Below are 142,849 nucleotides of genomic sequence, written 5' to 3' on the forward strand. Positions count from 1 at the left end.
CAAAATCCCTACACGAGGCAAGGTGATTCAAGCCGAAGGCTTTCGTGATCAAGAGATGCGTAGACACACTTTGAAGGAGCTTGAGGAGAAAACTTATCCATTCCCCGACTCTGATGTGGTTGCCATGTTAGAAGACTTGCTGGAAAAGAAGGTGATCGGCTTGCCTGAGTGCAGACGGCCAGAAGAGATGAATCGCACTGACAGTTCAAGGTACTGTAAATTCCACCGCTTCATCAGTCATCTGACAGAAAAATGTTTCGTGCTGAAAGATCTCATCATGAAGCTGGCTCAGAAAGGAATCATCGAGCTAGATCTTGACGATATGGTGAACACAAACTATACCACCACCACTTTTGGCTCTTCCAACTCAAAGTTTTCACCTCAACCGCTGGGGGCATCCTCAAAGACAAGCAAAGTTGAAGGATGGACTCAAGTCACTCCTAAGAAATTGCACAAGAAGCATACGTCTCCTCCACAAGTCCGCCAATCGGAAAGGGGGCAAAGTAGCTCTTGTCAACCTTCAAAGCAACGTGAACGTGTTGAAGATGATGAAATTGAGACACAAAGATCGTCCGTGGCCATCACGATGCGCGACTTCTTGCCCGAAGACTTTTTCAATCACGCGGTCAAAGCTCCTTGCTATGAAAATTGTGAGGAACGCCTCTCCAAAATTGCTTGACAAAATTCACAACTTCTCCTCGCCCGCACGAGTCTAAACTGCATGGCACAAAGCTCCTGGTCTGCACGAGCATAAAAGGCAACACCAACGCTCCTTGCCTGCATGAGCTGAAACTGCAAACAGCACAAAAAGAAAATACCAAAAAAAAAAAATCTGTATTTTGAACTACGTTTTGACTTGATCTCTTTCTTTGGAAGGGTACGTAGGCAGCTTGAATATTCAATTTCAAGTTCAGTCACATCAAAATAAAAAAAAAATGTTTTATTAAATAGAGTCAATCTTATTACAAAAAAAAAAATGAATGAATACATATGTTATTATGTATTTATGTATTTTCCCAAAAAAAAAATATATATATACAATTTCTTCAAAAGATCAAAAAAAAAAAAAAAAAAGTTTGTACAATATATATATATATATATATGTATATATGTATACATATATATATATAATCTGCAATTGCTTCGGCCCAGCACGGTTCACACCATCAACAAATCCACAAAACGTTGGGCCCGTCTCCTGTGGCCCAGTTCTTCACCTCCAGCTTGTCTTCCTCGACAAAACCCACTCCGCCATGAACAAGTCCAACCCGGCCCGCGATCTCGACGAAGACGATGGCGTCAAGGCTGCCGAGGCCACCGTTAAAGCTGCCCAGGCCACCGTTAAAGCTACCGAGGCCGCCGCGATCATGAAGCAGCTGCTCGAGGCCGTCTTGCATTGCCACCGCCTCGGGATGGTTCATAGGGATTTAAAGACGGAGAATGTCTTGTTCAACTCAAGAAACAATTTGAAGCTCGCGGATTTCAGGTCGGCGGAGTGGACCCGCGACGGCAGCGCCATGGTGGGCATTGTCGGGACGCCGTACTACGTCGCGCCGGAGGTGCTGATGGGCAGGGAGTATAATGAAAAGATCGACGTCTGGAGCGCCGGCGTGATGATGTACATAATGCTCGGCGGGATTCCTCCATTTTTACGGAGAGTCGGCGACGGAGATCTTCGAGGCAGTTTTGAGAGGGAAGTTGAGATTTCCGCCGAAGGCTTCCCGATCTGTGTCGCCTGGGGCGAAGGATTTGTTGAGGAAGATGATCTGCAGAGACGCTTCCAGAAGACTCTCTGCTGACCAGGCACTTAGGCACCCATGGATCTTAAGTGGTGGAGAAGCAAATCCAATTGACCAAATCTGACTTTTGGGTCAGCTGATTCAGATCAATCAACCAAATCAAAGTACATAAATCCCCAAACCCCGGTCATCCAATCTATATGAATATGAAGCAGTCCCACTGTTCTCCTCCTCCTCCCACGAAGTCGAGTTCATGTGCAACTTCGGCAAAGACCCCAATCGCCAACTTCGACTGCACAAACTCCCCAAAGTCTCTGCCTTTCTCTCTCACCGGTGCTCTTACTCCTCCAAATCCCCGTAAGTAGCCACGATGTCCACACTTCCAAGATTCAATCGCTGCCCACCTCAGAAGCTTCCCAGTCGACTCGACTTCTCTGCCATGGCGATCCAGTTCAAAATCAGAAGCTCCGTACTCCGTCGCCATCGACGGCCAAGCCTCCATCTCCGATCGTCGATCTCAGCAGCGCCCTGCTTCAACCTTGCTTCTTCATCTTCAGTTCCTGGATCACTCCAGCACCATGGCCCAGACTCCGTCGTCTTCCTTCGACGGTCGACTGCGAAGACGAAGCGGGTGTTTCCACCCACAACACTCACCATGTGCCCCTCGTGTAAGCGTGTCGGGGTCCCACCCAACTCATCTTCATCCACCAGGCTCATTTCTGCCGTCTCTCCTCGCCACTACCTGCAGAAGCTGGAGGGCTACAACGAGGTGCTGACGGTGACATTCGAAGAATCTGTGGCGATGCTGGTATTCACGAGGTCCTTCTCCTGCAGCTCTCTTGTCTCTGCCCATCACGCCCAGCGAGAGCAGCCACGAAGAGCTTGGATTAGGAGGAACCATTGTCTACCAGAGGTTCCTGAAGACTGAGCGGTGCAATTCTTCTCGACCGATCCACCACATCCACGCAAAAAAAAAAAAAAAAAAAAAAAGAAAAAAAAAGCTGCAAACCAGCTGTAGCACCGAGACTCCTCCTCTGGTCAACGAACATCAGCTCCAGTTCTGCCACGCCATCGCCAGAACTCTTCTCTTCGACGACGCTGAAGAACACCATCCAAGCATGCCTGTTGCTGCTCCACCGTAGCTTCTATCCAGTTTTTGCGCTTTCGCTTCTCCGTCGTGAAGCTCGACACCTTGCACTACTTCAAGCTCGCCACTCTGCCACCATGATCAAAGTCGATGAAGAACTTCAGAGACCGCTGTCAAACGACTAGCCGGCTGAGAAGCTCTTCATCACTTCCTAGCGAGATCCGTGCTTTCGTTCTCGCCTAGAAGCCAAATTTATAGAAAAAAAGAAAAAAAAAAGTTTCGGAGTGGTGGGCGACACCATGATAAAAGGAAAAAAAAAGTGATGGTGCATCTGGCACCATGTGAAAAAAAAAAGAAAAAGAAATATATATATATATATATATATATATATATATTATAAAAGGGCAATTGCAATGGTGCAGCATGGGTTTTGCATGGGCACCCTTCTGAAAAGAAAAAAAAATGTGATATAAAAAAAAGGGGGAAGTAATGATGAGTACCAGCACCACCAAAAGCAAGGAATAGAAAAATAAAAAAATAAAAAAATACATATAAAAGAATCATGATGCGGCATGTGTGTGTATGCATATAATATATAGTACTGAAAAAAAAATGATTGAGTGAGATAAAGTCCATTTTATTTATTTCTCTGAAAAAATTACATAAATTTGCATTCCACGTGCAAAAAAAAAAAAAAAAAAAAAAAAAAGTGCAAACAAACAGGAATAAGCCTTCATTGCTCGCGGGCCGCCTCACCACTCGGCAGAGCTCCAGAAATGAGAGGCGCCGGAGGTTGACTGTTTGAAGCCACACCACTCGGCGGAACTCCAGGAAGAGGAGGCGCCAAAGGTTGATCATTTGGAGCTTCATTACGCGGTACAGCCCCAGAAGACGAAGGCAAATGTTGTTGGAACAAACCCATAAACCTCCGATGATCAAGAAAAATCTGACCATCAGATTCCTGCATCTGGTCAATTTTCCTCTTCATGTTTGTCGCATAGCTATGTGCGAGCTTATGCAACTGTTTATTCTCCTGCTTGAGCCCTCTAATCTCCTGTTTGAGACTCATCACTTCAGCCGCCGATGATTCAACTTGACGGGTTCGAGCAAATAGGCGTTGGGCCATATTAGACACAGAACCTGCACACTGCACACTGAGAGCCAGAGAATCCTTAACAGCCAACTCATCAGACCGTTTGGAAAGTAGTCTGTTATCTCTGGGAGTGACAAGGTTTCGGGCCACCACCGCAGCGGTCATATCATTCTTCACCACCGAATCCCCAACGGTAAGAGGACCAGTAGGGGATATGAAGGATGGGCGCCATATGTTGTCTGGAGAATGCGGGACTGCCTCTTCACCAAGATTCAAGTCAAAACGACGGTCGGAAGGTCCAGACATTTTCAAAGGTGTTGAAGAAAGAAGAGGTCAGACAGATCAAGACCTTAGAAGTGCAAGAAGGGAGTTTCTGCAAGCGAAAATTCAAGTGTGCTTGAAACGAACTGCGTGCCTCTATAAAAATCAGCACTCAACGGGATTTCAGAGATCGAAGAGGCAAGCTCAGAGTTCGAAAATGCCGATTCAAAAATCGAAGAGGCAAGCTCAGAAATCGGAGAAGCATCTTGCTTTTCCAGATGCGTTAGCCCCCGTCACACGCAAACTCAGCTTTGCGGAAATCACGGGCAATTTGTTAAAGCGCCAATCCCAGATATCGAAGAGGCGCCAGTCTTTTCAGCCTTGTCAGCACCCGTCACACGCAAACTCAGCTTTGCGGAAATCATGGGCAATTTGTTAAAGCGCCAATCCCAGATATCGAAGAGGCGCCAGTCTTTTCAGCCTCGTCAGCACCCGTCACGCGCAAACTCAGCTTTGCAGAAATCACGGGCAATTTGTCGAAGCGCCGATCCCAGATATCGAAGAAGCGCCAGTCTTTTTCAGCCTCGTCAACACCTATCACACGCACACTCAGCTTGATGAAAATTACGGACAATTTGTCGAAAAATTCTGATAAAGAAGAAAGCACGTGAAGCCATACTGATCAATCACGCATTGGTTACCGACACGAGTAAAAGAATAGTACCTCTACAGGTACTAACGAATTTCCTATAACTGTCCACATTCACCCTCCATAGCGAGGCAGACATACATAACCTTTCTTCATCTCCGAGAATGCCTTCCCAACGAAGCCTCTCGAGTCATTCAGTGTTCCTTATTCCTTGGAGTACCTCTGCAAGCCAATGACTCCAAAGCAAAAGTATCTCATATCACCAGGGTAGAAAGCAAGAGTATCTCATATCATGCACTCTCCCTGTCCTTTCCTTTGTCCTTGTTCCTACCTACAAAGACAAGGATAAAGAAAACAATATGTCGGAACTTCCACTCAAACTTGGGTAAGGAACCGACTGCTTGGAACCCTTCCCTAATTGCCTACCTAGCACTGCTCTCGAGTACTCGCCTTCCACTGCTGCTGTACTTTCAAAGAAGCTGCCACATCTGTTTGGAGGACAGATAAGGCAAGTGAAAATGATACCTTGCAGCATGTGGAGACAAGGTGCAGAAGGAACAAGCAGAGAAGAATGCGGTCTGCACGATCAACTCAGCAGAAGGAGTCCGAACTGAGGAACTCGAGAAGCTGCCACATCTGCCTAAAGAAACAAGCAGAGAAGAATGCAGCATGCACAGTCAACTCAGCAGAAAGAGTCTGAGATGAAGAACTCGAGAAGATGCCGCATCTGCCTGAGGACGGTGAACTCGTTTTGACCCTCAAATTCTTGGGTCGACTTACTAGGCGTTGTGGGCTGCATGTGCCGATTCACCACCCTTGAATCAAATCCTTAAAGATCAAGTCACCAACTGGAAGAAGAGCCCATCAATCTTGAAGATCATACCGTTGACCAAACTGCTCGGGTGTGAATTAGAAAGATTGAACAAAGCAACAAGTCGTCACCTTCACCTCATGCCTGCTTGTCATGTGTTCGACTTAACCTTCAAGAATCAAGCCTCAATGGCCTTTGAAGAAATCTCCAGCCCAATTCAAGATCAAGCCTCGACAGCCCTTGGATCGACATCTACAGTAAGGGACTTCAAAACACATCTCCTACACGTGACAAGCACATGTATACGACGTGCCTTGAAGTGGGGGCATTTGTAGACATCGAAATTTCGGTAAATAAATGTTGACCAATAAATCAAAGTGTCAACGCTCATGTATTACATAAATTTTACACGTAGCGTGTGACTCAACGAAAATTGAAATGAGTTGGAAAAGTCATCAAATGGGACACGTGTCAACACCTGGCAGAAACGACTTATTTCATCTGGAATATTATATTCAAAGTTAGGCCTTGGAAAATTCTATAAATACAAGCCCATTTCATTCATTTAAGGGGGGAATTGATATTACACCTTGAAGCTCTGAAGCTCTGAAACTCCGAAGCTCTCAAGCATCCAAGTTCCCGAAGAATCAAGAAAGCCTTTTTCGTTCTTCATTCATCGTTCTTCCAAGATCAAGCCCCGACGGCCCTTGAAGAAAGTGTTCTTCGTTCATCGTTCTTCCAAGATCAAGCCCCAACGGCCCTTTGGATCAACAATCATCCACCAATTCAAGATCAAGCCCCGACGGCCCTTGAAGAAAGCACCATCGTTCATCATCCGTTCATCCAAGATCAAGCCCCAACGGCCCTTTGGATCAACAACGTCGACAAATCCACACATCCAACCGTTCTTCAAGATCAAGCCCAAAAGCCCTTGGAGATCCGTTCATCACTGTTCTTCAAAGATCAAGCCCAAAAGCCCCTTTGAAGATCCGCTCAAATCCACCTTCAAGATCAAGTCCACGGCCCTTGAAGAACGTTCATCCTTAGATCAAGCCCAAACGGCCCTTTGGATCAATCGCACATCCACAAATACACACCTTACGGAGATCGAATCAGAGGATCAAAATAGAGAGAGATTGTAACCCAAAATCATCAAATACAAATATTTGTTTGTGCACGTCGTTCTTGTCTCTTTCGTTTCAGGAATTTTCCGTGTTCACACATACATTTTTGTTTCTTCTAGCTTTTGGATGTTTATCTATTGGTATTCGAGGAATACTTTAGGTTTTCTAAATTTCCAATCTGTTAATTTGGTAGTCCTACAATCTTGTCATTCCTGGATCAGAAGCAGACCAGAATATTTTGTTTACTTTGTGAAGCTGCTACTAGCATTTCTGTTAATAATACCTATATTTCCCAAATATCATTTATCATACTCTTTTATTGTAAATTTCCTAGATGGTTTAGACTCTAGAGTAACTCATGCATTTTTATCGTTTCTCTCTTGCAGCTATCTAGAAAAGAGTAATATTGTTATTTTGAATGTTCGACAATGTAATATTGTTATTTTGGATGTTGAATGTCTAGAGTAACTCATACATTTTTAGATGTTGGACGATGTAATATTGTTATTTTGGATGTATTGTTAATCTATGAACTTTAATGTTGAACTTTGTATTTAGATTGGATGTGAATAATGGTGAATTTGTGCAAAATCTGCATAAATGCTATTTGTGACTCTGTGCAGTTTGCAATTTGTGCAAATCTGTGCAGTTTGCAATTTGTACAATTTTTTTTATTATTTTTTTTTTCAAACAAAAAAAAAAGAAGGGACCCATGGACCCGGCCCGAACCAGCCCGTTTCAATCGGGCCGGGTAATGTTCGGCTCCTATATTAGAAAATGTAATCCCCGGCCCGGCCCAGCCCGTTTCCTTTGAACCCAGGTCCGATCCAGTCCCTTCAAAATTGGGCCCGGCCCGTGCCCAGCCCTAGTATTGGCAGTGTCCCCTTGTAAAATTTTATGGATTTTTATGAATTTTAATAGATTTATAAATCTATGGATTTTTATGGAGTTTAATTGATTTGTAGAGATTCTATGTAAAATTTTGATTCAATTCCCTCGAAATCTCATCGGAAGAGGTGAGATTTGTAGATGCGTCAAATACACTGCGAAATCTCTCCAATTCCCTCTAATTCCTCAACTTTATCAAATTCTTTAAAATCAAATTCTAATTGAATACACCTGGAATGTTATAAACTTCTTTAAAATCCTAATTGAATACACCCAGATTTTTAAGGATTTTAATAAACTATCTTAGAATCTCAATTCAATACACATTGAATTTCAGAAAATTGCTTAAAATTTTGATTGAATACCTCTAAATTCATTAAAAGAATTAAAATCTCTCAAAATCTCATTTGAATACACCCCCCTAAGCCTAACCGCCCACTAATTTCCCAACACTCTTTCTCTCGCACCACTCTCCCCCCCCAACTATCTCATTCTCTCTCGACACTATCCCTCACTCGATTAAAACCCTGATCGATATGGTCGATGAAGACCATAACCATCTCCGACGAATTTCAAACCACCAACATCGCCATTAAAATCTCTTTTTCCCCCTGAACTCATTTCTAACGTCAGTTTGGAGAAAAACGAACCCTAAATGTTGATTCGATGAGCTATGACATGAAGCTACTTTGCCGGTGAGTTTTGCCCTTTTCCCAAAAAGGTAAGGCCAAAGCCACCATCAATCTCTTCCTCGTATTGAGTAGATGAAGTTTCATTTATTGCATGTGTGAAATGGTTGAGATTTGATGCAGATCAAAGAAGATTGTCCTTAGAGTTTTTCCAATGAGTTGCAGAGTAATTCGACAAAGATTTCGGCCAAATCTTGTCGATTTGGACGATATTGACACCACCAATCGACTCCCCTATCTTAGACCCAACTTCGAGCTTTGCATGCTCGAATCTGCCTCGATATGTCAAAACCCAAAACTTTGATTTCGGGCTGAGACTTTAGGCCATTTTCAAGGCACTTTCAGCCACTTTTCAAACTGCTAATAGGTAAAATCTCATTCATCGTTGTCTAAGCTTCATTTTGGCATATTGTACGTGACAAACTGTTGAGAAATGATCTTGTTTTGACTCTATGATGAATCCGGTGAAAAACGCAGAATCCGGCAAATTTCTAATCAACGGACTCCGGCGCATATTGGCTCTAGAGATCGACGAGAGTAAAAAGAAGACGGAATATTCTGTAACAATGTCAGCATATTCCGTCAATAGTGATGGAATATTCCTAACGGCATCAAGATATTTTGCTGTCTAGAAGTATATTTTGTCTATATTTTGCCCCCCCTGAATATTCCTTTATGCTAACAGAATATTCTGTTTGGTGATCTCAAGCTAAAAGATTTCAATCACCGTCGGTAGAAATATTCCACCTCCACCTTAGCTGCATGTTAGAGTGTGCATGTGCATAATTCCTTTTTTAAACACTTTTTAACTCCTGAATCGAGCAAACAAATGGAACTTTTGAGTTTTAACTTTTTCCTTGGTTGTTGTTTAAATTAATAATTTGAATTGTGATTTCTCATATAGGTTAGGGGCGTAGCCACCTTGTCATTGATCCTTGTGACATTTTAATGATTCTCATACCCATTTGGTGAAGTAGTCAGTTGCCACGATCATCATGCCTTTGCCCTTAGTAGTGGGCGGCATTGGCCTTACCAAGTCGATTGCCCACTGCATGAACGGCCAATGACTCGTCTGTGAGTGTAGTTCGCTGGCAGATAGTGCTGGTACCGACTTGTAAAGTTGGTAGCGGACGCACTTTTGTACTAACTCCTTAGCATCTTGATGCATAATAGGCCAGTAATATCCTGTGTTAAAAGCATTTTGTGCTAAGGTTAAGCCTCTGGAGTGATTTCCACAAACGGCTTCATGAATTGAACTTAGAATCTTTCAGTCGTCGGGATGCGCTAGGCAGTGTAGTTGTGGTCCAGTGTAGGATCTTCGAACAAGAATATTGTTCCACATGTAGTGGAGTGCTACCTTTGTTTAGAGCTTTCTAAACTCCAATCTTTCCATGAGGAGTGTGTCATTAACCAGGTTATCTATAATGGGATATTACCAGTTTGGAGTTTTACGAACCTATGACAAGATGTTGGTTCCGCCTCTATGCTTGCCTTGTTTAGATATTCCACAGAAATAGAACGTTCATGTAGGCGTTGTCTACCCGCGGAACTCGAGTGAGGGTGTAAGTCTGAAATGTCTTAAGTTTCTTTCGTACCTTCTCTAGGTATTGCGCCATCTTCAGATGTTTTGCCGTGTTCCCCAGTAGTCTGGCGGGTGATTAGTTGGGAATAAAAATAAATTGCTAGCTTTTCACTGCCAAGTCTTTCCCATTCGAAGGCATATTAGTATGGTTTCGTACTCTGCTTTATTGTTGGATGCTTTGAAGCGTATAATGGTTGCCTGCTCGAGCATTGAACCGTTTGGGATAACAAGGACCACACCTGCTTCCGAGCCCTTGAAGTTGGATGCGTCATCGACGTGCAAATGCCAGAAGTTTCCATCGGGTGAAGCAGTCGTGGTTAAGGAGTGGTCGGTTGCTTCTAGGGCGTCGTTGGTTAGCTCTGTTGTGTCACCTAGGCTAGGCGTGAATTCTGCTGTAAAGTCTGTTATGGCTTAAGCCTTTATCATTATGTGGGGTCAGAAAATTAAGCTGTATTGGCCAAGTTCCAACGTTGATTTCATTACTCGTTGGGAAGCATTTGGACCATGTAGGATTGATCATGGAGGATACCGAGTCATGACAATGACTATATGAGCTTGAAAATATAGTTTGAGCTTCCGAGCCACAACAACTAACGTCAAAATTAATTTCTCGATCTTCAGATATCTGGTTTTCGCATTGAGAAAAGCTTTAGAAGTGTAGAATACCGGCAGTTGGACCCCGAGCTCTTCTTGTATAAGGGTAGAGCTCACCGCTACTTCCGAGACTACCAAGTAAATGTATAAGTCCTCCACTGCTTCTGGCTTAATGCGAGATACTTATTCAGATCTTGGAAAGTTATTTTGTACTCATCATCTCATTTGTCTCGTTGTGTCATCTGGATTGATTTGAAAAAAAAAGCTTGCATCGATTTGCTCGGATTTACTTAGGATGTGCTTCGATTCCTGGTTGGGCTACTAGGTACCCTAAGAATCTGCCTTAAAATACTCTGAATGTGCATTTGGTAGGATTGAGCTTTATCTTGTACTTTCTAAGGATGTTGAAAGTTTCTGCCAAGTTACTGATGTGGTATGATCGCTGCTTGCCCTTGACCATGATGTCTTTGATGTAGACCTCCATGATTACTCTAATTTTCTTCTTAAACATCATGTTTATCGGTCGTTGGTAAGTGGCTCATGCGTTCTTGAGGCCAAAAGGTATGATCTTATAGCAATAGGTGCCTTGCTTGATTAAGAAAGTGATTTTCTCCTTGTCGGGCCTGTGCATGGTTATTTGATTGTAGCTGGAGTACGCATCCAAGAAACTGAGCAGCTAGTTCCAGGAACTTGAATCTACTAGTAGATCGATCTGGGGAACTGGATAAGGATCCTTCAAGCATTCTTTATTGATGTTAGTGTAGTCTACGCAAACGCTCAATTTGCCATTCTTTTTCTTCATTGCTAGCACGATGTTGGCAAGCCATGCTAAGTGTGCTACCTCTTATATGAATTTGGCCTTCAATAGCTTATCGATTTCTGTTTCGCTGATCGTCACTCGTTCGGGTACGAAATGTCTTCTCTTTTGGATGACTAGTTTGGCAGTGGGGTCAATGTGCAGCTTGTGACAAGCTATATTGGGGTCGATGCCAAGCATGTCAGAAGGTGACTATACGAAGATGTCACGATTTTCCTTAAGGAAAATCGTGAGTTCTTCCTTTTCTTTCGAGCTCAAATGTGAGCCGATTCTAGCAGTCTTTTCTAGTTGCTGGGGATCAAGAATGATGTGCTCAGCATCCTTTTTAGGCTTTAATCCCCATCTCATCTGTTGGCACTTTGATTTGGACATTATCTTTTTTATCTGTGTGCTGTAATTGCTATTTGGTAACTTCGTCGTCTTTTTAGACCTCGGTAGCCTCTACATGGCTAAAGGTCTTCTTTTTTACTCATTCAGTACTTGGACATGGCATCGTCGAGATGTGGCTTAGTCAGACTTGATTTATCTGATTCTTCCTCCCAGGATGCGAAATCGGATTTTTTGATACTTGACGAAGGTTACAACATTCAACTTTATCAGCCAAGGTCACCCTAAAATCCCATTGTTGCGAGACGGGTCACTTACTATCTTGAACATCTGCTTTGAGACAACTGGCGGTGTTCTCATGTCAAGTGTAATGTTGCCAATACCAGTCGAGATATGTCTGTTGAATCTGGTGAGTATCTCCGCTTGGTGTATGATTGTGCTTTTCAAGCCCATCTTCTGAATTACTGAAAGCTGAAGTAGGTTGACCGAACTTCCGTTGTCAACATTATTCTGTTGACTATAGCATGGGCTAGTTGGATAGATATCACTAGTATGTCGTCGTGTAGGATGTCGATGTCTTCGGCATCCTACTTGATGAAACCAACGATGGGTCCAGGCTGGGTGTTGACTACTTGGACCTATGAGACTAGTATAACCGACCGAATCTTCTTTTCTTGGAGTTCGTAGTGGCCCTTAAGTGCTCAGATTCGGTGAATATATCATTGATTTGAATTATCTTGGTTGGCGACTCTTCGTCGGCGTCTATGTTCATTCTAAGCTGCGCAACTGGCTTATCTAAGTATCTGTCGACCTTGCCTTCTTTCACAATCTTCTTTAGGTAGTTCCTCTAAGTGTAGTAATTGTCGGTTGTGTGACCGGGACCTCGATGGAATGCACATTACTTGGTGTGGTCCAACTTGGAGGTATCTTCATATGACTGATTCGGCAACTTAAACCATGGTTCGTTCTTGATGTCATAGAGGATTTAGTGGATTGAGATCGAGAACTTAGAGTAGTTCTTGGGTGTCGGGCCTTATTTAGTCGGGGATCGGTTCTTGTACTTAGTCTCATACCTGTTTTTGTTGTTGTACTACTTCATGTCCTCCTTCTTTTAAGCTATTGTCGATTCTTTTTAAGTCTGCTTGGGTGCCTTGTCTACCCGTGAAGCCTCATCCTAAAGTGCATGCTTATCTGCCAGAGCAAATAAGTCTACCAGAGTTAGGTTGACGTTGAACAAGTGGTCGGACTTCTTCTTGATCGAGCGATATGATGAATACTTTTTAGTGAAAACCAAAGAAAGTTCATCAAAACTTCGGATGGATTATGGCAGCAGGGTGTGGAACCAATCTTGAGCCTCGCCTTGTAGAGTGATGGCGAATATCTTGCACATGAGAGCATCATTGTTTCGATAAACGATCATTGCGCTTTGGTAGTGTTTTAGGTGTCTCTATGAGTCTTCATCCCTTTTGAAGGACGTGTAATGTGGCATGCTGAACTTACGTGGAGGCTCTGCTTGTTTGATCTCGTCCATGAAGGTTGACCTGGTTATGTTGGTCATGTCTCATTGTAGTGCTTCGTCATTGGAAATCCTGCAATCGCTCGGTTATGAGCCTCTTTATTTCTTCCTAAATTTGCCTTTGTTGAGGTATCGGAGCTCTCGGCTACCCCCGGTCGTGACTTGATGGTTTAGGCTGTTCTTCTATGTGTTTGGCTCATCTATGATGCGGTAGGAGTGCATGTGGTACATTCCTAGCAGGCGAGCGAATTTCTCGCAGGCTACCGGTTGAAATTAAGCTAGATTGAGCAATTGCTTCTCTCCATCCGTCATGTTGCCCACTCTGACGTGAGGTGAAGGATGGTCCTTGCGAGTCTAGCTGCGAATGAACATTTTGCCTGGAAGGTTGTTCATGTTAATTATCGGAGTGTGGCCCCAACCGAGAGTGTATACTCATCCATGGGCCTAACCAAGAGTGCATGCACATTCGTGCGTTAAGACGAGAGTATACACTATCTCAGAGGTCAAATCAAGAGTGTACAGTGCCCGAATGCTTGGTTCATGACTGGTCAAGTGGCTGCTTTCCAACACGCTGTTGGAGAGGTTCGTCGTTTACTCTTGTCATAGTTCACGAAGGTACGTGCACTCTTGGTTAGGCCCATGGACGAGCATACACTCTCGGTTGGGGCCACACTCCGATAATCAACGTGAACAATTTTCTAGGCAAAGTGTTCATTCGCATCTAAGCCCGCAAGGAGCATCATTCACCTCACATTGGAGTAGGCAGCACGACGGATGAACTTAGGAACACCTCATTTGGGGCACGTTGCATCTTAATACGCTACAATAGCTGATTCACCAAGATCGTCTGCTGCACGAGGGTGCTTGTCAACTCTGTGACTTGTCAAGACAATTGTTGTTCGCCATTTGGGTTAGAAGAGCTTGGACGGTATGCGTCCCCTTGAGTGGTGGAAGTGTAATGGACTCTGGGAGCGAGATTTGAGTTAATAAGCCAAATCTACATAAAATATGTAAAAAAAACATTGAGAAAATGGGTCCATATCATAAAAAATGGGTCGGCCTAGGAGCAAAGAGGTGCGGATCTGGGTCAATGAGTGCGGGCACGGGTCTGGAGCACGGGTTAACCACTAGGCTGCTGGAGTGTGTGCAGATTGGGCCTCAAAATATGCTGAAATGGGCTGCTTCAACTTGGGTTGTTGCTACAATCGTTGCTGGGCTCACACGTGGGGAGGTCAACATTGCTCGCTGGATTGGGCACACTAAGCTTTGCGTGAAGTGGGCCGCTGGGGCATGATCCTAGAAGCTTAATGAGCTGGTTCGGCATCTCAGCTTGGCTGCACTGGCGGCTTGAGCCGTGCCATAAAAGCTGCTGTAGTGGTCTTTCCATGGGCCTCTAAGCTTAGGCCATTTATGGAATTGGGCTGCAGGTTACACTAGCACGAGCTAGGTTTTGATTGGCTGCTGCACTGATGGTTGATTGGGCCACGATAGTGGCAATGGGTGGTGGCAGCTTCGTTGCTCTGTGATCCGTCGAGTGGGTGAAAACCCAAATTTGTAGATAGTGTTTTTTGTTGTTATTTCATAATTTTTCCGTCATCATATTTCTTCCCCAGGGCTATTCAAAGAATTTATAAAAAATTCTAGGAGTATGAACGTGTGGGAAAATCTACGAATGAACAAAGAAAAATTAGAAACGTTGGTTGCGAATCTTCTTCGAGCGTGTGAATCAAAGTCTCAATGGAAGCACCAATTATGGATGCAAATTTCCACCGTCTTCTCCTTTGACGAAAATGCACTTGCAAAATAATAACACGTAAAATTAAGGCCAAAAGTCTCACGCGCCCATGATGAATGGGGGGCTTTGGCTAAAGAATCTCTGACTCCAATGCCAAAGTTAGAATTCTGAAGAAAAAAAAATGTGTTTAAGATTTTGTGGGTAGCAAATGGCTTTTTAATAGGAGAATGGGGATATTTATAGGGGAGTGGCTAGCCCTATTTGGAGAATAGTGGCCGACCATATATGGTGAAATTGTGTGAATAATTGCAAGATACTATGTGAAATAATATCTTGCAATTAACATGGTAATTAATACTAAATTAAATAGGAAAATTGGGAGTGACCTTTTGAATAAGGATTTGAGGAGTGATGAAAGAGATTTGAATAAATACCATTTTGATCACCTTTGACTCTTCCTTGATTGAGTCGTTATTGTCCGTTACATGCGTGTAGGGATCCCGATGTGCCTCGAGGGTAATTTTGTCATTTTCAACCAAAGTCCACGTGTCACCTCCATAATTTTCTTGATTATTTTTTGCTCCATAGCGGCGGTGCATGGCTAGTAGGCCGACTTTGCCTTTTTAAGCTAATGTCGATATTCTGAATTCATATTTGATATCTATTTGATGTGATTCGATTGTTTGAATCTAGTATTGAACATGTTTGTACCATACTTAGGGTCTCCGTATTTAGACCTCGTATAAATACTCAGGGGACTCAAATGTAATTATGTAATAAATGAAGAGGGCAAATATGTAATAAGTAAGGAGCCCTTATTCTATAAAAGGAATCCTCACTCTCCTAATTAGGGGAGGTCAAGGCTTAGGTCATGAGCACACAGAAAATAGGCTAGAGAGCACACTGCCTCTAGCCTTCTTGTATATTCACCATTCAGAGTGAAACAATATCAACATCAGTGTGGACATAGCCCAAACATTGGGGTGAACAAGGATTCATCTTGTGTTCTTTACTTTCTTGCAGATTCACGGTCGGATTTACGTTGTTCCAAGACCTCCCGGTTTGTGCATCAACATTTGGCGCCGTTTGTGGGAAACGACACGAAAAGCTATGTTGGTTCTCTTTCATTTTTTTCATCTCACCACCGTGAAACCTTAACAACCTTACCACACTCCATCGTGAATCTGCAAAACCCAAGAAACCAAAACCCCTATCTTCACTCTCTATCTCTCTCTCTCTCTCACCATCCACGAGCTCAGAGCCTCAGAGCTGTGAAAGCTATCATCTTCATTTCCTCTCTCTCTTCATTTCTCATGGAACTGAAACCCTAGTTTCTATCTTCAACCCAGAACGTCAAAACCCGAGGTATGTTTCTGTATGTAAACTTGGTGATCCGAGTCAGGCCAAGGGGAATAGGAACTGCAAGGAGCAATGACTCACACATGGAGCTCTTGTACACACAGTAAAGATGGCTGCAAGAACTCAGATCTACAAAATGATAAAAGGAAGAAGGAGGCTTACGTCGTAGTGATGGAGATTTCTCGCCCTAACCTCCACTAAGATGTGGTTGGCCCTGACTTGGACTTTCTCGCCGACCTTCCCGTACCCAGGCCTAGTCGAATACTTGACGACCTTCGACAACGATGGTGGCGGAGCAGTCAGCGTCAGTTTCTACTCCATATCATAGATGAGAAGAGCCTCAGTGGGCAGAGGCGTCGAGCTGGAAGACGACTGAGCAAGCGCCGGTCTATGAGAAACCAGTGTTTGAGCCATCGCGTCTCTACACTCTATGACCATCGATCAATCGCCACTGCATGCAAAGACACAAACTTTAACAAATTCCCACTTTGGAGAGCTCCCAGATCGTGAGAAATGGCTGTCATCGTTCTCAGGGTCGTACAGTGAGCTTCGACGACTTCCAGACGGTACAGAAGGCCATTGACACTGGTTTCCACCATCGTCTGTCCTCAGTACTTTGCTTCAGAACAAGATGAGTTCTGAGCCTCTTGATTCTCTGTTCCTTTCTGGGTCATCAAATTCTTCCTCTGCTTATTTTCAGGGTACTATTTCACTCTCTCTTTGTATACTGAAGACAGCGAAAAACGATTGGTTGGTGGCGTAACGGGCCGTCGCCGAGAACCAGGAATCCAACTCCATGCCGGGACATGTTTTGGAGAGGTTGTTAGAAACCGAATCCTCCAACAAGTTTAAGCGACTTCTCGAGTGGTTGCCTTAGCAAAAACCATACGTTAACAAGTCATGGTGCTACTACTTTTGGTCAGTTCTTGTTACAGGGATCTCACCTTCTGCGAATACCACAAGCACTAGTGGAAAACAGGAAGAATATAAGTTTTCTTACAATATTTCTATTATTATTCTCCTTTGTGTTGTTTGCCATCTGCCAAAAGAGAGAAAACAAAGAAGAAGGAATTATACCTGGTGGTGGTTGATGCGGAAATTATCTTAACACACAAAATTAACCTTCTTTTGACAATTGTAATTCAAGTATAAGTAGGGATCGTTCTGGACCGGGGATTAGGAGGGCTTGCTAATAACCTCTAAACTGACTCAAAAACATAAAACTAAACTTAAAAACACTTAACAAGACTCACAAGACTCAAAGCAAACTTAAAATACTCAAAACAGCTTAAAACAACCAAATGAACTTAAACTAGACATTAGGAATGACTTTGGACAAAAATTGATTTTTACTTGAATCAAAACACTTAAAAACACAAACTAAAACAAATTTGAAACACTTTGAAACAAGAAACTAAAAGGGGGGTTTTGATTTGGATGAAGTTGAAACAAACAAACAAGTATGAAAAATTAGACAGATTGTAAAATAAATTTGAGAAATAAGATGATGGATGAGATAGCTAGAGGCTTTTTCTCCACACATGACATGTATGCAAATAACTCGATTTCTAGTTACTACTTCATTGAATTATGAATGACAATGCTCCAAATTAACTGTGACATCACTAGTTAACTCTCAGATTTTCCTTGTTTTATTGGATTGGATGACATCATTCAACAACCCAAAACATTCTTTAAAAGTTCCCTACATGACATCATAATAGAGATACAATAAAAGATCATTACGTTTAATGAAAATCATAAGCATTGACAAAGCACTTGCAACTATGACATCATGTCACTCATGCTAGGAATTGAACTTAATGCGATCGTTTATAAGCGACCTTCACTAGATGTGAATATAAGTTTGTAACGATTATGTGAAACTTCCTTATATTCTAGCAACGGATTTATGCATGCTAATTAAGTGTCAACCCTTAATTAACAAATACAAATAAGTTATCAATCAAATAGTTAAACCAATTGCATTCACGATTCAAGAGTTCATAACTGGAACTTATCAAATTATATTGCACACATAATCATGGCTTTGAAATCATCCCTAGCGAAGAGGGGTTTAGCCGCTCATATTTACAACAAAACGAAAGGAAATGAATTTAAACATTAGAAACAAAAGAAAGAAAACACCTAAATGCTCCAACGATCCAAGTTGGACAGCAAGCACGTCCAAGCACTTTCCTTCCCTTCCTTTGCTACGGCACAAGGTGTTGGTGAGTGTTTGAAGGTTTGTTTGTATGGAGGAATGGATGTGAAGATGAATGGATGTGTTTGGATGAAGATTGTGTTGAAATGGGAGTGAATGATCTAACCAAGTATATGGAGTTGTGAGATGTGAATGTAGTGTCTTTGGATGGATTTTTTCTCCCCTTGTTATGGTGAAGGGTGGATGTATTTATAGGCTTGGGAGATGACGGCCATCTAATTAAGGTGGTAGTGGTGTATGTTGTGGTAATGAGTGAATGTAATGGGTGTAGTGGGTGAGTGTTGTGGTAATTAGTGGATGTAATGGGTGTAGTGGATGAGTGTTTGGTAATGAGTGGATGTAATGGGTGTAGTGGATGAGTGTTGTGGTAATGAGTGGATGTAATGGGTGTAGTAGGTGGGTGTTTGGTAATGAGTGGATGTAATGGGTGTAGTGGATGAGTGTTTGGTAATGAGTGGATGTAATGGGTGTAGTGGGTGAGTGTTTGGTAATGAGTGGATGTAATGGGTGTAGTGGATGGATGTTTGTAGTTGTAGGTCAACACACTTGCACACACACATGCTGATTTCTAGCCTTCTAATCTTCAAAAAAGTCCATCATCATGTCTCCATGCTTGCACTATCCAATCTTGGCCCCAAAATGCTCCAAAATGCTCCAAATAGCACTTTGTTGCCAACTTTGTTATTTGAACCTACAAACACACGAAAATAGCTTAAAGTACGAAAATAACTAGAATTAAACTAAGTAAATGCAAAGAAACAAGCTAACTAAGTTGCATAAATATGCTCCTATCAAATTCCCCCACACTTAGCTTTTGCTAGTCCTCGAGCAAAACAAAAGAAACAAAACGAAACAAAACAAACAAAACACAACCTAACCTTCCAACTTTTGCCTCAGGGATTTCCAATGCACATGACATGTTAAAAATCATCATTCCCACATATTTTGGTTATCTTCACACTTGAGCACAAACTTAATCACAGTCACTACTTACTAGTTCACAATTAACCAATTAAAACAATGTTTTGAATGTAGTAACATGCCTTAGAGAATTTTCTCAATTCCTTACAAGATACTCTTTATTTTCACACACATTTTCTGACTACACACCCTACATTAGAGACTGGGACTCACATATGTTGTAACAAAGGAAGCAATTTTCTGGAGTTATTAAGCATGTTTAGATATGATCTCATAAATGGTATACTACTACTTAGATGCGAGAACCAGTGACACCATATGCTCATACCAATTTCAAACTCCACAAATTGAAACGCACAACACTCAAGATTGAAGTCAAGGGTTGTAACAGGGCTTGGGGGTAATGGCTAACAAAGAAAAGATAGGAATAACAAACGTTCTTAAAGCAATAGCAAGCAAAGCAATGAAATAGACACTTGGAATTCACTTTAGAATGCAGAATCAACTTTTACATACAAAGGGAAGATTCATGCAACACTTAGGGCCGAATTCAATGTTTTGGACCCTTTTTTAACAAACAACACTTTAGAGCTATTTTTCATACTTTTTTTTGCTTTTCTCTACCCGTGCCTTATTAAGGACTTTAGTACACACACACACAAGAATTACTTCCCCCACACTTGCTTTCTGCAATACATTGATAAAAAAGGAGTTCATTTTAGGTCATGCTTTACTATGCTTTAAGAACAAGGGTATGGATGATCCTAAAACTAGGCTAGGTAAGGATAATGTGGGTTAACAAAGGACATAGGCTTAACAAGGCTCAACGGGGTTAAACTTAAACACATAATGAAATAGAGGCACGTAAATTTGGCTTTGGTGGTCACTACACATCTTCATCTTGAATATGTGTTATGCAAATCAATAGCATGCTTTGAATGAAATAGGCATGAGTTCTAGCATTTGGAACTAAATGATGAAACGCCTTCTAAGTAGCAACCAAGCAAAGAATAATGAGATCATGCAACGACTTTAGAAACCAATGATGCACATATTATTAACTCTCCAAATAAACGTTTAGGCTCAAGTCTCACAAGAATAGGCATGAGTTCTAGCATTTGGAACTAAATGATGAAACGCCTTCTAAGTAGCAACCAAGCAAAGAATAATGAGATCATGCAACGACTTTAGAAACCAATGATGCACAGATTATTAACTCTCCAAATAAACGTTTAGGCTCAAGTCTCACAAGGTTGTAGCGTTCATTTGAGTTCTTTCCTTCAAGCATGTTACAAAAACTGATTTTTCCTTTATGATTGCATGTGAATTCATAAATTATAACCACAACCAAGCATACACCAAAGAGTAAATCAAATTTTCATCCATTTTTATAACTCTCTTTAATAGTCATATAATTAAAAACCAAATCCTCATCATTGTGTTGGAAGGTACCCTAAGACACAAATAAACACACAAAAACAACTCTCTCTTTTTTTTGGGTTTTTCAAAACAATTTTTCAAAATTTTATGAGATTTTCGGATTTTTATGTCAAAACACACTAAAACACTCTAAAATAGCTTAAAAACACTTAAAACAGCAAGGAACAACACTAAAAGTAATGGGTGATAAACTCCTACAAATTTTATGCAAAACAACTTGGTTACCCCCCTCCCCACACTTAAATCAAACATTATCCTTAATGTTTCAAACATAAACTCACACAAAAACAAGCAAACAAACAAACAACGAATAAACATGACAAGTATAGCAAAGTAAAAACCAGACAGAGTAGAGTTTAAGAACACAAACCTGGTTTTGGAGATAGATGATCTTGTTGACTTTCCACAGCTTTGATCTCGAACTGGTTTGGAATCTGAGCGAGAGATATAAGAGTTCCTTAGTTGTGCAGTCTGCATTCTTCTCTGCTTGTTTCTTCTGCATGGCAGGCAGGCACGAGGTAGAGGTGATGGTCTGTTTCTTTCTTCAATCTTTCCAAGTGCCCACCATTTGCTTTCTTTCTCCTTGTCCCTAGCTGAGGATGAATTAGCACATTGTCTCCACATGCTTCGAGGTATCATTTTCACTTCCTTTATCTGTTCCCCAGGTAGATGTGATGGACGAAGAGGAAGCATAAGATGTTGAAGATGAGTACTCGAGAGCAAGGCTAGGTAAGCAATCAGGAAGGGGTTCAGGCAGTCGGTTCCAGATCGGAAGATTGATACCAAGTGCTGACTGATTGCTCTCTTTCTCCTTGTCTCGCAGATGAAAACAACGACAAGGAGAAGGACAGGGAGAAAGCATAATATGAAATACTCTTGCTTTCAACCTTCATGATATGAAATACTTTTGCTTTGGATGAGTTGTTTGCAGAGGTACCCCAAGGAATAAGGAACACTGAGTGACTCGAGAGGCTTCGTTGGGAAGGCATTCTCGGAGATGAAGAAAGGTTATGTATGTCTGCCTTGCAATGGAGGGTGAAGGTTGACATTTATAGGAATTAATAACCGGTACTATTCTTTCACTCTTGTCGGCAACCGTTGGATGATTTAATAATAAACTTCACGTGTCTTCTACTTCACAAGAAATCTTCGATAGATTGCCCGTAATTTCCGCAAGGCTGAGTGTGCATGTGACAGGCACTGACACGTCTGGAAAAGCAAGTGCCTCTTCGATATCTGGAATCGACGCTTCGAAAAATTGCCCATAATTTCCGCAAAGCTGAGTGTGTATGTGAAAAGCGCTGACACATCTGGAAAAGCAAATGCCTCTCCAATTTTTGAGCTTGCCTCTTCGATTTCTGAGCTCCGTCGAGTGCAGAGGTTGCATGTGACAAGTGCGGAAAAATCTGGAAAAGAAGATTGGCCCGTGGTTTCTAAGCAAGCCCAGATTTTGAGAAAGCTAACGCCTCTTTAATTTTTGAATTAGCCTCTTCGATTTCTGAGCTCGCGTCTTCGATCTCTGAAATCCCGTCGAGTGCTGGTTTTTATAGAGGCGCGTAGTACGTTTCAAAGCATACTTGAATTTCTGCTTGCAGAAACTCCTTTCTTGCACTTCTACGATCTTAACTTGTCCGACCTCTTCTTTCTTCAACACCTTTGAAAATGGCTGGCCCCTTCGACTGTCGTTTTGACTTGAACCTTAGTGAGGAGGCAGCCATGCCTTCTCTAGACAATATATGGCGCCCATCCTTCATATCCCTTACTGGTCCTCTTACCATTAAGGATTCAGTGATGAAGAATGATATGATCGCTGCGGTGATGGCCCGGAACCTTGTCACTCCCAAAGATAACAGACTACTTTCCAAACGGTCTGATGAGTTGGTTGTTAAGGATTCTCTGGCTCTCAGTGTGCAGTGTGCAGGTTCTGTATCTAATATGGCCCAACGTCTATTTGCTCGAACCCATCAAGTTGAATCATTGGCGGCTGAAGTGATAAGTCTCAAACAGGAGATTAGAGGGCTCAAGCATGAGAATAAATAGTTGCACAGGCTTGCACACAACTATGTTACAAACATGAAGAGGAAGATTGACCAGATGTAGGAATCTGATGGTCAGATTTTACTTGATCATCAGAGGTTTGTGGATTTGTTCCAACAGCATTTGCCTTCGTCTTCTGGGGTTGTACCGCGTAGTGAAGCTCCAAATGATCAACCTCCGATACCTCTTCCTTCTGTGGCTCCGCCGACTACTGAGACTTCTCCTAAACAACCTTTGTGAAGGCTTCCTCTTGTATTTTCTGCTTAATGTTCCTTTTATTTTCTCATGAAAATGAATGTAAAAATACCTTGCATATCTGTCAATGTTTCAAAAATAAACTCACGCCAAAAACAATTAAACAAGCAACAAATAAAAATGACAATCATGGCAAAATAAAATGCAGAAAATGGAAGGTTTTTAGAAACGCAAAACTAATTGTGGAGTGATTCAAAAATCTTCCTCATTTTTGAATACATGGGTTGCCTCCCAAGAAGTGCTTGCTTTAACATCTTCTAGCTGGACGAAACTTCCTTCTAAGCTTGGATAGGGCCCATAGCATGGAATTGATCCTTGAATGGAAGGTGATACTTGACGTGATCCGGCAATGGTTTAAATTCTAGTGTAGGTGCCTGAATCATCAAAATCAGCAAGTTAGTATAAAATAAAATCGAAGTTGGAGAAGATGGCTTACTTGCTTGCTCCGACACAAACTCAATTACGAACACCACATCTTTGAAGGTTGTAGGGATATGGGATTTGGCCAGATTTGGTGTTTTGAGAGTTATGACTTGTCCCGTGTCATAAAATCCAACTTCTTTGGGATTTTTCGTCTCAAGTATATCTTCTTTGATGAATTCTAGACATTCCCCATCCACTTCTTGATCTTGATTCTTTGGAAAGGTTTCTAAGATGTCTTTCTCACCCTATTCTTCCTTAGATTGCTTGATCCTGCAAGGAATAAGGACATTTGGTGAAACGGGGTCAAGACGAATTGAATTTAGGCTTACCTTGGTTGTAGTGGACGGCATAGAGGGCATATGGGGCTGCGGCAAGGGTGGTTCTTCCTTTACCGTGGCCTTGTTATTCTCCTCTTCTTCGAGCATCAGCTGTTCATCCATGTTTTGGCTTGGTTTGGATGTCTTGGGTTCACCTCCAACCTCCATAGCACTTCCCAAAGTGATAGCATCATGGATTTCAAAATCTTCCTTCAAATTTTTAATAGCTGAGTTGAAGAGTTCACTTTGCTCTTGAATTTGTGTCGTGAACTCCATAATCTCTCCAAGTTGATTTTTCAATTCACTCATCTCCTTAGCTTGAATGAGCATTGTTTCATTTTGATTTTGCTGCCCCTGTACCAAAGAGGTTAGTAATTGAAAATTTTTATCACTATCCGTGGACATACTTGAATTTGATTGGAATTGTTGTAGGGGAAGCTGTGGTGGCTGCATAGGTGTTAAATAAAACTCATCGGATTGCTGCCAATATCCATCTTGTTGAGCCTCCTTAGTTTGATTTTGTGAGCCCTGCACCAAAGAATTTATTTCATTAAAAATTCGATCATAATATATTGACGAACCTGAGTTTGATTGAGCATATTGTACATGAGGTTGTGATGGCGGCATAGGTCTTGAATGAAACTCATCTTCTTGCTGCCAATATCCATCTTGTTGGAATTGTTGAGGTTCTATGTAATCTGAATAATCTCTCCAATCCGAATTGTCAGCGTTGGAAAACATGTTGTCCCATGATTGGCTATGGCCTTGATAACCCCAAGCATCTTCATTCGCAGCAAATTGAGAATATTGCTGAGTTGGATATCCTTGCCCATAGGACATACCACATGTAGGGACACTTTGTATTGTGGTACTTTCGGCATATTGTGACAATTGAGAAGTAAGTTCCGCCAATTGAGCTTGAATGGTAGCAAAATCCATGTCTTACTTCTCTAGTACCTGAAATCAAGGAAACAAAACTAAATCAAATATCAAAAGTAAAACAAACAAAAAACACAAACAGAAACAAAGTCAGTAACTAAAAACAAAAGACACGAAAATAAGCAAAAAGAAATAACAAGGGATTAGCAAAGTTGCTAATCCCCGGCAACGGCGCCAAAAACTTGATGCGAAAATTATCTTAACACACAAATTTAATCTTCTTTTGACAATTGTAGTACAAGTATAAGTAGGGATCGTTCTGGACCGGGGATTAGGAAGGCTTGCTAATAACCTCTAAACTGACTCAAAAACATAAAACTAAACTTAAAAACACTTAACAAGACTCACAAGACTCAAAACAAACTTAAAATACTCAAAACAGCTTAAAACAACCAAATAAACTTAAACTAGACACTAGGAATGACTTTGGCTGAAAATTGACTTTTACTTGAATCAAAACAATTAAAAACACAAACTAAAACAGATTTGAAACACTTTGAAACAAGAAACTAAAAGGGGGGTTTTGATTTGGATGAAGTTGAAACAAACAAACAAGTATGAAAAATTAGACACATTGTAAAATAAATTTGAGAAATAAGATGATGGATGAGATAGCTAGAGGCTTTTTCTCCACACATGACATGTATGCAAATAACTCGATTTCTAGTTACTACTTCATTGAATTATGAATGACAATGCTCTAAATTAACCGTGACATCACTCGTTAACTCTCAGATTTTCCTTGTTTTATTGGATTGGATGACATCATTCGACAACCCAAAACATTCTTTAAAAGTTCCCTACATGACATCATAATAGAGATACAATAAAAGATCATTACGTTTAATGAAAATCATAAGCATTGACAAAGCACTTGCAACTATGACATCATGTCACTCATGCTAGGAATTGAACTTAACGCGATCGTTTATAAGCGACATTCACTACATGTGAATATAAGTTTGTAAAGATTATGTGAAACTTCCTTATATTCTAGCAACGGATTTATGTATGCCAATTAAGTGCCAACCCTTAATTAACAAATACAAATAAGTTATCAATCAAATAGTTAAGCCAATTGCATTTACGATTCAAGAGTTCATAACTGGAATTTATCAAATTATATTGCACACATAATCATGGCTTTGAAATCACCCCTAGCCAAGAGGGGTTTAGCCACTCATATTTACAACAAAACGAAAGGAAATGAATTTAAACATTAGAAACAAAAGAAAGAAAACACCTAAACGCTCCAACGATCCAAGTTGGATAGCAAGCACGTCCAAGCACTTTCCTTCCCTTCCTTTGCTACGGTTCAAGGTGTTGGTGAGTGTTTGAAGGTTTGTTTGTATGGAGGAATGGATGTGAAGATGAATGGATGTGTTTGGATGAAGGTTGTGTTGAAATGGGAGTGAATGATCTAACCAAGTATATGGAGTTGTGAGATGTGAATGTAGTGTCTTTGGATGGATTTTTTCTCCTCTTGTTATGGTGAAGGGTGGATGTATTTATAGGCTTGGGAGAGGACCACCATCTAATTAAGGTGGTAGTGGTGTATGTTGTGGTAATAAGTGGATGTAATGAGTGTAGTGGGTGAATGTTGTGGTAATGAGTGGATGTAATGGGTATAGTGGATGAGTGTTTGGTAATGAGTGGATGTAATGGGTGTAGTGGGTGAATGTTTGGTAATGAGTGGATGTAATGGGTGTAGTGGATGGATGTTTGGTAATGAGTGGATGTAATGGGTGTAGTAGATGAGTGTTTGGTAATGAGCGGATGTAATGGGTGTAGTGGATGGGTGTTTGGTAATGAGTGGATGGATGTTTGTAGTTGTAGGTCAACACACTTGCACACACACATGCTGATTTCTAGCCTTCTAATCTTTAAAAAAGTCCATCCTCATGTCTCCATGCTGGCACTATCCAATCTTGGCCTAAAAATGCTCCAAAATGTTCCAAATAGCACTTTGTTGCCAAGTTTGTTATTTGAACCTACAAACACACAAAAATAGCTTAAAGTACTAAAATAACTAGAATTAAACTAAGTAAATGTCAATAAACAAGCTAACTAAGTTGCATAAATATGCTCCTATCAGTGGTGGTGCCCTTCTTTATGCCTCAAAAGAGCTGGAAAAGTTGGTGACTGCCAACTTCGATCAAAAGATAGGTGTTCAAATAATTCAAAATGCTCTCAAGTATTCGAAAATGAAAAGCATCAAAGTGTACCAAAGAAGATGCCCATACTTTCATCATGCAGGTTCCCATTTTCTGAGAAAGCAAAAGCAGAAAGCAAAAGTAAAAGGGAGGAAAATAATGAAAAATGAAAAGATGTCTGGAGATGGAGAAAAGCCGATGAGGAAGTGGAAAGCATGGCACACCCATAACCACTGTCATGAATGAATATTTTATTAAGTTGTCTTTTGCAAACTGGAGTAATTATTGTATAATTATACTGATATGTAAAGAAGGCAGCATGCCAAAAAAAAAAGGGCAAAATGTTGGCAAGCCCAAAATAGTAGGCTGGAATGTTATGGGGAGGGCGAATGCCCATATGCCCAAAAGAGCTAGGCCCTATGGCTTCAAACTCCAACCTTCATCCCTCCACTTAAGGTTCACCCTCTATTATCACGGTAGCCTGCCGCTATTATCACCAACCAGGTGATCAAAAGTACGTCCAGTACTTCAAAATTATTCGGCAGCCTGCCATTATTATCACTAACGAGGTGATCAAAAGTACGTCCAGTACTCCAAAATTATACATGAGCATCACTCATGTCAATCATACATAAACATTCATGAGCATCACTCATGTCAACATTCATGAGCATCATTCATGTCAATCAACATAAACATTCATAAGCATCACTCATCTCAATCAGCTTCGAAAGCTTCATTTACAGAGCTCCAGCTTCGAAAGCTTCATTTATAAGAGCTCCAGCTTCGAAAGCTTAATTTACAAAGCTCCGACTTCAAAGCTTCATTTACAAAAGCTTCAGCTTCAAAGCTTCAGCTACAAAGCTTTAGTGCATGGTATACAAAGACCACCTGCGAACAACCGCCACTTCGGCCTATACATGGATTGAATTTGAAAGTCTCCAGCCAACAGACTCTATTGACTAAAGACTTAGGGGACTACATTATGTACCATATATTGGGCTTCCGCAATTGGGCCTCATGAAAAATATTTAGGGGACTTAGCCCATTATTTATGTACTGAGGAGTGAACCCTTATTCTATAAAAGGGACTCCTTCACTTTCATTAGAGAGCACCCATCACTTATGTATTAAGGAGTGAACCCTTATTCTATAAAATTGACTTCTTCACCTTCATTAGAGAGCATCGTCGCCAGCTGAGCAGCCGCCTCGCCGCGAGCATCACTCCTAGCCCATCACTTATGTATTGAGGAGCGAGCTCTTATTCTATAAAAAGGGACTCCCTCACCATCATTAGAGAGCATCGCCGCCAGCTGAGCAACCGCCTCGCCACGAGCATCAACTCTAGACCATCATTTATGTATTGAGGAACGAACCCTTATTCTATAAAAGGGACTCCATCACCTTCATTAGAGAGCATCGCCGCCAGGTGAGCAACCGCCTCGCCGCGAGTATCACTCCTAACCCATCACTTATGTATTGAGGAACGAACCCTTATTCTATAAAAAGGATTCCCTCACCATCATTAGAGAGCATTGCCGCCTGTTGAGCAACCACCTCGCCGCGAGCATCAACTCTAGCCCATCATTTATGTATTGAGGAGCGAGCCCTTATTTTATAAAAGGGACTCCCTCACCTTCAACGCCACAAGCCGAGTCAACCAAGGCAACATAAGCCACAAGCCGAGCAGCCTCGCAACATGTGATACTTCTAGTTGAGCATCATTTCACATTGAGCACCGCCTCATATCGAGTATCAATTATATATGACATCTAGTTACTTCGGCCCACACATGGATTGAATTTCAAGTCTCCAGCCAAAAAAACATTTTTGACTGAAGACTTGAGGGACTACTGTTTGTACCATAATTAGGGCCTCTGTATTTAGACCTCGTATAAATACCCAGGGGACTCAAATGTAATTATGTAATAAATGAAGGGGGCAAATATGTAATAAGTGAGGAGCCCTTATTCTATAAAAGGACTCCTCACTCTCCTCATTAGGGGAGGTCAAGGCTTAGGTCATGAGCACACAGAAAATAAGCTAGAGAGCACACTGCTTCTAGCCTTCTTGTATATTCACCATTCAGAGTGAAACAATATCAACATCAGTGTGGACTTAGCCCAAACATTGGGGTGAACCACGATACATCTTGTGTTCTTTACTTTCTTGCAGATTCACGGTCGGATTTACATTGTTCCAAGACCTCCCGGTTTTGTGCATCAACAGAACATATCCACCACTTGGATATTATTAGTAAATGGTTTAAATATGATGATGAACTACGAATAGCTTGATCCTGTTTAAGGGTACGTAGGCAGTCTAACTAGGAGGTTAGATGTAACCATAAAGTAATCGAACTAAATTTATTGTGGTTAATAGAGTTGTAATTAACTATGACAATGTTTCGGCCTACCACCAGATTTTGCTTCCGAGTAATTTTTGGGTCGTTACAAGGGAGGGGGAGACGAGTAAATAGAGTGAAGAGGGGACTAAGTCACATTTTTGGTGTTTCTGAGTGTTTTTATTTAGTGGTGGATTGTCATAATTGTTATGTCATTTCTTTCAATCCATTATGTCTCAGGTTCAACCCTTCCCTTCTTTGTATTATAGAATATCGATTGTAATACAAAAATGTTTACTAAATAAAACAATTAATTTTAAATTATAATCCAAACTTTTTAAATAATTTAAGGAATTATTTGTTTATCCATGTAGCACAAGTTTGACATATCTATCAGAGAAATTGTGGTATTTATATTTGTCACGTCATCACTAATGACCAATTTGAAAAAATATAAAATATGCAATAGAGGTGTAACAGTACTGCAACAAAACGATAACTTTTTATATGACATTGCAATATTTTAAAAATTATGCAAGAAAAATGAAATGTTGACAAACTTAGATGGTGTAAAATGTAATTTCATCTTTTTTTTTTCTTTCCAATAGCAATTAATGCACTTTTTGTGAAAAGTATATTAGGGTTTTTATTTTGGGTGCACATAATCAAGAAAGTTAGGTTTTAGCTATGGGTAATGCTAGGAAGACTAAATTGATATAACAAAAATTTGTAAGTTAAATGACATGAAAATTGATGATTGAATTATTACTTAAGCGTTGATAAACGTGCTCATTTCTATTGATGACACATCATTTAGTTTGCAAATTTTGTTTACAAATTTTAGTCTCCCTAGTATTACTCCTTAGCTATGGTTTTGGGTAAATTTTTTGGTTTTGCGTATAGTCGTCCCACCTAATTTCAGATTCTTTCATTTTCTGGCCTCAGTTATTTAGGTGGTACTTTTATTTCTTTTTTTTTTCTTTTCGGGACTCATATGTTACTTGCCCTCCATTTTATCTGCTAATTAGGTTTTTTTGGTAAACTAATTAGGGTTAGTTTCCTCCTTTTCAAACATTATTGATCCTTGTTAAATTGAGGTTCATAATTCCTCCTTAAACCTGCCTATCCTTGATGTTGAGGTCCTTGAAGTTGTAAAAAGCATTGGGGCTCTTAAAGCTCCTGGACCTGATGGTATTCATGTTGTGTTTTATCAAAATTGTTGGCGACTTGTTGGCCAATTTGTTACGAACATGGTTAAAGATTTCTTTAACACAATATCAAGTCTAAGGCTAATAAACCATACGCATATTGCCCTTATACCTAAAGTGGATAACCCTGAGTTGGTGTCCAACTTTAGACGAATTAGCTTATATAATGTCACTCTAAGATTATAGTTAATCGGATTAAACCTTTACTAACACATTGCATTTCCAGGAATCAATGTGCCTTTGCAGTGGCGGAGCCAAGATTTCATGTGAGGAGGGGCCTTTCACAAATGCAAAAAAAATATGATGAATATCAGTTACAAAACTACTAATCAAAACACCATAATAACACATGCATCTATAATATTTTATATTTTCAATAATCATAATTATCTCTAAAAAAATTTCATATTTTGAAACCGTTGCATGATAATGTCGTTACCTATACTGTTAAATTTAATAAGAAGAATTAATCAAAGGGTCCAAACTCTTAACACTTAAGTAAGATGTAAGATAGATGAGAAGCAATAAAAAAAATTTATAGAAAGTAAGATAGATTTTACAAATAGTATTGTTTTTGTTGAATTAATTTGAATTTTATATGAAAATAGATATGAAATTTCAAGAAATGAGAAGAATAATAGCTTTTTTGTCTTGGACTCTTGCTCCTGGGTTGACTGTGAAAGAATGACCAAAGAAGTTTTTTGTTTTAATTAAAAGTGAACGGGTTTAATGTTAAGAGATTTTTTTTTTTATCAAAATGTAAAAGGGTTATTGATTTTATGTCCAATAAATAAATATTAAATTAGTGTTGGGATGGAATCAAATATGGGAGTTGGAATTTTAAATAGGAGATGATTTATAATGTGTTTTGTATTATTGACTAATAGGAGAAGGGTTGTAAAGAAGAATAATGAAAGATGTTTATAGGGGAAGGCTTGCAAAAAATATGTGAGGATAGGCCTAGGCCTATCCTATTCTCTTCTTCCCTCCGCCCCTGTGCCTTTGCTCCTAGAATATCAATCCAGGATAATATTCTGATTGCACATGAAATCTTCTCATATTTTAAAGGCAAAAAATGTAAGTATGGTGCTATGGCTATCAAATTAGATCTTGAGAAAACTTATGATTTTATTAGTGGGGATTATAATAGAGCTATGTTAATAAGCTTTAGTTTCAACACTTATTGGGTTAACCTCATTATGGAATGTATTACGTCCACTTCTTTTTCTATTTTAGTTAATGGTAAAGCTCATGGCTATTTTTGTCCTGCGAGAGGAATTAGACAGGGTGACCCCCTTTCTCCCTACATATTTATTTTATATATGGAATCCTTGATAAGACATTTGAACAATTTTGGTGGGTCTCCTAGAAATAATGTTGGTCTGCAAACTGCTTCTAGAGGCTTTAGAGTTACAAATCTGAAGTTTGCGGATGATTGCTTGATTTTTGCTAAAGCTACCAATTTTGCAACTAGAAATATTGCTAAAGTGCTTAATGACTTTTCCCATACTTCTAGGCAAAAAATAAACTTCCATAAATCGTCGCTTTATTTTTCCAATAACACTCGGAATCAATCTAGAAATGATATTGTTAACATTATTCAAATCCAGCAAAAAACCACTATTGGCAAATATTTAGGGATCCATAATATCTTCTGGAAAGACCCGGTTAATGCTAAGGAATTTATTATTAAGGTCCAGAGCAAATTATCTGGTTGGAAGGCCAATACTCTCTCTAAGGCGGGGAGGCTTACTCTTATTAAAGCTAATCTTGTTGGTATTCCTAATCAAACTATGGCCTGCTTTAAATTCCCTAATAAGATTACTAAGGCTTTTGATAGAGAAAGTAGGAAATTTTTGTGGGGAAAAGACTCCAAAATCAACCCTGTTGCGCGGGACAAAATTTGCTGCTCTAAAGAGAATGGAGGGTTAGGCATTAGAAAGAGTGTTCACTTTAACAATGCATGTTTGGCTAAATTAGGGTGGAAAGTTCTGACTGAGGATCAAAATTGGTGGGTCCAATTTGTTAAAAATAAGTATTTGAAGAATGAAGAAGGAAGAATTTTTTAATAATAAAATTAGACAAAATTATTCATATGCGTGGAAGGGTATCCTCAAGGCTAGGGACATTGTTAGGATGGGATTGTGTTGGGTTGTTGGAAATGGAGAAGATATTCTCTTATGGACCCATAATTGGGTTTTTCCTTTCCCGCTCACCAATCTCTTATTTAGCACCCAGCTTGCTAATGTTGATCTTGACTTCAAAGTGAGCCAGTTCATTGATAACGGTCATTGGAATAGACATTTGTTATCGTCTATGGTTGATGTTGATGTTGTCAACAAGATTTGTAGTATTCCTTTGCCTTTCGCCCCTCAAAGTGATTCATGCTATTGGGGTCCAAATGCTAATGGTAAATTCTCTTACAGAATTCTATTAATAATAATGTTAATTCTAGCAAGATTTTGAAAAAGATGTTGAACCTTAACTTGCCTCATAAAGTAAAATTTTTTACTTGGCTTCTCATTTTGGGGAAACTCCAAAATAGAGACCGTTTGGCAAGCCTACTATTTGTCCCCTTTGTACTCGAAAAATGAAAGCATTAGCCATCTTCTTGTTGATTGTGTTTTTGCTAGACATGTGTGCAATAATCCCGCCTTATCTAACTCCTTAAAGATGAATCAAACCCTTAATTTCAATGAGTGGCTAAACTCCCTGGACAACAGCAACATTGATTATCTGAGTGGGTTGAATACGGCGTTCCTTATTTGTTGGCAAATTTGGAAGGGAAGAAACCTTATTGTTTTTCAAAATAAAAATCCAAATTACACTAGAATAGTGATTTCAGCGTCAAGTATGGATAGAGATTATTGTGCAGCTAATCTGCTGTTGCATACAGCGTCATCTGGTAATTAGATGGCAAAACCCGGCTCAATTTGTTGGTCCCCCCACCCCCCGGATACTAGTTATGTCAAGCTCAACTTTGATGGCTCGGTGGTTAACCAGCAGGCTGGCTCTGGTTTTGTGATTAAAAATGAGAATGGTTCCCTATCATTGCTGGGGCGCGTAGTGTTGGTCAGAGTACCATTAATGTGGTGGAATGTTTGGTGCTTCGTATGGTCTCTGAATCGCATTTTCAAGGGGTTTTAAGCGAGTCATCATTGAAGGCGATTCTAAGCTGGTTATCAAGGCTGTTCGTGATGCCTATCATGTTCCCTGGAGACTAAGGACCATTCTTGCTGATATTCGACAGTTGACGGGCTTCTTTGAGGATATTTGCTAGAAGCATGTTTTCAGAGAAGCCAATTTCCTAGCGGATGTGGTCACAAGTGTTGGTCTCTTAGTTAATGGCTTCCATGTTTGGGATAAACTATTCCGATGGCTGCTCGTCCAGCTTTTCTTTTTTACTGTACACAAATGGATTGCCCTAGGGGGCTTTTCTCTTTAATTCAGTCCCTTCCTTTTCTAACAAAAAAAAAAAGAACAAGTTTTTTGCGCACTTCAATAAGCGTAACTTCGACACCTTTGTTATTGTCCGCAATCATGGTCGACTATGCAAGGACATTACGATAGGAACCAGTTTGAATGGATTGCAACCATCTAAGGTTTGCTAACTGAACTCTATTTTCTCTATTTTTAGGGTGTAAAAGATGCAACAATCTCGAGAGTTGTTATTGAGACACCAAAAAAGATAATCATATACTTCTTGGCCAGTAAATTTCCCCTCATATGTTTATAAACTTTTTTGGAGTGCCAATTTCCCCTCGTATAACTGATCACGGTTTTTTAGGATAGTATTTTGTGTGAACCGTTTATCTATTTGGTTTGTTTTTTTTTTTTTGTTAACTAGGGTTCGTTTGAAAATGATTATAAGAGGGCTAAAATCACTTATGGGTATGTGTTTCTCTACAAATTTACTTGGAAAATCTCTTTAAATGATATGGAGAAAAACTTATCATCATGTACTTCTGGATCGCTTAAAGTGATTATATGAATATGCCCTAAAGGTGATTCTGACACTCCTCTAATCACATCCAAACGAGCCATTAATTGTTTTTTCTCTTCATTCTTTCGTGTGTTTACTAAGGTCCCTTTTAATAACCAATTCATAAATACTTTCAATATTCAATTTTCAAAAAAAAACAAAAAACAAAATAAAAAAAACTGAAAATTGAAAACTACTTATTTAAGTTTTCCATTAATTAAGCAGATGTAATTATGCTTTGGGAAATTTGAAAAAATAACCAAAATTTAGACCCTAGTATTATAGTCACCACTTTAGGGGTGTTGTTAATTTGGATTTCAGAGGATTTTAATATAATTTTTTGAATGACAGATTTCAAAAGATTTTAATATACTTTACAATTCTATACGGATTTTGATAGATTTCAATGGATTTGTAGGGATTCTTTATTTGATTTCCTAGGATTTTTAGATTTTTTTAAAATAAAAAATTTCTTACTTTTGTTAAGCTTTTGACATGTTTTATAATAAGTATGGATCCATAGCTTTCCATCCATCACAGACCTAGGGTCCCAAATTCTCTGCCAAGTTGTGCGCATCAAATACAAGAATCCGTGATCCGCATTTGGTTTGGGAAGTTTTGTCCACTTCCTTGTAATAGGATTACAAATGTAGTAAGCCTTATAGCCATCACGACCCAGGCAGCAAAGGAATCCATTCGAAGAAGCTCGTATGTCAACTGGCTCGGGCAAGAACTTCAGAGATGGGTCTGGAACACCATATGCATTCGGCTTGAGAGAGAAATGAATGAGGGCCTGCATTGGATTGAGAAAAGAAGCCCGAGATGCCAAGAAAACTATTTCACTGCTTGTGGACAAAGAAGCAAGTTTTGATATCGGGCTTTCAGTTCCTACAAACTCTAGTGAACCTAAGAAGCATGGTTCCTAATGATGTCTTTGAGGTTCATATATAAAGACAACTCCATGAAGGTTTTGAATGCCTCTTCAGTTCGACTCTAGCCTCCGCGATTGGGTTTTGAAATCACAAGGTGGAGGGTTGGATTCTTGATGGCGTGTGGTATTTATACCACCTACCTTCAAATTTGTTAAAATTCCTCATTTACTAAAATCCTAGCAAATCCTTAGCATTCTCACTACACCTAACATGCGTGGACATTTTAAAAATCTTAATTGATTATCCTTAGATTTGGATGTATTTTTAAAATCCTTTAAAATCATATTTTGACTACACCATGATTTTAAAGTCTATTAAAATCCTAAGAAATCATAGTTTGACTAAATCCTCCTTAATTTTATAATAATTATAACCAAAAGTTGGAATGAAATTACTGATATACGCTTAATGACTAAATACTTCCTTTTTTTACTAAACCCACTGAATACTCATTGTACCCAAGCTCCATCTGATTCAGCTCCGAAGGGAAGTTGTGATAAAAAAATGAGCATTTGATCATTCACTTCACACGGGCCTTTTTGCCTTTTTCTCTACTTTCTAAATTCAATGATTGTTGACTTGTATTGGGTTTTCTTCCAAGTTTTTCAAAATTTTCCATCTTGGTTTTATCTCTGATTATCACTTATGGTATTGGATGGTTGCTGAACTTGCTTCTTCATCATCATCTTCTTCCGTTTGCCTCTAAAATTTTCAATCTTCTATTAATTTATAATTTTGGGTAAGGAATTCGGATCAATTTTTCCATTTGAGTGGAGAATAATTCAAGAAAAAAGGGGTTTGTGGCCACTTTTTGGGATGATATTATGGGCCATTTGGAACCTACATGTGGGGTGGGGTGGGGTGGGGCGGGGCCGGAGCTAGTCTGTGTTGGAGAAAAAAAATAGAGGAAGGTGGGGAGACATAATTATCGAGCTTGCGGAACCTACATGGTGGTCATGCCAGGGAGAGAGCTTAAGTGGCAAGGTAGCAGGGAGGACTGCAAGATTTAGGTAGACGGGGCTCAACGTCGTAGTCATGGCAGCAGCCATGATCTGCACTCAATGGCTTGCGGGTGGACGTCGTCGGCGAATTTTTTCACGATTAAGAGGAAAAGAGGACGTTTATTTTTAGTCATTATGGGTAAATTAGTAATTGTACATCAACTTTTGGTTATAATTATTATAAACTTAGAAAAATAACTATATTCTATTTGAGGTCCAAATTTTGATTACTTATTCAAATTTCCCTTAGGCTTGTTGTCCAGCTTGCATATGGAGGGAGACGGGGAGTGTCCGACGTTGGTAAAGCAGCACGACACTAATTATATATCTGTGTTCGCATTAGTGCACTTTCATGAAAATCCGTATCAAGGTCCGCATGAACGTTGGCTACATGAAGTAAAAATCCGACAATGATATGTAGTAAGTTTAGGGGGGAAGAAGAGGTGCAATTGGACTTCATCATCAAGACCGACCACTATGCTTCATCCTTTAACCAAGTTCTTTGATAAGGGCGTTGTGGATCTCACTTGCGGTAGTATCTTGGCGGGTGAGAGGTTCAACATCAACTCCAAGTTATACATGCTGCGAGGTCACATACACACATCCATCTCGACCATCCCCACGCCTTCAGACTTACTCAGGGGATACATTTTCGACACAAAGACTAAGTCATTCCATAACTTCAAGGGCCCCAAAGGAATGAAGCCTTATGGAACTGTGATTTCAGTTTGGCAAGCTTTATTATCATGCAACTCAATATGATTACCCGCACTGGCCAAGCGAATCTGTAAAACCAACCTTTGAGCGGTATGATCCTAAGTAGGGCATTTGGAAGTCCCTGCCACCTATTCCCTCTAGTATGAAATTGGGCATGTATGAGGTAGTTGGTTACGCTGTTTCCGCAGTAACATTTTGGTTTCGTTGACTGCCAAAAAAGATCTAAATTCTGTGCTTTTCATGTAACTAGAAGAGATTGGAATTCTGTCAAAGCAGATAAATGCGGTTCTTATCCTTTCAGGGGGAGGGCCGTGATTGCACGCAATAACATAGTTGAATATCAGAGTTCGACAAACAAGACTACAAATTAATAAGAATATTATTAAACAAACGAGAATGTCGAACCGGCTACAAAACCACAAGAGGTTACATCTTGACCAATTTATTCAATAGAGCTACGAAGCATTATATTTATAACGAACAAACCTAACTTTAATACTAATAGGCTTGGCCCAAACTAAGCTTAAAAAACAACCCAAACAATAAAATACCTAAGATACTAATATTTTCCAATAGCCCTGTCAAACTCATGGCAGTATACGACATGAGTTTGCTTTGGGTTTGCGAACAAGCATATGCGGACTAGCTCCGTTAAACGAACTAACAAGCATGCAAACTTGACTGGACTTGACGAATTGGTTCAGATTCAGATTCAGACTAGCTAGTGTTAAGAGTATGGAAATAACCCATCACTAAATAGATGAAATTTTCACATCTCAATTGTAGCAATGAACAAATAAAAACAAAATACCGTCACTCGAGTGATCGCATGTCCAAGCACTTGAGTGACGGTCACAAAACAATTCCCGAAAACAAACTTAACCATTTTTACCCTTTGCCCGTGTGGGCCTAACGCAACAGCAAACAATTTTTTTTTTCTTTCCCTTCTCTTTTTGCCTTTTTTATTTTTTCTGTCCTTCCTCATCTGTGTATGGTTGGTGGCAGATAAGAGAAAAGCAGAAAGACAGATTCAGATTCATGGCAATATACGACATGAGTTTGCTTTGGGTTTGCGAACAAGCATATGCGGACTAGTTCCGTTAAGCGAACTAACAGGCATGCAAACTTGACTGGACTTGATTTGACTTGACGAACTGGTTCAGATTCAGATTCAGACTAGCTAGTGTTAAGAGTATGGAAATAACCCATCACTAAATAGATGAAATTTTCATATCTCAATTGTAGCAATGAACAAATAAAAACAAAATACCGTCACTCGAGTGATCGCATGTCCAAGCACTTGAGTGACGGTCCCAAAACAATTCCCGAAAACAGACTTAACCATTTTTACCCTTTGCCCGTGTGGGCCTAACGCAACAGCAAACAATTTTTTTTTTCTTTCCCTTCTCTTTTTTCCTTTTTTATTTTTTCTGTCCTTCCTCATCTGTGTATGGTTGGTGGCAGATAAGAGAAAAGCAGAAAGACAGAAGAAACAGGCGAAGACAGCAAGCAGGCTCAGGGGGGCGGATCCTCAAATCCAGATTCTTCATATAGCGGGTGGCGCTGGTGCGAGACAGGTGCAGCAGTGCTGTGGTGGATCGGTCAGATCGGCGGGTCGGATTGGGGTTGCAGGCAGCAGTAGCGCGGGCTGGGATCTGGGTTGCAGGTTCCTTCGGTGCTATGGATGCAAGCGGTTCGGCGATGGCTTTTCCAGATGGTGGTTCCAGACGAGACGGAACTGGGTTCGTCGGAAGGCGGCGGCGTAGGCATGGCTGGTTAAGGTACATAGGATGGGTTTCAGCAGATCTGTACTTGGACAATATCGAGGGGGGATGACAGGTTGCGGAAGCGAGCAGATGCAGCGGGACTGTTGCGACACAGGGTGGCAGGACTGGTTCAAGGCAGATCAAACACTGGATTATTTTTTTATTTTCTTTTAACGGCAAACAAGGGTCTAACCCAAACCAGAGAACGAGAAAAATTCCACAAGACGAAACTGGAAAAACAAAGACAGACATACTCAAACGAACAGAAACAGATCAAACCTGTTTTGATATCAGTAAAATAAGACTACAAACTAATAAAAGGATTATTAAACAAACGAAAATATCGAAATGGCTACAAAGCTGCAAGAAGCTACGAAGCATTATATTTATAACGAACAAACCTAACTTTAATACTAATAGGCTAGGCTCAAACTAAACTAATAAGAAAATCCAAACAATACAATACCTAAAATACTAATATTTTCCAACAAACATAAATGCTTCATCACACAAATTTGGGGAGGTTATAAAGTTTTCCTTCGATTGTAGTACGTATTCTATGAGTGAGCCTTGCAGTTTGCAGGGTTTGGAACACCACCACGAGTTTTATAGGATTTACGACGATGATGGAGTGTGGACAGAGTATATGGTTCGTTTGGGGAACTTGGATTTTTTTCTCGTTCAAATTGTCAGAGATGAACATCGTCTTTATCGTCAACCTCTGTGAATCACCACATTCCGAATTGTTGGTTAAGGGGGAAAATGCTACATCAAGACCTTGGATTCGGTTTATGAGGTGAAACTCAGCAGTTATGTATTAGGAAATGATTTCATTACCTTATAATTAGTTACACTGAGGTATTTATATAAACTAGATTTACACAGGTAAAGAGAATAGTTACAGTGGTAACTATTTGTAACTATTCTAACAACTAACTAACTTGACTAACACTAATGTTTTACAATGGTAACTTGCTCTTCACACCCCCTCAAGCTGAACGGAGAAGGTTGAAGTGAAAGCTTGGATCGAAGATGAAGAAAACGTGGCCTTGGCAGAGATTTGGTGTGAATATCCACTAATTGATCCGCACTGCAAACAAATTTGACAGTAAGAAGCTTAGCCAAAACAAGCTCACGGATGTAATGATAATCGATTTCAACATGCTTTGTGCGAGCATGAAAAACCGGATTTGAAGTCAAGGCAATTGCAGAAACATTGTCACACCAAATTTGTGGCAAGGAGGACAACTTGAAACCAATATCAGAGAAGAGTTGACAGATCCAAGTGATCTCAGCAGCGGTATGTGCAAGGGAGCGGTACTCAGCTTCGGTAGAGGATCGGGCAACTGTGTGCTGTTTCTTTGCACTCCAACTAACTAGACAAGGACCAAGAAAGATGCAAAAGCCTCCAGTGGAACGCCTATCCCACGAACATCCTGCCCAGTCAGCATCGGAGTAGGCGTTGAGAAGGAGGGGAGATGTGGTTTTGGGAAACCATAAGCCAAATCCAAGTGTCCCTTTTAGATACCGGAGGATGCGTTTCACGGCTTAAAAGTGAGGCTCCCGGGGAGAATGCATGAACTGACACACCAGATTAACCGCAAAGGATAAATCAGGCCGGGTCCATGTAAGATATTGGAGGGCGCCAACAATAGAGCGATAGTCCTCGGGATTCGACAACAAGGAACCAGTGTGATCAAGCTTGACAGAACTAAGGGGAGTGGCACATGGCTTTGCCCCATCCATTTTGGTACGCTTGAGAAGATCCAATATGTATTTGGATTGATGAATAAAGGCTCCGGAGGTGGATTTCTGAACTTCCAGACCGAGAAAGTAATGAAGATCGCCGAGATCCTTGATTGGAAATTTAGAGCTCAACTGAGAAATGATGGTGTTGCAGACACTAGAAGAAGGTCCGGTCACTATGATATCATCGACATACACAAGAACCAAAACCAAGGTAGGTTGATGCAGCACAAACAGACTATGATCAGAGTGTGAAGCTTGAAATCCCATTGAGAAAAGAGCAGATTGAAGTTTTTCATACCAAGCACGAGGGGCTTGCTTTAAGCCATATAAGGATTTCTTCAAGTGACAGATATGAGTAGGATGATCCTGATCAATGAACCCAGGTGGTTGAGCCATATATACATTCTCTTTCAAAGAACCATGGAGAAAAGCATTGCTTACATCCAGCTGGTGTAAAAACCAGTTGGATTGGACGGCAAGGGTGAGAATGATGCGGATAGTCACAGGTTTAGCAACCGGGCTAAAAGTATCACCATAATCAATGCCCTCTTGCTGATTGTAACCTTTTGCAACGAGTCGAGCCTTGTAACGATCCACAGAACCATCTGGTTTCCTCTTAATCCGGAAAACCCATTTACAGCCAACCAAATTATGAGTGGAGGTAGAAGGAACAAGCTGCCAAGTACCTGTACTTTGTAAAGCATTGAATTCATCCTGCATAGCAGCCCTCCACTGTGAATGTTTGGAAGCCTGGAGATATGTAGTAGGTATAAACTCACTGTCAAAATGAGAAGGCAGAGGATGGGTTGTGGCAGTAAGAGCCTTAGGTTTGTATATGCCTGACTTAGAGCGGGTTTGCATTGGGTGAACAGAGGAAATAGGAGGTACAGGAGGAGGGGCAGGGTGTAGAGAAGGAGAGGCTGGTAGAGGAGAAGAGGGAGGTGAGGGAGGTTGCAGAGGTGCAGGACAAGGAGCAGGAGAATGAACTCGCTCAGTAACTGGCGCAGGTTGAGGAGGGGAGGAAGAGATGGGTGGTGGAACACGGGAAGGGAGAGAATTAGGAGAATAAAGATTGGGAAAGGTAAGGGAAAAATGTGAGTAAGGTTCTGGGGTATGGGGAGTGGAGGACTGTAGAAGGTGAGGATCATGAAAAGGAAATGTATGTTCATCAAAATGAACATGTCTAGAGAGATAAACCCGATTAGTGAAGGGATTTAGACATCTATACCCCTTGTGAGCTAAGCTGTAGCCAATGAAAATACACATCTTGCTCTTGGGATCTAATTTGGAATTGGTGTATGGTTTTAACCAAGGAAAGCACTGACATCCAAATACCCAAAGAGACTTGTAATCTGGAACTTTCTTGAAAAATTGTTCCCAAGGGGAAGACTTGTTGACTGGAGGTAGGCGATTGATAAGATAGACTGCAGTAAGAAAACCTTCAACCCAGAATTTGTGAGGAACTTGTGAGGCAATAAGGAGCGTTCGAGCAGTCTCAACAATATGTCTGTGCTTCCGTTCAGCACAACCGTTTTGCTGAGGAGTGTAAGGACAACTGAATTGTTGCTGAATGCCATGGAGAGACAAATGATGCTTGAAGTTAGAACTTGTAAACTCACCCCCTGAGTCTGATCGTAAAGTACCAATTTTGTAACCAGACAGATTTTCAACAAGAGCTTGGAATTGCACAAAAATTTGAAACACTTCCGATTTATGTTTGAGAGGATACAGCCAAGTATATTTGGTAAAATCATCTACAAATATGACATAAAAGCGGTAGCCACTAACAGAACATACTGGAGCTGGCCCCCAAACATCCGCATGAACCAATTCAAGAGACCTAGAAGTAGTACAGAGAGATTCTTGAAATGGTAACTTGGCACATTTGCCTAAAACACAATTGGAGCAAAAGAATTGTTGAACATTATTAGAATCAGGTAGTATAGACTTGGATAACAGTGATCGAAAAGTCTTGAACGATGGATGACCCAAACGTTGATGCCACACATGAGAAGAGGTCCTTATTGCAGAATGAGCATGAACCTTCGGTGCAGGTGAAGAAGAAGCATAAAATGGATAGAGACCATTGCTGACAGGAGCTCTAAAAAGCATCATCCCCGTAGTAAGATCCTTGACATGGAAGTCAAAAGGATTGAGGGTTAATGAACACCAATTATCACGCAAGAACATATTGGCAGAAAGAAGATCATGCTTCAAGTGGGGAACATGTAACACATTCTTTAATGTAAAATCTGCAGAAGGTGTTTTAAGTAAAGTAGAACCAGTATGGAGAATTGGCAAACCTTGGCCATCTCCAATGTAGACTTTATCTGGACCAGTATAGGGCTGTGGATTCTGAAGATGATGAATATTATTGGTCATATGGGAGCTTGCGCCGGAATCCAGTAGCCATGGTGGTGGAGAAGAAGTACTAGAAGATGCGTACATCGCAAGTTTGGCGGGCGGAACACGGCCTTGAAAAGTTGGATTCATGCGGTGGGAACAGTCAATGGCAAGATGGCCAGTGTCCTCACAAATTTGACACGGAATGACTGCAGAAGTGAAAGAACGGAAGCCACGATTTCCACCTCGATTTCCACCACGATTAGTTGAGAAATTAGTAAACCGATTGGAACGATTACGGTTGTTGTAGGGCCTTTGAGAAGTGTTCCGCTGAAAATTACCGCGATTATTGCCAGGGTAAGAATGCTGAGAACCATTAGACTGAGCATTGTAGGCCTGATGTGGTGGAGGTGTAGGAAGCAAAGGAGGAGCATTGGAAGCTGCTGGAATAGAGGTGAATGCCTGATATGGTTCAGAGGAACCCTGAGATTGCTTGCGACGAGCAAGAGCCATTTCTTTGCTGAGAAGAAATCCATGGAGATCATCAACAGTAGTATCAGCAAGACGAAATTGAATTGAATCCACGAAGGAATCATAGTCATCAGGCAAGCCATTAAGAATGAGGTGAAGGAGATCCGACTCCTCAACAGGGGCACCGGCAGCAGCGAGAGCATCAGAAACTTCTTTGATTCGTTGCAAATATTCAGATATTGTGGAAGTGCCTTTCGACATCAATTGCAAATTCGATCGCAACTGATGAATGTGAGAACGAGAGACTCCACCGAATCGCTTCTCAAGATTTTGCCAAAGTTCACGGGAGGATTGAACACCAACAGTAAAGGGAATCAAATCCTCAGAAAGAGTGGAATTAATCCAAATGAGGATGTTTTGATCCTTTTCATACCAGATCTCGAAGGCTGGATTCGGAATCGAGGACAAATTTCCAGAAAGATCAGCAAGAAATTGAGGCGGTGGCGGTTCAGATCCATCAACCACGCCGCTGAGCTTGTAGCGGCGGAAGATCGGTTCGAACAAAGAACGCCAAACAAGGTAATTATGACGCTTGAGTTTTGTTTGAATCATACTCCCAATGTTTTGGATCGTGATGGAGTTGAGTGAAGCTTGAAAGGAGGAGTTAGGGTTCATCTGAGAAGGATTGAGATGTGGAGGCAGCGAAGAGGAAGGATCCGCGATCGCCGGAGAAGGAGGATGCGCAGCCACAGGAGAGGAAGAATTCGAAGAATTTGCCGCCATTGATGAACAAGATCGAAGATCTGCAGACGGAAGCTATGGTGTTTGGTAGGTAAGAAAATAAGCAAGAAAATAGTAGAAAGAGGATCGAAGTCGGTGGACTTAAGCGAGTGATACCATATTAGGAAATGATTTCATTACCTTATAATTAGTTACACTGAGGTATTTATATAAACTAGATTTACACAGGTAAAGAGAATAGTTACAGTGGTAACTATTTGTAACTATTCTAACAACTAACTAACTTGACTAACACTAATGTTTTACAATGGTAACTTGCTCTTCATTATGAATATTTCTTTATCGACTTCAGCTTCATGCCGTAAGTTACTTCCTTTAGCAATTCTCTCTCGTCTGAATGTTCCCTCTCTCTCTCTCTCTCTCTCTCTCTCTCTCTCTCTCTCTCTCTCTATATATATATATATATATATATATATATACTCCATCTATTTGTATATATGATTTTTTATTATTTTATGACTCAGAGATTGTAAGGATAATAACCCCAAGGATAAGTGATGAATAAATTTGGCCATAGTGGAACTAAAAGGGTAATTCTTTGGCCATAGTGGAACTAAAAGGGTAATTCTATGGTCACTATCAGTGAACCACTATGTTGTAATCATATTTCTCTCCGTTTGTAAGACAAGTTAGCAACCATAATATTATTGTTTATACATACATCATGTGAAGGTAAAAAACGACTGAATAAAGTCAAACATAAAAGTCAAACCTGAAAAATGACCTTTTGAAGTTGCAAGAGCTTCCTTGCAGTTGACGTTATTCCTTGTAGTTGACAATTCTTTGGATGCTCCGATCCGTTGGGATGGAGAATTCAGAGGGACCGAGTGATGTGGCGGCCAGTCAGTATAGATTGACACAACCAATATCGTTAGCGGGGCCTACCGAAGCCGATATCCAAAGCACGTTAGAGTTGGGGAAGGTTTGTACTATGGCATTCGTTTTGATTTGCAAATATATTTGGTTCTAAATCGCAAAATACAAATTTCAATAGTTGGAAATGGTTTTTTTTTTTTTTTTTTTTGCCAATCAATAGGTCATATGTTGAAATGATCACTTTTCGAGACTTTGTCAATATGTCATGAATATTATTTCAGCAGTTCGGATTTCTCATATCTTTCGTTTCATCCTATTTCCCAATTTTCTGGTTATGACTGTTTATACCATATTTAAGGTCTCGTATTTAGACCTCGTATAAATATTCGAGGAACTTAAATGTAATTATGTAATAAAGGTAAGGGCAAATATGTAATTAGGGGAGGAGCCTTTATTCTATAAAAGGGCCTCCTCACCCTCACAAACCCTAAGTCTCTACTATCTAGAGCAAAGCTCTCACACTCTCTCCCTCACAAATACTCTTTAGATAAATACAATCAGTGTGGACGTAGCCCAAACCTTGGGGTGAACCATGATACATCTTGTGTTATTTACATTACATTCAGATTCACGGTCGGATTTACGTTGTTCCAAGACCTCCGGTTTTGTGCATCAACATTTGGCGCCGTCTGTGGGAATCGATACGAAAAGTTGTGTCGGTTCTCTTTCATTTTTTCATATCCACCGTGGATCTGCAAAATCTACAAAAAAAATCCAAAGCTTTCCCAAAAATCTAGATACCCCCGCAGAAACCAATCTTTCTCTCTGCAAACAACCACTACGTAGCAATCAGAAAACATATCAAAACAAATTACAGGAACCAAAACAAAACAAAAAAAAATCCAAAAAACCTATCTCCCCGTCTCTTTGTGCTTCACATGCTCACATCCTATCAAAATCCATAAGAACCAAGACAAAGAAGCTCATTGGCTTAGGGTGTTGGTGTTTTTGGTTCAAGTTTTGTACGTTCTGAGCTGCCTCGTCTCCGCCAATGAGATCATCCCAGCTCACCTATGTGGCACATTTCGTCGTAGCTCTCGCGAGCCAAAATATAGGATTGAATTCCTGCATGAAGACTCACATTTTTCATCCTGAGGCAGGAAATCCAAGCCGCCGTTGCCCAAAACGGTGGAGTTGAGAGCTCTCCATGCTGTTTTGGTTCAAGGGCGCCACTGGCCGCCTGCATCTCCCCGATGCGTTCCCACCCTGACATACCCTCAAATTTTCATAATTCAGACGCCATCCGGGCTCCGTTATCATCCACAAAGAACCAGCTAGCGCTGATTGAAGGCCATGTATAGCATATACGTGCTACGTGGCAGAAAATTAGACTTGGTTACTATCCTACGTCTCTCATTCCCAGGGCGACAGAGTCGGTGCAAAGTTAATTCGTGAAGTTTTTCTAATTTGAATCATGGACCACAAGCCATGACTTTGGAGGAAGAAATCTGCAGATAAAACCAATTCAGCAGCAGCAGAAGGAGACAAAGTCAATGTCTCAGTCAAAAGAAATGAAGATGAGGTATTCTGAAACCAAGTATGCGTCTCCTCTGTTCATCACCGACCATTCACCGATCATTTTTCCAACTCGGGGAAATACGAAGTTTTTCCTTAGCTTTAGAGGCGTGGGCCCCTACCACCTGTTCGACGGGAAGGAAGACTCCACTCCGTTAGGATCTTTGGAGGTCGGGCGGTACTCTGCAGCAGGTATGTCAACATCGGTGCTCAGTGCACCGTTGAGCGTGACACTGGCCACTCTATTATTCCCAACGTCTTCCCCGGCTTCAGCGGCCTCACTCGACCCGACGAGGTCAGATTTCCGACGATGCCAGCGCGATCCACCTCCGTCATAAACCGTTGCCTGAGCCGGAGCTGCATTGACAGGGCCTTGCTCTTCCATGGTCGCCCACACCACCCTTCGCAGCCACAAACCCGTACCTCTACCCAGGCCGCCGATGGACCCCAGGCACCTGCACTTATGTTAAAGCAAGGCACAAACTTTATGAAAAGAAAAGGAAACAAAAGCAAAAACAGAAAAGGAAAAAGAAAGTAAAAGCAAAGCAAAGCAAAAGCAAATCTGCTTCTGCTATTCCACATGCTTGCAAAGCATCATTGGTTCAGTTTTTGGAGAAGCGCAAGGAAAGGGAAAATAGAAAGCAAAGAAGAAAGCGAAAGCAAAAGCAAAGCAGAAAATAAAAGCAAAAGCAATGCACCGACTGCTTTATTTATTTCTGAATGATGTAATTTATTTTTCGTACCTTTCGGAGACATCTGTATAAACCCCATCAGAGGGTAATAAAATAAAATAAAAAAAAGCAAAGCCCAAAAGAAATTGGCTGGAATGTTGTGTGGAGAGCGAAGGCCCATAAGCCTAAAATAACACCAACTAGGTCATCAAAAGTACACCTGATACTCTACAATTATTCGGCAACCCGTCGCTACTACCACCAACCAGGTGATCAAAAGTACGCCCAGTACTCCAAAATTATTCGGCAACCTGCCACTATTACCACCAACCAAATGATGAAATGTACAACCCGTACTCTAATATCATTTGGCAACTAGCCATTCATGCCACCAACCTGGTGATGAAATGTACAACTCGTACTCTCCTTCATGCCACCAACCAGGTGATCAAAAGTACGCCCAGTACTCCAAATTATACGTGAGCATTACTCATGTCATTCATACATAAACATTCGTGAGCATTACTCATGACAATCAAACATAAATATTCATGACCATCATTCATGTCAACATTCATGAGCATCACTCATGACAACATCCATGAGCATCACTCATGACAACATCCATGAGCATCACTCATGTCAATCAACATAAACATTCATGAGTATCACTCATGTCAAACAGCTTCAAAAGCTTCATTTACAGAGCTCTAGCTTCAAAAGCTTCATTTACAGAGCTCTAGCTTCAAAGCTTGACTTGTAAAAGCTTCAGTGCAGGGTATACAAATACCACTTCCGAACAACCGCCACTTCGGCCCATACATGGATTCAATTTGAAGTCTTCAGCCAACAGACTCTATTGACCGAAGACTTGGGGGACTACATTATGTACCCACATATTGGGCCTCAACTGGGCCTCATGAAAAATAATTGGGGGACTTAGCCCATTACTTATGTATTGAGGAGCGAGCCCTTATTCTATAAAAGGGACTCCTTCACTTTCATTAGAGAGCACCCATTGTTCATGTACTGAGGAGCGAGCCCTTATTTTATAAAAGGGACTCCCTCACCATCATTAGAGAGCAACGCCGCCAGCTGAGCAACCGCCTCACCGCGAGCATCACTCCTAACCCATCACTTATGTATTGAGGAACGAGCCCTTATTCTATAAAAGGGACTCCCTTACCACCATTAGAGAGCATTGCCGCCTACTAAGCAACAGCCTCGCCGCGAGCATCACTCCTAACCCATCACTTATGTATTGAGGAGCGAGCCCTTATTCTATAAAATGGACTCCCTCACCACCATTAAAGAGCATTGCCGCCTACTGAGCAACCGCCTAGCCGCGAGCATCAACTCTAGCCCATCATTTATGTATTAAGGAACGAGCCCTTATTCTATAAAGGGGACTCCCTCACCATCATTAGAGAGCATCAACTCTAGCCCATCATTCATGTATTGAGGAGCGAGCCCTTATTCTATAAAAGGGACTCCCTCACCTTCAAACGCCGTAAGCCGAGCCAACCAAGGCAACATAAGCCACGAGCCGAGCAGCCTCGCAGCGTGTGCTACTTCTAGTTGAGCGTCATTTCAGATTGAGCACTACCTCATATCGAGCATCTGTTCAAGACAACATCTAGTTACTTCGGCCCACACATGGACTGAATTTCAAGTCTCCAGCCAAAAGACTCCCTTGACTGAAGATTTGGGAGACTATTGTTTATACCATATTTAGGGCCTCATATTTAGACCTCATATAAATACTCGGGGGACTTAAATGTAATTATGTAATAAAAGAAGGGGCAAATATGTAATTAGGGGAGGAGCCTTTATTCTATAAAAGGGCCTCCTCACCCTCACAAACCCTAGGTCTCTCCTATCTAGAGCAAAGCTCTCACACTCTCTCCCTCACAAATACTCTTAGATAAATACAATCAATGTGGACGTATCTCAAACCTTGGGGTGAACCACGATACATCTTGTGTTATTTACATTACATGCAGATTCACGGTCAAATTTACGTTGTTCCAAGACCTCCGGTTTTGTGCAACTAAAAGAAGAAAAACAAGCCATTTTCAAATAGAAGGTAATCACCCAATGTGTGTGGGATAGAGAGGGGGAAGCTAGCCAAATGTGGGATTCCATGGCTAGTTGTATCCGAAAAGTAGCAAAAGAGGTATTAGGAGAGTCCAAGGGCTTTGCCCCACACCAAAAGGAATCTTGGTGGTGGAATGAGGAGGTACAAACAAAGGTGAAGGCTAAGAAGGAATGTTGTAAAGCCTTATACAAGGAGAGGACCGATGAAAATGGTGAAAGGTATAGAAAAGCGAAGCAAGAGGCGAAGAAAGCGGTCAGAGAAGCTAAGTTAGCGGCTTACGACGATATGTATAAACGACTAGATACCAAAGAAGGAGAGTTGGATATCTATAAACTAGCTAGAGCAAGGGAAAAGAAGACAAGGGACCTAAACCAAGTGAGGTGCATCAAGGATGAGGATGGAAAGGTTCTTGCTACAGAGAACGCCGTTAAAGACAGATGGAGAGGTTATTTTCATAATCTTTTCAATGAAGGACATGAAAGGAGTGCTTCTTTAGGGGAGTTGAGTAACTCAGAAGAGTGTAGAAACTACTCTTTTTATCGTCGAATCCGGAAGGAATAAGTGGTTGTAGCTTTGAAGAAGATGAAGCATAGAAAAGCAATAGGCCCAGACGATATACCAATCGAAGTGTGGAAAGTTTTGGGAGAGACAGGTATAACATGGCTCACTGACCTTTTCAATAGGATTTTGAAAACGAAGAAGATGCCAAATGAGTGGCGAACGAGCACTTTGGTGCCTATCTACAAGAATAAGGGCGACGTACAAAATTGCATGAACTATAGGGGTATTAAGTTAATGAGTCATACAATGAAGCTCTGGGAGAGAGTCATTGAGCATAGATTGAGGCAAGAGACACGGGTTTCGGACAACCAATTCGGGTTCATGCCAGGGCGCTCAACCATGGAGGCAATCTATCTCTTACGAAGATTGATGGAAAGATATAGAGATGGGAAAAATGATTTACACATGGTCTTTATAGATTTGGAAAAAGCGTATGATAGGGTCCCAAGAGACATTCTTTGGAGGATCTTAGAGAAGAAAGGAGTACGAGTAGCATATATCCAAGCTATAAAGGATATGTGTGAAGGAGCAAAGACTGCCGTAAGAACTCATGAAGGACAAACCGAAAGCTTTCCCATAACTGTAGGATTACATCAAGGCTCATCCTTAAGTCCTTACCTTTTTGCGTTGGTAATGGATGAGTTAACAGGACATATTCAAGATGATATTCCTTGGTGTATGCTTTTCGCAGACGATATAGTGTTGATAGATGAAACTCAGGAAGGGGTAAATGCAAAGCTTAACCTTTGGAGAGAAGCGTTGGAATCTAAAGGTCTTCGCCTAAGCCGATCAAAGACAGAATATATGGAGTGCAAGTTCAGTGCAGATGGAGGCCAAAACGAGTTAGGGGTGAGGATCGGAGATCAAGAAATACCAAAGAGCGACCGTTTTCGTTACCTAGGATCTATCTTGCAAAAGAACGGAGAATTAGATGGAGATCTCAACCATAGAATACAAGCTGGATGGATGAAGTGGAAGAGTGCATCTGGCGTGTTGTGTGACCGCCGTATGCCACTGAAGCTCAAGGGAAAATTTTATAGGACGGCAATAAGGCCGGCGATGCTGTATGGCACAGAATGTTGGGCGGTGAAGCATCAACACGTACACAAAATGGATGTAGCGGAGATGAGGATGCTTCGTTGGATGTGTGGGCACACGAGAAAGGATAAGATTAGGAATGAGGATATCCGGGGTAAAGTAGGAGTAGCCGAAATTGAAGGAAAGATGAGAGAAAATCGGTTACGGTGGTTTGGACATGTGCAAAGAAGGCCTACTGACGCTCCGATTAGAAGATGCGACTATGGGACAGAGGTTCAGGGCCGAAGGGGTAGAGGAAGACCTAGGAAAACTTTGGAAGAGACTCTAAGAAAAGACTTAGAGTACTTGGATCTAACGAAGGACATGACACAGGACCGAGCACAATGGCGTTCTAAGATTCATATAGCCGATCCCACTCAGTGACTTGGATTTTCCAAGTCTCCAACCGAGAAGTTTTCCTCACTCGAAAAATTAAGGGAACACTACCTCAACCTACATGCTCCACTCAGAAAGCTTCAACATACAAGCTTCAACAAAAGAAAATTCAAAGAACTTAGCGAAGAAGGCTTTGGTGTATTTAACACAATACGTTGAAATGAAGGAAAACTTATTTATTGATATCCCCGATAAGCTACAAATATGTACATATACATGAGTCAAAATAAACAAACAAGATGGAGCCTTCACAAAGGTTGCTTAGGAGAAGTCTCAGCAGTCGGTAGAGCCCCAGAAAGAGAAGGCATCGGAGGGGGATCATTCGGAGCCTCAGTACTGGACAGAACCCTAGAAGGAGGAGGCATCAGAGGTTGATCATTTGGAGCTTCATTACGCGGTACAGCCTCAGAAGACGAAGGCAATAAATGCCTTTGGAACAAACCCACAAATCTCTGATGATCAAGTAAAACCTGACCATCAGTTTCCTTCATCTGGTCAAGCTTCCTCTTCATGTTTGTAGCATAGTCATGTGCGAGCCGGTGCAACTGTTTATTCTCATGCTTGAGCCCTCTAATCTCCTGTTTGAGACTCATCACTTCGGCCGCCAATGATTCAACTTGGCGGGTTCGAGCAAATAGGCGTTGGGCCATATTAGACACAGAACCTGCACACTGAACACTGAGAGCCAGTGAATCCTTAACAGCTAACTCATCAGACCGTTTGGAAAGTAGTCTGTTATCTTTGGGAGTGAGAAGGTTCCTGGCCACCACCGCAGCGGTCATATCATTCTTCATCACGGAATCCCCAACGGTAAGAGGACCAGTAGGGGAGACGAAGGATGGGCGCCATATGTTGTCTGGAGAAGGCGGGGCTGCCTCTTCAACAAGGTTCAAGTCAAAACGACGGTCGGAGGGGTCAGACATTTTCAAAGGTATTGAAGAGAGAAGAGGTCGGACAAATCAAGATCTTAGAAGTGCAAGAATGGAGCTTCTACTGGTGGAGATTCAAGTGTGCTTTGGAACTTAATGCCAGCCCCTATAAAAAGCTGCACTCGACGGAGCTTCAGACATCGAAGAGGCGCCTGCTCAGAAATCGAAAAGGCGTTTGCTTTCTCAAAAGCTGGGCTGCTTAGAGACCACGAGGGTTGATCTCATAAATCGAAGAGGTGTTTGCTTTCTCAAAAGTTGGGCTGCTCAAAGACCACGAAAGCCGATCTCAGAAATCGAAGAGGCGCTCGCTTCCTCAAAAGCTGGGCTCCTCAGAGACCACGAGGGCCGATCTCAGAAATCGAAGAGGCACCTATTTTTCCAGCCTTGTCAGCACCTGTCACACGCACACTCAGCTTTGCGGAAATTATGGGTATTCTGTCGAAGACTTCTGGGGAAGTAGAAAACACATGAATCTTACTGTCCAATCACCCACTTCCCACACGCAGCAATAGCTCATGGGTACCACAGATAACTTTGCCAAAGTTCTCTGCCAAAGTTGAGCACGTGAAGCTTGCAGCTCCCACTACATCGCTCTGACCAAGAAGGGTAAAAGAATAGCAAAGAAACAGCACTAACAAAGTTTAGACCCATAAATTTTGAAGGTCTAGCTACCATATTATTACCCACAAGGGTAAAGGAACAGTACCACTGTTGGATAATTGGAAAGTCCCTGTGTGTCAACCTCTGTGCCTCGTGGCAAGGTAGACTAGCAAACATGCCCAACCTTTACTCACATTCGAGAAAACACTCCCAATAAGATTGCTTGCCCCAAAATCGAAGAGGCACCGTCCTCCGAATCTCGAGAGCCAGACTCCCAACATGACTACTTTCTCAAAAATCGAAGAGAGGGTAAAGGAACAGTACCATTGCTGGATAATTGGAAAGTCCCTGTGTGTCAACCTCTGTGCTTCGTGGCAAGGTAGACTAGCAAACATGCCCAACCTTTACTCACATTCGAGAAAACACTCCCAACAAGATTGCTTGCTCCAAAATCGAAGAGGCACCGCCCTCCGAATCTCGAGAGCCAGACTCCCAACATGATTACTTTCTCAAAAATCGAAGAGACACTGCTCTCCGAATCTCGAGAGCCAGACCCCTAGCATGATTGCTTTCTCAAAAATCGAAGAGGCATCGTTCTCCAAATCAATCGAAGAGGCACTCGCTTTCTCAAAAGCTGGGCTCCTCAGAGACCACGAGGGCCGATCTCAGAAATCGAAGAGGCACCTTCTTTTCTAGCCTTGTCAGCACCTGTCACACGCACACTCAGCTTTGCGAAAATTATGGGCATTCTGTCGAAGACTTCTGGTGAAGTAGAAAGCACATGAATCTTACTGTTCAATCACCCACTTCCCACACGCAACAATAGCTCATGGGTACCACAGATAACTTTGTCAAAGTCTCTGCCAAAGTTGAGCACGTGAAGCTTGCAGCTCCCACTACATCGCTCTGACCAAGAAAGGTAAAAGAATAGCAAAGAAACAGCACTAACAAAGTTTATACACATAAATTTTGAAGGTCCAGTTACCATATTATTACCCACAAGGGTAAAGGAACAGTACCACTGCTGGATAATTGGAAAGTCCCTGTGTGTCAACCTCCGTGCTTCGTGGCAAGGTAGACTAGCAAACATGCCCAACCTTTACTCACATCCGAGAAAACACTCCCAACAAGATTGCTTACTCCAAAATCGAAGAGGCACCGCCTTCCGAATCTCGAGAGCCAGACTCCCAACATGATTACTTTCTCAAAAATCGAAGAGACACTGCTCCCCGAATCTCGAGAGCCAGACCCCCACCATGATTGCTTTCTCAAAAATCGAAGAAGCATCGTTCTCCGAATCTCGAAAGCCAGATACACATACCACTTTTTCAAAGTGCTCTGACAGAGTTAAAACATGTGAAGCTGGCAGCTCCCACTACCGTGCTATGACCAAGCAGGGTAAAGGAATAACATTACTACTTGTTGTTAGGGAGACTCCTATATATGTCGACCTCCATCCCCAACGGACAGGCAGACCTGCAAAAATGCTCAACCCTTCCTCATATCTGAGAGGGCACTCCCAACGAAGCCTTTCGAAATATTCAGCTTTCTTTCCCCCCGATAATACCTCTGCAAACAAGCTATACTAGAGCAAGAATATCTCATATCATCAGGGTTAAAAGCAAGAGTATCCCATATCATGCTTTTTCCCTGTCTTTTCCTTTGGCCTTGTTTTTACCTGCAAGACAAGGAGAAAGAGAGCAATCAGTCAGCACTTGAAATCAAGCTCCCAGCCAGGAACTGACAGCCTGGAACCCCTTACCTGATTACTTACCTGGCATTGCTCTCGAGTACTCATCTTCAACATCTTATGTTGCCAGGGAAGATACCGCATCTGCTTGAGGAACAGATAGGGCAAGTGCGAAGGATACAAGGAAGCATGTGGAGACAAGCGTAACAGCACACGTGCCGATCCATCCATTACTCTGTCAAAAGCAAAAGTATCCCATATCAGCAGGGTCGAACGTACTCTAGATTTGATGGACTTGTTTTGACCCTCAAATTCTTCAGTCGGCCTTATACTCTGGAGGAAACCAGAAAACCCTCCAGCTCAGTTCAAGAATAAGCCTGTGGAAAGTTACTTCTTCAAAAGCAAAAGTATCCCATATCATCTCTTCTCATTTTTCTTCTCATTATCCTTCATGCTGCTGCAAGATGGGGAGAAGGTGAACAATCAGCCGGAGCTCTGATTGCTTACCTTGTCTGTCACCTCTTTCAGCAAATCCCCTAGCTCGGCGACTTGGGGGACTCCTACTACATGGTTTGTATCGCGCTTGACCAAGCCTGAAACTACAAGTAAGCTTCAAGTGAAATTGATACATTACCTTGTGCATCTCCACCAGTTAAAGATACCACCCCTGGATGGAGGAAGAGTACTTCCAGAGAAGCTGCCACATCTACCTATGAGACAGATAAGGCAAGTCAAGATGATACCACACTCTGATACTTAGAAGTTTCGTGATTACGAGATCATTCTCCCACAATATTTCCTAATGTCATTTGTACTCTAATGTCATTTGTACTAAATCATTCACTTGTACTTACTAAAGGAGAGCTTGAACCTATGTACTTGTGTAAACCCTTCACAATTAATGAGAACTCTTCTATTCCGTGGACGTAGCCAATCTGGGTGAACCACGTACATCTTGTGTTTGCTTTCCTATCTCTATCCATTTATATACTTATCCACACTAATAACCGGAGCAATTTAGCGAAGATCACAAAAAGCGACCGTTTTCGCTACCTAGGATCTATCTTACAAGAGAACGGAGAATTAGATGGAGATCTCAACCATAGAATACGAGCTGGATGGATGAAGTGTAAGAGTGCATCCAGCATGTTGTGTGACCGTCGTAGGCCACTGAAGCTCAAGGGAAAATTTTATAAGACGGCAATAAGGCCAGCGATGTTGTATGGCACAGAATGTTGGGCGGTGAAACATCAACACGTACACAAAATGGGTGTAGCAGAGATGAGGATGCTTCGTGGGATGTGTGGGCACACGAGAAAGGATAAGATTGAGAATGAGGATATCCGAGGTAAAGTAGGAGTAGCCGAAATTGAAGGAAAGATGAGAGAAAATCGGTTCCGGTGATTTGGACATGTGCAAAGAAGGCCGACTGACGCTCCGGTTCGAAGATGTGACTACGGGACAGAGGTTCAGGGCCGAAGGGGTAGAGGAAGACCTAGGAAAACTTTGGAAGAGACTCTAAGAAAAGGCTTAGAGTACTTAGATCTAACGGAGGACATGACACAAAACCGAGCGCAATGGCGTTCTGGGATTCATATAGCCGACCCCACTTAGTGGGAAAAGGCTTTGTTGTTGTTGTTGTTGTTGTATAAGTTTGATAAGCCGATATGCAGATTATAAGTGTCATTCGTAAATACCATATAATCGTGCAACGGTCTGTTTTTCCATTATGTTAATTGGAATCTTTGATGGATTGCCATTATCTTGGTTGAAGTCCTTGATCAGTATTAGGTTGGACTTAACTAAATTGTGGGTTTAATTTCATTTAATGTTTACTGTGACATGTTTCTTCAATTCTGCGCTGAGAAAACCAATTTCACCCTCCTACTATTACATTACGTAGTTTAAAGTCCTGCAGAAAAAAAATGCTTTTGTGTTTGATACAACATATTTTTTTTGTTTTCATTCTATGCAACTGCATATATGTGGAATTTTGGTGATCTAGTACATTTGAGACGATCTTAAGATAACATATAACTCGAAATTCATTTAGTAGATATTCTGTGTTTATTGATATTTGTTTATGACTTTCGATAAAACTAAAGGATTGATACTTAATAGTCGATTGAAAATTTATGAAAATTGTGTATTCTATCTTCTGATGTTAGATTGTCAAGGACTGGGTGAAGCAAGTTACTCGCTTGAAAGGATACACAGATCAAATGGTTGCGGATGCTAATGCTCTTATTTTCACATTTGGCTCCTATAGGCTTGGGGTAATAATACTTCCTCTTGACTCTGCTTGCAAATTTTTTATTGTGGTTTCAACTGGTTTGATGAAAAATGGTTGTCTTAAATGAAATGTCACTCGCTATTTAGTCTTCATCGACTACTTAGTATTTTTTTGTTTTGCTCTGCTGATTTTTTCCGTTAATTTTTATTTTTGTTTGCTCTACTATTTAGAACGTATAGGTTACTGTTGTTTTTCTGTAGGTGCATGGTCCCGGGGATGACTTATACACATTATGCGTCGGGCCATCCTATGTCAATCGAGAGGTAAATATTGACTGCAAGCAGTTTCTCTTAGAGTTTTTAGTCTTGCAATTGTTCACTGTGTATCTATATATATAATACTGTTATATTATCCTTAGGAAGACTTCTTCTATATACTGCAAAACATTCTGGATGAGATGGAAGAGGTGACCGAACTACAATCACTTCCAGATGCTCATGTTCCTGTAATGAAATTTAAGTTTGACAGAATACCAATCGACCTACTTTACGCGAGCATTTCTCTCTTGGTTATACCAGAAGTAAGTACTGAACTCCCCTGTGCTGTTGACGAAACTCTCTATGAAATCAGCAAGTAGTATGGAACAACTTTTTTTCTGAACTGAGCATGCTATTTTATATGTGGATGAGATGTTTATTGGAATCTTTGATAGTTTTTCCATTACATTATTTGAAATCTATGATAGTTCTGAGTAAATTGTGGTTTTGAAGTAGTATAGAACAACTTATAAGCACATGCAAGGTCCCTTCTTTCCGCAATCCGGGATTCACTCTCACCACATCCCCTACGTGTGGCGAACTTTCAACCCTAACATGTGGACATCATAAATTGGATGATGTGGAACACATGTGGCTGGAACACGTGTAACCGTTGGGCTTCAAACATAGTACAACCTGCTCTAATACCATGAAGAAGTTGAGGTTCCATCAATAGCCCAATTACTTATAAGCACATGCAAGGTCCCTTCTTTCTCTATGTAGAATTCATCCTCCAACAGGATCAAGTGTCGAAGAGTATTTTCGACTCTGTGGATCCTTGAGTGCCCTCCTCAAGTCCGCTTGTATCGTTCTTTGCCTCAGTAATTCTGTTTTCAGTGATGTAGATTTTAGGACTTTGATAGTTTTCCTTCACGAATTCCATCAATTTATGCAAATCATGTGGATAAATGGAGATGAAGCTACTTCTTTCGGCCTTTAGGACCAATAGAGTCTCCATTTTTATTTTTTTCGGGTGATTCAGCCAAAGCATTGGTGCTGTATGATTGCTTTCTGTGCCTCTGTGGACTTGGTTGAGAGTTCTTAGCATATGTTGAGGTATAAATTATAATAGGACATCGTCTTATATAGACTTTGGTTCAAGTTCATGTTACACAGGAATAGGAGGACGTCGTCTTATATATACTCTTTTGTAAACTAAATACTGAACCACTCAAAATTAAAGAATCTAGAAACCTACACACTCAGAACGATAATTAGTTCGAAAAATCCATATGAAAATAACACAAGTAAAAAACTCCCTACGAACAACGGTTAGTATATTTCTGAGACAAAACATTCAATTTGTCATGTCAACGTTTTGTAGTATGTCTGCATTTGTTGTCTATCTTCTTCTCTCCATCCTTTTTCATTATTGCCTTAGAGAATTTTAACTTATTTATTTATTTAAAACAGTACCTGGACATTTCTGACCTATCTGTGTTGTACAATGTCGATGAGGCCACTGTTCGAAGTCTTAACGGCTGCAGGGTTACCAATCAAATTCCAAAACTTGTTCCAAATGTTGAGGTGAAGTGCTTTCTAGTCATGTGTTTAGTTCATCTGTCAATCACCTGTTTTATTTAGATTTTTTTCAAAAGACCTACATATGCTGCTGTATATTAACCACTGTCATGGCAATGTTTATTGTTGTAGCATTTCCACAAAACACTAAGATGGTTGAAGTTTGGGCGAAGAGGCGCGGTGTTTATTCGAATGTGAGTACCTCCTCGCAGCACAAGTTCTTTCAACTTTAATAGCCTGCTTCGTTTAACATATTTGTCTTCAGGTTATTGGCTTTCTTGATGGAGTGAACTTGGCTATTCTTGTTGCCCGGGTATGCCAACTTTACCCCAATGCAGTTCCAAGCATGCTGGTTTCTCGATTCTTTAGGGTATACTCCCTGTGGCGCTGGCCAAATCCTGTCATGTTATGTGACCTTGAAGAGAACGAACTTGGTTTTTATGTCTGGGATTCGCGTAAAAATCCTAGTGATCGGACTCATCATATGCCAATTATAACTCCTGCCTACCCTTGTACAAACTCTAGCAAGAATGTCTCACAAAGTACCCAGTGTGTTATGGAAGAGCAATTTCGACACGGAAACAAAATATGTGAGGTGAGAAGAATAGTGTGTAATTCGACAAAAAAAGAAAAAAAGAAAAGAAGAATAGCGTGCAACGCTAAGTTACTTTTTCATAATTGACTGTTGGTTACTTTTTCCTCATCATTTCTTGAATCCAGGAAGTGGAAGTGTATAAAACAAAGTGGTGTGCTTTGTTCGAACCATACTTGTTCTTTGAAAGCTACAAGAATTATCTCCAGATCGACGCAGTTGCTGCTGATGCCGATGACTTGCGCTCTTGGAGAGGCTGGGTGGAATCCAAACTAAAGAAACTGACTCGAATCGTAACACTCTTATCTGTTTTCGTTGGTCTCTTCGAATATATAAATACCCTGTTGGCTGTTGTCCCTAACTTTGTTGCATCTGGTTACATTCGTAGATTGAACGCGATACATTAGGTATGTTGCAATGCCACCCTTATCCCCATGAGTATTTCGACACAACCAAACACTATGCGCATAGTGCATTTTTTATAGGTTTGCACAGGAAGCCAGGGGACAAGATTCAAGGCCATGAGCAGTTCGATATACGAGGGTCTGTTGATAAGTTCAAGCTTTTCGTTAACATGTACATGTTTTGGAAACCGGAGATGGAAATTTACGTTTCTCATGTTCATAAAAGGCTACTTCCCACTTACGTGTTTCCGGATGGTTATAGATGACCCGGATCATCTGCAGAATTGGGATGATAAATTGTCTCACGATGATGGTGAAGTTTGTGCATCTGGTTCTGGTGAGAGTGGCCTCAAGAGGAAGAGGGATGCTTTATTTGGATAGTCAGTAATCATAGAAAACTAGGAAAACAAAATTTCAGGAAAATGAAAGATTTTATTTCGGCGGAGCTTTGAGTTAACCAGTTGTGTAGATTGATGTAAATTACACTCAAAAAGTGAAAATACTTCGTCATGTTAAAAATATCAGCATTGTTGACAACGTTGGCTGATAATTGAATGCCCACACAGAAATTGAAAACAATGGGTAGAGTTTTCAATCCACACAGATACACATTTTCAATACCCATGTAAATGGAAAGTAACTTTGGATGCAGGACATCATGTTTGTCAAAAGTTGCATGCTGTAAATTTCCATATGCAATTAATACGGTTGTTTGAGTTGCTCTATAAATAGAGCACTTGAATGCAATCAAAGGATACGGAAAAACAGATAGAAAACAAATAGATCAATAATATCATCCATTCCTTCCTCTTTAATTTGCCATCTCCTTGTGTTTTAATTACAGTGTGATATTTTACATCTATTTCGCACCACTCACTATAAAGGTTATCTCTCTAACTTTTACATTTTTATAACACGTTATCAGCATGAGTTTCTAAATATAACCATGTCTCATTTACACCAAAAGAAATCATTCTCTCATTTCTCTCCGCCAAACGAAAAAAAAAAATGTTTCCTCTAAGGTTTTTCCTGTTCATCTTCTTCCTCTGCCTCAAGTGCACGGTATACCCTCGCGACGAACTGTTTGCTCCATGCCTGCTCGTAGTTCTCCAACTAGCAGTTACATACATTTTTGATTACTTGTTTGGTTTGGATATTGATTACTAACCCAGTATTTATTTATGTTGATTTTACTGCAATCCAAGATGGTGCGGTACAATCGCCCATCTTGAACTGCAAATTTCATCTTACTGCGATCCAAGATGGTGCGGTATCATCGCCTATCTTGGACTGCAGATCTACTTTTACTGCAAATTTCAGGTGGAGTGGAATAATCGCCCACCTTGCTCTGCAAATTTAAATTTACCTGCTGTTTAATTTCATTGCAATTTTAGGTGGTGCGGTATAATCGCCCACCCTGCTCTGCGTATTTCAATTTTCTTGCTACTTGAGTGGTGCAGAATAATCGCCAATTCCATGTTACATTCTTTCAATGAGAATGGTGCGGTACAATCACCCTTCTCATTCACACTGAAAATCTCGAGCCAGAAGTTTCGAGTGCTTATCATTTTGGCATGAAGATCAAAATGAAAAAAATTTGTAAGAACCAGAAGTTCTAACATTATGTTCCTCCAGGAATACATATTATTGCAAATTCTTACACATCTCATTTTCTTTCAGAAAAGAAAATTGCGAACTTGGCGAAGCTTGAATATGCTGCCTTGGACATTACCGGGAAGAATTACCTTACCTGGGTACTGGATACTAAGATCTATCTGGAAGCAGGGAATCTTGGAGATACCATTAAGGAAGAAAGCAGCTCATCCTCTCAAGATCGGGAAAAGGCCATGATCTTTATTCGCTGCCATCTTGACGAGGCACTAAAAAGCGAGTACTTAACGGTTGAAGATCAGTTAGCTCTCTGGGAGGCCTTGAGAAACAAATACAATCACCAGACAACGGTGATTCTTCCAAAAGCTCACTATGAGTGGTCTCACTTGAGAATCCAGGATTTCAAATCAGTGGCAGAGTACAATTCTGCGTTGTTCAGCATTACCTTTCAGATGAAGCTCTGTGGGGATACCATTACTGAGGAAATGTTGCTGGAAAAGACTTACAACACATTTCATGCCAATAACATGATCCTGCAGCAGCAGTATAGAGCACGAGGCTACACTGAATACAACCAGCTGATATATGTGCTCCTGGTAGCTGAACAGAACAATGAGCTCCTGATGAAAAACCATAATTCCCGACCTATTAGATCTGCACCATTCCCAGAAGTGAATGCTACTTCCCTCGAAGTGAACGCCACATCCTTTGGTGGTGATTATCATAAACGAAGACGTGGCCACAAACGAGGTCGATGGAACAGGAAAGGCAAAAACCATGGTGTTCAGTTTCACAACCAGGTTCCAAGACATAATTCTAGCCTGAGCTTTAAAAATGTGAATCGTCACAAAGGCAAGGCTCACATGAACAATGCTCCCAGGAACTCTGAATGAGCCTGCCATAGGTGTGGTGGCAATGGACATTGGGCACGAACTTGTCGTACCCCAAAACATCTGGTGGAGTTGTATCAAGCCTCCCTTAAGGAGAAAGGTGTCGAGACCAATTTTCTCAACCAGGCTAAACTAATGGATATACCTGATCTAGTATTTGATTTATTAGGGCAATTGGACACAACTCACCTAGATGTTTCAGACTTCATTATGGAAATGGGGAATGAATTATACCGGTCCGACTAAATCGTTTATGTTTGATGTACTTTTATTATGCTGAACTTGTTGTCTAAAACTAGTTTTTCAGATTCAATAAAAGTGGCATGAAAATTTCCTGTTATAAATTGTTTGTTAACTGTGATTCCATTTACTTAGAAAGCATGGATAAAAACTGTGGTTATTCTCAGAACATGAGAAATGGCGGAGATATTTGTCTTGTAAACAGTGCAACCACACATACAATACTTCGTGATCGAAACTATTTCTCAAGCTTAATGCTTACAAGAGTAGGGGTAACAACAATATCAGGACCTTCAGATGTAATTGAAGGCTCAGGGAAAGCCCAGATTATGTTACCAAATGGAACAATATTGTCCATACAAAATGCATTGTATGCTACTCGATCTACTCGAAATTTGTTGAGTTTCAAAGACATACGTCTAAATGGATACCAAATTGAAACGAAAAGTGCAGAAAATGTGGAGTATCTATGCATTACCTCCAATGATATCCAGAAGCGTATATTGGAGAAGTTGCGTGGTTTTTCGAGTGGATTATATTATACATACATAAGGACAATTGAATCACATACTGTCATGAACCAGAAGTTCATTGATTCAAAGGTTTACATGCTTTGGCATGACTGTCTGGGTCATCCAGGATCCATCATGATGCGTAGGATCATTACCAACTCTAATGGACATCCATTATTGAGCAGAGACATTGCTATCTCAAATGATAACCCTTGCAAGGCTTGTTCTCAAGGGAAGTTGGTAATTAGACCATCACAACTAAAGGTTGATGCTGAATTCCCATCATTTCTGCAAAGAATTCAAGGGGATATTTGTGGACCTATTTAACCATCTTGTGGACCATTTCGATATTTTATGGTTTTGGTTGATGCATCCACCAGATGGTCACATGTTTGTCTCTTGTCTACTCGAAATGTAGCTTTTGCGAGACTTCTTGCTCAGATAACTAAGTTACGAGCACAGTTCCCAGATTATCCCATTAAGTCAATCCGACTTGATAACTCTGGTGAATTTACGTCTCAAACTTTTGATGATTACTGCATGACATTGGGTATTGATGTTGAACACCATGTTCCTCATGTCCATACTCAAAATGGTTTAGCAGAAGCATTGATCAAGCGACTTCAGTTAATAGCCCGCACTTTGCTTATGAAAACCAGATTGCCAGTTTCTGCATGGGGACATGCCATCCTACATGCTGCATCATTGGTTCGATTGAGACCTATAGCCAACCACAAATACTCTTCAATACAACTTGTGTTTGGACATCAGCCAAACATTTCACATTTACAAGTTTTTGGTTGTGCTGTTTATGTGCCTATTACACCCCCGCAACGCACTAAAATGGGACTTCAGCGTAGACTGGGAATTTATGTGGGTTTTGATTCACCATCTATCATTAGATATTTGGAACCCTTGACAGGTGATATGTTTACAGCTCGTTTTGCTGATTGTCATTTTGATGAGACAGTCTTCCCATCGTTAGGGGGAGAAAAGACCGTTCCAGAAGAACGGAAAGAGTTGACATGGGTTGTTCCCATTTTGTCTTATTTTGATCCTCGAAGCATTCAATGTGAAAATGAAGTAAAAAGGATCGTTCATCTTCAAAGCATTGCCAATCAAATACCAGATGCATTTAATGACGGTATGAAAGTGACAAAATCGCATATACCAGCTGCAATGCACCTGCCAGAATTGATGTCCCCGTTGGACAAAATAAAGTGGCAGCGAATGATTCATCTGTTGCACGCCTGAAGCGTGGTAGACCACCAGGTTCAAAAAATTCAGCCCCTCGAAAGAGAAAGACAAGGGAACAACTGAATCCAAATGAAATCATTCAGGAAGAGAGAATGAATGACAAATCCACAATTCATGATTCTGGACTTCCACAAAAAGAAAATGTCCTTAATGAGACATATGTCCCTAATGAGACATATGTCCCTAAAGAGACAGAAGTACATGAAAACAAAGAAATCTCCATAAATTATGCATGTACTAATGAATGTTGGGATCAGAATGAAATAATCATTGACGATATGTTTGCATTCGCAGTAACCACTGAAATCATATTAAGTGATGATATTGAGCCCCGCTTTGTCGATGAGTGCAAACAGAGACAAGATTGGCCTAAGTGGAAAGATGCAATCCAGGCAGAATTAAATTCCTTGGAAAGGCGAAGTGTTTTTGGACCAATAGTCCAAACCCCGCTTGATGTAAACCCCGTGGGTTACAAATGGGTATTCACAAGGAAACGCAATGAAAAAAACGAGAAAGCTAGATATAAAGCACGACTCGTTGCACAAGGTTTTTCACAAAGACCTGGAATTGATTATGAGGAGACATATTATCCTGTAATGGACGCAATTACGTTCCGTTACTTAATAAGTTCAGTGGTTTTAGAAAAACTTGACATGCGACTTATGGATGTCATCACTGCGTATCTATATGGAGAATTAGATACTAACATATACATGAAAGTCCCAGAAGGACTTAAGTTGCCTGAAACAAGTAACAAACCATGAGGTATGCTCTCGATCAAATTAAGGCGATCATTGTATGGACTGAAACAATTTGGACAAATGTGGTATAATCGTCTCAGTGAGTATTTGATCAAAGAATGGTATACCAACAATGTCATTTGCCCTTGCGTGTTCATTAAGAAATCCAACTCTAGATTTGCTATAATGCCAGTATATGTCGATGATATGAACCTAGTTGGAACTCCTGAAGAGCTCCATAAAACTGCTGAATATCTGAAAAGCGAATTTGAAATGAAAGACCTTGGGAAAACAAAATATTGTCTCGGCCTGCAGATCGAGCATTGTGCTAGTGGAATTTTGGTCCACCAATCAGCTTACATTGAAAAAATTCTGAAGCGATTTGGCATGGATAAAGCTTATCCACTCAGCACACCAATGGTCGTTCGTTCTCTGGACATTAAGAAAGATTCATTCCGTCCAAAAGAAGATGATGAAATGGTCATTGGTCCAGAAGTACCATATCTGAGTGTAGTAGGTGCTCTGCTCCAATAATCCGTCATTGGAAGGGTGTCAAAGATGTATTGCGATACCTTCATGGGACAACAGACATGAGTCTCTTTTACTCAAAGAACTCCACAAATGACCAGGTCCTCGTCGGATATGCAGATGCTGGTTTCCTCTCTGATCCGCATAAAGCCCGCTCACAAACTGGATATGTGTTCAAGAATGGAGATACAACAATCTCATGGCGCTCAACAAAGCAAACCTTAGTTGCTATATCTTCAAATCATTCAGAAATACTTGCTTTACATGAAGCAAGTCATGAATGTTCTTGGTTAAGATCAATGGTCCGTCATATTCAGAATTCATGTGGTCTAACTTCGAAGACAGATAATCCAACTGTCATTCATGAAGATAATGCAGCATGTGTTGCCCAAATGAAGGAAGGATTCATTAAGGGCGATAAAACTAAACACATATCTCCAAAGTTTTTCAGCGCACATGAGCTTCAGAAGGCTAAAGTTATTGAAGTCAGACAAATCCGTTCTAATGAAAATCTGGCAGACTTGTTCACCAAGTCTCTACCAAAGTGCATGTTTCAGAAGTTAGTGCAAAGTATCGGATTACGTCGACTTACCAAACAACTAAGTTTGGAAAATGCGGAATCAGGGGGAGATACATCTCAGGAGGAGCATCCATGATACATGCTTGTTGTACTCTTTTTCCTTCGATTAGGATTTTTCCCACTGGGTTTTTCCTATCAAGGTTTTAACGAGGCAACATAAGCATACTTAACACTATATCAGCAATCCAAGTAAAGTTGTACTCTTTTTCCTTCGCTATGGTTTTTTCCCACTGGGTTTTTCCAAACAAGGTTTTAACGAGGCAATTGATGTTGATATGTGGGCATCCAAGGAGGAGTGTTAAAAATATCAGCATTATTGACAACGTTGGCTGATAATTGAATGCCCACATAGAAATTGAAAACATTGGGTAAAGTTTTCAATCCATAAAGATACACATTTTCAATACCCATGTAAATGGAAAGTAACTTTGGATGCAGGACATCATGTTTGTCAAAAGTTGCATGCTGTAAATTTCCATATGCAATTAATACGGTTGTTTGAGTTGCTCTATAAATAAAGCCCTCGAATGCAATCAAAGGATACGGAAAAACAGATAGAAAACAAACAGATCAATAATAGCATCCATTCATCTCTCTTTAATTTGCCATCTCCTTGTGTTTTAATTACAGTGTGATATTTTACATCTGCTTCGCACCACTCACTATAAAGGTTATCTCTCTAACTTTTACATTTTTATACCATGTCAAGAATTGCTGCATTGTACAAAGTGCTATCCTCTAAACATTTTTATGTGTACTTCTTACTCGGCTTGACAATTTCTTACACGACTCGTTAATCTGATGCGAAATGACACGAAAAAATAGGTTTCGGGTCAACCCAGGTCGTTATCGGGTCACTTATTGAAAACCTGTTAAGATAACAGATATGACACGAACACAGCCTGTTTGCCGCATCTATCTCATAGACATTTTGTCTTTGTCTTTCTTCATTCAAGAGAAAATCGTCTCAAATTCGAGTCACTCATTCCTTTTTTTTAATAAAAAACAAAGGATTGTTATGAATAATATTTATTATATGACTGTTTTCATTCCAGGTCACTATGTAATAGAGCCGGTTTTTGGGAAGTGCAACCGGTTCTATTGCACAAGGCCCCTAAATTTGGGGGCCCCCAAAAATATTTTTTTATTCAATATAATAATATATAAAATAATAATATATAAAAATAATATATAGAAATACTAATCAAATCAATATATATATATATATATATATATATATATCTGATGGGCCCTAAAAGCCACTAGTACCTAACATATGTAGGTAAATTATATAAAATAATAATTAACAAAGGGCAAAGCTAATCTAGCAAAAAAAAAAAAAAAAAAGGCAAAGCTAATCAATTAAAAGTGGAGAATTCCATTGACTGAGGGAAACAATTCAGAGACTCAGACTTCTTCTCTCAGGCCAAAGTCTAATCGCTGCTTCCCCTTTTTTTTTTTCTTCTTTCACACCAGAGCACCATAAGTCAGAATTTCAGACGTTGTCGCCAGTGTCCCAGTCTACTTCCCATTCTCTCTTCGTCCCATTGTTATATTTCCCACAAATTATTAAACCCAAATTTATAAATTTATGAAATTGAAGAGAAACTTCTAAATCATGAAGACAATTCAACTGATCAGAGTGATGTAGACTTCGATCAAAGTAAGATATTTACTAATTTAAGTATATTGAATTGAAATTTGAAGATTTGGGTATTTCTCATCTATAATGATTTTCTTTTTCTTTTGTACTTTTTAGGGCAAAATCAAGAGAAAATGAGTCACAAAAAATCGCTAGACGCGCACGCATTACGGATTATCAAGTTTCATTGTTTATACTTACTATAATTTTATTGTGATCTTATTTGAGATATAAATGATGGCTTATAAGAAAGGCCCCTTTTATGAATTTCGCACAGGGCCCCGAAATCTCAGAGACGGCCCTGCTATGTAATATCTCAATAGTTGAATATCTTCCTATGTAAATCCTACATCTATAACTAGGCACTCTAATAAGAAGGAAATACACTCACATTTCTCCACCCAATCTCTATATTCCCTCTTGTTCTTTGTATTTCTTATACTTTATTTCCAACACGTTAGGAGGAGAAATGACAGATTCAAGAACATTGTGAATAAGCATTGGTACATCCGTTCTTGTCTCATAAATGATGTAGATTAATTTGTTGCATGCCTAAAGCATGACAGATATGTATAGGTTCTAAACTTTGGGCTTCCCTTAGAGATTAATAAAGTTCATACCTTAATTGAAAACTAGCATATGGGCACACACAAAGTGTGTGAGAAAAATTTTTATTTTTGTTTTTGAAATAGAAGGAGAAAGGAAGAGAGTGATATAGAATGTGGGATTGATAAGTTTTTTTATTTTTATTTATTTATTTTAATTAGAGATATGTTAGGATTACATGTAAATGAGGTTTTGAAAAAAAAAAATAGCGAAATTTGGTTGTGTGAAATTACATTTGTGCCCCATATTTCTTATTCATGTTTTGTTTTAATTAAAGGGTTAAACTGATAATTTTATAGAATTTTGATTGACAATGAGTGTTTTATTAATTAATAAAGATAACTCTCGTAGTTCACCTCGGCTCCAATCGAGCCACGCCGACGCCACCATCAGGCAACCTCTGCTGCCATGTCCACCATACGGCCCCTGCCCACTTCTCTCGAGCTGCCCCATGGTAACACTGTAAAGAATTGCTCTATAGGTTTACTTAATCCCCTAGGAAAGATAGAATTAAATAAATTTTGTAAGTAGTTGACTCCATCTCCAAAAGGTTTTTACTAAGAGTCAGAGGATTCAATGCAGTTGAAGAACCAATTTGTGGTGGATTTACTCAACTTGGACTTCTTATCTCCCGCACCTCCTAAGCGTAGCACAACAGGTGTGTGGTATTTGTGGAGTAAAAAATAATATAGAAATTCTTGGAGCTGACATGTGAACTTTGACCCTAGAGATGAGAATGTCTTCATTAAATTAGCGAGACTTCTCCAATCTGACCTGAATTAACTACAACTTCTCCAAGTTGTCCAGCCTAAGGCAAAGAAAAAAGTCAAAGCTGTAAAAGAGATGATTAATAACTAAATCATTATCTTTATACCTTCCTTATTGAAGACATACTCAATCAAGCAAAGAATCACAATCAGATATAATCAAGAATTTCACAACAATTTAAGGATATTATTTAATTAATAATATTTCAGGATAATTCTTTCCTACTGCATTCAACAGATGACACATTTTGGTCAATTGAACATCAACACATGGCATGACAATCCCTACACATGTGGCCGTCTATCTCCCTATAGGTACTTCATTCTCCACCAAATTCTAGTAAGTTTTTGTTGTGCAATTAAACTTTAAACTCTCTCATTTCAAAGAAGTTGTCTTCGACATCGAAGATTTATTAAGTAAAACCTCATTGATCAAATGTATTTAATTGTTTTGTAACTATAAATTCGTCAAAATTAAAAGCGAGTTATTGCTACTCACAAATTCGAATTTCTCGTAAAAAAATTTTGCTATTAGAAAAATTGGACAAAAAAAAAAGAAAATAAAAGCTTGCTATTGGAAAGAAGAAAAAAAGAAAGAAAGAGCACTCCCACGTCGCCACGTGTAACGAGGCCGAAGGATCCGTTAAAAGTGACAAGAGTTTCCTTGTAGTTGACGTTACTACTACGGTGCAGTGTACAGAAAACCCGAGTGCCGGTGGAACGCGAGCGCACCAGTTTTCCCTCTTTCTTTATTAAAAGCGCCCCCCGCGTAACCACCGCAACGCCGTTAAAATATAAAAGCCCCCACAATTCAAAAGCAAATAAAACCCCAAGATAAAAAAAAATAAAAAAATAAATAAAATGTCAAAAAAAAAAATAAAAAAACCCATAAAAAAATCCAACCGACCGCCAACCAACACCTCTCTCGATCTCTCTCTCGCCCCCCTCTCTCTCTCTCTCTCTGACTTCTCCAACTCTCTTTTCCGACGCGTTTTGGGGTTTGTTTTCCGTCTGTAGAATTGAATCCCTTAGGGTTTCCTTGTTCCGTTTTGGATCTGAATTTTCACAAATTTCCCAATTCGTTTCGGTTTCGAAATTCTGATCTTTTTGGGAAAGTTGTCGGCTTTCGATTTCCTTCCGTTATTAGGGTTTCGGGTATTTCTTCACTATTAAAAACCTTTCGTCCTGCCTTATTTTCTCCGCCTTTCGTAGATTCTAGGGTTCGGGTTCTAGATCCTGTCATCTTTCTAGTGGAATTCTAGGGCTTTCTGATATTTATTCGAAAGGATTTTTCTTTTTTATCTTCTTTTTCAAATTCGTTTTGGGATGCTGAGATGGTGAGTTCAGAGGGATTGAGTGCTCCGCTGTCGCCTCTTCAAGCGGCGGTGAGGCAGTACGGAGTGACAAAGCCAATATCGACTGCGGGGCCTACCGAAGTCGATATTCAGAGGACATTGGAGTTGGAGAAGGTTTGTGCTATCAAATTTTGGGAATATTGATTATTTTTTTGGTTCTTAATGTTCTGTTTGTGAATATTTTGTTTCTGGGTGTTTGAAGTTTTTGGTTGAAGCTGGGCTTTATGAGAGCAAAGAGGAAGTTGCCAAGAGAGAGGAGGTTCTTCAGCGTATCGGGCAGGTGATTATTCGCCCTTTTTAAACAAATCGTGTGCTAATGAACACTTAATACAGTTTTAGTATTGTAGACTTGTTGAGTCAATAGGAGAGAGTGATTAGGAATTTATGGTTTAGGACAGTAATTATTTATCATTACTTTGATAATTGTTTTGATGCATACTCATGTTCCAAATCAGAATCTAATATGCAGAATATAAATTTCTCTCAGTTGATTGCCTTCTTTTGTTTGTCCTAATTGTAGGTGTGATTGATTTTAGTATTATCAAATTTGTTTGTCTTATATTTTCCAAGTTGCCTAATTTTTCAGTTAAAGTGCCAATCGTAAACACAAATATGCACTGGTATGGGGTTTATATCCAATGGGTTTGGATGTGTAATTAAATTTTGTGGCATACCTGAACATCGAATAGGTTTTCTGATGTTTAGAATAAGAACAACTAGAAGACTGAAAAGTCTGAAAATATTCTGGACTTCAGTAAGGGCAATGATCTTGTATTAGTGTATGATGTCAAAGCTTCAAATGAGTAAAAAGTTGCAGACGGAGGGTTCTAGAGGTAAGTTAGAGTACGTGTCTTGTATAAATTATAGTATCCCCTTAAAAATTATGACTAATAAAGTAGGAAAACCTAACTTGTGATGCATGAACAGGATGATAGCCTGGACATGCAACTATATTTGTTACTGAAATCATTCCCTTGGAATAAAGGTCATGGTTTTGGGTTTGATGTGTTTCTGATTAAAGGTCACGCTTTTAGGTATATCAGCCTTATGAGATCTGCGATTAATGTATATGTTAATTGGCATTCACATTGTGTTTTTGTTCCTTTTATAATAATCAATTTATTTTTACTGATTTGTCATTTTCAACTTTCCCATTCCCATCTTCTGATTGTTAGATTGTCAAGGATTGGGTGAAGCAACTTACTCGCTTGAGAGGATACACAGATCAAATGGTTGAGGATGCTAATGCTCTTATTTTTACATTTGGCTCCTATAGACTAGGGGTAAGTATGGTCGCTTTTGATTTTGTTTGCGGAATTTCTTTTTGTGGTCTGAATTGGTTTGTGAGAGAGAGGGAAAAAATACTTGGAAATTCAAAATGCCTCTAATGTTGCCCCATCAACTTTTTACTAATTTGTTATTCTTATTTGCCAATGATTTTGGTTTTGCATGTTCAGATTTTACTTGTGCACTTTTATTTTTTATGTAGGTGCATGGTCCTGGTGCTGACATAGACACATTATGTGTTGGGCCATCCTATATCAATCGAGAGGTAACCATTGACGGGAAACAGGTTTTCCATGGAGTTCTGAGTCTTGTCATTGTTCACTGTATGAGTGTATATTTATTCAGTACTGTTATGTCATCTTCAGGAAGACTTCTTCTTTGTATTGCACAACATTCTGGCTAAGATGGAAGAGGTGACCGAACTGCAACCAGTGCCAGATGCTCATGTTCCTGTAATGAAATTTAAGTTTGACGGAATATCGATTGACCTCCTTTATGCTAGTATTTCTCTCTTGGTTGTACCAGAAGTAAGTATTGAACTCTTGTTAAACTTAAAAAAAAAAAACCAAGTGTCATGGAATTATTGAAGTGCAACACTTTATTTTTTCTGAAGTTGATGTGCTATTTTGTGGATGAGATGGTTTAGGGATTTTCTTTTTCCTCTCTCTATGTTTGCTGTTTGTTATTTGTTTGATGTCCCATGCGGGTTGGCCACAGGCTTGGACTGCATTTGCTGTCTTGGATAGATTAATTTGTCTCGTTCTTACCCTGATGCCTCTCCTGGATGAATAAGGACCTGTGTGCTCTCACTGCAAATCAAAATGAATGCAAACCATGTATATGTTAGCTGTTTCTATTTAGTAGAACTCTGCAGTATATACAAAAATATAATAAAACATTCTTCACATGTAATTTAAGAGAAATATAAGTGTTCAGTTAGCTATCTGAATGAATAATCTTGGCTTATAAAATTCCTTTACGGTGATTGTAGGAAAATAGGTTTTGTACAATACCAGGTTCAGTGACTTATTTTCTTTAGCTAATTTTCATTTTGTCAAGGTGCATTACATTTTAGAACGGTTTTAATTTGTCATGTTCATCACATTTTTTTTTTGTAGCGTTGGCATTTATCCTCTTCATATTTTTTGCCTAATCTCTCTAGGGATTCTTTTTTATTAAACAGGACCTGGACATTTCTGATGTATCTCTGTTGTACGATATCGATGAGCCTACTGTTCGAAGTCTTAATGGCTGCAGGGTCGCTGATCAAATTCTAAAGCTTGTTCCAAATGTTGAGGTGAAATGCTTCCTATCGAATGGGTTTATTTTTTCTGCCAATTGCCGGTTTTTATTTTGTTAAGACATATATTTACTGGTGTATTGAACCTCTCCTGTGGTACTTTTTTGGTTGTAGCATTTTTGTACAACACTCAGATGCTTGAAGTTTTGGGCAAAAAGACGTGGTGTTTATTCCAATGTGAGTGCCTCCTCACTTAATAAGTTATATTATGTTTTTTATTTGTTATTTTTCAACATTTAAGCTGACTGCATCCTGTTTTGAAAATATGTCAGGTTACTGGATTTCTTGGCGGAGTGAACTGGGCTCTTCTTGTTGCCCGGGTTTGCCAGCTTTATCCCAATGCAGTTCCCAGTATGCTGGTTTCTCGATTCTTCAGGGTCTATACGCAGTGGCGTTGGCCAAATCCTGTCATGTTGTGTCCCATTGAAGAGGATGAACTCGGCTTTTCTGTTTGGGACCCTCGCAGATATCCTCGTGACCGGACTCATCATATGCCAATTATTACTCCTGCATACCCTTGTATGAATTCTAGCTATAATGTTTCACAAAGTACTCTGCGTGTTATGGTCGAGCAGTTCTGTTACGGAAACAAAATCTGTGAGGTTTGTACTTGTTCTGTTCCCTTGCCTGCCCTTTTCATGTTGATGACTTGCGTGCTTGGAAAGGCTGGGTGGAATCTCGGCTGAGGCAACTAACTCTAATGGCTGACTATTTTATCCTTTTTTCTTTTAATTTTTTAAATCCAGGAAGTGGAATTGAATAAAGCTCAATGGTGTGCTTTGTTTGAGCCGTACTTGTTCTTTGAAAGCTACAAAAACTATCTCCAGGTTGACATAGTTGCTGCTGATGTTGATGACTTGCGTGCTTGGAAAGGCTGGGTGGAATCTCGGCTGAGGCAACTAACTCTAATGGTAATAATCTTTACTTTTGGCTTCTCTTAAAAATAGAAATGTTAGTATATTTGTGGCTCTTATTTTGGTGTGTCTTTTACATTTGCAGATTGAACGAGATACTTTAGGGATGTTACAGTGCCATCCTTATCCCCATGAGTATTTTGATGCTAATAAACAATGTGCACATAGTGCATTTTTTATGGGTTTGCAGAGGAAACAGGGTGAAAAGGTTCAGGGTCAGCAGTTTGATATACGAGGGACTGTTGATGAGTTCAGGCATTCCATTAATATGTACGTGTTTTGGAAACCAGGGATGGAAATTTATGTTTCTCATGTTCGTAGAAGGCAACTTCCTCCTTATGTGTACCCTGATGGTTGTAAACGACCGCAACCATCTAGAGTTATCGCCCAGCAGCAGGCTAATGATGGCGAAGTTTGTGGGAGTGGTTCTAGCGAGAGACACCTGAAGAGGAAGGATCTTGATGGGGTGGAGGTGAATCAAGATACTACACCACAGAAACGGCAATCTACTAGCCCTCCGCCCCATGATTCAGTTTCTCCTGTAATTATCAGTCACAACGCAAGCAGTGCATGTCCAGAGCCTTTGGATAAAGGTTTTAGCATGGAAGTAGTAGAGTCAAATAAAAGAACGCTGTCTGGTGAAATGGAGCCTGAATATGCCTCCAATTCCAGTACTATTACACATGTTTCAAGCAAGGGCAGTTGTGATGATGCTGGATTTGGATTAGTGGCTGGTATCTGTGAAGGGAACACTAGGAACGTCGACGGAAGCAGTGTTGGGAGTAACAACCCAGGATATTTGCAGGGTGATGTATGTGGGGCAGACTCCAAAGGTCTTTTGGATAATGGATGCATAAATGGAAACCTACAGCAAAATGGATCCCGTGAAGCATTAGAGGTTTTGGATTTAAGTTCCTTTACTTGGACTCAGTTTTTTGGTGAATCATTTGCATTATCTGGTTGCTTTCTTTTGCAACATAGTATTCTGCTAGTTGGATGTCGTCTTAATTTCTTCAATCTAACTCGGACTCTATGACCAAATGCACCAATGGCATAAAAGTAGCAACATCTGAGGTATCTTGAACACTAATGCCAGTCCTGCCAGGATCTGTGTTGGTCCTCATTTGTGTTGCGCATGTTTAAACATTGGACATTTGGGAATACCCTGCACCATAACTAGCTCGTTTTCATTTTCATTAAGATCTCTTATCTTGGAGCTTTAGTTTGCACTGACCAATCTACCTAATTTCTTTTTATCTTTATTTTTTTGTTTTGCATTTTACTAAGAAGGTGAACGCTGCATTTGGGATGGTACTCAATTCCAGCGAGGGAGTAAACTCAGAACAAATAACAGGGTTGAGGCATGTGTATTGAACTTCTACATTCATTTTTCTTGATTATTTTGACGTATTGTTTATCTTTATGCTTCGCCTTTTGCTGTGGTAATGACAGGTTTAGCCTAACATCAACGGCCTGAGCATGTTGAATCTTAGTGGATTTCTCTGAAATTTGGGGACTCAAAAAATGAGAGACGACGAAAGCCAGCAGCTCGGGTAAGTGTTCTTTTTATTGCTGGCTTTCATTTCGTTTTTTTCCAGGCATGCTTGTCCATACAACCTTGCGGATGAAGCCAGGGGATTCGAACTGGAAGTCATCTTTATGTACAATTTTCATCTTTAGCATGTGTGAATTATGTTTATCTGCTTAAGTTTTGAGCTTTGGATGCTCTTAAGAGTCTTAAGAGAATTTATTCAGGTGCTCGCTGAACTTCTGCAGATAGGCATTAGGTTTTTACTTTTCGTCGTCTGTGCGGGTGTGGCAAAGGGTTTTTACCCTTCGTCGTCCTAGGTTCTCCAGATCCATGAAAAAAACCAAAAAAAATTGAAAAAAGAAAAAAAAAAACGTTTGTAGTTTCTTCTTTTGGATCAGTCGTCGTGTTTATGTTGGCTTGTGTAATGTGCTCAATGTGCACTGGTATTAGGACCTTTTTGTTTCGAGTTTGAGAGGGACCATTGTTGAGGTTATGTCTAATCTTCAACCTTTGTACATTATATGCTATGTAATGAATATTTAAAATGACCCCATCGCCATCTTTCGTTACTTGTTCGTTAGAGAGAATGTCTGGTTTAGATTGTGTTTATTTATTAATCCTTCCAAAATCAGAATACTGTACGGTTTGCACTCTTGTAATCCATTGAACTAAAGACGCCATACTGTCCGGTTCGCCACGATTTAAGAGATTCATAACCGTCGGTGTTCTGACTTGATTTCAAATCTTGATAAAGCGTTTTATCCTCATTGGAATCAAGCAACCTAAATGATTTCTGGAATTTGAGAGTTTTAACTGGGATTGTGCAAATATGTGGTTGAATTCCCATTAGAATTACACGTGTTGACAACAATGTTGGATTTTGGTTATTTATCTCCCAACAAATGCCAAACTTGAAGGTTGTATTGTTTGGACAATATATTTTGGGAAACAATGGTTTTATCAATATTGGCATTTGCTTATTTGTGTATAGTCGAATCGGACTTTTATTATGTTGAACTCACACTGAAGTAGTTCAAGAGGTTCCTAGAAAAGTTAAAAAGAGGATAACCACCCAAACATGTAGGACAAAAGGGAAAAATTCCGCATCAACCTCCGGTGCCAAAATCGATCGCATGGACACCGTTTGTGGGACTAATTTTTCAAGGTCGAAATAAGATAGATTGAAATACAGGTATCTTCGAATGAACTAGCAATCCCACCATATCTTGTTTTACTCCGTAAAGGTAGCAAAGTTTGCGCATTTTGCTGAGATTGACCATTCTTGGTCCGTAAGACACGGAATCTTAATCCACTAGGGATCATACAAGTTTTCTATATCCTTGGGGATTCATACAATATAAGGATTGACATGAGCCGCAAGTAGTCACAATATCTAATCCTAAAAGGACACAATATCTAATCCTAGATATCCTCTTAGATTATTCCGGTTTAATAGGAATTCTATATCCTAAAAAATCTATTTCCCGACTAGTATAAACACCCTCATCTAGGGTTCATCTTGGGTAATGCAATAAACGCAATTCACTCGTGCATGCTCTTTGTTTATTCTCTTACCTACTGCTTGAGTCTCAATATTGCTTACTAAATTGATAGTCATATACCTTTTGATTGGTACCTTAGGTTAATCATGGTTATTTGTCCTCTTATAGGTATCAACATTTTCGTAGCTCCTCCGTCCACAATTTTGATTCCAACACTGGCCAACTATTAGTGTAGTGCACCGACCAACTAGTAGTGTAGTGGTATTTCTCAGTTCTTACCAAGAGTCTCAAATTTAGATTCTCTCTTTCCAGACAGAATGATTCACCAGTAAGAAACAAACACGTTAATCGATATTTAGTTAATAATTCAATCATTTGCAACCACATCATTGAGTTTGTAAATTTGGTTTAAAAAATTTGTTCTCCCTAGCATGAACTTCTAAAATTTGTTATACACATCATTCACTATTCTGAAGATAACCCCATCATTTTTATAGAACAAGACTTGGTTGCTGAATTTTCCTACTTACACCCAATCCCGAGTGAACACGTGTCCAAATTTTGATTTTTTTAATCAAAACTTGGACACGTGTCAACACCACACATGATTGGGTATAAATAGTAGAGGCTGCTGAAGCCAAGTTAATTCCATTTTTATATTAAGATGGTGTTGATTTCAGTTACCCTTTACATTCTATGTAATCATCTTTTCGTCACCAGATTAAATATGAATACGTAAAACAAGAAAAAAATGTGTATAAAAATTTTCCTTATTGAAATTAAAATGATTAATAGTTTCCGTCACATTAAGCCATTTAATAGGAAATTCTAAATCCATATCCTTCATTTAAAATCTTTTCATATAGTCACTTACACTATGTTTGGATGAAGAAATTTAAAATTACTAAGGAATTTTAAAATGACGGAAATTGAAATGACAAGATTTTATTTTCTAGAATTTGTAAATTTTCTTGTTTGGTTAACCTAAAAGAACAATGAAATTGAATACGGAATTTGTTAGTTTTAAACTCTCAATCATAGAAATTGGGAAATGATACCTATTTACATGGAATTTGAACTTGGGAATTGGAGGTCCCAAATTCCAAGTTATTTTTCCATGTGGAAATTCTAAATTTCTATGTTTATGAATCCAAACAAGGGAATTGGTGAACGTTAATTTATAAATTTTGACTTTTACCAAAATTTCAAGTTTATTTCTTTCATCCAAACATAGTGTTAGTACTACGGTTTAGTGGTAATCTTCTTCATTTGTAAATAAGAAACTTTATGTTTGATTTCTGCCAGAAACAAATTTGAATCACATTATTGCTAACTTATTTCACAACCCTTAATATAGATAATAATTCATCCTTTATTTTGACCCGTTAAAATTTGCATCACACTCCCCCAACCAAAAAAACAGAGCATTTCATTTACTTGTCCACAAACAACTCCAAACCCGAAATAAACCGAAACAATGGGGAGGAAGGCGGTGATAATCGTTACCGCAACGGCCGTTTGCGCCGCGGCGGCTGTTTTGGTGGTGCGCCACCGCATGCGGAGCTCGGGACGGTGGGCCCGGGCATCCGCCATCATCAAGGAGCTCGAGGAGAAGTGTGGCACCCCCACTGAGAAGCTGAGGCAGGTGGCTGACGCCATGGCTGTGGAGATGCATGCCGGCCTCGCTTCCGAAGGAGGCAGTAAGCTCAAGATGATCATTAGCTATGTCGACAATCTCCCCACTGGGTACATAGCTATTCAATCAATCTAATGACCCCTTTGATTTCCTGACATGCATATATGTGTAATGCATATTCTGGATCGACTTGTACCGTTTGATCTGTTTTGGGTCTGATTGATGTGGGGAGTTTTTGTTTTTACTTATATTGATTTGGGTCTCCATCGTTGGATTCAAAGTCCATTTCTTGATCTCTTTGGTGTGTATATTTTTGGGGTAAGCTCTGAAGTTTTAATCTTTCTTTATAAATGGAGTGAAAGTTTCGGTTAAATGTTCGCAGTTGCGAAAAGGGTTGATCAAATTTTGTCCAAATCTTGTTTTTGAAGGTTGATCTCTTGATCAATTTTGGTGTAGAATTTGATGTGTGAATTGTCCATTGTGTTTGTTTCGTAGTACTTGGACAGTTGTGTCATATTGAAAATTTCTGCTGTCAGATTTTGACATCTCCTCTTAATATCTATATACATGTATTTCCTATTTCAGGAATGAGAAAGGGTTGTTTTATGCATTGGATCTCGGAGGAACAAACTTCCGTGTGCTGAGGGTGCATTTGGGGGGAAAGGGTCGTGGAATAGTTAGTCAAGAATTTATTGAGGTCTCAATTCCTGAAAATCTTATGGTTGGGACTTCAGACGTAAGTAAATTGTCGCTAACTAAGCCAATGTTAATTAATGTTTTTATGTGAAAACACCTCCCAAATCTAAAGAATGATTGTGATTTCAGGCACTCTTTGACTACATTGCGGCAGAACTTGCTAAGTTTGTTGCTAAAGAAGGTCAAGATCATCAACCCCCTCCTGGCAGGCAGAGGGAACTAGGTTTTACCTTCTCATTCCCTGTGCTGCAATCATCAATTAATTCGGGGACCCTTCTTAAGTGGACGAAAGGCTTTTCTATAGATGATGCAGTTCAGTCCTCATTACTTTAGTACTTTGGCTCCTTTAATTCTCTATTACTTTTGTTCTCCGTAGTTTAATGTTTTCTATATTCTCCAATGGTAATCTCTTGTGAAAAAGTGAATATCAGCACTTATAATGTGTAGGTATATTAGGGCGAGGGATTTAGTAATACATTTGTCCATCTACTACAGCTACTATTTTACTCCACTTTCCCCTGTTAAAAGAAAGTTATTTCACGTGAGTCCTTGAATTCATAAGATAAAGAATTCCATGTATCAGTAACTTGTGATTGTGGTTCAGTTTCTGAGAAATAGTTGTCCTCATAATCCTGAAACTTCAGAATTGTTAAAGTTAGCTTTTGTTTCTTAACAATTGTAGTCGGTGTCACTTCTAACTATCTTTTCAGTGAGCTTCATCAACTATAAACAATGCACAGCAAAAATACTCTAGTCCATTTCCCTGGCCAGCCATTTCATTCAACAGTGCAAAAATACTCTAGTATATTATGTTCATTTGAAGCATTAAGCATATCTAGTATTTAAATTATTGCGTGATGTCCAATAATAAACATATTCTAAAATCGTGAAACCTGTTTTGCACTCGTATTTCAACCTTCATGACCAACTCTTGATGCTGAATAGGTTGGCCAAGATGTAGTGGCTGCACTCAGTAAAGCCATTGAAAGAACAGGCCTTGATATGTGTGTATCTGCTCTGGTAAGTAAAACTTGATGAGTTATTTTCAGTTATTAATAAAAGGCCTTTGTGTTGATTCTATGAATATATTTATTGGCTTTGCGTTGGTACGACATAAAAATGCTTTTTCATATCAATTATAATTTAAAATTAAGTGTTAGTGGTCACTTTATCACCAGGTTAATGACACAATTGGGACATTAGCTGGAGGTAGGTATATCAATCAGGATGTTGTCGCTGCCGTGATTTTAGGTACAGGGACAAATGCAGCATATGTGGAACGTGCACAAGCAATACCAAAATGGCATGGTCTGCTACCTAAATCAGGAGAGATGGTTAGCAACTCCTTCACGGCTTCACGGCCATTGACCCGTGTCAATTTCATATTCAATACTTCAAAAAATAAAATAAAAAATCTTTTCAAACTTTTGTTTAGCCTTAGGGTTGTGCAATTATGAAAACCAGTAGCAACTGAAAATTATAAAGTGAATTTCGAAGCTGCTGACTGTGGACTGTAGGTTATCAACATGGAATGGGGTAACTTTAAGTCAGCTCACCTTCCGTTGACAGAATATGATCATTCATTGGATACTGAAAGTTTGAACCCTGGTGATCAGGTGATTGTAATTATATACTTCTTCAATTTGTTTATCTTTTCTTTTCTAACAAACTCTATAATACACTTATTTTAATGTCGTTGAACTGATTCTTTAGATTTTTGAGAAGATAATTTCTGGAATGTACTTGGGAGAAATTGTTCGCAGAGTTCTTTGTAGGATTGCTGAAGAAGCTTCCCTTTTTGGTGACACTATTCCACCAAAGTTAAAAGTTCCTTTCAATTTGAGGTTGTCCCGTACGTAGACCATGTAGTTGTAGCTGTATATGTTGACGTTTAGTGCATTTAGTTTTACTTTCCTTACATTTTTTAGATTCTTTGGATTTATTATAGCCTTTGGGATTTTGTTTCCCGCTAAGCAGTTAAAATGTGAGCTTTGAATCACGCAGGACACCTGACATGTCTGCGATGCATCAGGATGCATCCTCTGATCTTAGGGTGGTACGAGAAAAATTGAAGAATGTATTGGAGGTGTGTTTAATTTTCACTTCCAACTATTAATATCAGATGTGGCCTTCGAAAGACGTATAAAGAGGTTGAATCAAAAGACGATGCTCTTATCTTCACATGAATGACTTTAAATGTTGTTGGCCATACTAATCCAATAAGTTTGTGTAGATTTAAACTTTTGAAGTGTTCTAATTCTGCTTCAGATATCAAATACTTCTCTTAAAGTAAGAAAAGTTATTGTTGAGCTCTGCAATATAGTTGCTACACGTGGGGCACGCCTTGCTGCTGCTGGAGTCTTGGGTGTACTGAAAAAGCTGGGAAGAGACGCGGTCAAGGATGGGGAAAACAAGAAGACAGTGGTAGCTTTGGATGGTGGATTATACGAGCATTACACTGAATATAGCAAGTGCATGGAGAATACTCTACGAGAATTGCTCGGAGAGGAAGTTGCTGAAACTGTTGTTATTGAGCACTCTAACGATGGGTCTGGGATTGGAGCTGCCCTTCTCGCTGCCTCTCACTCACAATACCCTGGAATTGATGAATCCTGAGTTTATCAGGATAGTAGTAGAGCTTTTTGCTGAAGAAGGTTTCACATTTTTGGCGTTTTAATCTTTCTCCAAGTTCCAACTAGAACATCTCCCATTTTTTCATCTTATAACCTTCCCTCTTCTGCTCTGCTCACTCTTCTGCTGTGCTCATTCACCTACCGGATGTGTTTTTTTGGTGAATTTTAGTTTGTGGCTTTGCAGAATGTGTAAGAGAGGTGGATTTATTGTATAAAGGCAGGACCTGTAAGCGGCCATGCTATTACTGCTTCGGCCTGCAAATTACCATTTCGTTTTCACCTCGTGGTAATTCTTAATTCTTATGTTCAAAATAATAAGTGGTGAAACGCTACTTGTAATCGTGACGTTATTTCAATATACTTTTGGGATCCCGAGTCTCTACATTTACCGTCCGTGCATTTTTACGGGTCACTAACATAAGTGAATCCCAAAAAGATTCAATTGAAGAACAAGACACCCATTCTCTTCTTATCTATTCGTACCTATTCATCAAGATTACCTATTTCCGTAACTACTAGTATAGATCTTTCTTAAGAAAAAGGGCAAAAGGAATATTAGTTATTGGAATGGAATTCTCAATTGGACAATTATGAATCACAAGTTGAAGCTTTTCCAACACACAAACGTGAATTCTTTTCTAATACGACGTGGATTGTTTTATTTCAATTAGATTAATTGAATGAGTAAGATCTGTCTAAATGCACGTAAATGCAAGGAAAATAAATTTAAACTACAGCAAGCAAAATCAGCAATAATTATTGATTGTAGTCTTCTTTTACGATATATGTCATATGATGTAATTGTCTTCACATTATTACGACACTCAACAAACGTCGTATCAAATATAAATCACGGTACACATGTATGCCAATATTGTTTTCTAGTATTACAACACTCCATTAACGCCGTATCTAACACCAATTAAGACGCGTAAGGCACGCCTTGAAGAGCATTTATGGTGTATTTTGCTTTAATTATTCACGACTACTAGAGCACGTCGTATTCGACAAAATTTCTCTTACTACAGGAGCTTTTACTGATTGGGGGCTCATGCCTACTATGAGACAAATAAAAACTTGTAACACATGTTATGTTTGTACTTGAATAAATTAATTAATTCCACACATCCGGCCACATAATGCTTTAATAATTCCTTTGATTAAGCCACAAAATGCATTAATCGTTTGATTGAGGTAACTCTCGAAGGTAAATGAAGGAACTGACAATCAACATAATGGTGTCAATTAACAATCAATCACACCCTATAATTTGTCCACAATCAGCTATTAGGCATCGACATTAATCGGTTTCCTTAATTAGTGTATAAATTATGGGCTCAATCTAATGCATTAATGTGCTTCCAATCCTATAAAATAGGGGCTATGTGTGCAACGACATCTCAACGATACAAAAAATTTCCAGTAGTGGGTTTTGAAAGACACTGAGATAAGATTAACTATGGAGATGAAGGGAAGCAATATAGGGTTTGTGGTTACGATGTTCGTGATGGCTGGGGTTGTTATCGGTCAATATGTCGATCCGGACTTTGTCGATGACTCACTTACTGATGCCGACTTCACAACTTTCGAAAACTTTCGAAACCCTAGTCCTGCAATCCCACCACAACATCAAAACCCTATTCCTGTTATCCCACCTCGTCTTAGAAACCCTCTCCCTGTAACCTCACCACCTTCTCAAGACATTCTACCTGTCTTCCCCAAGTCATCACCTCCCCCACCTTTTCATCATGCTCCTCGAAAAGAACACTCATGTCTGAGAAGATGCCGGAAAAACTGCACCAACGACAAGGTGATTCTTAGAAGGGCATGCTTTGAGGCCTGCCCTTCTAATTGCAGGATTTTTCATGAAGGTTCAAAATCACTAAAAAAGTGTTTACTTTCCTGCATTGAGGCTATACCCACCTATCCTGCCGCTGCTTTTGGTACGTTCTTTTAATTCATTTCTAGGTTTTTGTTCACTTTCTTTTTTCTTTTTTGTATTATTTATCTAATTGCATGTTTCTTTTAACATTTTGACAGTTGCTGAAAAGAACCATATTTTAAAGAACATGAAGGGCCAATTGGATACTTGCTACAATATCTGCATATCAAGAATTAGAATCGATAATTAGATATCGAATAGTAGAAAATGTAAGAGAGAAATCCACTCCCAAACAATATTGGGATGAAATCTTTTTGTCTAATCATGAATTGAATAAGATAATTATTGTCTTTCTGGACATTTCGGTATTTAATTAGTTCCTTTTGTGTAATATTGTGTGATTTCTGATCTGTAATCTGTCTCACATAAATATGTTATCGGTTTTTTTTATTTGTTTACTCTTTATTGTTTGTAAACTCTGTTATCAATAAATATGTCATCGTTTTCCGTTAAAAAATTTCTGAATGCTATGGTAAAGCTTCAGAATTCTTCTCCTCCTCGATCCGCATAAATACAGAATATTGACGATTTTCAAATTTTAACGTTCTCATTTTATCTATCTGCGCTTCTCTTCTTTACTTTAAAAGGGAAAATAAATGTGAAGCTAGAACTGTTTGTGTTAATGGCGTGCTCGATATCAAATTATTATTGTGTTAAGAGTAAGCTGTAAGAATATGAACATCAGATAAGATGATCGGACATTAGCTATTTAAGACCAATAGGAATAAGAAAGCCTTATGGGAAGATGAATATCAGTTCTTGTCAATAGAGGATTTTATTGCAGTAGTAAACTGATATGAATTGGGAAGACATAAGTTGTTTTCCATAAGGATTCTAATAGGGAATCCACATTCTAATATGAGAAGGATATGTGTGTGTATATATCTATAGATATGGCAATCTCTTCGCTCACAGGTACACGCTCTTTTGGAACTGAGTCTTATTCTTGGTTTGAGCAATAAGTATCCTGACAGAGAGAAGAAGAACTGATGTGCTTTCAGATTGGACGAGATCGATCATGGTAGCATTCAATGGAAATTCTTCAGGTTATCATACTTTGGTCTTATATGGATTAATGTTTTGTGTTTTGTTTGTTTGTAGTTTGAGTAACTGAATCTTTCATGAGAAGGTGAACATGTGGTATCAGAGCCTTAGGTTCATGTTCTTAAATTCAATCAACAAAATCGATAGAATCCAAAAAAAAAAAAGTTTTTTCCTTCTTCAGGTTTCGAAACTGGTTTTGGACTTAAAGTTGGTCATAGTGAAAATGGTGCGTTTTAATTAAATATAATTGTTTGATTTTTTGACCGAAACCTATCCAATTTGGGGTTTTCTGGGCTAGGATAAACACCTTTCGTTTTTACCTTTTCTTTTCTAGATTTCGACTTTGATAATCCAAGTGCTTCATGATGGTTCAAACCATGCCTGAGTTTTATGATATCTGTAATAAATGCTTTCGCTACTGGATGTTGATGCTCTTTTCCATGGTATGTCCTTTGAAACTCGATTCAGAAATTGAAAATCCAGTTGTTCTTCAGATTATACTTGTGTTGCATAGATTCTTTTCTCGACATGATTTTAATAACATAAGCTAATATGGTTCTTGTTGTGATTGAAATTTTGTGTTTTCATTCACTATTTAATCATCTGTGGAAGAAAACCATCTAAGGCTTAGATCTTCTTCAGAAAATTTTGAATTATTGCAAGATTAAAATTGATATGCTGAGTTTATTTTGTATGAGAGAAATTCCTTTTATTTGGATGGAATGATTGTCCTAGGCTAAATAAGCATTCTGAAGAGATCTCTTATTCAATATATACTTATCACCTTTGGTTTTTATGGTTATGTATATGGATAATTGATTTTAATGATATGATGTGCAATAGACCGAGAATAGAAATTAGGATCCTAAGTGTTCGTATGGTAATTTCATTGTATTCTTCAGTGTCTGCAATATCAATGAAGACCTTTAATTTGGCCAACATCCCAATCCTCATTGGTGGCTGTAATTACAAGAAGTGGAGAAGGGATATAAGTTTGCTGTTGACACTGAATGAGTTTGATATAGCAATTGACAACCGCAAGCCTGTCATCAATGATCAGAGCACTAGAGCTGAAAAGGTAGATTATGAGAGATGGACAAGAGCCAATAAGGTGGCATTTTCCATTCTAGAGAGTGGCATGACTGATACAATTCGAGGAGGAATTAAAAAACATGATTTGGCTGCTGACTATCTGAATGCCATAGAAAAGAAATTTCAAGAATCTGAAAAAGCCGAAGTGAGTCAGTACATGTCTTTATTGACTACTTACAAGATGGAGGGTACTGGCTCTATAAGAGATCACATAATGAAGATGACCGATGCTGTAGAAAGACTCAATGCAATGGAAATAAATATTGGTGATAAGCAGCTAGTATTCATGATTCTTTAAGCACTTCCCAACAAATATAGCCAGTTGAAGATCTCCTACAACACTCAAGACAAACTGAGATGTTGCTCAGCTGATTGCACAATATGTGCAAGAAGAAGCTTGTCAAAAACAAGAAAAAGGCAAAGACATTGAGGATATCAACTTTTTGTAGACTGCAAATGAGAAGAAGTTGTTCAACAACAGAGGCTCTTTTGGTTCCGGTAAGAATTCTAAGCCATTTAAGAATACTAATAAGTTCAGTAATTCTGCTAAAGTAGTGGACTCCCCTAGAAAATCTATCAAGTTTAAGGCTAAACCTAAAGATGTGTCTAAGCTTAAATGTTTTTGGTGTAAAACTAAGGGTCATTTAAAAGTCAACTGTAAAATTTTCAAAGATTATGTGAAGAGCAAAGAAAATGAACAAGTACTTGTCTGTGTTGGGTTAAATCTTTGCGAAGTACCTGTTGATTCTTGGTGGTTTGATACTGGATGTTCAGTACATATACCTAACTCTTTAAATGGTTTTCAAAAACAAAGGGAAATTGGAAATACTTTATATAATGTTTCTGTAGGGGAAGGGACTAGAGTTGCAGTTCATTCAATAGGGGTTGTAAATTTAAAATTAACTTCTGGTTTTGTTTTAAAATTAAATGATGTGCTCTATGTGCTAAAGATGAGAAGAAACTTAATTTATGCTTCCAAAATTGTTAAAGATGGTTTTGCCTTCTTTGATGATGATGAATGTTTGAAAATCTTTAAAAATGACTGTCTAGATTCCGTTTTAGGTACCGCCCTTCTATTAGACAATTTTTGGAGTCTAGAATGCTCAATAGAGTCAAATAATCACTCAATTTTGAATGTTAGTTCCAAAAGGATGCTAGAAACTGACACTTCTTATATTCTCTGGCACAAGAGGCTAGGGCACATCTCTAAAGAAAGAATAATCAAAATTTCAAAGGCAGAATTGATTCCAAAATTAGATTTTACATCAGCAAATGAGCGTGTTGATTGTTTGAAGGGCAAAATGACTAATTTTAGAAAAATGGATGCTAAGAGGAGTAAAGGGTTATTAGAAATCATACACACTGATATTTGTGGTCCCTTCCCAGTCAAAACAATTTGTGGCAATAGGTATTTTGTCAACTTCATTGATGACTTTTCTAGGCTCGGTTATACTTTGCTTATTACTAAGAAATTAGATGCACTTAATTGTTTTGTCATTTATAAAACATAAGTTGAAAAACAGTTAGGGAAGGTCATAAAAGTTGTTAGATCAGATATGGGAGGTGAATACTTTGACAGGTACACTGAACCTGGGTAGCAAAATGGTCCATTTGCTCTCTATCTCGAGAAGAATGGCATTGTGGCACAATACACCACACCTAGAACACCTCAACAGAATGGTGTTTCTGAAAGAAGAAACCGAACTCTCATTGGTATGGTTAGAAGCATGATGTCAAGATCAAAATTGCCAGGATTCTTGTGGGTAGAAGCTTTGAAAACAGCCAATTATATATTGAACCGAGTTCCAAGCAAGGCAACATCTTCAACACCTTATGAGTTATGGCATGGAAGAGTTCTTAGTTTTACTTATTTCCATGTTTGGGGTTGTAAAGCAGAAGCTAGGTTCTATAATCCTAATGAAAGAAAACTGGATTCAAGGACTCAGTCATGTTATTTCATTGGTTATCGTGAGAAATCAAAAGGATACAGGTTTTATGTCCTTTAAGGTCACACTTGGATCTAAGAAACACATAATGCAGTTTTTTTTAGAAGATCAAGATGTCTCACTTTTGTCAAGGAAAACTTTTATATTTGAAGAGATACATCAAGATGGTGATGACCATGTAGCAATGGATTGCACTCAAGTTCCATTGTTTTCTCATCCATTGTCACCTGCCATAGAGGATATGAGTGAAGATTTAGGGATTCAAGTTGACAACATTATGGAGGTTGATCAATTAACATAGCCTGCAACATTGACTTCCTTTGGAGAATCACAAGCATCAGTTCCACCTCAAGCTGAAATCAGAAAATCTACAAGAGCTCAAAAATCTACTGCAATCAGTGATTATGTGTACTTACAAGAGAGTGAGTTTGATATAGGTGACATTGATGACCCTCTCACATACACTCAGGCAATTGAAAGGTCTCAATCAGTTCTATGGAACAATGCTACGAATGGTGAGTTAGATTCAATGTTCAAGAATCAAGTTTGGACATTGGTGGAATCAAACTCTAAAATTAGGCCAATAGGTTGCTAAAGGGTTTACTCAGAGAGAGGGAATCGACTACAATGACACTTTATCTCCAGTTTCTTCTAAAGATTCTATGCGAGTTATAATGTCTTTAGCTACCTATTTTGATCTTGAGTTACATCAAATGGATGTAAAAACTTTTCTTAATGGAGACCTACAAGAAGATATCTATATGAAGCAACCTGTTAGATTTGTTGAAAGGGGGAATGAGAGTATGGTATGCAAGCTCAATAAGTCAATATATGGCTTAAAATAGGCATCAAGGCAATGGTACTTGAAATTTGATCAAATTGTCTCTGCACAAGGTTTTGTAGAAAATAAGCTGGATGATTGCATATACATTAAGTTTTTAGGTTCTAAATTCATATTCTTAGTTCTTTAGGTTGATGACATTCTTCTTGCTAGTTCATGTCCTCAATTGCTTCAAAGTGCTAAGAGAATTCTGAGTGATAACTTTGAGATGAAAGACCTTGGTGAAGCACATTATGTATTGGGAATAGAGATTGTTAGAGATAGACAAAGGGGGCTTCTTGACTTATCTCAAAAAGGATATATTGACAGAGTATTGGAGAGATTTCATATGGAAAGTTGTAATAATGGTCAAGTTCCAGTTAATAAAGGTGACAAATTCTCGAAAAGTCAGTGTCCAAAAACTGATTTCGAAATGAAGAAAATGCAAGCTAAACCTTATGCCTCATTGGTTAGAAGTCTCATGTATGCAACCATATGTACAAGGCATGATATTACCTTTATTGTTGGCTTGCTAGGTGGATTTCAAGCAAATCCGGGTGAAGCACATTGGGTGGCAGCCAAGAAAGTTCTGCGATACTTGCAGAGAACCAAGTCATATGTTGGTGTATGGCAGAATCAATTCTTTGAAACTTGTGGGATATATAGACTCTGATTTGGTTGGAGATGTGGATGACAGGAAGTCAACAGGGGGTTATATCTTCATGCTCAATGGAGGGGCAGTTTGATGAAAAAGTGCAAAACAAACTGTTATAGATTTCAAGCAGCATGGTTGAAAATTTTCTTAACAGATTTAAGGATTGTGAATTCAATTCAGAAGCCTGTTAAGATGTTTTGTGATAACAACTCGGCTGTATTCTTTGCCAAGAATAATAGGCGTACTTTGGCTTCACGTTTGATGGATGTGAAATTTCTTAAGGTCAGAGAACATGTCAAGAAATGAGTTATTGAAGTGTAGCACATAAGCACTGCAATGATGCTTACTGATCCGTTAACTAAGGCATTGCTTATTGGAGAATTTAAGGAAACATGTTTCTTTGATGGGAGTGCTAGAAAGTTTTGATCAGTGGGAGTAATCAAAGATGTTTTGAGGTTTCGGGGTTACAGCTATGAAGAATTTAGAATAATGAGTGCAGTTCTGACAAACTAAGGTTACATTACAGCTGGTTTGCTAGTTTGATTTAGTGTTTTAATAAGTGTCCTTGTCCCGAGACTTAATACTTTAGTTTTGAAAGTATTGTAGTTTTGGTGATGGACCATGTTAGAAGTTAGATTCATTTGATACTTTGTAAAAATAGTTTGTCTGTTTTAAAGTTTATAGTTAATGAATTTTATTCAGTCATTAAAATGTTGCTTTTCATTGAAGATTGATATGTACTATGATCTTTTGAAAAGTGGGAGCATAATTTGGACTGTTTATGTTGTTTTGAGTCATGAGTCATATTTACAGATTGAATACATGTGAACTTAGATTCAATACTGCTTTTTGGTTGTAGTCTGTGAATCTTGGTTTTTGTATTTTGAGATGTAATGGGACGTTGGTCATGATGGTGGAATCTTGGATAAGGCTATGTGATCACTTCTTATAATTGGTGAAAGCTATGTTTGATCTTTGTCTCATGTTCTAGTGGGAGATATGAACATAAGATAAGATGATTGAGTCCAATAGGAATAAGAAAGTCTTATAGGAAGATGAATATCAGTTCTTGTCAATAGAGGATTTTATTGCAGTAGTAAACTGATATGAATTGGGAAGACACAAGTTGTTTTCCATAATGAGTCTAATAGGGAATCCACATTCTAGTATGAGAAGGATGTGTGTGTGTGTGTGTGTGTGTGTGTATGGCAATCTCTTCTCTCACATGTACACGCTCTTTTGGAACTGAGTCCTATTCTTGGTTTGAGCAATAAGTATCCTGATAGAAAGAAGAAGAATTGCTACATTTTCAGATTGGACGAGATCAATCATGGCAGCATTCAATGGAAATTCTTCAAGTTAGCATACTTTGGTCTTATATGAATTGATGTTTAGTGTTTTATTTGTTTGTAGTTTGAGTAACTGAATCTTTCATGGGAAAGGTTAACATAAGCCACACTTAATATCTATTTGTACCACAATTTTATACCATCTTATGTGGTATCTTAGGTGAATATCCACATCATTTAAAATAATACAAAATAATTAAAAAGATCAAAAAAGGAAAAAGAAGAGAACAAACCCTAAAATATAGCTTGGAAAGTGAATCCCATTTTCAGGTTTACTTCTGTCATCTCTCCCCCTCCCTTCCCCCTCCTCCTTCCTTCCCCCACTATTTCACAATCATCGTTTTCCTCGTGAAGGATTCATTAGCGCTCCACTGATCTCCCTATTTTGATTATTGACATAGGATGTTCTAACAGAACAACATAGAATTTCCTCAAATTAGACATATTTTCTTGCCAGGTGTTTTGGGCTCACAAGAACACAGCAAACCTTAGCTTCCTCTAAGACTTTGATGGCCGTTGAAGAACAAACTCGGTGACCTCAGCTTCCTTAAGTTTTTGTTTTTATTTAATTTCATTTTAGCTTTATTTAAATAATAAAATCTTTATTTTATTATTTAATTTTTATCTACATGGCACAATTGACTGTCACATCATTATTTAACAGTCAAATTGACATTTTAAATAAAAATGTATGAATTTGTAAAAAATACAAGTAAATATATGAAATTAAAATGTTTTAAAGATGATATATGAGGTTGCAATTGCATCCAAACTTAAGAAGGTAAAATGTAACTTACAGTACAGAAAGCACCATTTATTTCCCAATTACTTGTACATTCTAATTTTATTTTTCGTTCGTATATATAACATTCATACTCTTCTTCCATAATTCGTAGTTCTTGCATGTTTATGGTTGAAGGTAAATATTAATCTTTTAAGTTGGATTCAAGACAATTTCCTTAGGGGTGGGAAATTTTGCCATAAACTGATTTACCAACCAAACCATATCGGTCGGTTCATAATGGTATGTTATAGTTTTGGCATTTTTTCATAATCAATTGACATTATACTTAAGAGACAATTAATGGTATGACTTTGGTATTGGATTTTGTATACCGATGGTATGCCATACCAACCAATATATATATATATATATATATATATATATATATTCTATTTAGATATTTTAGGTATTTTTTACATGCTTGACTCCTCAGTTTAGGGTTTTAAAAAATAAATGACTCATCAGTTTTAGGTTTAAAAAATAAAGGTTGTTCAATTTTTTTTTTCTAACTCTTGCACGACTTCGAGCAGCCTTGATCTCTTAGTTTTCTTCTTCTCTTCAATGCACACCACCCTGGTTATAATGGGATCTTATAACCAGAACCATACTTTTGAATTTTGAATTTTTTGTTTATGCATTAATTGCTACAATTGAATTTAGACAATTATATTAGTTAGACTTTTGAGTTTATGAACTTATAACTATTTGAATTATGTTTGTTGACAATTGTTGTTTGCTTATTAAGTTTTGATTTGATTTCCATTTTAATTTTTTAAGTCATGATTATGTTGGCTTATCATCAATTGAAAACTAGCGGCATCAACTTCTTTTTCTCTTTTCTGGTTTGTTGTTTACGAGTCGATGCATGGTCTTGAGCTGTTGTTTTTGTAGCTTATTTGCAAACCACCAGTTGTGCCATTTACCAACCGAACCAACCAATAATTTTGGCTAAACCAATTTTTGGCAACTGCAAGAAAACGGTTGGCTAACGGTAAATGATTTTCAGTAATTATATATAGGGATGTGCTATCCACACACCCCTTTTTACTTCTCACACACCCCTTGTTAATTTCTATCCATTGATCTTCTTCAATTCATCCGATCCGACGGTCGAAAACCAAAAAGGTGTGGGAAAAGTAAAAAGGGGTGTGTGGATATCACACCCCTATATATATATATGGTTGGTAGGAGGCACAAAGAATTTGGCACGGTTTGCCAATTGAACCCAGCCCTATATTTCCTTTTCTTGTCGAATAGTTAGAAACATCTAATAAATTTAGTTTAAATTGTATTTAATTATGGTTTTTATGATATGTATATTGTTATAGTATATTCAATGGATATAGATTGTGACACTTGTCATTCATATGTACAATTAGTTAATGAAGGTTATTAGATTTTATTGCTTATAAATATACAAGTGTGATGTAATAACTTCTTCATTAAGAAATATAAAAGATAACAGATTTTCCTCTTCTCTTTTCCTTCTCTCTCTCTCTCTCTCTCTCTCTCTCTATCTCACTCTCTTCAAATCCTCTATTTCTCTCTCTAAGATACATATTCAAGAACTATAAGATTGATCAGTTAAGGTTAACATGGTATTACTCGCAGGAATTGCAAACACATCCTTGATCCTCTGACGTGCATCCGCTATTATTCATCTCTCTTCTCTGAGTTCTTTATCTCAGTTTCTTCATTTCTCAAGGTTGGTGAATTTTGTCGCAATTTCTAGGTTTTGCAGTGTTCATACCCTTCGATTTGTAGGGGTTTCTACTACGATTCTCTGTCCTTCATGATATTAGTGTTCGAAAGGATTTGTGTGATAGTTCTTCTTGCTTCTCTGAATCAATTGATTTTTGCAATCATGGTTACTGCTTCACAACTACAGATTGTTCAATCGCCGATTACTTTGCTTATTTCCACTATTTCTATATATGTGAATGTTAAACTTGATGATTTTAATTACTTGAACTGGCAATTTCAAATGCAATTACTACTTGATGGTCATGGAATTTCTGGATTTGTTAATGGTACTCATCCATGTCCTGCTAGATTGGTTAATTGCTATGCTGAATCCAGTGTTGAAAATAATACCTCTAATTCTTCCATACAAGTTGAAAATAATGAATATGTTGTCTTCCACCACCATTTGTCACAACTCTTGAGAATGTGCTAGTGTCTCCATCATTACCATCTGTGTCACAACAACCATCACAATCTTCATCAAGTTCACTATCTGTACTTGCTACTTCACCCTCCCATATTCGTGTACCCTATGTTGCTTCTGAGTCCATTACTGGCATTGCAAGTGAATCTTCCTCACTCCCTATGAATCATTTGTTTGATCCTGAAAGTCTTCAAGAGGTTATTCCCCTTGCTTCACTTAACATGCATCCAATGCAGACTATAATAAACTTCCTGGTTTTGTAGATGCACATAATCCACATTTAGTCTGCAAACTTCATAAGTCTCTATATGGCTTGAAGCAAGCTCTAAGAGCATGGAATGAAAGGTTTACTGCATTTCTACCTACCATTGGTTTTCAATCCATTTATTCAGATTCTTCTTTGTTTGTGAAGAAGATTGGCAGTGATATTGTGATTTTACTTTTCTATGTGGGTGACATTATAATCGTAGGGAGCTCTTCCTCTGTTATTCATCATGTTATTAACTTTCTCACATCTGAGTTTGATATAAAGAACTTAGGTGACCTACACTATTTTCTTGGCATTCAAATCACCTCAATCAAATCTGGGTTGTTTTTGTCTCAGTCCAAGTATGCGTAGAATTTACTGCATAAAACTGAGATGTTTGATTCTAAAAGTTGTGATACACCTTGTTTACAATACAATAGGCTTCTCAAGGATGATGGGGTTCCCTACAACAATCCCACTGCATATCGAAGCATTATAGGTGCCCCACAATATCTCACGTTTACAAGGTCTAATATTGCTTTTTTAGTGCACTAAGTTTGCCAGTTTATGCAAAATCCAATAGTTTCACACTATACTGCTGTCAAGTGCATACTTAGGTACTTGAAAGGTACAATGCATCATGGTATTACTTATTTAGAAGGGGATTTGTATTAAAAGCTTTCAGTGATGCTGACTGGGCTGGAGATCTAAATGATCGCAGATCAACCACAGGTTTAGTTGTGTTTTTAGGATCCAATCTTATTTCCTGGTCTTCTAAGAAGCAACAAATGGTATCACAATCTTCCACAGAGGCAGAATATCATGTAATGTCCACTACTTCTACTAAACTAGATTGGATTCAACAATTGCTTTTATTTATACAGATTAAAGTCATTGATCATCCTGTGTTATTTTGTGATAACTTGTCTGGAATTGCCTTATCTTTTAATCCTGTTCAGCATAAAAAAACCAAGCATATCGAAGTTGATGTTCATTTCATTTGAGAACGGATCGCCAAGAAGCAACTTGGAGTGCAGTTTATGTATTCTCGAGAGCAGTTTGCAGATATACTTACTAAGGGTCTCAGTGTATCCTTGTTTTGAACCCACTGCAACAATCTCATGCTTGGATTACTTAATCATGATCTTGATTGGGAATGTTAGAGTATATTCAACGGATATAGATTGTGACACTTGTCATTCATATGTAGAGTTAGTTAGTGAAGGTTGTTAGATTATGTTGCTTATAAATACAAGTGTGATGTAAAAAAATTTTCATTAAGAAATATAAAAGATAACAGATTTTCCTCTTCTCTCTCTCTTTCTCTCTCTCTCTCTCTCTTCCAATCCCTTATTTCTATATCTAAGATACATATTCAAGAACTATCAAATTGATCAGCTATGGTTAACATATATTAGAGTGTGAAGCTCTAATAAAAGGTGTTAAGGCTCCAGTTTGCAAACCTACTAAGGTTCTTCGTACCACTACTAGAAAGTCCCCTTGTGGAGAAGGTATGTTTTTCGATCCATTTTCTGGATTTGATCCAGGTTCAAAGCAAATGCAGAGAAATGATAAAGCCCAGGTTCGATTTATATAAATTGCCCTCTATTGTAAGCCTATTTGACTGAACTGTATTTAGGACTAGAGAGGGAGAGAGGCCGACGACAAGAGAGATTTAATTGTGAGGTGTGTGTTGTATCACCCTATTATGTCTATTTATAGTAGTAGGATAGGTTAAATCCTTACCCGAATAGGATTACAACTCTAATAGGATAATATCTACAAAGGAGAATATTCCAAGATATCCCTAGATACACTAAGATTTACACAATCACATTTTTATTCTAAATATGACTGCAAAACGCCCCCTTGAGTGTGGAAATACTAAAAAAAAACATCGCGTTAGATCTTCAGCAGTTGAGGTAGAATAGTTGATGAAGTCGGCGACACAACGGGCAAATGCAAGTCTCTAATATAAAGAAAGTATGCATAGGTAGTGAAGCTCACAAAACCTTGCTATGGTAAAACCTAAGGCAAGTGAAAACCCATAGACTAAAGAGAAAAGTTAGAAGTATGTATAATGTCTAAAAGAAACGTCAAACAAGACGAAAGTAGTGAACTCAATGAAGTATGATCATCCCAGGATGGGTGCCTCATCAAAACCTCGTTAGGTAGCAAAACCCCAAGAGGAAAAATGCTCCTAATCGTAGGAAAACGAGTACATAAAGATCAAGTGAGTATGTTTCATGATACTCCCCTTAAGTTAGACACAACTTCCAAATAAGAGAACTACAAGCAATTCAACTTAGATAATTTACGCATACCGATTCTTTAGATGAGCTACTGAAAAGTAAATTTGGGTAATGACTTGGTAAAGAGATTGGTCAGGCTATCATGGGAATGGATTTGCTTGACTTCAATGTTTTGATGTTGTTGTTGCTGGTGAGAATAAAAGAACTTCGGCGCTATGTGCTTAGTGTTGTCTCATTTGATGTATCATTTCTTTAACTACTCGATACATGTTGTATTGTCTTCAAAGATCGTCGTAGGAAGGTCAACAATGGTAGTAAGACCACTAGTGTTTTGAATATGTTCTATGACTGCTCTCAACCAAAAGCACTAATGCAATGCTTCATGCAGGGCGAGGATCTCAACATGGTTCAAAGAAGTTGCAACTAGCATTTGCTTGGTAGACCTCTGATGCGAAATCTATAAGCACACAAATTAAACCCTCTTTTTATCAATTGTAGCAAGTATGTAAGTAGGGATCGTTCTAGGCCGGGGATTAGGAGGGATTGCCAAATCACTTGAAAACTGACTCAAAACTTAAAAACAAAGTTTAAAACACTAAACTAGACTCGAAGAATGCAAAACTAAAGTTTAAAACACTAAGATAAACAAAAAGATTCAAAACAGCAACCAAAAGACTCAAAACTGCCTTAAAAACACTTTCTGGGCAGTTTTGAGCACAAACACAAATTTGGACGAAATTGGTTTACCACTTGAATCAAAACACTTAAAAACACAAACTAAAGTGATTATTAACTAATCTAACACTTTGAAATAAATGGGAGATTGGTTCTTGATGAAATTTAAAACTAAACAAAAACTTTAAGAACTAGCAGATTGTAAAACGAGATTGATTAAATTGAATGGATGAGAAGTTAGCTAAGGGGTTCTTCTCCACACATGTTATACTTGCATACAAAATGATTTCCAATTGCTCTTCGACACACCATGAATTCCCAACACCCCAGATTAACTGTGAATTGCACTAATTAACCCACAGATTTCCCTAAAGTTATTGAATTGGATGAATTGCATACGACAACCCAAAGCATTCCTCACAAGTCCCCTACATGAATTGCATAATAGAGATACAAGCAAGAATCATTAAGTTCTATGAAAACCATAAGCATTGGCGAGGCACTTGTTACTATGAATTGCATGAAACTTATGCCAAGAATTTACTTAACATGATTGTGATCAACAACTTTTACTACTTATGAATATAAGTTCATAACAATTAGGTGAAACTCCCTTATATCCTAGCAACAAACTTATGCATGAAAATTAAGCGTGCACTCTCAACCAACATACACAAATTAGTTTTAATTCATAGAGATAAGTAAATTAAATTCACAATTCATGAAACGCAATTGGAAGTAATCAAATCATATAGCAAGCATAAACATGGTTTTGAATCCCCCCTAGCCAAGGGGGGTTTAGTTCCTCATACTTGCAAAGCAAAGATACATAAAATTAGACATTAAAATTCAAAGAAAGACAACACCTAAAACACTCCAACTTGGCAGCAGGTGCATCCAAAGTTCCTCCTTCTTCCTTGCTGCGGCAGAGAGGGTTTGGACAGGGTTTGGGTGGTTTTTATGGTGTAGAATGGATGGGGAATGGTATGGAAAGGTTTAGGGTTGATGGGTGGTGTGGCTAGGGGTGATTTTTGGCTGAATTTGGAGAGAATGGTGGTGGAAAACTCACGGCAAAGACAAGGATCCAAATCTGTTTTTTGATGAATATGGGAGGTGGTATTTATAGGCTTGAGAGAGGACCACTCCATTTCCTTTGCATGTGCAGCTTGTGTAGGTGTGAGCTGTCATGTTTCCCCTTTACATTTACACACACATGCTTCATCATTTCAACCACCAAACACCCACGCTTTCTGCCTATGCCGTGTGCTCCATGTGTTTGCTGCCATGTTCTTTTCTTTGCCATGTGTTTGCTGCCATGTTATCATCCTAGCTGTTACACTTGCACACACACATGTTCTTTGCATAATTTCAGCCACAAAACAAGCATAATTCCTTCCCCTTTGCCGTGAGTTTGCATGTGTATGAGTTGTCATTGTTTACCCTTGCATTTGCACACACACACTTGCACACACATATGCCCAAAAACGTCCATCCTCATGCATGCAATCCATTTCAGCCCAATTTTGATCCAAAATGCACCAAAATGCACTTTTCTTGCCAACGTTGTTATTAAGACCTACAAACATACGAAAATGACTTTAAACGCTAAAATAACTAAGGAAACACAACGTAAACGCACGAGAACAAGCCAATTAAGTCTCATAAATATGCTCCTATCAACCTCCAAGATATAGTGGCGTCTCCAACGGTAAAGACATAGCCCGTTTGAGAATATGCCCTATGTGGATTAGACAAATAACCAACATCTGCGTAACCAACAAGGCAGGAATTAACCTGAGGATCGAGGGGGGTGGTGACTTATCTCGAGGATTCGTGGGTGTAGAACAATCCTGAATCTGTCGTACCATTAAGGTAGTGAAAAATGTCTTTAACACCATTCCAGTGTCTGCGTGTAGGTGCATTGACATATCTAGTCAAAAGATTAATAACGAATGAGATGTCAGGTCTAGTGCATTGAGCCAAGTACAATAAAGCACCAATTGCTCTTACGTATGGAACTTCAGGCTCTAAAATCTCTTCCTCATCCTCCTTGGGACAGAAAGGTTCTCGTTTAGTATCTAAAGTCTGAATGACCATAGAAGTACTCGAAGACTTTGCTTTATCCTTATTAAAACGTCACAACACCTTTTGGGTGTAATTCGATTGATGTACTAGGCCAAGACAATATTGAGTTTTCCCAAGATCTTTCATCTCAAATTCCAATTTCAAGTGAACGGCAATTTCTTCAAGCTCTGCAGGAGTTCCGATGAGGTTCATGTTATCGATGTAAACTGCAACGATCGTAAATCCCTCACAAATCTGGAATGTGACTTCTTTATGAACACGCATGGGCATAGTTCGTTGTTCACATAACCCTGACTTGTCAAATATTCACTCAGAAGGTTATACCACATTCGGCCGGATTGTTTCAATCCGTAGAGTGATATCCTCAATTTAATAAAGAGAGTGTTCCGTGTTCTAGAACTATTTGAACCAGTCAATGGAATTTCTTTTAGAACTTTCATGTAGATTTCCGTATCTAGATCCCCATAGAGATACGCGGTTACCACGTCCATAAGCTGCATGTTTAGTTTTTCAGAAATTACCAAACTAATAAGGTAGCGGAATGTTATGACATCCATTACGGGGGAATAGGTCTTCTTGTAGTCAATCCTAGGGTGTTGAAAGAAGCCTTGCACTACGAGGCATGCTTTGTATCACATTATTTCATTCTTCTCATTACGCATCCTTACGAAAACCCACTTATAGCCCACGAGCTTCACATGTGGTAGAGTATAAGCTACATGCCCAAACACCTTACGTTTCGCAAGGGAATCGAATTCAACCTGGATTACTTATTTTGAATATCATCGCCAAGCATAATATCAGTAGCTACTGTGTATGCAAATGCATCATCGACAATCATCTTATTCCGATTCCAAACCTCATCCAATACTACATAGTGGACTGAAATCTCGCGATTCTTGGGAGACCGGGTTATCTTATCTAAGGCATCACCATAATCTAGAATAACCTCATACGTTGGAACATATGAGCAAGCGATGGTCAGATTCAGACTTGGGTCACTAGTTTGTGCCATTTTCCTCTTCCGAGGTTGTGAATCCTTTGAACCAGGTGATCTACCATGCTTCAAGGTAGGAGCAGATGATTGGCTACCCGCCAATGTATCGGGCCACGTGGAAGTTGCAGCCGCCCCACCCTCGGGGATGATTCGGCCTTCCCAGGCAGTATTATGGTATACTCTAGGTACATCGATCCTTGTAGGTGTGTTTGTAGCAGGTATATGTGATCTTGTCACCTTTGCTAGATCAGTAAAAGAATCCGACATGCTTTGAGTGATGCTCTGAAGATCTAGAATACATTGCACTTTAGTTTCATACTAGGCAGTGTAGGGATCTAAATGAGACAACGTAGGAGTATACCATAACAATTCGCGGTGTTTTACAGGAATGTTAGCATTCTTATCTCCTATTAACAACGGGAAGACTGTCTCATCAAATTGACAATCATGCCAAAGCAATAATGTGCTCTGGAACCTGGGCTTAGGGCCGGCCATATGGTGGGTTTCTATGCCGTGAATGGTTGTGATGTACAATTCATTAGGGAGACGTTCCAGCTTCTCGTGAATACGTTTATGACCATACTCGTGTAAAGTGATACAAAGAAATTCAGAACCATTCTCTTAAGTGGTTTCAACATGATATTGATTATCTCGAATGTCTCTAAAACTCAGCAACGTTCTTCCAGAATGTGGAGAATAAAGGGCCTCTTTAATGGTTAAGACAATACCATTAAACAACATTATATGGGCCTTTCCATATCCTTCAATCAGGTTGGATAAGCCTGAGAGGGTTGCCAGATGTGCATTCTTAGGTATGAAGTTAGTAAAATAGTGTCGCTCATGCAATATGGTATGCACAGTAGCACTATCAGCCAAACAACTAACTTCCCCACTAGTCATATCTACAAATAAATTAATTGAACTAGTCACATACATAAATATAATTCCATTCATTCAATTAATCAATTGAGAAATAATATTCATAAAATAATTATCCATAATTCAAAACAAACAAAAACCAAACAAATTATTCCAATGACTTAGAAAAATTGTCTAAAAATTAAACCATAAACCTAAAAAATAAGGAAGGGGTCCGGCCACTCCTAGTGGGTTCGGCCATTAGGGGTAAAAATACACCCTAAAAACAAGTCTAGAAGAATAAAACTTATTCGTCCATAGGAGCCGATGCCTCCTGAAAATCTAATATCTCCATGGATGTAGTAGCATCTTCGAGATGTTCCATATTGGCAAAGTTAGACTCACGGGGGGAATGATACTTGGCAATAGCCTCGGGTAGCTCTGCATACCCATGACCAATGATCATTTGATCCACAATGGTAACATATGTCCATTTCTATGAAACAATAGCTTTTCCCTTGTTCTTGAAGTTTGGCGCTTCTAGGTCAAATTTCCTCCCTTGGTGGGCCTTAGATCTGTTAACCTTGGGCCCATGGGTGGGCTTGCCTCCCATTACCACGACCACGATGATATTTTTGTCGTTTGTGGCTGCTAGAATTAGTCGCATGCGCTTCAGGCAGAACGTTCAAGCCAGTGGGTCGAGCTTGATGATTTCTCATCAAAAGTTGGTTCTGCTTTTCAGCAAGAAGTAAAACAAAGCAGATCCAAAAATTTGGTGAACTTATATGCCCTATATTGTTGTTGCAGGACAATATTTGTGGCATGGAAGGTCGAATAGGTTTTCTCCAAGAGATCTGCATCTTTTAAGTCCACTTTACAGAACTTAAGCAGTGATCAGATTCTATAAACTTTAGAGTTGTATTCATTCACGGATTTATAGTCTTGGAAGCGTAGATGCTACCAATCGTGTCTTGTTTCAGGTAAGTAAATGTCTTTCTGGTGATTGAAACGATCGGCCAAAGCAAGCCAGAGGGTGTGTGGGTCCTCCTCAGCGAGGTACTTGGTCTGTAGTGCATCATAGATGTGTATTCGAATGAAGATCATTGCAGTAGCTTACTGAGCTTCATTGATAGGTTTGTCGTTGGTAGGTTCCACGATGGTGGCTCTAATACCCTTTGCAGTAAGATAAAGCTTTACGTCTTGAACCCACTTCAGGTAGTTTCCTCCAGATACTTTCAGAGCGATGAAATCGAGCTTGTTCAAGTTTGACATGTCCTTAAAATGGAAGGTACAATAAAACGTGATCAGTCATATGGTAATCCATAGACATACATCGTAGAACATTCAGCTTCCATTGACATGTATTGGTTTAATTTAAACATGAAAGCTACAAGTTTCATGTGGTAAGTTTTGAATGAAAACTTCAGGTTTCAAATGCACTAAATATGAAACTACAGGTTCAATTAGTTTTATGAATGAAGAAGAGGTTCCCGCAAGAACACAGAATGCAATATGCTGATTTAAGTGTAGTGGATTTAAGTTGCTTCGGGAACTCAAGTGTGAGAGCTTCGGGACTACGAAAGGATGTCAACGGTTCAAAGTAGAAAAATAAATGATTGAATCGTTAATGTCCAGAAGTGATCTTCAGGTCAATAATTTTAGATTAATTATCAGATTAATGGATTGCATGTCACTTTTAATTAATTCAATATATCGAGACCAAACGAGGTCGATTGTGGAAGCAAAATAATGACAGACGGGTCATATTAGCTTCGGTTGGTGATAAACCAAGTGATTGTTAAATTAGAATTAATTGGCATAAACCAAAGTGCCCCATGATTTATACCGCAGGAATGCCAAAAATTGGCTTAAAGTAAAAAAAAATAATGTGGCCCAGCCAAAAGTGGGCTGGCTGCGATGTGGGGACGGGCCCTGCAGCATGGTTGCAGGCCATTGGGCCATGGGAGGGTAGCAAGCCTTTAAGCTGTGTGGTCTGGGTGAGCCCAGCAGTAAAAGTTGCTGGTTTGGGCCAAAAACAAGGCACGGGGCAAGCCCAGCCTAAAACTAGCTTGCAGGTTGGTGAGGAAAGGCCCAACCAAGGCTATCTCCTTAGTTTTTGGGTCAGGGCAAGTCAAACCCAACAGCATAAGATGCGGGCAAGTGGGCTGAGACTTTAACAAAGCCCCGCAAGTGATACGGGCTTGTTGTAGGCGAGCCTGGGGCACGGGGTGGACCTAGCAAGCTACGAGCTTGCAGCAGGTTTGGGCTAGGGACTTAGGACAAAGCCCAGCAACTCAAAAGTTGTTGGTTTTGGGCTTGAAGGGGTTACAGGCCCATGGTAACGCTTACCAAGCCGAAGCCTAGTGTCCGTGTAGGTTCAGCAAAGCCCAAAAAGTTGCTACCATAGTCCAGACGTGACAATGATGTCGTTCTGATGACGTGCTCCACGTGGCTGGGCTGCATGCCAGCTGTGGTGGTCGATAGTGGTGCCATTGCGGCGAGCAGCAACTATGCCGTGTAATCCCTTTTATTGTTTTTTTATTTACTTTTCTAGGGTTTAAATAACCCTAAATTGCTTCTTATTTATTTATATGTTTTGACTCATAAATTCCACATAGCAAAATAAATGCGTAATGCATGAAACGTGTATATATATATATATATTGACAAATATATGAATCATATACAATATATATTGGAAGGAAAATATAAATATAGAGGGTTCATGCATCATGGGGAATGTTTTCATGCTTCGTGGACGTTTCAAATATCTTACTTTATTTTAAGCGTACCTGATTAGCAGAAAACAAATAAAAGCCTTTGAATTTTGTAGAAGAAAACCTACTCCTACGATCCTTCAGTTCTTTAGCTTCTGGTAAGAGCATGCTGATAATGTGTTGTAGGCCTATTTGACTGAATTGTATTTAGGACTTAGGACCAGAAAGGGAGAGATGTCGGCAGCAAGAGAGATTTAATTGTGAGGTGTGTGTTGTATTACCCCATTGTGCCTTTATTTATGGTAGTATGATAGGTTAAATCCTTACCTGATAGGATTACAACTCTAATAGGATAATATCTACTAAAGAGAATATTCCAAGATATCCTTAGATATACTAAGATTTACACAATCACATTCATATTCTAAATATGACTGCAACACCCTCTTATTTGTACAACTAACATAATAAAAGCCTATTATTATGCTGTTTAGGTTCATGTATCCCTTTGATTGATCTAAATCCATGGACTTCCCAATAATATCTCAATTAACATTTACTGGTTTTCCTTAGTTTACAAACACAGAGCAGTGAGCACATTATACCCGAACTCATGCAATATGCTCAATTGGAATTGGTGGCTCTCCCAATTCTATATAAATAGGGGCCGGCATGCAATGTATTCTACCAAATTCACACAACATTTCCAGCGGAGAAGTAAATTTTTAAGCTGAGTGAGATTAATTAGAGCTTAATTAGCTTTGAATCACATAGAGGGATTAAGGGCTATGATGAGAGCATTGGCTGTGCTGTTGTTGATGTAAGAATCTATTTGGACTCAACAAGTTGTGATAAAGGAGAGGTTACATGTTGATAATATAATTCTATAGAGTTTGAATATGTGGAAAAGTTAACATCCTATTTTTGTGGAAGCACATTCAGAATGCTTTGAAATAACCACTTAAGGTATTTCACCACTAATCCACTACTCCATCTAAACTGGGATTTGGTGCAATGGGACAATAACCATACTTCCACGAAAGATGGAAGTTGGCTGCCATTGCCACTATAAATGTAGGAATTCCCTACTCACTGGAGATACGTTCTAAGAAAAGGGTTCTATCACCATAATAACATAAAGGCTTCAAGTGAGTAGAAGATTTCATTTTGCTGCGGTAACGAATGTTCCAGGTTAGTCTCTTTGCCTCAATATTGATCGTGATCTAGACAGCATGCTAACAAGGGTTGGGTTAAGTCTTACAGTTGAAGGTTGGGGTTGTTATGGGCCAATCTGAATGTGCTGACACTGATAGTGATTACTTTGTTGATAATTACTCACTAATGATTCCATAGTCACACTTCTCAAAAATTCACCCCATGGCAATAAAATCCCACCACCACCACCTAAATCCCATCTTCCTGTTCCTCCACCTAAACCACAAGAGAGCTGGTGCCTCAGAAGTTGCCACAAGAAATGCTACAATCTGAAGTGGGCTGTTAGAAAGGTTTGCTTTCATGCCTGCCCTTCTAAATGCCTGCAGATTCGTGTAAGGCTCAGAAAAATCCCTCAAACGCCTCAAAGACTGTCGACTTTCCTGTGTAAATGTCATTCCCACACCCGCCGATTATGCACCTGCTTTTGGTACTAACACATTAATTCAATTGACTTCTTTCTCTCTTGGCTTTGATCAATTTATTTGTTAACCCTTTTTTCTTGGATTTTGTTATTTGCTTTGAATTATTCATCCAATTTATTTATCCTTTTTTTTTTTTTTTGGTGTCATTTGCTGAAATAAACATGAGGGGCCAATTGAATTCATGCTACAAGACTTGCAGCTCAAGAATAAAAATCAATAATTAGATATTTTAACATTGATGGGATGGAATAGTTGTACTCTACTCACGGAGGCTATTTGTCCAACCATTAATTGAAATTTTCTTTTTCATTTCTGTTCTTTATAATTATTTGTTTTTGTGTACATCCTAGCTCTAGTAAGGTATAATTAATATTACCACTATACCTAAAGTCTGCTGTTAATTGTTTCCTTTTGTGCACATTAGCACCAAAACGGAAGTTTAGGTGGCAAATACACATACCCCCTATATATTAATGCGATAATTATTCATCAATTTCATTTCGGCCAAAAATATTTTTGTTTACAATGTCTTGTAGTTCAATTGGTTAAGAGCATTCACACTCGTACTTAAAGCCTCGAATTCAATTTTCACTTCTCTAATATTGCTTACATTAAAAAGAATACTACCTAAACTTATATAATTAAGCAGCAAAAGAAAATTTGTGCACAAGCACGGATCATATAAGAAGCAGCAAAAGATTTTACTGAAAATATGATTTTAGCCCTTGAAACTCAAGTTTCTTTACATAAAACCCATTATAGTCTTTTTACTTGAATAAAATCCAAAGACTAGGATCTACATAAGCAAATTCATTAATTATGTTTGACTTTACACATTTTGCATTTTCTAGATGCCTAAAGTACCCATAATTACAATTTTAATGTATACATTTAATTCTATGCAAATTTGAAGGGAGGGATTAATGAAAAAAATGTATTAATGTTTAAATTCATTGCATATTAATATATCATAACAAATTGTATGTTAATGCTTCTGGCAAAAAAAAAAATTAAATAAATAAATAAACATTAATGTTATACTTTCCTTTAGATTTTGTAATTGTTTTCCAAATTTGCATAAAATTAGACAATTTTAAATTAATCTTGTCATTTTCTTACCAAATGGAAACTGAAAGGGAACTATGGAGTAATTTACATATAAACATAGGTAAATTATTTGGACATATGTGTTAGTAATATAATATTCCTAGTATATGTAATAATACATGCAAAATAATTTACCTACAAAATAAATAAAAAATATTATTTGATTCAATATTAATTTATCTACATTTGATATAATAAAATATAATTGCACATATATATTACTAAAATGTGCCCAATATATGTAATAATTCATGTAAAATTATTTACCTACAAAATAAAGGTATGTAAGTTGATTAAAAAAATAATATATCTACAACTTTTTGTTTATGAATTTTAATTTACCTCTTTTTTTTATTTGTACAAACATAATGTACCTATAGTATATAATTCCTACTAAAACTAATATATATTTGCACATGTATATATTAGTAGTAAAATGTGCCCAGTATATGTAATAATGCTTTAAAAAATTTACCTACAAAATAAAGGAATGTAATTTGATTGAAAAGATAAAATCTCTACTACTTTTTGTTTATGAATTTCAATTTTTCTTTTTTTTTTTAAAACATAATGTACCTACAATATAATTTACCTATTGTTTAATTCTTATAAAAAATTTAATTTGCTTATACTTTACATATAAATATAGATAAATTATTTTTGACACACATATATAATAACAAATCAAAATGGCTAATGTATGTAATAATCTGTGTGAAATCATTTACCTACAAAATAAAAGAATATTAATTGATTCTTGCTTTTTTTTTATCAAACAATATTATTTGATGCAAAATAACTGATTATACAAAGGATCCTTTTTTTTTTCATACGAAAAATGTGCCTATAATTGCTTATAAATATGGGTAAATTAATATATATATATATATATATATATATATATATAAATGTTAATAATATTTATGAAACAAAGAGGTAAAATTTCCATATGGGGTTAATTGCTAATCATAATTAGGATGAGTAATAATCTCTATTAATTAATGAAACCCTCTTTGTCAACCAAAAGAGGGTGAAAAGACAACTTAGTCTTCTATCACACAAAAAAAAAGATGGGCAATAATGTAATTTCACATGTCCAAATTTTATTGTTTTTATTGAAATCTGACCTATAAGTGATGTTAAAATATCTCTAATATTTAAAATTTAAATAAAATAAAAAACCAAAAACAAAAACCTCCCACTCCCCCCACTTTCTCTCTCTCTCTCTCTCTCCCCTTCTCATTTTCTAAAAAAATGTGTTCATACACACAAAGTGTGTAGGCAAATGCTAGTATTTATTAAGATAATTAGGGTTTAGTGGCATAATTTGTAAATATGTTGTAATAATTGGTTATATATTTATCTACGTGGTAGTCTATTTGAAATTTGGGTATTATTTGAATGTTGTTGTAGGCCTATTTGATTGAACGATCTAGGGTTTAGAGAGAGAGGGGGGCCGACCACTATTAGAGAGAAGAGAGATTGATTTAATTTGAGGTGTGTTTGATTCACCCCATTGTGCCTTTATTTATAGTAGTATGAAGGGTAAAACCTTTCCCTTTAGGATTACAACATTTAATATGTAATCTAATCTTAATAGGAATATAAGATACATTCCCAAATTCCCTAGGATTTACACAATCACATTCCTATTCTAAATATGACTGCAACACTCTCCCTTGAGTGTGTAAATACTCAACAAACAATCGCATCAGATCTTCAGCAGATAAGGTAGAATAGTTGATGAAGTCATCGGCACAACGGGTGATCGCGAGTCTCAAATTTAAGTGAAGTATGCATTTGCAAAAACTTACAAAAACCTTGCTATGGTAAAACCCAAGGCATGGGGAAAACCCATAGACTAAGGAGAAAAGTAAGAAAATATGCATAATGTCTAAAACACTCGTCAAACTGGACGAAGGTAGTGAACTCATTAGAGTATGATCATCCCAGGATGGGTGCCTTATTAAAACCTCGTTAGGTAGCAAAAACCCAGTGGAAAAAATGCTTCTAATCGTAGGAAAAAGAGTACATTAAGTCATGAGTATTCTTCTAGATACTCCCCCTAAGTTAGACACAACTTCTAAATAAAAGAACTACAAGCAATTCAACTCAAATAATTTACGCATACCAATTCCTTTGACGAGCTTCTGAAATGTAAACTTGGGCAATGACTTGGTAAAGAGATCGGCCAGGTTGTCCTGGGAACGGATTTACTTGACTTCAATGTTCTGATGCTGCTGCTGCTGGTGTGAGTAAAAGAACTTCGACGCTATATGCTTGGTGTTGTCTCCTTTGATGTATCCCTTTTTCAGCTGTTGAATACATGTTGCATTGTCTTCAAAGATCATCGTAGGAAGGTCAACGACTGATGTAAGACCACTAGTGATTTGAATATGTTCCATAACTTCTCTTAGCCAAAAGCACTCATGTGATGCTTCATGTAGGGCGAGAATCTCAGCATGGTTTGACAAAGTTGCAACTAGCGTTTGCTCGGTAGACCTCTAAGATGTAGCGATGTCTCCAACGGTAAAGACATAACCCGTTTTGAGAACATGCTCTATGTGGGTCAGACATCTAGCATCTGTGTAACCAACAAGGCAAGAATCAATCCGAGGGTCATAGGGGAAGGCAACACTTGGAGATTCGCGGATATAGAACAAACCCAAATCCGTAGTACCTTTGAGGTAGCGAAAAATGTCTTTAACACCATTCCAGTGCCTGCGTGTGGGCGCATTGCTGTATCTAGCCAATAAATTCACAGCGAAGAAGATGTCGAGTCTAGTGCACTGAGCCAAGTACAATAAAGCCCCAATTGCACTTAGGTAAGGAACTTCGGGTTCCAAAATCTCTTCCTCATCCTCCTTTGGATGGAAGGGATCTCGTTTAGCATCTAGAGTCCGAACGACCATGGGTGTACTTGAAGGCTTCGCTTTATCCTCATTAAAACGTCGCAACACCTTTTGGTTGTAGTTCGATTGATGTACTAGGATTCCATTCGAACAATGCTCGATCTCCAGGCCGAGACAATATCGAGTTTTCCCAAGATCCTTCATCTCAAATTCCGATTTCAAGTGTGTAGTAATTTCCTCAAGCTATGCGAGAGTCCCAATGAGGTTCATGTCATCGACATAAACTGCAACGATTGTAAATCTGGGATGTGACTTCTTTATGAACACGCATGGGCATAGTTCATTGTTCACATAACCTTGACTTGTCAAATATTTACTCAGACGGTTATAGCACATCCGCCCGGATTGTTTTAATCCGTAGAGTGACCTCCTTAACCTAATTGAGAGAGTGTTCCGTGGTCTAGAACTATTTGAACCAGTCAATGGAAGTCCTTCTGGAACTTTCATGTAAATTTCCATATCTAGATCCCCATAGAGATATGCAGTTACCATGTCCATAACCTGCATATTCAGTTTTTCGGAAACTACCAAACTGATTAGGTAGCGGAACGTTATAACGTCCATTACGGGGGAATACGTCTCCTCGTAATCAATCCCTGGGCGCTGAGAGAAGCCTTGCGCTATGAGGTGTGCTTTGTATTACACTATTTCATTCTTCTCATTACGCTTCCTCACGAAAACCCACTTGTAGCCAACGGGCTTCATGTGTGGTGGTGTAGGAATGATAGGTCCAAATACCTTATGTTTCGCGAGTGAATCAAGTTCGACCTGGATTGCTTGTTTCCAGTTTGACCAATCGGTTCTACGTCGGTATTCATCGACGGAACGTGGTTCAATGTCATCGCTAAGCATGATGTCAGTAGCTACTGAGTACGAGAATGCATCATCGATGATCATCTTATTCCTATTCCAAACCTCATCCAATACTGTGTAGTGGACTGAAATCTTGTGATTCTCAGGAGGCCGACATGTTTCATCTGAAGCATCACTGTAATCTAGAATAACCTCATGCGTTGGAACGGATGAGAGAGCGAAGGTTGGATTTAACCTAGGGTCACTAGTTTGTGCCATTTTCCTCTTCCGGGGTTGTAAATCCTTTGAACCAAGGGGTCTGCCATGATTCAGGGTCGGAGCAGATGATTGGCTAGCCACCAATGCACCATGCCGCGTGGAAGGTATGGCCTCCCCATCTTCGGGGATGGTCCAGCCTTCCCAGGTTGGTTGTTGACGTACACGAGGTACATCTATCCTTGCAGGTGTGTTTGTAGTGGGTATGTGTGATCTTGTCACATTTTCTAGATTATTAAAAAGCATCCGGCATGCTTTGAGCAATGCTCTGAAGATCTATAATTCGAAAAACCTCAATTTCAGACTTGGGAGTGCGGGGATCTAAATGAGACATAGTAGGAGCATACCACGACAATTTGCGGCGTTCTACGGGAACGTTAGCATGCTTATCTCCCTTTAGTGACAGGAAGACTGTGTCATCAAAGTTACAATTCGCAAAACGTGCGGTAAAGAGATCTCCTGTCAAGGGTTCTAAGTAGCGAACAATTGATGGCGAATCATAACCGACATATATTCCCATTTTTCTCTAAGGACCCATTTTGGTATGTAGCAGCGGCGCTATTGGCACATAAATGGCGCACCCAAACACCCGTAAATGCAAGACGTCAGGCTCGTATCAAGTGACAAACTATAACGGTGAATGTGGTTGGGTAGCGGTAGGCCTCAGGTGGACCAACATAGCTGCGTGCAATATTGCATAGCCCCAGGCAGATATCGGCAGTTTGGTTCTCATAACCAAAGTCTGAGCTATCAATTGAAGGCGCTTTATGAAAGCTTTTGCCAGGCTATTTTGGGTGTGAACATGGGGAACAGGATATTTCACATTAATCCCTACTGACATGCAATAATTGTCAAAAGTTTGTGATGTAAACTCTCCAGCGTTATCCAATCGAATCGACTTGATCGGATAATCAGGGTGGTGAGCCCATAGCTTAATGATTTGAGCTAAGAGTTTAGCAAACGCGATGTTGCGTGTGGAAAATAAGCAAACATGTGACCATCATGTCGATGCATCAACCAACACCATAAAGTATCTGAATGGTCCATAAGTTGATTGGATAGGTCCACAAATGTCCCCTTGAATCCTCTGAAGAAATTTAGGGGGGTTGTGAATAATCTTTGTACATGAGGGTTGAGATTCAACTTTGTTTGTACCACACTTAGGGCCTCCGTATTTCTCGTATAAATACTCGGAGGACTTAAATGTAATTATGTAATAAAGAAAGGGGCAAATATGTAATAAGTGAGGATCCCTTATTCTATAAAAGGACCCCTCACTCTCCTCATTCAGAAAGGCCAATTCTTAGGCCTGGCCCCTCACCCTTTCAAAGCCTCTCATATTCTGAGATTCAGAGCTCTCATCCTCACATAGAAGTTCTCTCTCTATCATCTTCAACATCTCAGATAAATACAATATCAGTGTGGACGTAGCCCAAACATTGGGGTGAACCACGATACATCTTGTGTTATTTACATTTCTTGCAGATTCACGGTCAGATTTACGTTGTTTCAAGACCTCCGGTTTTATGCATCAACATTTGGCGCCGTCTATGGGAAACGACACAAAAAACTATGTCGGTTCTTTTTTATTTTTTCACCTCTACCATGAATCTGCAAAATCACAAAAACCCAAGAAACCAGTCCCATCTCTCCCCCCTCTCACTGACCCAAACTAATGTCGACTCTCTGCTTTCCCTCTCGTCAATTCTCTCTACTCTCTCTGCAACGCTGAAAATACCACCTTAGGAAAACCTACCCATCAAGCTTCTGATGCCCAACAACTTCACCAGCATCACAGAAATTGCTCTCAAAACCATCCCATTGAAATCGTCCAGCAGGACCGCGAACAGCAGCCGGTGTCATTAGAGGAGCTAGAAAAAAGTTGCGATTGTTGTGGGAGCGTTGTGGGAAGTGGGTCCGGGTTTGCGGAGGATGAGGAAAATGAGGTCGCTTTGAAATGATAGAAGGATGAGGACTGCTGCTCGCCTCTGGGGTTGCTCTTGTTCATCTTCCCCAATCGAGTTTTCCCATATATTGCGATAAAATTACCGGCCCTGCTTGGATTTCAGCCTCAGGTATCGGAGAATCTCTCTCAGGATTTCTGAGGAAAAAAAGGAGATTCTTAGTGGTGGTGGCGTAAGGAGGTTTGAACCAGTAGAGGAATCAGATTGTTGATGTTGTCGTCATTACAAGAATTCTTGGAGCTATATTGGTTGTTCCAGTATTGCAGATCAATCTGATTTGGGGAGACGAAAGGTGTCTCCAGCATTGAAGCAAGCCTTGACCATCCCGATTCGCCCTTGTACGCACCAACAGAGGCGGAGAGCCGGGTTCCAACCACGGCCCAACATACTCTCTACCATGTCCACCGGGTTACAGAGTGACAGAACAAACACAGATCCGATGGCACATTTGAGTCGATTCAAGCAACTTGGACGAGTTATGAAGCGGAGGCGCTGAGTCAAGTCGGATGTTTGATGCGAAGATAAGCAACCACAGGGAGTCCACCATCCCACTACCTGAAAAAAAAAAAAACACTCACGAAGATAAGCTTTTTCAATACTCAGCATATTATTATTCCTGCCATCTGCCAAAACAAAAGCAAAGCAAAAAAACAAAAGCAAAAGCAGAAAGCATGGCTACCCACTGAGATAATTGTAGAAAGTAGAAAAAAGTAGAAAACACGGCAACCCATTAAGTGCAGCAGAAAAAAAAAAAAGAAACGAAGATAAAGAAAAAGCAGACGGGGTGATGGCATAATTATGGGTGTGACCCATTGAGCATGCCCTGCCCCCGGCAAGCACATGTTATCCCACTATCCAACCATCTGCCATACTCACCTTCTGCAGCAGCTTTTTATTTTTGAATGATGTAATTTATTTTTCTTATCTTTCAGAGACATCTGTATAAACCCCATCAGAGAGTAATTAAAAAAAATGGCAAGCCAAAAATAATGGGCTGGAATGTTACGTGGAGGGTGAAGGCCGATATGCCCAAAAAAGCCAGGCCCTCTATTATCACCAACCAGGTGATCAAAAGTACGTCCAGTATTACAAAAAAGTATTCGGCAGCCTGCCGCTATTACCACCAACCAGATGATCAAAAGTATGCCCAGTACTGCAAAATTATTCGGCAGCTTGCCGCTATTACCACCAACCAGGTGATCAAAAGTATGCCAGTACTCCAAAAATTCTTAGGCGACCTGCTGCTATTATCACCCACTAGATGATCAAAAGTACATCCAATACTCCAAAATTATTCGACAACCTACCGTTATTATCACCCACTAGGTGATCAAAAGTACGCCCAGTACTCCAAAATTATTCGGCAGCCGGCCGCTATTATCACCAACCAGGTGATCAAAAGGACGTCCAGTACTACAAAATTATACATGAGCATTACTCATGTCAATCATATATAAACATTCATGAGCATCACTCATGTCAATCATACATAAACATTCATGAACATCATTCATGTCAACATTCATGAGCATCACTCATGTCAACATTCATGAGCATCACTCATATAAACATTCATGAGCATCACTCATGTCAATCAGCTTCAAAAGCTTCATTTACAGAGCTCTAGCTTTGAAAGCTTCATGTACAAAGCTCCATCTTCGAAGCTTCATTTACAAAGCTCCAGCTTCAAAAACATCACTTGCAAAGCTTCACCTACAAAGCTTCAGTGCAGGGTATACAAATATCGCCTTCGAAAAACCGCCACTTAGGCCCATACATGCATTCAATTTGAAGTCTCCAGCCAACAGACTCTACTGACTGAAGACTTGGGGGACTACACTATGTACCATATATTAGGCCTCAACTAGGCCTCATGAAAAATACTTAGGGGACTTAGCCCATTATTTATGTATTGAAGAGCGAGCCCTTATTCTATAAAAGGGACTCCCTCACTTTCATTAGAAAGCACCTATTATTCATGTACTGAGGAGCGAGCCCTTATTTTATAGAAGGGACTCCCTCACCTTCATTAGAAAGCATCGTCGCCAACTGAGCAACCGCCTCGTCGCGAGCATCATTCCTAACCCATAATTTATGTACTGAGGAGCGAGCCTTTATTTTATAAAAGGGACTCCCTTACCTTCATTAGAGAGCATCGCCGCCAACTGAGCAACCACCTCGCCGCGAGCATCACTCCTAACCCATCATTTATGTATTGAGGAGTGAGCCCTTATTCTATACAAGAGACTCCCTCACCATCATTAGAGAGCATCGCCGCCTACTGAGCAACCGCCTCGCCGTGAGCATCAACTCTAGCCCATAATTTATGTATTAAGGAACAAGCCCTTATTTTATAAAAGGGACTCCCTCACCTTCAACGCCACAAACCGGGCCAACCAAGGCAACATAAGCCACAAGCAGAGCAGCCTCGCAACATGTGCTACTTCTGGTTGAGCATTATTTCAAATTGGGCACCGCCTCATATCGAGTATCAGTTCTAGACGACATCTAGTTACTTCGGCCCACACATGGACTGAATTTAAAGTCTCCAGCCAAAAGACTCTTTTGAATGAAGACTTGGGGGACTACTGTTTGTACCATACTTAGGGCCTCTGTATTCAGATCTCGTATAAATACTCGAGGGACTTAAATGTAATTATGTAATAAAGAAAGGGGCAAATATGTAATAAGTGAGGAGCCCTTATTCTAAAAAAGGACCCCTTACTCTACTCATTCAGAAAGGCCAATTCTTAGGCCTGACCTCTCACCCTTTTAAAGCCTCTGATATTTTGAGATTCAGAGCTCTCATCCTCACAGAGAAGCTCTCTTTATCCTCTTCAACATCTCAGAGAAATACAATATCAGTGTGGACGTAGCCCAAACATTGGGGTGAACCACGATACATCTTGTGTTATTTACATTTCTTGCAGATTCACGGTCGGATTTACGTTGTTCCAAGACCTCCGGTTTTGTGCATCAACAAACTTCCCTAAAGAACACGTTTTGCATGGTAGGAGCCCAACATAGGGATGTAACTTATGCTTGTGTGAAGATTTGAGGATATAACGCATCATGTCACGTCCAGGATGTCCTAAACAATCATGCCAAAGCAACCAAGTGTCCGAGAACTCAGGCATAGGGCAGGCCACACTGTAGGCTTCTATGCCACGAATGGTTGTGATGTACAACCCACTCTACAAGCGTTCCAACTTCTCGTGAATATGCTTCTGGCCATATTCATACGCAGTGATACAAAGAAATTCAGAACCATGATCTTCAGTGGTTTCAAGATGATATTGATTATCTCGAATATCTCTAAAACTCAGCAACGTTCTTTCGGAACGTGGAGAATAAAGTGCCTCATTAATGGTCAAAATTGTACCATTAGACAACATGATACGTGCGTTTTTTGTATCCTTCAATCAGGTTGGATGAGCTTGAGAGAGTTGTCAAATGAGCTTTCTTGGGTATGAAGTTAGTAAAATAGTGTCGTTCACGGAAGATGATTTGTGTGGTTGCACTATCTGCCAAACAACTAACTTCCCCACTAGACATACCTAGAAATAAATTGATTGAATTGGTCACATGTATAACTATAAGTCCATTCATTCAATTAAGTAATTCGAGAAATTAATATACATTCAAATAACAATCCATAATTCAAAACAAACCAAAACCAAACAAATTATTCCAAATACTTAGATATATTGTTCAAAATTAAACCAGAAACCTAGCAAAATAGGGGGTAGGGCCGGCCACTAGGGGTAAACACCCTAAAAAACATGTCTAATTTATTCATCCATAGGTGCTAACCCCTCATGGAAATCTGATATATCCATTGATGTAGTTGCATCTTCCAGATGATCCACATGTGCAAAGTTAGACTCACAACTAGAATGATACTTGGCAATAGCCTCAGGGGAAGCTCAGCATACGCGTGACCAATGATCTTTTGATCCACAGCGATAGCACATGTCCAGTTCAATAGAAGTAGCCTGAACGGGAGCTTTGCCCTTGTTCTTGAAGATTGGGACCTTAGGGGCGAGTAGTGGACGCTGCTGGGTCACATTTCTTCCCTTAGGTGTGGCACTCTGTTGACCTTGGGCCCGTGGTTGGGCTTGCCGTCCATTGCTACTGCCACGATGGTTTTTTCGTCGTTTATGGCTGCTAGAATAGGTCGCATGCGCTTCAGGCACGGCGTTCGAGCCAGTGGGTCGAGCTTGATTATTCTTCATCAAAAGATGGTTCTGCTTTTTAGCGATAAGTAAAACAAAGATCAAATCCGAAAACTTGGTGAATTTATGTACCCTATATTGTTGCTCCAGGACAATATTGGTGGCATCGAAGGTTAAATAGGTTTTCTCCAAGAGATCTGATTCAGTTAGTTCCATTTTGCAAAATTTCAACAGAGAATGGATTCTACAAACTTCAGAGTTGTATTCATTCACGGACTTAAAGTCCTGGAAGCTAAGATGCTGCCAGTCGTGTCTTGCTTCAGGCAAGTGTATATCTTTCTAGTGATCGAAATGGTCAGCCAAAACAAGCCAGATGGTGCGTGGGTCCTCCTCAGTGAGATACTCAGTCTGCAGTGCATCATGAATGTGTCTCGGATGAAGATCTTTACAGTAGCCTTCTGAGCTTCGTCAATAGGTTTGTCAACGATAGGTGCCTCGATGATGGCTCTAATACCATTTGCAGTGAGATGGAGCTTCACGTCTCTTCCAGAGACTTTTAGAACGGAGAAATCGAGCTTGTTCAAGTTTGACATGTCCCTAAAACGGAGGGAGAAAACGTGATTAGTCATATGGTAAGCCATAGACATATATCGTAGAATATACAAGTACTATAGACATGTAGTGGTTTAATTTATGCATGAAAACTACGGGTTTCATGTGGTATGTTTTGAATGAAAACTTCGGGTTTCAAAGGCGCTAAATTTGAAACTACAGGTTCAATTTAGTTTAATGAACAATTAGTTCATAATGAGAGGTTCCTGCAAGAAACACAGAATGCAATATACTAACTAAGTGTAGTGGATTTGAGGTTCTTCAGAAACTTAAGTGTTGTTACTATGAAAGTATGTGATGGTTCAAAGTATAAAAATAAATTATTGAATCGTTAATGTCCAAAAGTGATATTCAGGTCAATAATTTTGGATTCATTATCAGATTAATGGACTGCAGGTCACTTTTAATTAATTCAATAAATTGGGCCATAGGGGGTCGATTGTAGAAGCTAAATAATATTAAAAGAATATTATTGGATCGAAAATATAGCCCAAAAATAATTTTGGGCTTGGTGCCGTGGGTTATAGGTCACGGGTTTGGGTGCCATACGCATAAGGCAAGGCCCAAAGATCCTTGGATGGTGTAGGCGGGTGGATGGGAGAAACCCCAGCCATAGCTGGGTTTCATACTTGGACCAAAAGGGACACGGAGTAAGGCCCAATGAAGGCTAGCCTTTGATTTGTGGCTCGGGAAGCCCAGCTGCAGGCTAGGGTTGGCTGCAGGTGGCATGTGCGGGGGACAAAGCCCAGCCACATGGGCTGGCTGACAAAGACCTGTGAAAAGACCCAGCCGATTGGGATGGTGGAATCGGCTGCAGGCCGAAGCAACAGTAAGGTCCAGCAAGCATGAAGGCTTGCAGACACTGGTGTGGGTAAGGCTTCAAGCCCATGTTAAGAAAAACCCAAGCCAGGCACACGACCTGGTTTCCAATAGGGTGCCATGATGGTGGTGCCAAATTATGTCCTATTTCCCCTTCTTTTTTTTTTCAAATCCCTTAGGGTTTAGGAAAAACCCTAAATATGCTTCAAATTTATTTTGTATAATTTGACTCACAAATTCCACATAACAATTTAATTGTGCGATGCATGAAACAAATATATATATTGACAAATATATGAACATATACAACATATATATATATATATATATATATATCGAAAGGAAAATATAAACATAGAGGGGTTCATGCATCATGGGGAATGTTTTCATGCCTTGTGGACGTTTCAAATATCTTCTTTTATTTTAAATGTACCTGATTAGTAGAAAACGAATAAGCTTTTGAATGTGGTGGATCATAACCTCCTCCAACAATGTTTCAATTCCTTAGCTTCTGGCAAAAGCATGCTAATAACGTGTTATAGCCTATTTGATTGAATGATTTAGGGTTTAGAGAGAGAGGGGGCCGACCACTATTAGAGAGAAGAGAATGTAAACACTGAAATTCCTGCAATGAATGAGACAAGAACACGTGTACAAAATAATATTTGTATTAATGATTTAAGGGTTACAATCTCTTCTACAAATTTAGCCTCTGATTCGATCTTAGTAATGTGTAGATTTATGGATTGTACTATTGATCCAAGGGCCGTTGGGCCTTGATCTTGAAGGTTGACGAACGGATCTTAAAGGGGGCTTTTGGGCTTGATCTTGAAGAACGGTTGGATGTGTGGATTCGTTGATGTTGTTGATCCAAAGGGCCGTTGGGGTTTGATCTTAGGATGAACGGACGATGAACGATGAATACTTTCTTCGAGGGGCCGTCGGGGCTTGATCTTGAAGGAGGATTTGACAGAGAACGAATAAGGCTTCTTGATCCTTCGGGATTTGCTTGGGAGCTTTAAAGTTTCAAAGCTTCAAGGTTTTGGTGTCATGTGAATTGGTGAATCAAAATGAATGCATTGGCTTCCTATTTATAGAATTCCAAAACTTGATTTTTTAATTTAAATAATCAGATGAAATAAATCATTTATGCAGGTGTTGACATGTGTCCTATTTGATGACTTTTCCGATGATTTTCGATTTTTCATTGAGTCACATGCTACGTGTAAAATTTATGTGACAGATGAACGTTGGAATTTTAATTATTGATCAACATTCATTTCACCGAAATTTTGATGTCTACAAATGCCCCCACTTCAAGGCTCGTCGTGTACATGTGCTTGTCACGTATAAAAGATGCGTTTTGAAGTCCCTTAGTGTAGATGTCAATCCAAGGGTCATCGATGCTTAATCTTGAATTGGGCTGGAAGTTTCTTCAAGGGCCGTTGAGGCTTGTTCTTGAACTTTGTTTGAAATTTCTTCAAGGACCATCGATGCTTGATCTTGAAGGTTGAAATTGGACCACAAGGAGCTTCACGTGGTAGATGATCTTTGGCTTTGGTAGTGGATGAATTGGCACGTATTTTGTTGCACTTGTTGACTTTCCACAGCTTTAATCTTGAACTGGGTTGGAAGATTTTCTAGTTTCCTCCAATTGTTGACTTTCCACAGCTTATTCTTGAACTGAGTTGGAGGATTTTTTGGTTTTCTCCAATTGTTGACTTTCCACAGCTTATTCTTGAACTGGGTTGGAGGACTTTCTGGCTTCCTCCGATTGTTGACTTTCCATGGCTTATTCTTGAACTAGGTTAGAGGATTTTCTGGTTTCCTTCGAAGGTTTAAACTTACTCTTTTTTTTTATGTGGAGCTGGATTTTATTCAAGGGTGATGGACACTTGATTTTGAATCGTTCTTGTGATTTCTTCAAGGGCCGTCGAGGCTTAATCTTGAATTGAGCTGGAAGCTTCTTCAAGGGCCGTTAAGGCTTGATCTTGAATGTTGATTCGAACACATGGCTAGTAGGCATGAGGTGAAGGTGACGGCCTGTTTCTTTGTTCAATCTTTCTAATTCACACCTGAGCATTTTGGTCAACCATATGATCTTCAAAAATGGTGGGCGCTTCTTCCAGTTGGTGACTTGATCTTTAAGGATTTGATTCAAGGGTGGGGAATCGGCACGTGTAGCTCACAATGCCTAGCGAGAGATACTTTTGATTTTGAAGAAGTAACGGATGAATCGGCACGTGCTTTGTTGTGCTTGTCTCAACATGCTTCAATGTATCATTTTTCCTTGCCTTATCTATTCTTCGGGCAGATGTGGTATCTTCTCTGGAAGCACAAGATGTTGAAACAATGGGTACTTTGAGAGCAGTACTAGGTAAGCAATCAGGGAAGGGTTCCAGGCAATCGGTTCCTGACTGGGAGTTTGACTTCAAGTTCTGACTGATGGCTCTCATTCTTCTTGACCTGCAGGTAAGAATAAGGACAAAGAATAGGACAGGGAGAAAGCATGATATGAAATACTCTTGCTTTCGAAGAAGTGGTGGCGATTTGACAACTTTGCACATCGAGGCTTTGTTCTTCGGCGATGGTGCCAGCGAAAGGCTATTGAAACTTCTCAAGCTCTTTGATTAGGGCAACGATGCCAAGCTTGGCTTTGATTTAAACTCTTCCTTCTGGGTTATACGGTTCTGCAGGGAAGGGCGTCGTGCTATAGTGATCTGTTTCAGCTCATCATTGATCCTTCTGCTTCAATCTCTTGCAGTATTTGCCCTCGATGCAGGAGTGGAATGCAACATTTGCATTTAAATGGTCATTCGGAACACTACTTCTCAGTGGCGATGAGCACTCGAGAGCAATGCCAGGTAAGCAACCAGGCAAAGGTTCTGGGCAATCAGTTCCAGATCAGAAATTTGATTTCAAGTTCCGACTGATTGCTTTATTTCTCCTTGTCTTGCAGGTAAGGGCAAGGGTAAAGGAAAAGACAGGGAAAAAGCATGATATGAGATACTCTTGCTTTCTACCCTGGTGATATGAGATACTTTTGCTTTGGTGTCATTTGTTTGCAGAGGTATTCCCGAAGAGGAAGAGAACTGAGTATTTCAAGAGGCTTTGCTGGAAGTGTACTATCGGAGGTGAGGAAGGGTTGGGCATTTTTGCAGGTATGCCTTGCTATGGAGGACGAAGATTGACATATATAGGAATTTCCCAACAGCCAGTAGTGGCACTATTCCTTTACTTTTTTCATCAACTGTTGGGTAATTGAAACAATAAGATTCACGCGTTTTCAATTTTTTCAGAAATATTTGCCAAAGTTGCCCGTGATTTCTGCAAAGCTGAGGTTGCGTGTGAAAAGTGCTAACAAATCCATGAAAGCCGGTCTTTTGAAATTCGGAGAGCAATGCCTCTTTGATCTCTGAACAAACGCCTTTTCGATTTCTGAACAAGCACCTCTTTAATTTCTGAATAAGTGCCTCTTCGATTTCTGAATAAACAACCATGTTGCCCCTTCTTTTTTTATAGAGGCAACAATTGTGTTCCAAAAGCACAATTGAGAGTTGCTGCTTGTAGAAGTTCCCTTCTTACACTTCTAAGATCTTGATCTATCTGACCTCTTCTTTTTCTTCAAAATCTCTAAAAATGGCTTGCCCATCTGACCGTCGTCTTGATTTGAATATTGAGGAAGATGCTAACATGCCTTCTCAAGACAATATATGGCACCCATCCTTTGTATCCCCCAACGGTCCTCTTACAATTGAGGACTCTGTGATGAAGAACGACATAACCGCCACGGTGGTTGCTCGAAATTTTCTCACCCCCAAGGATAACAGGATCCTTTCCAAGCTGTCTGATGAGCGTTTCAAAACTCTTTGGCTTTCAGCGTTCCGTGTGTAAGCTCTGTATCGAATATGGGCCAATGCCTTCTTGCTCGAACTCGTCAAGTTGAGTCACTGATGGCTGAGGTGGCGAGCCTTAAGCAAGAGATTAGAGGGCTCCGACATGAGAACAGAGAGTTGCACATGCTTTCCAATAGTTACTCGACGATCATGAAGAGAAAGCTTGACCAGCGGCAGAAATCCGAAAGTCAGATTCATAGTGACCATCAGATATTTGTGGCTTTACTCCAGAGGCACCTATTGCTTTCGTCCTCTAGAGTTTTACCGAGTGTTGAGGCTCTAAACAATCAACCTCTGGCGCCTCTTCTTCCTAGAATTCCGCCAAGTGATGAGGCGCTACCTAATCAACCTTTGTGAAGGCTTCTTCTTGTTTGCTTCCCCCCCCCCCACTTTTTTTTTTTGTAAATTTTCAGAGATATGAGTAAATGAGCTTTTATTTGACTCAAGGTATATCTATCCAATCGCAGCACCATCACCTTTTTTCAACTCTTTTTCTTTATATATATAACAAATATATTCACACATGGCACCATCTTTCAAGTAATGATGTCCATCATTACTTTCTTTACTTTCAACTCTTTTATATATAATATATATTTTTGTTTGCTTTCCACATGCCATCATTATTTATTCCAAATGTATGGAAGCAAGGCCCCCCCCGTCTTGTTAGCTCTTTTATCAACTTTTTTAATTGACATTTCCGAATCTACTTTCGCCTACCCACTCCGTTTGATTAATAAATAAGACAAAGATAAAGGGACCATGTTCCTTGTTTTGGGAAGAAAAGCAGATGCTTTAACATTGGAGAGTGCTTAGGCAATGCTACGACCATCGTTGACCACCTCTTCTGCACTTTTTTTTTTTTTTTTTTGCTTGCTGTCGCAAGTTCAGGTATGACTTTCTCTTTTTTTTGGGCACCAAAAGAATGTTATGTTTACATATATATATATATATATATATATATATATATATATATATATATATATATACAAATGGGTGCGGAAGCCAAATATGTATAGAGAGACTAAAAGATCAAAGAATTTGATTAATATCAGATTATGATTAATGGGAAACTGGAATCCAAATGAATCAATTAAAAGAACATAAACAAATAAAACTAGGTTGAAGGTAGATGTAGTATACATGATGAAATAATGAATTAAAATTAATGATGCAAATATAAATTTGGAAGTAATTTTATTTTAAATTGGAAACCAACTTACAGTTCGTCTACTGACGATTGATTGAGAAAACAATGGAGCTCGCAGGCATCCTTGATTAGAAATTAAAAATTAAAAATACAAGTGTTTAATATTTTGGTAAATGAAAATGGTGCTCAGAGATGGCTTCTGTTCTTAGGAGAATTCGCAGAAGATCTGAGTCCGTCTGAACTGAACTGCTCTCCTCAGTGACTCCGACCCCCTTTTGTAGAGAGAGAGGGATGATAAATGAGATCCGGGAATCCCACTGTCCTCTGCCTAATGCATGTGTCAAAGGCTGTAAAGGCTGAGAAATGATGAGGCTTTCACTGTGGAATCACGATGATGATGTCTGGAGTGGCAAATGAATAGTAAAAAGTGATTTTTACTATTCATGAATAGTAACTGGTTGGGTGAATGATTGCTGCTACTGCTGAATGCTGCTTTTACTGTGGAATTCACTTGAATTTTTCTGTGCGATTCACAAATCATAAGGGTCTTGGGCATCTGGATATTTTTCTACTTGATCCGCCCATTTCTTCGGTTGAGACGAAACGTCTGATGAGTCTGAGCTGGAAACATCTTCTTCTTCACTGGAACTTTGGAGCAGAGCTGCTTTTGCTATGAGCTTATCAGCCATCTTCAGGAGCTGGGAAGATTTTCCTTTTTTCTTCGAGCAGGAAGATTTTCCTTTTTTCTTCGAGCAGGAAGATTTGGAGGATTTTGCTGTCTTGGGCTGGTTGCCTTTGAGGGAGGATGAGGGACTAATATCCGATAATGACTGCGTGTTTTCTGGGATTTCTGGCAATGCTTGGGTAGATGATGGTGTTGCAGTAGGCAATGCCTGTGTAGCTGGCAGGGATAAAGCTAGAGCGGGAGAGCTTGGGAATTCCGATGAGACTAGGCTGATGATTCTGCCACAGTCGAATTTATCCCACCACTTGACCCAATGGGCTTTGTAAATTTCTCCTGTTTCATATTCATAATTCCGTTTAAAGATCCAAGGGACTTTGTATTTTGCCATAAACAATGAAAGGAGGGTGATTCTAGAGTCAAAACGACTTCTGTCAAAATGCTGCTGGAAACCAGATGAAAGAAATTGCATAAGATTTTCTGGAAGTAAACTGGCTGTTAGGCCATGAGTGGACCACCAATTTGGAAACCAAGCTGGGAAATTTAATTTGAAATTTTTATCAAATGTTACAAACCATGAATGAGAAAAATCAGGTGTTTGGTGAAGGAAAATATTGGTCCAAGCTTGGATGTAATCAAAATAATTATATCTGTTGTTTGGGATGAGATTATTTTGGAGGGCTAATTGTTTGGTATGGTAGAGGGGGATTCCCCATTCTTGCTCAGTGATGAATTTTCCAATGTGGATTGAATGGTAAAGAAGTTTAGGAGTTTGATGGGTAGTGCTGTAAATGGGTCTGATGGAAACTTCTTCAGTTGCAGAGAGAATAGCTTGATAATATTGAAGGGATTTGAAATTTTCAGTAGGGATGTAATGTAGATTTGGGGGAAAAATGGTTTTGGCTATTTTGTCTAGCGATTGCCGTTTATTGATATGATGAGGGATAGAAAAAAGTTGTTCCATAGGATGTTTTTTGACATAAGGGGATGTTTTAGCAAAGCTAGGTGTTTTTGGGGTTGAAGGTGATGGCATTGAAGAATATGGGTCATAGGGACTGGCTAAAGCCGTTTGGTAGTTTGGTCTGAATTGGCCAACGGTTGATCCTAATGGAGATCCTAAGGGAACAAATCTATTTGTTATGGCTAAGGCCGATGATGAGGAATCGGGAATAGATTCCTTTTTTGGTGGTGGTGATGGTGATGACAGAGTGGCTGGAAGCCTCCTCTGGTTCCAATTGTTGTTCTTTCCTGACATTCTTTCCCTGCAAAAATTCTCTTGTTAAGAAATCTGGAATGCAGTTATGGCTGCCTTTAATGTATTCTATATCAAAATAAAAAATGCTTAATATGGCCTGCCATCGTGCAAAAATCTGTTTTGATGCGATGTTTTGAACGTCTTTTTGTAAAACATGTTTTGCGGATTTGCAATCAACTCTGACAAGAAATTTTTGATTTAATAAATCATCTTGAAATTTACTAATGCATAGTACAATAGATAATATTTCTTTCTTAATAGTACTATAATTAGTTTGTGCAAAATTCCATACTCCTGAATGGAAACGAACAATTTGTTCAGGGGCATCGGAAGAAGTTTTTTGCTTAAGGATACCTCCATAACCGATATCAGATGCATCAGTTTCAACTATTTTAAAATAGTTGGGAGTTGGAATGCCAAGACAGGGCAATGTCTTAACATGAGTTTTAATCTGTTTGACAATGGAGGTGTGATTTGGAGACCAAGATGGAGGATTACCTTTAAGACGATCAAATAATGGTTTACAATGCTGACGAAGATGAGGATAAAATTCTGATACATAATTTAATGATCCAAGGAATCTTTGGAGTTGGGTTTTATCAGTAATCTGATCTGGGAATTTTTCTGCAAATTGGATAACTCTATGTATGGGTTGGATGGTAGATTGGTGGATATTGTATCCTAAAAATCAAACATTCGTCTGAAACAGTTTAATCTTAGATGCAGAAACAACTAATCCATTAGACTTAATTATTTTAGCAAACAAATGCAAATGTTTCCAATGTTCGTCTATAGACTTTGAATAAATAAGCACATCATCAATGTAAACAATCGAAAAATGGCTATACTGATTAAAAATTTCATTCATAATATTTTGAAATTCGCTAGGAGCATTTTTCAAACCAAAAGGCATTACATTCCATTCATAATGTCCAAAAGGAGTTACGAAAGCTGTTTTGTATTTATCAGATTCATTGATTTGAATTTGCCAAAAGCCTGATTTCATATCAAATTTTGAAAAAATGACTGCTTGAGAAAGTCTTTTGATTAAATCTCTTTTGTTGGGAATTGGATATCTAATCCATTCCAAAACTTCATTCAAAGGTTTATAGTTAATAACTAATCTGGGAGTTCCTCTTTCTAATTCTGCATTTTTCTGGACATAAAATGCAGGACAAGACCATGGTGATTTACTTTTACGGATAATTCTTTTGTTAAGAAGTTCTTGGATTTCTGTTTTACAGAATTCCATGACTTCATGACTCATCTGGATAGGTCTGGCCTTAGTAGGTATTTTGGACTCATTAAACTCCTTTATATAAGGAAGTTTGACTATGTGTTGCTTACGATGCCAAAAAGCATTGGGGATATCAGAACAGATTTCATTAATAAGTTTCCTTTGAAAATTATTAATAGTTTCTAACAAAGACTTATTTGTTAGCTGTTCTTCAATTCTTTTGTGATTAATTTCTTCTTTCAAGAAATTAATATGTTGTGACTTATTAGTGATAATACTAATAGTTTTTGAAATATTGTTTTTCTGTAAGTGCCGTAATTTTTTGAGGTCTGTCTCCAGGCAGAACTCAAATGTGACTTTCTGTCCTAAGACTCTGGTGGTAATTTTATTATGATAAACTTTAAAGGGATATATGAGTGCTAAAAATGGAAGTCCTAATATAATTGAATCAGAAATATTTTTGATTAAAACAAATGAGGTTTTGAAACAAACATTGTTTTGGCAAACATGCGCTTTAGGTATTTCATATTTCAAATGCATAGGTGATTGATTAGTAGCACTAAGTATTTCTGTTGATTTATGAAAGTATTTAGTAGGTATTAACCCTTATTGAATACAATTTAAATCTGCACCTGAATCAATCAAAGCAATTGTTTCTAAATGAAAATCTTCTATTACTATTGTAATTTTAGAATACCATTTTTGAATTCTTATTTTGTGTAAAAGACTTAAAATTAGGTTCTCAGTTGATTGAGGTTCTGACTCAGAACTAGAGGAAGAACTAGCAAGTTCTTCATTTTGAGGATTTATTAATGACTGGGTTTGGATTTCACTAAGGCGAGTACGGACTTCTAAATTTTCTGATTTTAAAAATCTAATTTCATCTTTTATTTTATTCACTTCAACTTGAAGATCTTTAACTGTGATTTCTTTCTTAGACTTATTAAACCTTTCCAAGGTTGTGCTAAGAGAGATTTTTGGAGTGTGGCTAGTGCCTGGTTCTTCTGAAGAAACTAATTTCTTGAGTTTCTTAAGATAAAAAGTTTTAAGTTCAGGGTCATCAATTTTACTAATTAATTCAAGTAAAAATTCCTCTTGTTCTTCTTGTTTATTAATAACTGAAATCTTGTTTTTGCAACAAGCATCAGTACAACCAATTTTTATGTCTGGAGATGAGCTATTGCTCATTGACTGATAATCAGAAGAGGATAATTCCAAATCATCTTCTGACTGACTATGGTCGGTGTCTTTGAGTTCCAAAACTCGAATTAATTGAAGTTTTTCTTCATCAGAAATCTTTAACTGATTAATGGTTTTCTTTACACGACATTTATTAGCATAATGACCAAACTTGCCACATTTGTAGCATTTACCTTTCTGGTTTTGGTCATTGGGTTGGAATTTCTTGGAAGATTTCTTCTTCCATTTGGAATGTGTGGGTTTTTCATAAAATTCATTTTTGTTAAAATTCTTTTGTTTAAAATATTTTCTACCAGAATACTTTCTTGGATATTTATTGTGGGTATCTACTCTTTTCTTTTTGTTTGACGGAGCAATAGGAGGTAATCCGTATTGTTAAGAAATCTGGAATGCAGTTATGGCTGCCTTTAATATATTCTATATCAAAATCAAAAATGCTTAATATGGCCTGCCATCGTGCAAAAATATGTTTTGATGCGATGTTTTGAACGTCTTTTTGTAAAACATGTTTTGCGGATTTGCAATCAACTCTGACAAGAAATTTTTGATTTAATAAATCATCTTGAAATTTACTAATGCATAGTACAATAGATAATATTTCTTTCTTAACAGTACCATAATTAGTTTGTGCAGAATTCCATACTCCTGAATGGAAACGGACAATTTGTTCAGGGGCATCGGAAGAAGTTTTTTGCTTAAGGATGCCTCCATAACCGATATCAGATGCATCAGTTTCAACTATTTTAAAAGAGTTGGGAGTTGGAATGCCAAGACAGGGCAATGTCTTAACATGAGTTTTAATCTGTTTGACAATGGAGGTGTGATTTGGAGACCAAGATGGAGGATTACCTTTAAGACAATCAAATAATGGTTTACACTGCTGACGAAGATGAGGATAAAATTCTGATACATAATTTAATGATCCAAGGAATCTTTGGAGTTGGGTTTTATCAGTAATCTGATCTGGGAATTTTTCTGCAAATTGGATAACTCTATGTATGGGTTGGATGGTAGATTGGTGGATATTGTATCCTAAAAATCAAACATTCGTCTGAAACAGTTTAATCTTAGATGCAGAAACAACTAATCCATTAGACTTAATTATTCTAGCAAACAAATGCAAGTGTTTCCAATGTTCGTCTATAGACTTTGAATAAATAAGCACATCATCAATGTAAACAATCGAAAAATGGCTATACTGATTAAAAATTTCATTCATAATATTTTGAAATTCTCTAGGAGCATTTTTAATCAAATTCTTTGATCTTTTAGTCTCTCTATACATATTTGGCTTCCGCACCCATTTGGTATCAGAGCCAAGTGAGTGGTAATTGCATTAGCATCTTTATAATCTTCATTGTAATTCTCACTTTCAAGCTTCCATTTTACAGTTTATCTTATCTCTCAGTCCTCATAGTCGTTTGTCCAAACTCCCAAACCAAACAGTAAGGCGTGTTCCAAACAATAAGACCCAGGAGAGGCATGAGCGGGAAAGGGGTTTAGCTAGCGCACGAGGAAGGTGAATGAGTATAAGTTTTCTGTATTTTGTTTGCTAGAACTGTGATTATTATGAGTAGATTATTTAGATCTAATTCAATGGCCAGCACTAGCTCTAGAACTAATTTGGGTACTATACCAGATATTGTTAATGAAGAACAAAAACTTGATTTTCAAACTGATGATTGCATAGACTTTGGAGATTGGAATATCCCCAAGGTTTCCAGTAAAAACATTTATAAAAAGAAATGGTCTATGACCTCATTTAGAAGTGAACATCACGTAAAGACAGTTGAAAAAGCTTATGCTCTTAGTAAAGAACATGAGACTTGTCAATTGTTTTCTCCAGAACAAATCAAATCCCATAGGAAAGATGGTCATAATTATATCCATATTGGATTAGTTCAAATAGCTGTCAAACCATTAACACGAAAAGGTCTTAACACCTCAATTTTATTATGTCTCCGAGATGCTAGATTCACTAATTTTAGTGATAGTATACTTGGAATGATCGAGTCAAGTTTATATAATGGACCTATCCATTTTGATTGTTTTCCAGATCTCACCATAAGTCTTTCAGATCCACATATGCTGAAAGCACTCACTCTAAACATTAAAACTTCAGGATACTAAGTCCTTGAAGGAACCCAGCCCTTGGCATTAATTTATAGAGTTTATTATAAGGTCACTGGCACAAATATGAACTTTCAGGCTTTAACCAAAAGTCCGAGAGATCATACACTTTTGATTCAAACTAATCAAGAAAATGCCAACATTAAAGTCCCTAGAACTATTAGATGGTCAGACATTAGGTTACCCTCATATTGGTGTTTAATTAATGAAAGTAAGCCAGTAGCTATCCAAAATAGTCTAGTTAATTTAGACAACATAGAACAGTACTTTGATGGGACTGTCAAAATTAATTTTGATCGTCCAGCCAAAAGATCTTGTGAATCAGTTTATTCACAAAGATCATTTGCTCCTAGCAGAAATTCTTTTTCCGGATCCATACCAACCGATAGGATGGGTCAAGATCAAGAGTTAATCAATTCATTAGCTAATAGGAAATTAAAATCTGTAGACACTAGCTCATCTATTACCCAACAGGAATTAGTCAATGACTTAATTAACATGAAATTAAAGTCTGTAGAAACAGCTTCTCAGGTTACTCATCCAGTTTATCAACCACAAACTCAAGATCAAGGAGAACAGACTTCTCCTACTGAATTCGACTTTGAAGCAAGTTATGCTCACCATCAACTTTTAGTTTTAAATAAACCATTTAAAAAGAATAGTAAAAGGCTTAATGCTGATATTGAGGCTGAAGAAAACATTCCAAGAAGGAGTATTTTCAGAAACAAATATACTCAAGAAGAAAAATTAGTAATTCTAAAGAAATGGAATGAATTCATGAAAAAACACAGATTTGAAATATTTTTCTTCGATTATGTTGAAAAATATTATGAGTCTGATAAAAAACTTGAGGTAATAACCAAAGAAAATTGGCTTAGGCAAGACAAGACTATTGTCTCCTCTAGTCATCCTCCCCAGGAAACCATTTTAATCACAAAATGTAATACCCAAATTCCTGCTACTCCTTTCAAAATTCCTAAAGATGACTTAGGAATTACAAAACCCATTGTTGAACAAAACAATTTTACCAATCAAAGTCTTCATACTATTGGTAAACAACTTGATATATATATATATATATGTATATGTTTACGTGGCTTTTGATTTTGACTAGTCATGTGTGAATACACACACACACACACACACACACACGGTTCACATAGCTTTTGATTTTGACTCCTTTATTTTATTTTATTTTATTATTATTATTATATTTTTTTATTTTTTATTTTTTATTTTTTTAGGTACTCACTACATTGGTGGATTTTCTTTGCTGTTTTGACGGAGTTTCATTTGCCCATTCTTGGAGCTTGTTGCAGTACGTCACTTTTACCATGTGGGGTTGTGCAAAAGACTGCAGTGAGTTTATGCTATGTAGTGCCTTTTGGTCACGACTTTCCTCGATGGTGACTTTGTCGTTGCCGCTAATTGGAGCTTGTTGCAGTGCTTCACTTTTACCGTGTGGGGTTGTGCAAAAGGCTGCAGCGAGTTTATGCTGTGTAGTGCCTTTTGGTCACGACTTTCCTCGGTGGTGACTTCGCCGTGCCTCTTGTCGCGACTTGGAAGGACCGTCTTGCAACTATCTTCTTTGTTGTACTGCTCAATTTTGTGGCTGATCTTTCCGTTACAGCCATGGTATTTTCAAGTGTTTTAAGAGCAACACTATCACCATTTTTACGAATGAAGGTGATTCATAAGATAGGGGAACGACGTTGAAGCTTTGTGCATCGTTGATGGGCTCTGAGACGCTTACCTTTTATGCGAAAGACAACTCGATGCATATCAAGTCGTCGTCTTCTGAAGTATCTTGGGAGGTGACAGTTTTTTGTCAACCAAATATAAAGAAAAATGTGTGTACATCGAGACTCTCATCTTGAACTCTTCGTACCATGCGCGTGATGATTCTCCAGCTTTATTTGAGCTTCTTGGCGATTGTATCCGCAACGGAGCTGTGACTTGGAGTAGCGCCTTGTCGACTACTGGAAGAGCCACCTTTGTCGAGTTCTACTGGGAGTGGCTTGAAGATGTCTTGAGCCGCTCCAAAGATGTACTTACTAATGTGGGCCTTTATCATGTTGTCTATGCGTCTTTGTTTAGTTATGATTGTCATCCTTCCGTCATTCGTACATTCTTTGAGCATTGGTGTCCAACAACTAATACACTTCACACGTCTCAAGGGGAGATGTCGATTTCACTTTGGGATCTCCACAAGATAGGAGGCTTGCCGATCCAAGGAAAGTTTTATGATGAGGTTGTTCCTAGCGCGGAGTTTTCTCATCGCAACAACCGAAGGTTGCCTGCAAGCTGCCGCTATTTGTTTTGGGCGTACCATAAGCTTTTCCAGAAGTCTCAGAGTAAGTCAGGCGTGAAGATTTCCTCATGGATCTGATTTTGGTATCCAGATGCCATGAAGTACAAGAGACCCTTGAAGAAAAGTGGCAGTATCAAGACAACCACGCCTAAGGGAAACTCAGATCCGTCCGATGTCATTGATCCAGCTAGACGCCGTACCTCTGCCGAGTTTAGGGTATTTGAGGATCTTAGCATAACATCAGAGTACTTGGAAGAATCTTACCTAGCCGCTTTCTTAGCTTGTTGGCTTTGTAAGTTTGTTTTCCCCTAAGACGATGTCAACTTTATCCGTTCCGGAGTCTTCAAAGTCGCCAGCAAGATGGCTGCAGGAGAATCTTTTAGCCTTGTTATTCCGGTCTTAGCCAACATTTACTATGGCTTGAATGTTATTTCGAACTCGGTAAGCACTGAAGATCGCGCTGCGGTACTTCCCTACCATTATGTGTATGGTTGGTTAGATGAGTACTTTGGCACTCATTTTTCTATGTTAACTTTAGGCAAACAGGGTCTTCTTCACTGACTTCAGTCAAGCTGGGGCCTTTGATGACAAAGTATTCTAGTGTGCTTTCTGCGAAGAGCCTCGACGATTTGCAGGCGTAAGCGTTGTACAGAAGTGGACTACCTAGCGAGAGTTGGTTTGGCTCGGTAAGGCATCATAGATGATTCGCGTCTTTGCTTCTCAAACTTGTTTTATCTTATAAGTCTTCACTCGGGGTATGTTTCTTTGCGGCAAGGAGATTGATGCATCGTTCAGCCGTATAGTCCTCACCGTTTCAGTAGACAATTTGGTTTTGTCCAACATGTGCCAGGCAAGCTGAAAGAAAACGCCCAGTCAGAGTCTCTGCAAGCTGTGTATATGGACTTTGAGTATTGTTCTCGTGCATGTACATAAGCTTCTATCATCCTGCCGGCCAAGGATGACTTCAAGAACAATCCGGTGACCTGTGCTTACATAAATTGGTGGTCAAAGGTACATTATGAAAACTTAGGGGTGGCAAATGGTACTAATTCCCCTTACTCACGTAATGATGCTTTGAGAGAGGGTTGTTCTGTGATTCCTGCACAGCTGGTACCTCTTGACTGTGCGAGTGCAGCTCATTTACAAGATAGACTTGTGGTTCTAACTCCTCAGCGCCCATGCTTGTCTCCTCAACATCTAGATGCTTATGAAGAGGCGGGTGATGAAGTTGATTCGTGCGAAAATAGACTTGCTTTGCAGCAGCGTTAACAAATTATAAACAAGCGACCACTTGAAAGTGCTCATGCTGATAGCGATGTCAATTTTTGTCATAAGAAGAAAGAAGTGTTTAGACCTCCTCCATTTGATGGTCGTGTGTCACTTGAGAAAGATGTACATGTTTCCTTCTTTCTTGTGACTTTTTTTCTTTTTTGCTTTCATTGTTTTAGCTTTGATTTCTAACATCTTTCTTTGTCTCGTTTAGACTGAGCCTTCTTGTTCTTTTGATTTGGCGAACACATGCATTCATTCTTATATGAAGATGCTATTTGAAGGTAATTTACCTACAGACGGGGAGATTGGGAATCTGCCTGGTGCAGAGCCCGTTTCCAATCCACCAAGTTGCCCTAGTTTGTTGCGTCTAGGTGAGGGTATGCAAGGGCCCGTCATGTGTCCAACACCTTTGCCAGCTAGCTCTAAGGTCTTTTTAAGAGGGCCGAACCTTCGTGGTACTAAGCAGCTTATCCATCGCATCAGACTTAATGCGGCCATAGATGTCAAAAGCCATATTGAGGAGAGAATTTCAAAGTGCCCATGGGAAGACCTTGCGTTGCAAAAGGAGGATTTGTCGAAACTTGTTTCTATGATTAACAACCTTAACATTGATTCTTCGCCCTTGAGGGTCCAGATTGCCAAACTTATGGCCACCTTTACTGAGTACTCTTCCTTGCGTGCTATTTCCTCGAAGAAGTTAAGTCCAGATGTTAGAGCTCAACAACTTGCGGCAATGGATTTATCAATTGCCCAAGTCCAGTCTTCTCAGCAAGCTGTTTCGAAAGATTATCAAGTTATAGGGACCTCTTTAGCTTCCGACCGAGTGCATTTAGAAGAGTTAAAGCGGGAGCGAGAGCAGTTGGGAATCGAAGCATCACGACTTGAAGGTGTTCTTTTAAAGCAGGAAGCTACAATTTCTCAGTACCAGAAGGAAATGTCATGCCTAGAGCAAGAGAAAGGCATGGTTATGGAGTTACCCACCTTGTCTCCCACCGATGTAGAGACTTTGAAGACTTTGGAAGGCCTGCTTGAGGATCATTTTCATAGTTTTAGAGACATAGTTCTCTAGTAATGTCTTCCATAAACCTTGTTTGTTGTTGATCATTGCAATAAAGTTTTGTAGCCAAATCCTTCATTTTAAAGAGATAAAGTATTCACATTTTGAATTTGCTCTTTATTCTTCAAAGTGTTTGTGTTTTTTATTGATGATGTGACTGTACTTGAAGTTTTGAAGTTTCAAGTTACCTATGTACCATCGGTTAATGAGGTATCAAGTCATGACGTAGTTCAAATACATTTTTTTTTGTCGTACGCAGTTTATGCTCCTACGGGCAAGGAGCATTTTGTGCCGTTAGTAGTTTCAGCTCGTTCTGGCAATGAACATTTGGTGCCGTTTACAGTTTCAGCTCGTACAAGCAAGGAGCATTTGGTCCGTTTGTTTTAGGGGTAGTAGCGTTTCAAGAATCTGCCATTGATGGGGCCGATCTTCATGCCATCTTCGGCCATGATTAAGTATGCGCCATTAGTGTAGACTTCTTGTATTACATAAGGTTCATCCCACTTTGATGTGAACTTGCTTTTTATTTTGTGAGTTGTGATGATAGGTCTACGCAATGCAAGGACGAGATCTCCCATTTGAAAAGAACGAGGGTGAACTTTTTTGTTGACACTCCAAATGTTGCTGAGCTTCGAGCCTTCTCTCATCTAGTGCTTCTAGCTCTTGAAAGCGCAACTTTGCATTCTCTTCGTCAGTCAAGCCTTCTTATATGGCCATCCTTAGTGAGGGGATTTGACTCTCGAACGGTAGAACAGCTTCCACGCCATATACGAGAGAATAAGGTGTAGCTTAGGTAAAAGTCCTATGTGTTATCCTATATGCCCAAAGTACTTCGCTTATTCTTTCGTGCCAGTCTCTCTTTGTTCGGCCGATCACCTTCTTTAGGAGGTTGCACAATGTTTTGTTGAATGTTTCTGCAAGACCGTTGGCTGGAGCATGATACATGGAAGACTTGTACTTCTTGAACTTGTAGTTCTCGCAGAGCTCGTCCATGAGTCGGTTGGAGAACTGTTTTCCATTGTCCGTGATGATGTAGCAAGGCACACCATATTGGTGGATGATATGTTCCTTGATGAAACGGACGACAGTTTCCTTCTTGACTTCTCTTAGAGGTATGGCTTCAGCCCATTTGGAGAAGTAATCTGTTGCTGCTAAGATGTAAGCTTCTCCTGCAGATGACTTTGGCGTAATTGGTCCTACGATGTCCAATCCCCATGCATCGAATGGCCATGAGGCAGCTGTAGGGTGTAATGGTTCAGGCGGTTGATGTGTGAAGTTGGCATGGAATTGGTAGGCTTGGCACCTTTTGGCATGTTCCAGGCAATCTTTCACCATGTTTGGCCAATAATAACCCATCCTTTTGAGCTGGAAATGTAACTTTGGTCCAGACTGATGCGCTATGCATACACCTGAGTGTGCTTCTTCCATGGCTTGATTGGCTTCTTCCTTACCTAGGCATCTCAGAAGTACTTTTTCAAAAGAGCGTCGATAGAGTGTTTCTTTGTAGTAAAGGAATCGAGGTGCTCGTCAACATATTTCAGAGTGGCGTCTAAGATCATCTGAAAGATTTCCATGCTTCAAGTAGTCAATTAGCGGCTGTCTCTACTCTTCAGCGTCGATTGGAAGTACCGAGATGACGTTTGTATCATCCAATATCATTTCAGTAACGAGCGGGATCACCTATCTTTGGCAAACTGGCACGTCTGCAGTTTCGCTTTCTCCTAGTGTCATACTCGACGCTAGGGTGGCGAGAGCGTCTACCATTTGATTTCCTTTTCTTGGCACATGTTCTAGTGTCACAGTCTTGAACTTTTGTAGCAGTTGGATTGCCAGTTGAAAGTATAGGACGAGATAATCTTTCCTCACCTCATATTCAGTTAAGAGTTGATTGATTATGAGCTTGGAGTCGCCAAATACCTCAAATGTTGTGATTCCCATGTTGATCTCCATTTGGAGCCCGATGATCAGTGTTTGGTACTCAGCGACGTTGTTGGAGCATAGTTCGCTTAGTTGGAATGAATAAGGTAATATTTGCCTATGTGGCGACATGAATACTACTCATGCCCCCGCTCCGTCTGCTCGTGCAAATTCGTCGAAGAACATCATCCATGTCGGGAAAATGTCTATGTATAACACCTCTTCGTCAGGCAAGTCATTTGAGATTTTCCAATCGGCTGGGTGATAGGAGCATATTTATGCGACTTAGTTGGCTTGTTCTTGTGCATTTATGTCGTGTTTCCTTAGTTATTTTAATGTTTAAAGTCATTTTCGTGTGTTTTCAGACTCTAAGTACAAAGTATGCAAGAAGATGCATTTTGGAGGCCTTTGGAGCATGTTTCGGGCTTGGAATGGATAGCAAATGCATAGGCCAAGTGGATGGACGAATTTGAGAACTAAAGAGGCCAAGAATATGAAGAATTATGGTCCAAAAGATGAAGAAAATAGCCCAAAAATCTGTCACCCTAACTTGCATTCCTTGCCATGCAAACCACATAGAATTCCCTTTGGATTCCATGCCATGCTTGATCACTCTTGTCCCCTACATAATTTCTAATTTCATGCTTCAATTCATTTAATTATTACACTCAATTGCTTGATACCTCTTGTTCCCTTCACTCATTAGATTTTAGACAACATTTACATCCATTACATGCACCAATTGATGCTCCATCATTCACATTTGGAATCCCATGCCTTGTGTACCACATGTTGCTGCACCTTTGACCCATTTATTGACACATTTTCACCTCCCTTTCCATCTCTATGCAATGTACACAATCATTCATGCTCCCTAGCTTCAAGACCACTCCATTTTACCCTTCACACTTTGCATCATCACTTCATTTTCACCCTTGGACCATTGCACACCACACACACAAATTACCATGCATTTCATCCTTAACCTAACCTGATTTTCTAAGGTTTTTGGGGCCTATAAATACATGTTTACACCCCTTGGCCAAAATATAATCCCCCATATTCATCATTTTATAACAGAAATTCGTCCATACACACCCTAGGAAGCAAAACACCCCAAAAACACCATTCTAGTGCCTAGAAAACATAACAGCCACTCCACCTTCTTCCACCCTCTTTGCCTAGTTCTCCACCACCTTCCAACCATCAAACACTCTTCCACTCTCACCCTAAACCCTTCCACAAAATTCCCCATCCATTCTACACCATAAATCCAACCAAAAATTTGTCCACAAGCTTCATGCCGCAAGCAAGGGAAAGGAGGAATCTTGGATGCACTTGCTACCAAGTTGGAGCATTTTAGGTGTTTTCTTTCCTTTGATTTTAATGTCTAATTTTATGTATCTTTGCTTTGTGAGTATGAGGAACTAAACCCCTCTTAGTTAGGGGGTGATTCGAAACCATGTACATGCTTGCAATATGATTTGATTACATTCAGTTGTTATTTCATAAGTTGCGGATTCAATTCGTTCATCTACTTGATTGATAACTTATTTGTGTATGTTGATTGAGAGTGCACGCTTAGTTTTCATGCATGAATATGATGCTAGATTATGAGGGAGTTTCACCTAATAGTTACAATCTTATAATCACAAGTAGTGAAGGTCGCTTGAAAACGATCGCGTTGAATGAATTCTTGGCACTAGTTTCATGCTCATCATAGTAACGAATGCCTCGTCAACACTTATAGTTCTCATTGTGCTTCATGATTCTTGATTGTATCTTTATTGTGCTCATCACGTAAGGAACCTTTGAGGAATGCTTTGAATTGTTGTATGCGCTTTTCCATCCAATTCATTAACTTAAGGAGAACTTGAAGGTTAATTTAAGCGTATCTAATTAACTTGGGGTGTTGAGTTTCATAATTTATTGAAAGAACAACTGAAAATCATTTTGTTTGCAAGTGTGTCATGTGTGGAGAAGAACCTCCTAACTAGCCTTTTATCCATCCTTTTCATCCAAAAACGTTTTACAATCTGTTTTGTTTTAAAGTTTCTGTTTTGTGTTCAATTTTCGTCCAAAACAAATCCCCCTTTATTTTGAAGTCTTAGATTAGTTAGAAAGTGTTTTGATTTGTGTTTCTAAGTGTTTTGATTCAAGTTTTCATCCAACTTCGTCCAAGTTCTTGTTAGGTTCTCAAAACTGCCCAGAAAGTGGTTTTTAGGCAGTTTTGAGTCATTAGGTTGCTGTTTTGAGTTTTATGTTTGTTTAAGTATTTTAAAGTATAGTTTTGCATTCTTTGAGTCTAGTTTAGTGTTTTAAATTTTGTTTTTATGTTTTTAAGTCAGTTTTCAAGTGTTTAGCAATCCCTCCTAATCCCCGGCCTAGAACGATCCCTACTTACATACTTTACTACATTTGATAAAAAGAGGGTTTAATTTTGTGTGTTAACTTATTTTACGCATCAAATTTTGGCGCCGTTGCCGGGGATTAGCAACTTTGCTAATCTCTTGGATTGTTTTCTTTCGAATTATTGTATTTTGTTTAAGTTTCTGTTTAAGTTGCTGATTTGTTTTGTTTTCTTTGTTTTTAGGTACTAGTTTATGACCCGTAGCTCACAACCTGTTCGTGAGCATATCTCCGACTTTGACGGTGATTTTGAGAGGACTTTGAGAAGGAAAAAGAAATTGCAAGAGTCTAATCCTCCTAGTCCCGAGCCTGAATTAGAAGAGCAAGAAGTTGAGGTTGAAGAGAAGGCCACGGCACAAGTGGGTGGAAAAGAGCAAGGTATAGCCATGGACAACCGTACGCTCAAGGAGCTTGCCGCATCGGGTTTGGATAATGCCACACCATTGTGTATCCAATATCCCATGGCTGCTCAAGGTAAAACTGAAGAGTTCGAGTTAAAGTCAAGTTTGCTCCACCACATTCCAAAGTTCCATGGGCTGTCCATGGAGGATCCGAACAAACATTTGAAGGAATTTGAAGTGGTATGCTCAAGTATGACTCCAATTACCGTTGACGGAAGTATTTTAAAGATGAAGGCTTTTCCATTCTCTTTAATGGACAAAGCCAAGGATTGGTTATACGAGTTGGCTCCCGGTACAGTTACATCTTGGGAGAGCATGAAGAGGGCGTTTCTGGAGAAGTTTTTCCCAACTTCTCGCATCATTCTTCTTCGTAAAAAAATAAGTGGAATTCAGCAAAGCCAAGGTGAATCTTTTCCATCTTATTATGAACGATTTAAATCACTTGTTGCTTCTTGTCCACAGCATCAGATGAAGGAGGAGTTACTTCTTCAATACTTTTACGAAGGTCTTTTACCACTTGAACGGCAAATGTTGGATGCTTCCGCGGGAGGAGCTCTAGTGGATAAGACACCTAGGGATGCCAAAACTCTCATTGCGAATCGAGCACTCAATGCACAACAATATGAAGGTGTTGGGCAAAGAGACACCCCACGGCCACATCATGTCAATGAGGTAAGTTCTATTTCTGAGTTACAATCCCAAATGGCTAACCTTACGTCTATGTTATCGCAGTTGGTTGAAGGCCCCAAAACGCAAGGAACTACAATCTGTGGTGTATGCTCCATTCAAGGACACCAATCTGATCAATGCCCTAAATTAATTGAGAATGGAGGATGGGAATCGGCCAATGCTGTGGGTTATGGGAATCAAAACCAACCAAGGAATGATCCTTTCTCCAATACATACAACCCGGGATGGCGTGACCACCCCAATTTCAGATGGAGAGATGCACCACAATATGGCCAACAAAGTGGATTCCGACAACCCCCGGGTTTCTTTCCAAGGCCAATGGAACCACAACCACCTCCTCAGGCACAATCTTCCCAAACTAACCCAGGTACGTCTATGAATGATGATAAAACATATCAGTTACTAACCACCATGGCGCAGGGAATGCAGAACCAAGCAAAGGAGGTTAATGAGCTGAAGAAGCAAATGGGCCAAATGGCCGAATTTTTGGGGCAATTCCGTGAAAATGGTAAGTTACCAAGCACTACGGTGGTCAATCCAAAGGGTGGCTTTGAATCTGCAAAGGCTATCACATTACGAAGTGGAAAAGAGGTGAGAAATAAGGAAGATGAGAAGATACAACTCGAAGAAGATGAGAACACTTACCCCACGGCAAGGGTACCATCACCCATGCCACAGCCATCTAAGACATCCCATCCGTCCACCTCAGGTAAGAATGTTCCAAATGTTGTGATTTCGAACACTAATCTGCCCAATGTCCCCTTTCCTAGCAGATTTTTGCAATCAAAGAACGAAGAGGAAGAAAAAGATGTTCTAGAGACATTTAGAAAGGTGCATGTCAACATTCCCCTCCTTGATGCCATAAAGCAAATCCCGAAGTATGCCAAGTGTTTAAAGAAGCTTTGTACAACAAAGAAACGTGTCCGGGAGAAAGAGGTGGTACATGTAAGTGAGAATGTCTCCGCCATCTTGCAACATAAACTACCCCCCAAATGCAAAGACCCGGGAAGTTTTACAATTCCATGTGTCATTGGTAATACCCGTTTCAAATCTGCCATGCTAGATTTAGGAGCATCTATTAATGTTATGCCATATTCTGTGTATGCATCTATGAATCTAGGAGCACTTAAACATGATGGTGTAATCATACAATTGGCCGATAGATCTAACGCTTATCCAAAGGGAGTTTTGGAAGACGTTTTAGTGCAGGTTGATCATTTAGTCTTCCCAGCGGATTTCTATGTCCTCGAAATGGATGAATCGGACCATGCCCCTTCATTGCCCATCCTCCTTGGAAGGCCATTCATGAAAACGGCTCAAACGAAGATTGACGTGGCCAAAGGATTAGTCACTATGGCATTTGGTGGTGACATGATTAGTTTTAAAATTTCTGAATCCATTGAGACTCCTAATATTGTTCATTCTTGTTGTGCCATTGGTAAAATTGAAAAGATAAGACCGGACCATTCAGCACCAAGCACGAAGGATGCATCAAGAACCATGCAAGACGAGGGAATTGGAGTGGAGTACAAGGACCATACGGCCACTGCCCTCAAAATGCTCAAAGTGGCCGAAAGCACCATGGGGAACAATGTTCACATTGCTGCCACTTCATCACATCACATAGGTAAGCCACCTAATCCAAATCCAATGCCATTTAAAGTTGATAGGTGGTTCCCTTCTTTGGTGCAGGTACCTAAGCAAATCCCCGATGGTGGGCGTATGAACATGAACCTTAGACAACACAACGCACCCATCAACAAACATCACTATCCATTTCCGTTCAAGGATGTAATCTACGAGAACTTTGTGGAGCATGTTGTGGAGGATATCCCACTGCATGCCGTGGGTTCCAAGGAGAAGTGAAGGTGTTCATCGTCCGGCTGGAAGACGTTAAAGCAAGCGCTTTAAGGGAGGCAACCCATTTATTCTGCTTGATTGTCAATTTTATTACTTGTTTAATTATTTTTGGTTATGATTTTCTATTTTGAAATATTAACAAATATGCAAGGGATTTTTGACATTAAACTTCATGAAATGAACAGGAATCTGGGAAATAAAGAAACATAACATAATACAAGAGGAAGAGCCTTCACAAAGGCTGCTTGGGAGAGGTCGTAGTAGTCGGCGGAGTCGCAGTAGTTGGCGGAGTCTCAGCAGTCGGTGGGGCCACGGAAGGAGGAGGTATCAGAGGTTGATCAGTTGGAGCTTCACTGCGCGGTGCCGCCCCAGAAGACGAAGGCAGATGCTGTTGGAACAAACCCACAAACCTCCGGTGATCAAGTAAAATCTGACCATCAGTTTCCTGCAGCTGGTCAATTTTCCTCTTCATGTTTGTGGCATAACTGTGTGCAAGCTTATGCAATTGTTTATTTTCATGCTTGAGTCCTCTAATCTCCTCTTTGAAACTCTGTATTTCAGCCACCAACGATTCAACATGACGGGTTCGAGCAAATAGGCGTTGGGCCATGTTGGACACAGAACCCGCACACTGCACGCTAAAAGCCAGAGACTCCTTAACCGCCAATTCATCAGACCGTCTAGCGAGCAGTCTGTTATCTCTGGGGGTGACAAGGTTCCGGGCCACCACCGCAGCGGTCATGTCATTTTTCATCATCGAATCCCCAACTGTGAGGGGACCGGTAGGGGATATGAAGGATGGGCGCCATATGTTGTCTGGTGAAGGCGGAGCTGCCTCTTCACCAAGGTTCAAGTCAAAACGACGATCGGAAGGGCCAGACATTTTCAGAGGTGGTGAAGAAAGAAGAGAGGATGACTGATCAAGATTAAACAAGTGTAAGAAGGGAGTGTTTACAGGAGGGAGCTCAAGTGTGTTGTGGAACAAAATTAACGCCTCTATAAAAAGAAGAAATCAAAGAGGCGCTCCTCAGAGAAGCGTCCTCTCGCAAATCGAAGAGTCGGGGCTCCTTTCTCAAAAGTCGGATTCTTTTCTCAAAAGAGGCGTTTCATTTCTTAAAGGCTGGGCTTGCTCAGAAACCACGAGCCGAACACCGAATTTCAAAAGATCAAATTGTCCAGACGTGTCGTCACTCGTCACATGCAACTGACAGCTTTGCGGAAATTACCGGCAGCTTTGTCAGAAAGCGCGTAATTTATACTATTCATCCATCCACCGGCTGCCGACAATGAGTGAGGGAATAGTTCCGGTTGTGAAGAAAAGTCCTATAAGTATCTACCTTCGCCTTCCACAGCAAAGGCACACCCTCTCAGCACTTCTTCATCTCCGAGAATGTATTTCCAACACACCCTCTCAAGTCACTCTGTATTTCTCATTCCCTGGGATACCCCTGCAAACA

The 142,849-nt window shown here is 39.3% G+C and overlaps 5 protein-coding genes and 2 pseudogenes across 11 annotated transcripts; all 7 read left to right on the forward strand.

The window, feature by feature from the left end:
* The first annotated feature begins 1,346 nt into the window (after nt 1–1,346).
* LOC139188160 (phosphoenolpyruvate carboxylase kinase 1-like) lies at nt 1,347–1,920 on the forward strand (annotated as a pseudogene).
* A 54,959-nt stretch (nt 1,921–56,879) lies between these two features.
* On the forward strand, nt 56,880–60,279 carry LOC114827139 (nuclear poly(A) polymerase 4-like; annotated as a pseudogene).
* On the forward strand, nt 60,085–62,278 carry LOC103443767 (uncharacterized). The gene is made up of 2 exons (XM_029108813.2): nt 60,085–60,154; nt 61,455–62,278. The coding sequence occupies exons 1-2, from the start codon at nt 60,085–60,087 to the stop codon at nt 62,276–62,278; spliced, it is 894 nt and encodes a 297-aa protein (XP_028964646.2).
* Nucleotides 62,279–69,977: 7,699 nt separating this feature from the next.
* On the forward strand, nt 69,978–76,087 carry LOC103443740 (nuclear poly(A) polymerase 4-like). Of its 2 annotated transcripts, none has more exons than XM_008382629.4 (12): nt 69,978–70,616; nt 70,705–70,782; nt 71,678–71,785; nt 71,992–72,054; nt 72,155–72,316; nt 72,973–73,086; nt 73,204–73,266; nt 73,362–73,691; nt 73,836–74,000; nt 74,089–74,901; nt 75,294–75,364; nt 75,456–76,087. In XM_008382629.4, exons 1-12 carry the CDS (start codon nt 70,482–70,484, stop codon nt 75,478–75,480), a joined length of 2,127 nt encoding a protein of 708 aa, XP_008380851.3. In that variant the 5' UTR covers nt 69,978–70,481; the 3' UTR covers nt 75,481–76,087. The 2 variants fall into 2 exon arrangements, with proteins under 2 accessions (XP_008380851.3, XP_008380850.3); XM_008382628.4 differs by having other exon boundaries at nt 70,011–70,616; nt 75,291–75,364.
* Nucleotides 76,088–78,415: 2,328 nt separating this feature from the next.
* LOC103443741 (hexokinase-1-like) lies at nt 78,416–82,389 on the forward strand. 6 transcript variants are annotated; one of them, XM_029107490.2, is made up of 9 exons: nt 78,416–78,782; nt 79,258–79,408; nt 79,498–79,680; nt 80,314–80,388; nt 80,547–80,702; nt 80,886–80,984; nt 81,082–81,220; nt 81,373–81,454; nt 81,637–82,389. In XM_029107490.2, the coding sequence occupies exons 1-8, from the start codon at nt 78,514–78,516 to the stop codon at nt 81,438–81,440; spliced, it is 1,140 nt and encodes a 379-aa protein (XP_028963323.1). In that variant the 5' UTR covers nt 78,416–78,513; the 3' UTR covers nt 81,441–81,454; nt 81,637–82,389.
* A 958-nt stretch (nt 82,390–83,347) lies between these two features.
* Nucleotides 83,348–84,239, forward strand: LOC108174139 (uncharacterized). The gene is made up of 2 exons (XM_017334489.3): nt 83,348–83,944; nt 84,042–84,239. Exons 1-2 carry the CDS (start codon nt 83,461–83,463, stop codon nt 84,131–84,133), a joined length of 576 nt encoding a protein of 191 aa, XP_017189978.1. The 5' UTR covers nt 83,348–83,460; the 3' UTR covers nt 84,134–84,239.
* Nucleotides 84,240–85,281: 1,042 nt separating this feature from the next.
* LOC139188217 (uncharacterized) lies at nt 85,282–87,918 on the forward strand. The gene is made up of 2 exons (XM_070805423.1): nt 85,282–85,430; nt 85,890–87,918. The coding sequence occupies exons 1-2, from the start codon at nt 85,394–85,396 to the stop codon at nt 86,375–86,377; spliced, it is 525 nt and encodes a 174-aa protein (XP_070661524.1). The 5' UTR covers nt 85,282–85,393; the 3' UTR covers nt 86,378–87,918.
* The last annotated feature ends 54,931 nt before the right edge of the window (nt 87,919–142,849 follow it).

The sequence above is a fragment of the Malus domestica genome, chromosome 09, assembly GCF_042453785.1.
Source record: "Malus domestica chromosome 09, GDT2T_hap1".
NCBI lineage: Eukaryota > Viridiplantae > Streptophyta > Magnoliopsida > Rosales > Rosaceae > Malus > Malus domestica.

Bases quoted from the DNA above. Each gene is read 5' to 3' on its own strand.
- LOC103443767 (XM_029108813.2), top strand. From the start codon at position 60,085: ATGGTGAAGTTTGTGCATCTGGTTCTGGTGAGAGTGGCCTCAAGAGGA. The intron at 60,155-61,454 runs GTCAGTAATCAT...ATTTTCTTTCAG, and splicing joins AGGGATGCTTTATTTGGATA to AAAAGAAAATTGCGAACTTG.
- LOC103443740 (XM_008382628.4), top strand. From the start codon at position 70,482: ATGGTGAGTTCAGAGGGATTGAGTGCTCCGCTGTCGCCTCTTCAAGCG. The intron at 70,617-70,704 runs GTTTGTGCTATC...GGGTGTTTGAAG, and splicing joins GGACATTGGAGTTGGAGAAG to TTTTTGGTTGAAGCTGGGCT. The intron at 72,055-72,154 runs GTAACCATTGAC...TGTCATCTTCAG, and splicing joins CATCCTATATCAATCGAGAG to GAAGACTTCTTCTTTGTATT.
- LOC103443741 (XM_008382632.4), top strand. From the start codon at position 78,514: ATGGGGAGGAAGGCGGTGATAATCGTTACCGCAACGGCCGTTTGCGCC. The intron at 80,389-80,546 runs GTAAGTAAAACT...CTTTATCACCAG, and splicing joins ATATGTGTGTATCTGCTCTG to GTTAATGACACAATTGGGAC. The intron at 80,703-80,885 runs GTTAGCAACTCC...TGTGGACTGTAG, and splicing joins TACCTAAATCAGGAGAGATG to GTTATCAACATGGAATGGGG.
- LOC108174139 (XM_017334489.3), top strand. From the start codon at position 83,461: ATGGAGATGAAGGGAAGCAATATAGGGTTTGTGGTTACGATGTTCGTG. The intron at 83,945-84,041 runs GTACGTTCTTTT...ACATTTTGACAG, and splicing joins CTATCCTGCCGCTGCTTTTG to TTGCTGAAAAGAACCATATT.
- LOC139188217 (XM_070805423.1), top strand. From the start codon at position 85,394: ATGCTTTCGCTACTGGATGTTGATGCTCTTTTCCATG. The intron at 85,431-85,889 runs GTATGTCCTTTG...TGTATTCTTCAG, and splicing joins TGTTGATGCTCTTTTCCATG to TGTCTGCAATATCAATGAAG.